Below are 131758 nucleotides of genomic sequence, written 5' to 3' on the forward strand. Positions count from 1 at the left end.
GGAATTAAACCCAATTTATCCAGGCTTCATGGATTGAGGTATGGAGCTCGACACCAGATTTATTTTCCCTGCAATATTTCTCCCACCCATATAAACCTGACTAATCTCATAATTCACAGCAGCTGTAATTCTCAATCAGTGCAAAACGCAAGGAGAAAAAAAAGTTCATGGAACGTGGATTACAATTCACAAATGCGTGCAATAAACACAGACATAAATAGAAAATTACAATTTTTATTTTATAAGATTTCATTTCATACATGTTCACAATGTACAACTACATAATTCTTTGCAGAAAGGAAGACAAATCTGAGAGATTTCTACAGACTGATTTTTATTGTATACAAACAGTGACATCGGCTCCCAAAACAAACAAATATGGATTCTAATGCTAGCAGAGCGCTCACAGACATTTGCCCTTTTCACATATTTCAGTTTGCTTTGAAATCATGACGTTTCTGAAGATCTGAACTACAGTTAGATTTCACACTTACAAATCAAGAAAATTCAGACAATGATGGCAGCAACGTCATCAGACTTGTTTTTTAAACTGTAGTGATAATAAGTGAGGTAACACTGAGCCCCTATATGATACACGGTTCTTCAGTGCAGCCAGTGAGTGTAAAAGTCGCACAATTTGAAACATGTTAGCTGAAGGGTTTTTAGTGTATACCTCTCTGTGACCAATTTAAGCCAGCGACTGCCAGTAACCTCCAGCAACCACGCAAGGAATACACATTTCAGTGACCAATCACCAAAATGATTGGGCCTTTATCAACAGATTTCACAGCAACTTCTTGCTACCTGGTTGGAGAATACGAACATTTTCGTACTGTAGCTAAAAAAAGTCACATCAAGGCCACTTAATGTAGTTAAATTGCTTTGCATTATGTCAAGTTCTAATATCACAATTTCATAATGATCTGTTTTGACTGAAACTAATCAAAATCCTTGGTGACAAGTTCTTTTGTACAGTTTGTACAGTAAGGCCTTGTGTGTGAATAACTTTGTTCATCCACAGCAAACCACTCACAGTCTTTTAGTGATCACCCTCTCAGCTTTATTTGAACAAGGAGTTGAAGGCTCGTCCAATGATGAGTCTGCGAACTTCACTTGTCCCGGCACCAATTTCATAAAGCTTTGCATCACGCAGAAATCGCCCCAGTGGGTAGTCATTGATGTAGCCATTGCCACCTGACGAAGGACATACAGATGTTAGTGCAAAGTTACCGAGTAGTAACAAAGCTTAAGGCTGGCCATCCGTTAATCAACAAAAACCATGTTGAAATATCAGATATCTATGTCTCCAAAACAAAACGAGTGAAAAAGTGACTTCATATAGGAACCTGAGCAAATACGTTCTACAGATCTACGTCAGCTACAGCAGCCAGTGGCTGTCAGAGCAGAACGGATTAAAACAAGTCAGACTGTTGTTGCTGTTTATTAGGAAAGAATCAGCGTAATGGATAAGGGGTTATCACATCAACTAATTAGTAAGAAGTTTTTACACATGAACTCCACAAATTGTCAGGAGAACTAAGCTGGGACATGATCACAGTGCTGCCCTCTCACAACAGGAAAAATATGTGTTTCAGGCACATTCTCAGTACTAGAAATCCTCCAGTTGGTTTAACAGGGTCTGCAAATAATTTGCAAGAAGCCACACATGTGACCTACACTCGACTCTTTTTCAAGTAAACTAACAAGGTTACACTCATTTAATGAATAATCTGACTGCTACAGACATCTGTGTTGTTTTGTGCAGTTTTGCTGGGTGAAGCTGAGAAAAGCTCAGCTATAGTCTACGTGTGGAAACTGGCTTTAGGGGAAATCCCTCATTTTACTATGAACTTTCTTTCTGTTAACTAGACCTTCCTAACAGCTGTGTGTTGGTTGTAACCTGAAATATGATGTTTGTACATTGATTAAATCATGACAATTTCCTCAGTTTAAGAATCTGCTTTCATTTCATTTCAGCTCTGGTTCTTGGCACTCACCCAAACATTGAATCCCATCCAAAGCAACCTGAGTGGCATTCTCAGCACAATACAGGATCACTCCAGCACAATCCTGCAAACACACAAAGCATCACAGTCGCTGAGTTAGAAAAGAAAGTCTCTACGAAAAGAAAAGAACGATCAACTGGATGCAGGTTTGAAAGTGAGAACCCTTTATATATTACAACATTTTTTATAAAATGCTTATTTAATGCTTAAAAGGGGCCATTATAAAGGATATGAATGAAGGAAACTTCTTGGCTAAAATGACTGACTGAGTGCTGCAGAAGCAGACGTGATTACAAATCTTCTCACCTTTGCGCTGAAGTGTCCTTTGTCACAAGCACGTGCAACACTGTACAAATACTGCCGACAGGCGCTCAGCCTGGTGTACATGTCAGCCATCTTCCCTTGCATCAGCTGTCAAATAGATGAACATCAGGTCAGTCTGACTCGAGTAAACGTAAATTAAACAAATCATTTAACACAATGGCCGTCAAAATATTTGAATTTTTATTCTCTGAGGAAAGTGAAAAATGCAGGCAAAACCTGAAAGTGTCCGATCTTCTGTCCGAAAGCCTCTCGGACATGCAGATAGGGAATAGCTGCATCCAGAACTGCCTGCATGATGCTGAAAAACAATATGAGGATGTTACATTAAATGAAATGTGTCACATCTGTAAGGTTATAGGACAACATTCAAAAAATATATGTTAAATATGTTTAATTAAATTTAAATTACAGGACAGTCTGGGCAATGAACTACCAGAACTTTTCTGTAATTGTACACATTTATCATGTAGTTTCACTGGTCTGGCCCACTTAAGATTAAGGTGAGCTGTATGTGACCCATGATATAAAAGGAGTTCCTGCATTAGCCACTCAAATGAAGTTAAATTAACCACTATACAGAGATGTGAAATTTCCGCTTTGAAAAAAGCACAAAATAACACATCAAAGTCAGCATGGGCAAACACCTAATGTGCATGGAGTCGTTATACCAACGCGGGCAAAAGTCCCATGACGTCATATGTATGCGACATGAACACCACAACAAAGGAGGGCGTTGAGCAGCGGTATATACCTGCTGCTCGGTGTATAGCTTTTTGTCCGACTCGCGGGCCACAGTGTTGTTTTTTTGTGCAGCCATTTCCCTTTTTACTGGGCTTTAAAAATGGCGGGTTTGATTTTCATGAAAAAGACGCTCTCATTCCTCATCGAGTGATGCCACTGACTAGCCAATCGGTGGCATCCAGTTTGTTGAAGTCACATTTTTGGATTGCCTCAGATTGCTTGAAATCTCAGCCAAGTGGGTACTAAAAAGGTACCTAGTACCAGGTACTACCGCTTAATGGAAAGCCCTAAAAACCAAGTGGAGCGGAGCTACCTGAGCAGGTAATAGTGGAAAACGGCTATATCAGTCCAGGCTCAGCATGCTAATGAACAACACATAAACCAACTTCTCGCACACCAAGCCCAGTAACTTTCAGAGCTGAAGCACACACTCACAGAATCACTGGATACAGTATTCATGCACTAAAATACTTGGTCATTTCTAATTAAATCAACATGTATATGTGATTAGATATAACTTGACATCAGTGTAAACCAACCCGCCAACCTCTTCCGGTGACCTTACCCTATAGGTCCAGATGCAAGTACCAGTCGCTCCAGATCTAAGCCGCTCATCATCACATACACGCCTTTGTTTAATGGACCCAGGATGTTCTCCGCTATAAAAGACAGGAGAAAAGAAAACAAAATAAATTCCACGCTGATAAAAGACAATCACTTTGCATTAGGATGACATAAAGAAACAATGCATAGTGAGACACACCTGGGATTTTGCAGTCTTCAAAGATGAGCTCACAGGTGTTTGATCCTCTCATGCCGAGTTTGTCGAGCTTCTGTGCAGTCGAGAATCCAGGCGTTCCCTACACAAAAACAAAGGTATATATGAACGCACAAATAAAGACACTTGTTTATTATTAGTACACCTTCTTTTACTGAATTTACCTTTTCGACAATGAAAGCTGTGATGCCTTTTTGATAGGCCTCGGGATCCGTTTTGGCATACACAATAAGCACATCGGCATCTGGGCCATTCGTGATCCAGAACTTGTTTCCATTCAGAACGTAATAGTCTCCTGTGAAAAGATTATGTTCATATAGTAGTTACTTTGTAATATAACAATTGCAGGGCACTGCATTTTCCAACAACTTAAACATTCTCTCTGGGCTTTGTCAAAACGCTGACAATCACCCACAGCTTCAAAGGCAGAACTTACAAAGCATGAATGCTGCCTCCAAACCTCATGGCAATGATATGTCTCACTCATTCACCCAGTGGTGCATGTGTGGAAGCACTAGAGAGCTGTGCAGCTGGTAATTTTGAGGATTTGACATTTGATATTGTCATTAAAAAAAACTAAACAAAAAGGCACTGATACTATTTTGGTTCTCTTAGGCCTGTCAGTAGATACTATCTGTCTCTTCACATCTTTTTGCTGTTAAGGCATCACATTTTCCTGTTGGAATTCATGTTTGTATATATTTGCATTTGTTTTCACTGGCCTTGGGCAGTATAGGTGCTTGGCATTTTTGTCTCGTTGATGCCTTTGGCTCATGCCAAGCTCTTCATGGACAGTCCTAAAACTTTTATGCGCACAATTTCTAGTATTTCTATTTATTTTGAAGTTTGAAGTGAAAATTGCTCATCATTCAGCCAAATATACACAATAGACTGTATATAAAAGATGGACATCGCATTTGAGTTTGAAAAGTGAAGTGCCTCAAACCTGCATTATTTCAAATGGGAAACGGACAGCGACTTTGACTGTACAGAGGCCCATCGGAGTACAGTGCTTCGGCTCCCTTGATCTATGACTTCATTATCAATATTTTATAATGAGTTTATGCCCTTAGTTTGTAGTTTCAAGTCCTAATGAAAAAAAAGTATGATATATTTTAGAAATAATCTTCCCCATTTGTGTCCAGAAGGAAGATAACACAGGGTATGCTTTAGGATGAGGGTTAGTGTGCACGTTTCCCTCAGGGTCTTGATCAGATCCACCACTCCCTCATCACTTCACCGATTGGTGACGTCATGGTGGCTATGTTCATCTTTTATATACAGTCTATGATCTACGCAACAATGTGTTGTAAAAAGAAAAAAAAAGAAAAGAAAAGAAAACTGCCTGCGTCCACTGCAAGGAGACAAACTTATCAAGGACATGTGAGAACTTTGCATCACAGCAGTGAAATTTTTTCCCCCCCATCCCTGAATGTCGTACCAGGCAGCAAAAGTAATTCATCCATGTTCTTCACCACAGCTTGAACCCACCCCAGCAGTCACTGAGCAAGCAGTGGGGTGCAACCTGTACAGGTTATCACTCCATCACGAGGCTGAATCAGTGAAACTGAACCACACATACGCCTAAAGCCAGTTTAGAATCAGCAGCTAAACTAACAAGCACTGTGGCAGGAAGTACCAGGTAGAAATCTGATGCAGGTACAAAACTGTCTTCCTGTGAGCTGATGGTGCTAACCAGGCTGCGAAAACAGCAGCTCAAATAGTTCTATTCATAGCTTGTTTATGACATATGTCAAAAAAAAGCTGTTAACTTCAATACTTACATAATACAGTCTATAACCTCACAAACTCCATTTTAAAAAAGCCTGACTTTTTTGCTGCTGTCACATCTTATTAACTATCAAAATAATGTTTTCAGATAAACAACACAGTCAAATTTTATGCCTCTATAAGCAGCTCATACTCACAATCTGGCCATGCAGCACACACACGACACCTTGCTGAGTCTGACTCATTTGTACATTTTCAGTGCTGTAAATGCCAATAGCATTTCTGTCAAACCCTGAGCTAATAAAGCCCTCAAAACTCTTTTTTCCCCTCATCAAGCCAGTGACCAACACATATCTGTTAACATATCATGACAATAGCTTTCAAAAGATGTTCTTACGTAAAATTGCATGCACATTTTAATGATTTTGAGGTGAAAAAAAAAATAGAATAATTAATCCTTCTTCTTGTAAAGTCCTTGATATTAATAACACTCAATAAACACACAAATAAAGCTACGTGACACTGGCAAAGCAGAACAAGAGTACAAACAACCGAACAGATCTGTAAGACCAAGAAAGCTAATAAAGCAGATCGTATTTATGTGCACCACATACTGGATGTATAATTAAGCTGAACATTTATCATTACCACAGAGAAGTGAGTCACAGTTTGGGCGTCTTACCTTCTTTCTTTGCTCTGAGTTTCATTGACACAACATCAGAGCCAGCATTGGGCTCACTCATTGCCAGGGCTCCAACATGTTCTCCTGTCAGTAACTGGCAAAGGAAGTAAAAAGATTAATGAAATAATTAAACAAGCTCATTACGTTCAGTGTTTTTTGATAATATTTAAACGTGAAATGTTCGATCCTGACCTTGGTCATATACTTCTCCTTCTGCTTTTCATTGGCGTGGCGTACCAGCTGGTTAACACAAAGGTTAGAGTGGGCGCCATAACTGAGAGCGACGGCTGCTGACACTCGTGACAGCTCCTCCATCACAATTATGTGATCTAGGTAGCCCAATCCTGTGCCTCCACATTCCACTGAAAGGAATATACAGTGTGAGCTGAGTGTAAACTCGCCTAATAACAGCTAAAAAAAAATAGAAACCTTCAGTTTATGCCTTGACATGTACCAGAAAATATGTATTAGAAATAACTGTAACTGTATGAACTGCCTGCTACATAGAAATCACAGCTGTCACACCTGGAGCAGTGATGCCAAGAAGTCCCATCGTCCCCATTTCTTTCCAAAAACCCTGATTAAGAGGGAAAGCAGAAAGTTAGTGGAAACTATGCAGAGCTCTTCTACGGAGGTACAGCTGAACATGCATATCTACTAGAGCTCAACCAATACTAACAGCTGATATTGGCTATATATACATATAATGGTGTCATGCAGCTGTGGTCAGACGTTTACATACAGTCATCATGGGCATGAACGTCAAGACAAATTTGGGCTTTTAATGATTTCTATGAACTGCTCTTTTTCCAGTATGGAATGCTTGTACAGCATCTTTAGTGACTTAAAAAAATACAAGTGGTTGTTTTCCTGCGGCAGCAGAAAGAGGATTTGTTTGACTCAGCACTCAGTGGCTTGACCAATGCTCAGAAATGACTTGTTCTGAGTAACTGCAGATTCATCAGATCACACTGTTGTGTGCTAGTACAAGTTAATTGGACGTGTCACAACTTTGCCAAGTTCTGGAAGAAGACCCAAACTGTCTCCCAAGATGGGAGGAAACTGGTTAGGAGGTTCAGGAACAACCCAGAAACCACCAAGGCTCAAGCCTGAACTGGAGTCGCCTGAAAAGAAGCCCCTGCTCCAAAGTCAACATCTTCAAGCTTGACCGAAATTTGCAGCTGCTCACATGGACGAGACATGGACAAACATTTTCTTCTAGAGAAATGTTTGATGGTCAGATGAGACAAAGATTGAGCCATTTGGCCACAATAAAAAGAAGTTTGGATAAGTAAAGGTGGGGCTTTCAAACCTAAGAATACTGTACCAAATTTCAAGCCTGGTGGTGGTAGCATCATGGCATGTGGCTTTTTTGCTGCCAGGGGGTACTGGTGTATTTCACAAACTGGACAGAATAATGGAGGAGGAGGACTACCTCCAAACTTCTACCTCTTCAACTTCAACCTCATATCAACAGATAGACGACTGAAACTTGGACACAATTGAGTGTTCCAAAAGGACAGTGATCCCAAACACACATTAAAACTGGTTAAATTAACCCGAACGCTAAAAAGAGTTGTCAAATACCCAGTCAGGATTTATACCAGAAGCTTATTGATGGCTACTAAAAGCATCTAGTAGAGCTGGGCGATATAAGATTTTTTCATATCACGATATGTTGTTTTCATTTCAGGCGATAACGATATATATCACGATATAAGCCAAATAACTATATTTGTAAGATTCAAATGTGCTGTTGCTCACAAGTAAAATGTGAAATAATCAGCAGCTTGTTTTGATTTAAATATTTATTTCCCATAATAAGTTCAACAGGGTAGATGTACTTAAGGAACATGAGACTAAAGTTTCAGATAAATAAAGGCAAATATTGCAAACTACACAAAAGGCAGCCGCTAAAGCATTTAAGTTTCAAAATAAAACAAACAAAACAGACCACTAAATTGTCAATTCCACTTAGAAACAAAATATTAATTCTAAAAATAAATCTTAGTTTGTTTTACAGAAGAACAGACAAAATTGACTAACTTTTGTCAATATCAAATAAACTGAGAACTAAAAGGAAATTCTTAATCTGTCCTGGTTGTATAGCTTAGCTTTTCAAACAGTTTTAAAATAAACATGCTAACAGAACATTCTTTAAATCCTAGGTGCACATCCAAGGTGCAACTAAATATATATATAAAACTTTAGTCTGACAAAAGCCTACAGGTTGCGGGACAGGAAGACAAGTCTATCCACTGCTTCAGGCTTTAAAGCGGCCCTGTGGAAAGTCACAATATTACTCCTTCATTAATTCATTATTAATCCTTCATTTTCGACCGTGTTTATTGGTAGCATGTCTTTAGCAAGACAGTAGGCTATGGCATTCGTTATGTCGCTATGTCTCTTAGCTTTTTTGTCATATGGTAAGACGCTGGGGAAAGCCGACTCAATTGACTGTTGCTGCTTCGCAGGGATTCCCCTGGTTGTTTTCGATGACGAATTAGCGCTTTCAGTCAGAGATTGAGCGTGCTCTAGTGGGTGGCACTGCTGATAAAAAAGGTGATAAAAAAGGTTTGTTGTATTTCCAGACTTTGTGGGAACATGCTTTCGGCACAGTTTACAGTGCGTGCTACTCTGTTTTTTGTCAGACTTCAAATAGCCGAAATACCTCCACACTACGGAACTTCTCTGGCCCTTCCTTTCGACAATCTCTCCGGCATCGGAACCGTCATCTGTGTTCTCTTCGGTAACCTGGTCACCCAAGCTCTCGGTTGATTTTTCTCTAGTCGGCACACTCATTTCCTCCATTACCCGGCCGGCACGGCGGCTGGCTGCTTCCCAAACAAATACACATGTGCGGCTTGGCACTTGTGCTGTACGTAACAAGTCACGTGGCTGTGATTGGTTCGGCTCTGCGCTACTTAATTTGGATTGGCTGGTCTCTTTTCTTTTCTTTTTTTTAAGAGAGGAAGAGAGAGAGATGAGGTCTATCGCAATAGTTTCATTTTTCTATCGAGAAAAAGTTATTTCGCAATATCGTTATCGTTCTATCGCCCAGCTCTAGCAACTAGGTAAAGTGTTACCTGCTAAGGGACATTCAACCAAGTTTTAGCGGTGGTTTATGTATATATTTGAGCCTATACATATACTTTTGAGCCTGTGCGCTTTAGAGAAAATCCAAAATAAATTCAAACTTGTGAGCCAAATTCTTGTTTTTTAAAGTTATTAAAGACGTATGCTGTACAATCGCTCCACCCTGGAAAAAGAACAGCTTAAAGAAATCATTAAAAGTACAGTAAGCTTTTGACCACCACATTTCTGATATGATTAGATAAAAAAGTGCTTTTTTTAAAGCTCAAAAGCAAAAAAAAAAAAAGCTGATTAATTTAGAAAAGTCAGCTGAGCTCACTGGATTGCTCACGATACTCAGAACTGGTGGTGCAGGATAAAGCAAGTAAAGAATGTCAACAGATGTATCAACAGTGTGTTGTTTTCTTTTACCACCTAGAAGTACTGTCCCCAAGTTCTATTACTACTTGGTACAACAGCTACAACTTTCTGAATTTTGTCACTTGTGCATTTCAACTCACCCGCATTCCTGGGAACTCGTTCTTCTTATCGATCTCGTCGGCATGAGGTGCAAGTTTTTCTACAAAGAATTTGCGAACTGTTTGCCTCAGCTGTGGAAAGGACGTAAAACAATTACTTAGCAAAAACCATACCTGTAATTACTCTGCTGGGAGGATGAAGATCATAGAGTGACGACTTAGGAAAGCTTTTCACCTGCCTGGCGATGGAGGTAAGTGTGTTGTTTGATTTACAGGTGGACGTGTTGTTTGCCCAATCATACTGAAATGTTTTAACTGGCATTGCATGTATATTTAACTTTATAAAAGGCCTGGGATCTGAGACAACTCCTTCCATCCAATCAAATCCTGTATATAAACCCCACCCACCCCCTGCTCTCCTTGCTGCGCTGGGTCCAGTCTCCTTCACTTTGCGTAAAAATATGCCCGACCTGCAGTCACCTTTGATCTGATTTAATATCGACTGTAAACCAATGTCGGCATCAGTCACTCCATTACAACCATTCATTACTACAAGCTACTCTGTAAAGTCATACGTGAAAAATTAATAAAATTGTTTAACAATGTTACTAGTAAAGTTACTTAAATCGACCCTTTTCTAATTAGTTAAATGAATCGAGTATTAGTTGGTAGCTTTTGATTTTGTCATGTAATTTGTAGCTGTTAGCTAATGTTATGTCATCACGTAATGGTGGACGGTGTCCGCGCAAAACTGTCTTCTTTTATTGCCCTATTTTATTAAACTATACAACACACTAAAAATGTTGGTCTCTGAGATAATGTGATTGTTTTAATGCCTGCGGTTGACACGCACAGACACAAGTGTGCACTTTGTTTTGCTAGCATTAGCTAGCTAGTGTGGCTAACCTGTATCTGCTCGTCTGTGAGTCCGTTCACTACGTCGTCCACGGGGATGGCAGCTCCGGCACAGCCTCTTCTTGTCACCGCAGGGATGGATAACCTGGAGCTGAGGCGAAGTGCGTTTCTGACAGCAAACATGGTGCTAGTTGCAGAATAACAGGGATGAAGTTTAGACCACGGATGAATGTCTGAGGTCACCTGGCTGGCTGTCTTGTAGCAGATAAAACGGAAGAGGTCTCACTCCGCCAATATTTCCTAGTCCTACAAATGTAGTCCACGCTGTCTTTCTTCTTCCCTGAAGGGTCGCGCAGGCACAGCAGTGCGGTTAAGTACCCCGCCGCCCCCTGTACCGGTGAAAAATAAAACCACATCATATATTCCACTTCGTCTTCTCCTAGTGCGATACTGAAAATTTTGGTATCGATCAGATATCCAGTAAATACAGGACCATCGATATCGACACCTGTAACTTACAAACTGTAGGACGCTCACAATTTCTGAAATGAATCATCATTAATTTGCAAATTTAATGGGCACTAAATGACTGTGATTTTTACTTTTCACAATAATTAGTTAACACAAAAAACGCACCTTTCAGCTTTTCATGTATTTTTTTTTTTTTTTTTTTTTGAGGACTGGAATTTAAATGTGCCTGTCTCTAATGCACTTTGGGCAGCTTTTTATATTTTTATTTCCAGAAAATAATTAATTTCACACAGTTCAGTGTGCTACATGCCGAACTTAGAGAACAGAAACAAAGTATCAGTACTGTCATGATAATATCTATCTGATACCAATATCACCACTGGTATCGATACTGTTATAATAATATTTGGATCATCTGCTCACCTTTGTCTTCTGCTTTCCAGCTGCTTCCTTTAGGATACGCCACAGCAGATCATCTACTTCCATCTCACCTTATCCCTTGCATCCTCCTTTTACACCATGTCCTCCATTACATCCATGAACTTGCCCTGAGGTCTTCCTCTTTTCCTGACTGCCTGACAGCTCCATCTTCAACATCCTTTGTCCAATATATCCACTATTCCTCCTCTGCACATTTCTAAACCATCTCAGCCTTGCCTCTCTAACTTTGTCTCCAAACTGCTCAGCTTGAGCTGTCCCTCTGATGATGTAGGCCAGCTAACCCCTTTGTTCTTATTGTTGGACCATTTAACCATACTACACTGAAGTCCTAAAAATTAATGTTAGTCCATGTTCGACATTGCAAGTGACCACTGTTATGATGTCAGTTTTGTTGTCTACTCGGGAGAATCCTCCTGATTTGGTCATTTCTAATCTTGAAAACTCAATACAGCATAGTATTGTGATATTCTGCATGGCAATATTGCATCGATGCAATATTGCAATGATGCAGCGACACCAAATAACAACATTTTATTCAATAAATTAAATTCCTCTGGAATTGCTATGAACATGACCCCCCCCCCATCCTGAGATACCGGTCACTCCCAGTGAAAACATTAACATTTCAGCTGCCTTCTCTTTTTGTCAGTGCCACTGTATCCAAACTACACATCAGAGCAGGTGTCACTACCACAGGTGTCACTTAATTCAAGAGTGTCCCTTTCACTCATGAATTAAGCTTCCACTCCTTCATCTTTATGAAGACGTCCTTGCGGCATTCCCAAAATCCATTGCAATGTCCATCCTCCTCTTGTGTCAGATTTACTACTTTATTTAAGATCCTCTGTTATTTATATTTATCAGTTAAATAAAGTCTTGATTTAACGCAGTATTCTCAGGTCTTCCTTTTCCTGTCTGCATTTTCCATTTGAAGTCATGACTCTGTTGGATTTCTGTGTGCTGTAGCAGTATCGCCTCTTGATTCAAGTGTCCGTATCTTTTGCCACAAATCATTCGCAGCCTTTCTTACCAACAACTTACCATAAACTTTTCAACAGTTTCCTCATTACCTTTATAAAGTGCAGCTTAGGGCTGCCTTCCACACCAACACGAGCAAGGAATCCCACAGAACAGCAGATTAACTAGTATACACACACTCCCTCATGACTACTCCCTCCATTTTTAGATCCATCAGTAAATACTGACATGATTAAAATAATTCTTCTTTGCATAACTGGAATTCTTTCTTGGTTTTTCTTCTTCTTTGTTCTTGCTTTACGCAAACCGACTTTTTGGTACATTAGCGCCGCCTGCTGGATAGAATTTAATATAAAAAATAAAAGATTTCTGGGTTAATCTGCTTGGGGTCCCCAAATGTTCCATTCCGCCTGTTTCGCCTTACTTTTCCAGAATTACGTGGACAGAATTTAAAACAAACAAGCAAACAAACTACACAGATTAAGGACTTTAATTTATTTTATTCAGCATTAGCATAGCCTCCATGGCCTTCTGTTGCTATAATGTAGTGTTTTGCTCATTTGCCTAATAAGTAAAAGAACTCCGGTTCCCTCCCAGGAGGAGACACAAATTCCTTGGGGGCTGTGTCAGGAAGGGCATCTGGCAAGAAAATCTGCCAAATCAAACATGTGGAACTACCTGCTGTGGTGACATCTGGTGAAGGGAGCAGCTGAAAATAGCTTTAAATGAGCATAAACTTTCTCTGCTCAGTAGTGTGCTTATGCTTCCATCTGATAACCCATGTCCTCTGCAGAGAAGGCATTAACAATGCACACCAACATCAGCTCAACACCACCTTGACAATGAGTGCAAGTAAACTACTATAATCATTGTTTATGTGAGTAAAACACTGAGATTTTATTACTTAGCATATGCAGGTTTTTTGTGATGAAGATTTTTGTGTGTGCATGAATGAGCTGATTTTCCAAACTGTATCTTTAATCCCTCCTTACCTTTAGAAAAAACACCAATTTAACCCCTGACCTCATGTCCTGAGGTATGTATCAACTTCCAATGCGATGATGAGCAAGGACTTTCCCCTTCACACTAGCACACGCTTATGGTTCATCCAACAAGATCATAGAGCCATACCCAGGGACCATCAAAGTATTAACTTTTTCTAGGGCTACAGTAAAGTGGAGGTGGCCTCTAATGTGGCATAGAGGTGTTGTAAAGAGGTCCACATCAGGGCTGCCTGTATATCGACTGAAGCAGAACCGCCAAGGCCCAGAGGCTGAAGATGTTGTACAACAGCAGAAGGCAGAGCAGACAAAATGCACAGTACAGTTTTCGCTAACATAATTCAGAATTTCTTACATCAACCTTTCAGTATGTAGGATTATTAAAGGTGAACCCTGAACATTTAAAACTGGGATATCAAACGTACGGCCCAGGGACCAGAGTTGAGCCGCCAAGTGGTCAAATCCTGACCAATGGATGGCTTTGGAAAATGAAAAAGGTGGAAATGACAGGAAGGCCTCATCGCAAGTATAATTTGTGTCTCATTTTAAAATAACCCCAACATGCTCATTATTTATAAAATAGAGTATAATTTGAGTGTTTTTCTTTTCTTTTTAAATAAAACCAAATGTAGTCAGACAGTAATACTCAGTAAAACAAAAACAGCAACTTTTGGCTGCTCCCTTACTCACAGGGGGACACCACAACCCCACATGTTTGAGTTTTACTCCAGATGTCCTTCTTGAAACAAGCCCAAAAGGACTACTGTATCCAGCACTGAACTAGGGAGCTTTCGCATGTTAGGCATATGTGTAAACCACTAAACTACGCAGCTACCGAAAGCAAACAACCAACCAACAAAACCAATAGACAAACATTCTCACACTTATCTCCATAAGTTTTAATGACACAATTTGTGTTATAGTTGTGCCTCTGAACACCAGCACAGTAGGAGTGACTGAAGTGCAGTTCAGCCTTAATCCTTAAAACTTAAGTCATTTTATAAAAGTACTAACATAACTGTTTAGGAATTGCAGCCACTTTCATGCACACTCACACATTTCCAGAGTAACTGGATGAACTCGCAGAATTTGAAACATAAAACAGTTTTTATTACTCCTCCTTTTTTGCCTTCATACTCAACGTTCGGCTCCTGCTTGTTTGTGGGTCAGTTTTGTCTTCAGTAACTGAAAAGCATGCTCTTTTAGATTTAAATCAGGTGACTAACATGGCCACTAAGGACATTTCTTTGCCTTGAGAAACTCTTGGATTGCTTTTTCAGTATACTGAGGGTCATTTTTCACTTGCACTGTGAAGTTGCGTCCAGTCAGTTTTGCAACATTTGTCTGAATCTTAGCAGAAAGTACAGCCCTGTACACTCCACACTGGCTACTTCTGCCATGCCATAACATTTCCTCCACTGTGTTTGACAAATAATCATGAGCGATTCCTTTCCTTTTCTCCCTTTAGAAATCTTTTTGATTATTCGCTTTAGTCTAATTTGAAGTCTTCATTTCTTTTTATTGCAAATGCTGCATCTGTGATGAAGGTGCTTTTCTCTTGTGAAGAAAGGTTGAGGTGCTGCTCTTCTAGAAGTCCATGCACTGCCCCATGCAGTCCTTCTGTCATCGTGATTATGAGATGATAGTGAGAAAGCCCCTCTTTGACCCAGTGCGGATACAGGGTTTCCTCTCATCGCAGTGTGACTTGTGAACAATGCTGGAGTTCATATTTATAACAGATGAACAGGAGCTGCAAGCAGACTCACTTACACGAGTATCATCTGAGCGCTGCTTGAGCGGAGGAGTTAACACACTATATATTTGCTTAAATTTGATTACTGAGCTAGAAATAGTTACGAATCAACATCTTATGCATTCTTCTACTTTGTGTGTGTGTGTGTGTGTCCGTGCGCGCGCGCGCGTGTACATCCTTTGATAAGAAAACTTAGAAAAAAATTATTTCGAAGTTTTCACGCAGTTATGACAGATGCCCCCTTCTGTGGATGTGAGCGTGTGCGTTTCTGTTTCTTTAGATTTAGCATTTTTTTCCGCTCAATGTGTCTGATTGATAAAGATGATCGATTTGAAGGTGTCCGTTGTTGTTTCGGCTCAGGTTTGTCTAGAGAAGCAAGTCAGAAGGAAGTCTGCAACCATTAAAAAAACTTAACGTGTCAGCTGGTTTAACGTTTCAGTCAGGAAGCGAGAAAGACAATGCGGAAGATAATAAACGCCGTGCAGTTGTGTGTGGGTGCGCGCACAGTGGCGCGCGCGTGAGTAAACCGCGTAGAAGCGCGAGCCACCAAAGAGGGGTTCCCTTTACCTTACAGTCGGCGAAGGGTGCAGAGCAGCGAGCCTGTCTCAGGCTTTTTCTTCTTCTTTTTTTTTTAAATGCGTTTAAGCTTGGACAGCAAACAGCGACGGAGAGCTGCAGAGCATCGAGTGGATACGCGCTCCTTTTGGTCTGCGTCGCGTTTGAACTTTTCTCAAAGTGAAATGACCAGATTTGAAGGTTAGAGTGACGCGTCTTTGCGCCTGTAGTCGTGCGCTCTCAAGACGAATTCAGCTCGCCAATGCCCAAGGAGTGCAGGAGAAAGAGCTCCAAGGACTTCGGGTTCTCGGTGACTGGGATAAATGAGGCGTCTCGTTTAGAGCGACGAGTGGCTGCCAAGTCTTCGCAGATTTGCGATGAGCTCATTGAGACAGCCGCTCAGATCGCCCCGTCGTCCGGACCGCCGATTGTGATGGATGCGCCCCGGGTACCGCAGGTCACCATCACCCCGGAGGGGGGCGGCTGCTCCCGGGAGATGCAGCAGGAGGACTGGGATCGGGCGGTGGACGGTACGCTGCGCAGGAAACTGTCCAACTCCTCGATCTCCTCCACGGGATCCTCCGCCGTGGAGTCCGAGGATGATCTACTGAGTGACAACGAGAGCAAAAGCAAAGGCATCGTCACTTTAGAGCATCTGGTGGACCCCGGAGAAGTGAGTAAACTGCAAAGAGATAGCGATCTAATGGTCGGTGCAAGGTCGCCACGATGTTCATTTTCTCTTAAACAGTGAAATATAACCGAATGCACAGCTAGCAACAGTAGAGGTGGAGAAATGCCACTCTGGGTCTTTTTATTTATTTATTTTCAAACCGCCATCCTGACCCCCATCTGTGTGCCTTTGCAAATGTGCTATTACACCGTGAAGAGCTGAGGGTTAAAAAAGAAGAAGAAGAGGGCAAAACAATAAAATAAACAGCACTTAAACAGCAAGCTACTTCCTAACAAAAGACCCACGGGGACTGTTACTGCAGAGAACAGGCAATTACAGAGTGATAACAGCATCCTTTCATTTTATATTGTTTAGTTTAGTTTTCAAGTGACATAAACATACAGTCTGAGTTCTCCAGAAACACATCCCCTGGGAAATCACATCACGTCTACATTTCAAGCTATCTTCCATCTCTTGTTTTAGTCATAGAAGTTCTGGGAAATGTCAGTTGTGAGTTATACTGGTCTGACAGGTGTCTCTTGCTCTCTATACAAATACATATGTATGAAGATGCTTTGAGATCTTTCAATAGCATTGGCAGAAAGCACAGGAGCATTATGAAACTCTGGGTGACTCTCACCCATTTAAGTGATGTTATTGCTCCTTATGTTCAATTGGTCATTAGAGCCTTTCCCATTCCATTAATGACCAGGCTGTAAGAAAAGAAACTGACATGAAAATGCTGCTAAAAGCTGGGTAGCCTTTGTTGCGTGGAAAGTATTGGATGACTGATGTCAGAGTTATGTATCATCCTGTTTATTGGTTTTTATCTTCAAGGCCACATGAAACTACTTGAGCGAAAAATACAACCTTTTTTTCAATGGGATGTTTTGCACAAAAGATTGTGCCAAAATGTCTTTCTTTTCTTTTTTTGCACAGCTCAAGCATTGCAAATTATTAATGTCAAAAACGGACCTGTTGAACGTCAAGCTTGATATATTTTGGAACTGTACGCCTCGGCCTTTTCCCTCCTTAAGCACACAGGCTTGTGTTGAAGGACTGGCCTTTCACCCTCACTGTGGGTGGAAATTTGTTTGTATTTCACATTCTTGTGGCTGGCAAGTGTCAGGGGACATGCTTGCGTTTGCATTAAAACTGAGCTGTCTATCAAATCACACGATCACTCTGATTATTGTACAATTACATCCGAACAGAACGTTTTTGCAGTTCTGGAGCTCGATAGCTGTCTCTTCACATGAGCTGCTGGGAAGTTGAGTGCGATCACAGTGAGTCACATCTGTGTTTCTTCACTCTGAAAGCATAATCTGCTTTTTGTCTTCATTGTCACCACTCTCAGACTCAGACTTTCTCTTGGCTAGCGTGCGTGCGCCTGAAAAGCTGACCATTTTTCTTTGCCTTTCCATACAAGGTCCGGATCTGTCACTTTCTTTTAAACAGACTGAACACACATGGCCCGTCTGACCCAGAGGACGATCTCGCTGAACGTCACGGTGTCCAGTCTGTTAGATTCCTTCCTAAATAAAAGGTCGTTTTCGTAACTTAAAATGGAAAGAAAATGTCACTTGTGTCAACTCTGATAAAAGCTACTGTTATGCTCCTCTCCCATCAGCCCACACTCCAGCCCACACAAGGACACCCACACACAGAGTAGCATAGGCTAACTTGTCATTGTGTAATAAAGTTTTTGTGGTCAGTACCCAATTTTAGTTTGGCCTTTGACATTTAACAAAGAAGCGCCTCAGGAAGTCAAATACACTCACATATCAGTAGCTTTTACTTGTTTACATTTTAGGGCAGACGCTGCACACAGATTAAGAGATGTTTTTAGCCGACTAAACAGCAGGTGGACACGTTCATTTGCCAATCTCGCAGTGCTTTGCATTCAATTACCACGTCAAGGTGGCTTCACGTGGAAGGCATGAGTTATTGTGGCTGGTTTAGCAGAACCTGGCTGAGTCACATAAAGTCTGATTTCAGCTATGTGTGTGTGAGTTTTTCTTTTTGGAGTGTTGTTTTTGACTCCTTTGTTCAGATCAGCCTGTTGAGTCAGTGTCTCACTCACACAGTAGGGTGTTACAAAGAAAGGTGCGCCTGACGGAGCAGAAAAACATTGTCGAAGGGTGACCTTTAAGCAAACATTACACTAGTCCTGGAGCTGGATTCCTTTTAATTTGAAAGAGCAAACACGCATTATTCCACAGCTGGTGAATAATAATGAGACATTATTTGATAACTACTTAACTTTAAAGCGCTTTGCTGCAAAAAGCAACTAAAATGCAAGACACTGTTAAGGATTCAGCCACTGTTTAAAAAAAAAAAAATCTTTTTGGTATCCCGCCCTTATTAGATCTCTATGCAATTACTCGGATGGTGGAGACAGAGAATAGCTTTCTTCTGCACAGTTTTTCAAGTTTTTCTCGTTTTCACTTTTGGGTTGCATGTTTGTTTTAATATCTAAACCATACTTTTTATCATTTAAAAAAAAATGTCCATGCTTTTTAAAATTTAACATATGTTCTTTTAAGCTCTGATATGGTTTTATGACCTGTGAATATCTCTGATATTGGGCTATAGAAGTACATTGAACTGTATTGAACCGAGTTCTAATTTAACATGTGTCTCTGTGTCTGTGGAGGCTGATCTCTGTTAGGCAAAATCAGAGTAACAGAATCAGTCATGGAAACATGCATCGTTGCCAACAACCTCATAATGTCATGCATAATAATAGGTATAGGTCACAGATGTCAGCTTACCACAGAATAACTCTTCACTAGACTTTGCTAATATTAGATAAGCAGAGCTCAGAATGCTGGCACTTTACTTGCAAAAGCATTTTTTCACTGTTTCTCCATTGGTGCTTTTTCTTTCTAAGTTAAAGTCTTAAGTGATTTTCTTTTTTCCACCACCTGTGCCGAGGCATGTTTTGAGCTGCTATTTTTTCTCTAGCAAAAATGTACTGTGAGCAAACCTGGCTTTTCAAGTTCCAACATGCGAGCGAAACCAGTATAATATCCAGCGTTATCAGTCCAAACTCTTCCGTCATCAAGGCCAGTGCAGCCCAGGGTGAACGATGTGAAGTTTCAATGTCAGACTGTGTTTAAAATCTAAATACTGGCCTAAGAGCTGCAGGGTCGTTATGTTTACGATAAAGAGCAGAGTTCAGATCTAAGCCTCCGGTTCCTCTTGCTTGTGGATGACAGCAAATTATTCCTAAATACTAAGATTCCACTGAATTTCAGCCAGTAGCTACTCGAGCTTTTCTCACGTTTCTCTCACTAATGTGCTGAAAATGTGTGCACTTAAAGTACCTAAATTAACTGATAAATCAAGAAAAGCATCTGAAATTAAACCTGCTTGCTTGTGGAAGTCTTCACAGTGCAGTCTTATCATCAAACAAGTAAGAGTAAAATCAAGTGAAGCATATCACCTGACATTTAAGAGAGCCCCGGCTGGCCCCTGAAGACTTCTGCTATTAGCGAGGATGGTAAACTGTGAGATACTCAAGCATGAGCTGAGGGTTTCACTGAGAGAAGAGCCCCTGTTTCATTTCCTCTTTCGATCAGAGCACACAGACTGTAATGACCTCTCAAGGCTAAAACCTAAGCTCCAAGGACACACACTGGTCTTTCTATCCCAAAAGTGGGAATGCATTTATTTTGCTTTAGTTGCACTTCTAATTAGTTTTGAGATGATCTGAAGAAGCACAAAAAATCTTAGTGTTTTATTTAAGATTTGGTAAGTTTTCTTGGAGGAAAGATAAACAGGCAGTTCCACGTAAGTGTGAAGCATTTCTGTGTTTCTGTAAAAGTGCAAGCTGTTGACGTGTTTGTTCTGCGCGTGGTGTGAGACAGAGAAAGAGAAAGAAGAAGAAATTGGGGATGATGGTAAAAGTAATCCACAAAAAACAAAACCGATTCACCAAGAAAACGTGGAATACTCCTGAGTCATGTCATTTTATTTTTACTTTCAGACCTGCTAAATTTTTATTGGTTAGCTAAGATGACAAATCCTACTTAAAGGTGCATTCCAGATTTTTCCACTGCAACCAGGAAAGGAATTAAGCTGCAAACAGGCTCCTGGTTTTTCAGCAGGAGGTTTTGGAGACTTAGATTCTCTCACTGTGAATCAAAGTTGTCAGCAAATCACCACGCCACGTTGGAGATGCTGAATAGAGATGTTGAATGAGATACGAGTTTCCACTGAAATGGCATTTAACTGACCTAGATAGGGGGTTTCATGCAGAGGAAAACCAAAAACCTGGCATCAGCCTCACTGGGCAGAGTTTCCGTGTGATCAGATAACTACTCAGTGAACAAAGTGGAGTGGACGAAGGCCCGTTAACACCACTCCTTCCTGCTATCAGACCAATAAAGAGCCCACAGTTAGACCCTAGTGCTTAAAATAATTCTTAACTTTAGCAGGTTTTGAAATGTTGCATTTCTTTTAACTCAACATGAATTAATTTCTTTTCTCTTTGTTCTCTTGCATGACTTCACCAGAGCAAACCACCGTGGTGGAAGCTAAAGACGTTCGTCCACTGGCCGTTCAGTGTGTCCCAGAGGAAAAGAATAAACTGGGTCCAGTTAGCCGGGCATAAAGGTGTGATCTATTCACATAAACCAAACTTGACTCAGACAAATTACATAATATTTGTCTACCGGTTTAGTGGAAGTAAATACTGCAAGTTGTTTCCCCATATTTATTGCTGCCCTGAACTTTGCTATACATTAGTCATGTCAGACCAGACGTTAGTCATTAAACTGCCACCTCTGTATTACAGAGGTTTGTGATGCCCGGTAGAGCTCATGTGAGAAGAACACATAGCAAGGGAGTCATGTCTTATGGTGCCTACTCATCCTCTCCAGGTGCTGCCCCCCGACTAAACCAAAGCATTTCCTGAAAATCTGCTGTTCTATGAAAGTACCAAATTCTCCCAACATCGCCTGGTAAAAGCTGACACTAACTAAAAAACAATTAGGCAAGAAAAATCCATTACAATTGCACCCCAGCTATAGACTGTATATAAAAGATGGACGTAGCTAGCATTAGTTTTTGAAAGCTCTTTCCGAAGCTTCAGGTTGTTTTTTTGGAACCTGATGTGAACATATTCAGACAAGAGGGTGGTGGGCTGCGTTACACGCTAACTCTAGCAGTCCTGGTTAGCGACTGTGTGGGTGACACAATGCCTGCTAATTAGTACTAAGTAACTATCATACTATTAAAAAAGTAGATTGTTATGCAACAAATATACATTTTGGACAGGCCATTCCTAATGTTGTTTGTCAGATAATCGTATTAAAGTGCTCCAGAAAACAAATACAGTCAAAGCACACAGTTCTATGGCTAAATTAGGTGGATGAAGGGAGTTGAAGCTAGTCAAAGAATCCACCTGCCATTCAAAGATGTCACACACTGAACTTTCTATAGGATTTCAGTCTGTGTGTAGTAAGGATTAAAGTTAGGGGCGTGGCATATTTGATTGATAGCTTCTATTATCCTATTATTAGTTTAAAATAACCTATATCAAGGCGTATGTTGGGTCTTAATAAAATTTCAGCTCTGTTTTGTTGTTAAGAAGAGGCAAAGAAACGGGAGAGACTAAAGCCATTTTTAAGCATTTTATTTTTATGACTGAATTTGGTATTTGTTACATGAGGGTCAGAGGGCGGTTCTTTTGGAACCTGCCTTAAGTGGCCAATCAAAGAACTGCAGCAACTTTAGGTACCTCCTTGTTTTTCATCCACAGAAGTCTTCGCTTGGTTACGAGTCATTTAATTTAATTTAAAATAAAATTTAATTCAAAAGAATTATATTAGAGTACCTACTTGTCACAGACAATGAATTTACATTGATGGACACTTTAATTTCCCAGTATCACCCAAGTCTCCACATGCAGGTATATTTACCTCACACTGGCAAAATCAGGCCGTTGTTCATTCCTGTTTTCATCTAATCTCAGGCAACTTCAAAGCAGCAGACGAGGGCACCATTCTGAAAAAGTTCTCAGAGAATGAGATGCAGTGTTTCGAGAAGCTGAGGAATGACGCATTGCTCCCGTTTGTGCCTGGATACCACGGAGTTGTGGAAAAAGACGGAGAGTCTTTCCTTCATATGACTGATTTACTGGCAAACTTTGACCTTCCTAATGTTATGGACTGCAAAATGGGAGTAAGGTACGAAAGTTGTCTTCATTACATGTAATTAATTTTTATGCACTGTTTTTATTTTTTCTGCATGTGTATTTTTTGATAACAGAGCCATACATACACGTAATACATGTAACTGCATTAATAATATTTCTTTTTTTTTTATCACTACCACACTATTCTGCTAGTTGTTAGTAGTTAGTGTTTTTTTTAATGAATTAATAAGGAAAGTGCAGGCGAGTGATGGTACATACAGCGTAAAGTGGTTTTGCTCTACAAGGGAACACCTGTTCTAACTGCAGGCTATATGCTTGGCTTCCTGCCACAGCGGGTGGGGTGTCTCAGTGTATCATGTGCACAAATAGGCAAACACACACATGCGCACGCACACGGGCATACAAACACACAATGGCATACATATATGCTTGAATGCACACATGAGCGTATACATGCATATGTTAGCGCATGCAGAGGCATGCAGGTACCGACACTCACCCCTCTGAGGGTTTTGTTTCCGGTTCAGCAAAAAAAAAAATACGCAGACACACATACGCACACGGACTTAGAGACACTGACTCACACAAACACACACGTATGAGAGTTACACACACTACGCTTACAGAAACACCCAGCATAGCGTTTCATTGCCTGTTTGGTGCTCGTGTGTCTTTATTTCTAAACTATTCGTATGCATACACAGAGTTTCACACACTCAGGGTGTCCCTGGAGACTCCCCTTTGTCAAAAACACTCTCAACCACACAGTTGCAAAACCGCTAAGTTGCACAAACACACACTCACGCTTTCACTCAGCTAAATGCTGCACACTGGAGTCTCCTCTTAGCTTCCCTCTTCAGCACAGAGGAAGTGTGGCTCGCAAACTGAAAATGAAATTAGCATCTGTTGGCACGTAACTTTATCGAATGAGTATGCCAACTGTGAGTGTGCTGCTGTAATGTTCATAAACAGAAATAAAGGCTTTTAGAGTTGCAGGTTTTCTTTTTCCCCCCTCTTCTGTGCACTGATAAGCTCTTCTAACATTTGCTAGAAGGATGTAGATCTCTTTGGCTTTTAGCACAACTAAAGAAAAATTGCTCTGTAAAGTTGAGTATGAAAAAGGAGTGGGCGAGTGTTGACTAATCTTACTTATCTTTCATCTTGATTACTCAAGATAAGTGATTAAGACCAGACAAACCCTGAAAGTTCACTGACATTTCTGTGCCTTTAAACTTCTCACTTCAAATGCCAATAGCCTAAATTCAGCACCTGAAAATCCTTTGCGCCATTCTTGTTGAAGGACATACCTGGAGGAGGAGCTTGTGAGAGCGAGGGAACGGCCCAAGCCGAGAGAAGACCTCTATAACAAAATGGTGGAGGTAGACAGCGAGGGGCCAACTCCTCACGAGCATTCCCAGCGCGGGGTCACCAAGCCTCGTTACATGCAGTGGAGGGAGTCCATGAGCTCCACCAACACCCTGGGCTTCAGGATAGAGGGGATCAAGGTAAAAGGAATGATGTGCTATGATGTGGGATATTTTTAGTGTGATGGAAGGAAAAAATAAACTTACACAAAGGATCAGAATCCGTATGTATATCAGTCATATCAGGCACTGTAAGGTAAAGCATATAATATTTAATATTTGAATTTCCTTACACCAGTATTCGGACAACAACTGGGGGAATAACTGCCTGTAATATGAAGGCTTTCTCACTGACAATGAACTCAGACTGAACTTCTCTGCTCTTTGGATCTTTTTTAGCTTATTCAAGGTCGTTATTTAGTTGCCTTCAATGTTACTCTTTTTTTCATTCCCACTACTCTGATCAGTCACTATTGGCTACACCAAGCATCCCCTTTTGTTAAAGATCTTTGATAAGCTTACTGCAGCTACGCAACACCAAACAACAGCAAAACAGAGACAGCAATAGACACCGAATGTAGTTAGGCACTTAGCAGTGGTGCTGATGGAGACAGAGAAAGCGAAAGTGATTAATAAGATAAGATAAGATGACTTTTATTAGTCCCACAGGTGAGAAATTTGTTTTGTTACAGCAAAGTGCAAAGTTATGTAGCAGAAATTAGAAAACACTGGAAAGCAATAAAATAAAATAAAATAAAATACCATATACAATAGAATAAAATAGAATAGAATAATATATACAATAGAATAAAATGGAAATACAAATACTATATACAACTGAGTAGGAAAATACAAAAATACAACTTCGTCAGAAGAAGAATTGCACATATAGCAGTCTTATTGCACATGTGTGGGTTTGTGTGTTTGATCAGCTGCAAAAGTCTTTATTGTGGAGTCTGACAGCAGTGGGGAGGAAAGACCGGGGCTTCATATATATTAAGTCTGCAGCCAAAAATTAATTAATTGCAGTTTTAAATCAGAGTTTAACATCTGAGTTATGTGGCCTCCTAGTTACTCTTCCTGTGCTACACAACCTTAAATTTCAGTTCACACACCAGATAATTATCTTGAATTGAACTTATTTTATTGTGTAATGTTCATATGAGGCATGGTGCCACATTGTGGTTTGCACTGTTGCCTCACAGCAAGAAGGTCCTGGGTTCGAATCCAGCATTCCCGTGTGGAGTTTGCATGTTCTCCCAGTCCAAAGACATGCAGTTAGTGGGATTAGGCGAATCGGTGCATCTAAATTGCCCGTAGGTTTGAATGGTTGTCTCTCTCTCTTTTTTCTTTAGAAAAGCGACGGCACATGTCGAACCGACTTCAAGAAAACAAGATCGAAGCGGGATGTCATCCAAGTGTTCAAGGACTTTGTCGGTGGAAACGTCAACATTGTGGTACGTGGCATTCAGTTATCCTCTTCACGCACATTTTTATTCATCCGTGTAAGGACTCGGAGTAGACACACAGTGCAGCGGTGCAGGCGTTAACCTGAAACGGCTCATCAGCTACGAATGCAGCAGCCGAGTAAGCTCCCACATCCGCGTTCAGTGTTTGAACAGATAGAAATTGTTTGTCGGCTCTGCCTTTACATTTGAAAAAAGCTCTAAAGGCAAACAAAAACTGCCTCGAAGCGATCTACGAGAGTAAACCACAGAGCAAATATTCACACTGTGATGCTGTTTGAATTTTCTATTAGGGAGGAGGTTCTCAAATATACACTCTGCCTACATCCTGTTGTGTTCCAGCTATCTAATCCATCTAATATATGAATTATTTTAATTTTTGTTTCAACCACAGAAGTCATATTTGAACAAACTGACAGAGATCCAGCAAGCCCTGAAGACATCAGAGTTCTTCAAGCGACACGAGGTGAGAGCTCCTCTGCGTACAGTAAAGATGTGTGGCAAATTAAAGGGAAGCAAACAAAGCAGCCAAATAATATTTTTGCACCTGGCACTTCCTCCAAAGCCCCACTCAGGGGAACAAACAGTTTTTCTTAGAAAATATTATCTTACTTATTTCTTTTTTTTTTAATGACAGGCTTGAGATCGCCATCAAACACACACCGGGTACTGAGTGTTACATAATAGTATTACTTGCATAAAAAATATTTCAACATGAAACTGGACTGTTAAAGTTAACATAGGTAACCGGCTGTGTATCCGTACTGCTTACACTGAACAGTGGCTGAATTATCACGTTATTTTTGGCCAGTTGTACGTCATGTAACAGCTGATGATGTGTTGGATTAAAAGAAAAAGTACTGCTGCAGATTTTTTTAATATGTCGCCCATCTGTATTGATGCAAGAGTGGATTATTAAAAGCAGAAGATGAAGAATCAAAAGCTAATACTAACAGCTTTTTGTTTTATCAGGTCATTGGCAGCTCTCTCCTCTTTATCCATGACCATACGGGCAACGCGCAAGTCTGGATTATTGACTTTGGCAAGACCACGGCATTACCAGAGGGCCAGACATTAAGCCATGACATTCCCTGGCAGGAGGGAAACCGGGAGGATGGTTACCTGTGGGGTTTGGAAAACCTCATCCACACACTGGAGTCTGTGAGCAGTGCCGCCGGCGCAGAAACCAGTAGCTCGGTTACCAAAGAAAACAGCCAAAATACAGAAACACACAGCCAGTGACCTTTGACTTAACGGGTTTAAGGAACAGCAACTATATTGATGGACACCGCAGGATGGTTTCAGATATGATTGATTGCTCTGGGTTATTTTTTTTAAGCACAGAATACTAAAAATGAAAACAAGAACATGACGGGCATCAAACGTAGATCCGAGGCTCAGGTTTTCACTGTAATGTGACCACATTTAGCATCGACACTGACAAAAAAAACCGATGCTGTGCGACGGATGCTGAACAGAGAGAAGCAGGGAGTTTTGTCACTATAAACAAAATGATTGAGAAAATGCACCGACACTAATTCAGCCTCCTACACGATGAACAGAAGTGGAAGTGCAGGCATTGTGCATTTCACTTTCAGGATGTTACAAGTGAAAAGTCTCATGAAAATGTGCCTGTTCATTGTCTCAAGAAGCGAGCGAACGAGCACAAGTTACAGACTCATTCTCACGTTACACCACTTACTGTAACCATCAGCCTTCAGTGTATTATTAAAGGTTGGGGTGTATGTTCAGTATGTAACTGTTTGGCTCACAGACCTCACAGTTATAACTACAAAATATAGCACATTCCCAGTATAGCACAGTCTACTGCGTAATGATTGGAGTGTATTATGTGTGTTAGTCTTTGGTGAACTGTCTTTCATTGTATAGCAGATTATTTCTCTTTAATCAAGTTCATTCCTGTCATCAAACTTGTAATGGTTTTTATTTCCGGTGATGGACGTCATCAAATGCAAATGTAAATGAAATTAAAATGGGAACAACGTTTTTCTTCTATCTTTAACAGTGGAACACTATTTCAGCATGTGTTACGCGTGTTAGTCGGGACAGAGTTGGCGGCCTTTTGCAGGGATATAAATGTGTGTAACTGATCATACTTACACAAGTGAGGTTGATATATGTTGATTTATTTGGGGCACAGTTAGGTGAGATGAAAGTAAAGACGGTATATTGCATAGAATGTCTTTGCACTTTTGTTTGAGGCATCCTCAGCTACAAAAATACAGGAATAAAAACTGAAATGAGTGTGAAATAAAATCTACCGGGACGTAAGAAATATAAACTATGAGTAAGATGAGGGTCTTTTTTTTTTTCTTCTTTAAGAAAATGAGAAAAAAAACAATCCACAGTAATCAGTATTGCTATATGGCACAAACGTTTTTTTTTTTCTTAAAGAGATAAACAGCAGATAAAGACACAAATATCAGCAGGTCTGATCTTATAACACACAGTAAGCCCACAGAACTCTTACATAAATGTAACAACATATCAAAAAATATAATATTGCCATGTTTAGGCTCAAAATAATGTCACACACCAAGTACAACTATAAACTCGATTAAATAAGAATAACCTGAAAGCATAAATACAGCAACTTGTTTGGTATTTCAGAGTTGAATACCTCCCCCTGTTGAGTAAACGTAAGTACTACCAGCACTACATCTATAGAGGCAGTGTAGCAGTACGAATGGCAGTGATCGATTACAGATTCGTCATTAACATGACTGAATGCAAATGCAAAAACAAAACATCAACAACAAACAGCTACAAATGTAATGTTAGTCCAGTGTAAGCAAGTAGGAGCAAGTACAAAAATAGCTTTCCTATTTTCTTAGCTGCAAGATCGTCATCAGACTCGGACTCTTCAAACATCTCTGAAGCCAAGTAAATAATGGGACAAGGGGAACGAGACCTCATCCAAAAAAAAAAAGAAAAAAAAAAACTCAAAGAAAACAAATGTGTCTAATTTGGTGGGCCGGTTTCTTCAGAAGCTAACATCCATTATTTCAATCTGGAGCGGTGGTTCTCAGACTGTTTCTGGTACACTCAAGCTCACGACCCCCATCCCACAATTTTTAGCGCACTGTGAAAAAGATGCAAGTCAACACTAAAGCATTAGCATACATAAAGTTATATTTACACCTCATTAGATACACCTTACTAATGCAGGGGTAGGCCCCATTTACCCTCAGAACTACCTCAGTTCTTCATAGTATAGATTCAACAAGGTGCTGGAAACATTCCTCAGAGATTTTGGTCCATACTGACATGACAGCATCACAAAGTTCCAACATCCAGGATGTGAATCCCTTTTTCCACCACATCCCAAAAGTTGCTCTATTGGATCAGAAGATGGGTACAGTGTGGTCATAAATCACCTTTGAACTCCAGCAGGTCGCCTTGAATATGCCTAAATGCCTAAATCAAGTTGCTGCCACCTGATTGGCTGATGAGATGTTTGCGTTAGCAAGCAGCTCAACGCTTTGTTGAGTGTACCCTGATTCCTAACACCACTCCTGCAGTGGCTCTTTGCTCCACTAGGTGGGGCCCCTCCCCAGTTTGAGAACCACTGATCCAGAGTCACAAAGAGTTTAAACCCCCCAAACTTTTAATTTATAGACCAGCATCCAGTTAGCTGAGAACAAGGCTGAAAACAGACTCCGTCGTGCTTCACCTACCACGTCAGAAAATACACGTTATTGCCAGAGGAAGTGTTTTCACATTGAACGGGATGAAACCAATTATATTAGAGTACCAACTAGTAGTATAAGGTCCTAAAGTGTATATATAGCTGTGATTCTGCCCATCAGCATCAAAAGAGTGGAATTACTTTTCAAAAAATGTATACCTATGAAATTAAAACGTCTTGGAGATTCTCCTCCCAATGACTCAATATTATTTTAGCCTTTTATGGTCATACACTAAATACTACAAATTCAAATATACTGCCAGCAAAGCTTTCATGAATAAAATACAGCAAAAAGAAAAAATAACAGTTATAAAAGGAGTCCATCAACAGCAGTTACGTTTTGGCAGCCCTCACCCACAGTGTGGACACTGAGGAAGTGCAGGGCCGCGAGTCTCCCAGTGTTTCAGCATCAGTGTTCAGCTACTATGGTATCAGAAGCCTTTGACAGGGCTCCAGTGTTGGCTCTCTGTATTACAGTGCAGAGTGTTTGTGTGGATGGGAATGTTCAGTTGTGTTTTCCAGCATTCCAGGAGCTGTAAGATTCAGACACTGTGGCACTCGACCATGAAGGAGCCTTCATGGTCATGCTTTTTATTCTAAAAATTCCAGAGCTAAAGTCTCAGTTTGTGAGAAACGGAGTCAGGTGACATTTGAAGTGTTATCCTTTTCTTAGATAGGAGTAACACTGAGGTCTTCAGACAGAGAAAAGCCAGAGTCTCTGTCACGTGTGGGTTTCTCAGCTTTGGTGTGTCTCCTCACATCCTCGTGCCCGTAGCTGGCATGGCGCTTCAGCAGCAGAAGCTTGGGCATGCAGGATGAGGGGGTATGGAGGCCTAATGCCAGTCCCAGGCTAGTCCCTGATGAGACACTGGTAGCAGAGCTGGTGTTTTTCACATCTTCTGGGGCTTTGGGCACAACCAACGGCAGGCTTTCTGCCTCATAGCTTTGCTCGTCGTAGGCATAGTTGACGTTGCCACAGGGGAAACTCTGGAGCTTAGCAAGGTCCATAGATTTTGTGCCACCGCCTGCTGGGGTCTTATGGGAGGACGTGCTAGAGGCAGCCTGAGCCTGGCAAGAAGAAGATGAAGTCGAGGAAGTGCAGAGGCTTTTAGGGCTGAGGTAGGTGCTGCTGGTGCCGTCACTGCCAGCCTCGTGGTTTTCTGAAGCTGGGCTGTGGGTCTGCGTTTTGGAGGTGGAGCTCGAGAGTGGCATGGACTGGGTGTGAGTGAGCGCCTTCTTCCCCCTTAAGTTATCCAAGACCCAGGATCCATATGTGGGGTTCCAGAGGTTCTTAGTCTTGTTCTTCAGCCTCTGGTTCTCTGAGGAAGAGCTGTTTCTGGAGCAGGGTCGGTGATGAGGAGGCTCAGGATGGAGCCAGTTGGAGACTGCTGACAAACCAGGGGCAGGAACGGGCTCAGCCCAGCATGGCTCCAAAACCTCGCGACATGATGTGACTTCATGGTGGACAGGTTGGGTCCTCTGCAGGAGCAGACGGGGCTTTGTAGGCTGCGGGGGAAGAGGGGTGGGACCCAGGCCCATGGCTGAGAAACCCAGCTGGGAGGGACAATCCTGGGAGGGAGGGTGTGAGACTAGAAGTGGAGTGAGGCAGGTAGATGTCGGGTCAGTAGGACGGATTACAGTGCCTCCGTCATCGTCCGTGTTGGGGCCATATTCCACAGGTAGAGGCGTGTTGATCACATCTGGATCCTGGGAGAGAAAAGAAGAGTGAGGATTAAATGATAATCAGAGCAGAACAAAACAGAAAAAAACATTTAAAAGACACAAAAAAAGCAACATTAGCAGTCTTAAATATCTAGAGAAGATGCATGCCTGAGTACAGTAGTTGATTCTCTCCAGGATAGTCGAGAAGTTGGGCCGATGCTCAGGACAGTGCTGCCAACACTGGGTCATGATCCGATAGCTAAAAAGTAATTAACAGAAGCAGAGAAACAACCAGCAAATGAATAACTGTTGAAATTCTGATCACATCAAATGTGGAAGATGAAGCAAACATTATTATGTCTTTAAAAAAATACAATAAGAAAAAAAACCCCACAGAAACTGCAACTTGAGTCAGTACTCACACAGGCCCTGGGCAGCTTTTGGGAGGATCCATCCTGCCTCCGCTGGTGACAAACTCCAGGACCTCCTGGTTGGTTTTACAAGGATATGGCATGTAACCCAGCGAGAGGATCTCCCAGAGCAGAACTCCAAATGACCTGAAGAGGGAGACATCGATCAATAACTGAGTGGATGAAGTTGTCTTTGAGTGCTAAACTTATTCTGCTGTAATGTTCCTCAGAAAAGGAACAACAAATGCAAACAACACGAACAAACACAAAACCAACAACTTTTCCTGAATAGAAGCTGAAACCATTCAGGGTGATTCTTCTGTTTCTTTTGACAAAATAAATGCTTGTAATTGCCCTTATCTTTCCCCTGCTGAATTAAGAGTGCAGCGAGTTTAAGTATTTGTGTAGAAATCTCCTTGTTTTTGTTTTTCCAGCCCTCTGTTTTCTCAGTTGTGCGCTTGTCATGACCCCCTGTGACCCAGATCTCAATCACTCTGCTTCCTGCTCCTGACTCTGACTGATAAGAGTCCCCAAGAGATCCTGAAAATGTTGTGTAACATCTTTTACACCTTGAAAACCATGTCCAGCACTGTTCAGCACCTGGCAATGACCATGGAGGTGTTACCCAACCAGAACAAATATATAAAAAACCCAGTGAATCTCCCAGTACAGCTACTCTAAAGTGTATCTACAGATAGTAGGTGGTTTTACTAAGGTTTATCTCTCCCACTTCCACAAACTTCACTTTCACTAGACAAAGGATCAAAGATTAGTCATCGTTAGCGACATTAGGAGCAAAACTCCTGCTGTGGTTTACTTTGTTTTGGGCAGGGTATTATTTTCTTCTTCTAAATTAGTGCTCTAGTGGAACAGTGTTAGTAACCACCTCTGGTTTTATTAATTTCTTTAACTTTCTAAAACCCTGCAGGCCTTGTTGCTCCCCGTTGTTTGCCTCTTCTTTTGTAAGCCCTTTGCTTTTATTTGCTTGTAAAACATCCTTTTTGGATTTGAGCGAAAAACACTCTAACCTTACCAACAACATCCAGTTACAGGTTGCTACACCGAACAGTGCAGTATAGAGATATCAAACTCATTTCACATTGTGGGCCACATACAGTTTAAGTGGGCTGGCCCAGTAAAACTACAGGATAAATGTGTAAAATTGTTCTTGTAGTTCATTTTTCCAGACTGCCCTGTAATTCTAATCATAAAGTGTTGGTTCATTCACAGAAAAACAGACATTTCCATTGCAGACAGTGTGAAAACAGGAATTTTTCCTGTCAATTCTTAATCTGTTAGTTAATCACTTTGTTCTAATATGAATGCCAATGGGGGAGGAGGAGGAGGTGGAGGGGGTGGTCTTGATAAATAGGAAAAGCTTTAAAATCTATGAAACACAACTAAAAGTTCAAAAATCAACGCACTGCTTCACATTTTCCAAAGCCGTCCAGTGGGCCGGATTGGGGTCTTTGCTGTGCCAATTCAGGCCCCCCGGCCTTATGTTTGACACCCCTGGGGCAGTAGATGACTGGCGTTGAGTTTTGCTAACTGAATGGAAAGCCGCAGCAGCCGCAACACTCATGTGTTTTTTTGTTTTTTCTTCATTTGTTCAGAGGAGATATCTTGCCGATGAATGATTCCCCGTCTAAACAGCTTTGAAGGGACGAACTGCAGCGCAACTGCAGCTGCCTCTGTGCACGTTTCCATCAACATGCTCGGGTTTTAACAGACTGCTGTTTAAATCGATTATGCTGCGGTCTCCACTCTATAAGGGTCTAACTTTCAGATCTGCAAACAACCCTCTCTTTCACTCTACCAAATAAGAGGTTTTGAAATGGTTTGCCCCAAACTAAATATTTGACTTGCACTGTCACAGGAGAAGCGGTTTGGATGCCGCTCCTCTACCATTACAGCCACTGCGCTTTCCTAACAACAATAGAGTGCTCTTTGTTTAGCTGGCTCAGTGTCTTGAATACAAATGCTGTCTTGGTTTTGAAAAGATGTTCACTTGATGTAACGCACCCTAGCTTTGTCTACTAGGAGTAGACATGTTTGGTTTGTGGAAACCTCCCTGCAGGGCATCCTACAGACCACATATAGGCTTTTAAAATTGAATTTAGTTTGAATACTTTTCATGCCTCGTGAGAAATTTTTTTTCTGTTGTTGTTTTGTTTTGTTTTTTTGCATTTTGACACCGCTGCAAAGTAAAAATATTTCTTTCATTGCCAGCGTCTGTTTTCGATTACAATAAGTTCGCCATCTGGTATTAGTTGTTTATTGTCCAGAAAAATGTTCAGACGTTTGAATAATCACTGTAGTGTTAGAACAGTTAGCATGACCACATGATATTTACAAAGACCTACAAATGTGTGGCACTTCTAAATGATATATTTCTGAACATGGTGTCCCAGTGTTGAGACAAAAGCAAAGTGTATACAGTTCAAAACTGAAAACAGCTGTTTTGTGATTTTCTTTGTCTACTGGTATTTAGTAGTAGACTTTATACCATGTGTCAGTTTTGCAGGTGAAGATCCCCTCCATGAAGGCCTCTGGTGGCATCCACTTAACTGGTAGCATGGCCCGGCCGCCCTTCCTGTAATAGCTGGCTCTGGAAAAGAAAGGCAGGGTACATTTAGGCTGAGTTAAGAACAAATGGTAAATGCTAAAAGGCCACGAACTGAAATGTAAGTAAATTATGTGGCCCTGTGGAGGGAAATGAAAAATCTATTTAGCCATGCTCCAATAACCACATCAATCCATCTTAAATTATCGTGTGTTTCTGCCTGGATATGGCGCCACTGCAGATTTAGAGTAGCATATATGAACCTGTAAATATCTCGTGCCATGCCAAAGTCTCCAATCTTAGCCACTCTGTCCGACCCAGGGCAGGTAAGGAGGCAATTTCTGGCGGCGATGTCTCTGAAAAACACAAAATCCTTTACATGATATATCTGTGCGATGACACGAAACAGAGAAGCTTGTTGTTACTCTGTCAAATTTGTTGCCGCAGAAAATGTTCAGAACTGCGGTTTGCAATGAAGAAACAAAGGCCTTTGAAAAACCTTCAAATGCATGATTGATCTTGCTACAGAGTTTGCAAATGATTGTACACATTTTTCAAATTAAGAAAAGCAAATTGCTCAAAGACAAACTCAAACTGCAGTCAAAATGAAATAATAGTTGTTGATGTGTTTTTTGTTGCATTGCAAGAAGTTTCGTTTAAAGCAACATATGCGGCGTTAGAGAATGTCTAATGAATCATTTTTATGCAGATTTCACCACAGCGTAGCTCTGCTAACACATTTCCTTTTGCTGTGGCTGAAAAACCACTTTGGGTTTGCACTTTTATGAGCGCTAAGCTGCGAAAACTGGGTGCAAATCCGAACCTGTGTATGAAGTGGTTCTCCTCCAGATAGCGACATCCACAGGCGATATCTCTGGCCATGCGCAGCAAATCCCGCATGGTGAGAGACGAGGTCTGGCCCTGGATATAGAACAGATCAGTTTAGTGTGCGACGTAAACAAACAGAGATTGCAGGCACAAACACACATGTAAAGGTGTAGTACAGACGCACCGCTCGTGGCCTGTTTCTTCTCAAAAAGCTCTTCATGTCTCCTCCGGTCATCAGCTCCAGCAGGATGAAGCGCGGCAGGATGTTCAGACTGACGCCAATGCAGCGCACGATGTTCTCATGGCTGAACTTGCTGCATGGACAGTTCACAACAGGGTGTTTTGTTTAGAAAGCTTGCACGTGTGTGTCTGTGTGTGCATTAGTTAGCAGACACCATGCAATAAAGATGACTTTGACGTCCTTAAATATACAGTCATGGTAACAAGAAAGTACAATTGTAAGGTTTTAAGATTTAAGAAATAATAAAAACAATCTGGTCCTCATGAGGTCTTAAAAATAATTTAAATACAACCTCAAAAACCATCAGAACAACACATGTTAATGCAGTCATTATGTATTTAACAAAAATTAAGCCAGAATGTAGAAGCAGAGTGTGAAAAATCAAGCGCACCCCATGATTCAACTCTCCAATCGTTGTGGAGGAATTCTTTCCTTCACACTCTGGATGTCAAACTCGTTTACATCATACAGCTAAGGTACGGATGCATGCATTTGTAAAAGTAGTTGTACGTGTGGTCAAATTGCTGCTTATTTGTGTGTGGATTGGTGCATGTGCTTGTGACTCTTCAAAAATTACACACAAATCCCTGTACACATCTGTAAATCGTAGTTTAGCTATACAAAGGAGTTCATGGTCAACTCCTTTGAATGACTGCAAGGTGCCGAGGTCCTGTGACCGCAAAACAAAACCTTTCCAAACCTTTCTTTAGTCTTAGTCTACAAAATGTAACTAAAATGTAGCTCTTGGATTTTTTGCCATTATTCTGAGCACTGGAGGGTCTGAGCTTGGGTTGAATTTACTGGGATGTCCACTCCTGGGACGATTGGCAGCAGTTTGTGACTTAATTTTTCACACGCTGCTTCTGCATTTTGGCTTAAATTTTGTTAAATAAATAATCACACTGTGTCATATTGTCATATCTTGCCTCTTTTTTAGTGTTTATTTTTTAAATCTCATTAATGATAAACTTATTATACAACCACAAAAAAGTCTCAATTTTCAGTCAGCCAGAATACAAGTATTTAAAACTGTCACTTGCTGACTGAGGGATGGACCTGTAAATAGAGTAGACTTTAACAAAACCAGATGGGAAATCAAAATACTTTATTAATACCTAAGGAAATTAGGTAAACTAAGCACGCCTGAACAAGGACTTGAACCCTGGACCCTCAGATTAAAAGTCTGATGCTCTACCGACTGAGCTATCCAGGCCCTAATGAGCAATCACCGCTAGAAACCAATTAGCGTCACACATTTTCCTGGGATCAAAATGTACCCCTGCAGTCACGATTGTCTTTGAGGGACAATTATGTCATTGTTTTGATTTCTAATGAGTAAAGTTTCACATCTCCGTGTGTGAGCAAAAATATTTAGAAGCCACTCTTTGTGTGTGTGTGTGTGTGTGTGTGTGTGTGTGTGTGTGTGTGTGTAATGCACAAAGGAAGTGTATGGTTGCTGTCTCGTGCACCTCATAATCAGTGCCTCCATCAGGAAATCCATTTCATCCTGCTCGGAGCAGATTTCTGGTAGAGTCTGCAGAATAGAAAGAGAATTTGAGTGTGTGCTACTTTTAAGGGGAAATATAAATTTTCAGACCTAATCAGCAGAGCATTGTAAGCAGGTAACCTCATGCGGTGCTCTCTCTGCTTTTTTGCTTTTCCCTTTTTAAACCGTGTGCCCTTTAAAGCATCTTATCCGGGGACGCTGAGCAAATCTGCATTCTTCTTTTTTAGTCATTTTGTGCTGCAGTCTTTGCACAACATAAGAAAAGCAAACAATCATTCTGTAAGTGAAAGCATCTTCATGACCTTTAGCTCTGAGAAGCAGAAGCACCACTTATGGGATTATAAGTACTGAACATACATGTGAGGTGTCATTATTAAACATTTAAGTGCAAATATTAAAAAAATATGAGCGGCTGACCTTTATGGCCACCTGCATAGCACTGCCATCACCACTCATCCCCAGAACTTGACCTTCATAGACTTCACCAAAGGCTCCATGACCAAGCGCCCTAAAGAGGAGAGAAAACACAACAAATGAAATGGCTCATGTTTGGTTTAGAGCAGAACCTTAAACTGGCACTCTAACATTGAGTCCACCTGTGTCATACCTCAGTAGGGTGATGTTCTTGCGTGGCACTTCCTTCAGCTCACTGAACGAAGCGGCTTTGCCGGTGAAAAAGTAGTTTGGGTTGTAGTCCGTCATGATGGTGGAGGAACGGATTTTGCTCAGCTTATACTCGGGACTCTGAAGACGCCCCCTCACTGCATGCAGGTCGTTCTTTTTGCGGTACCACACTGCAGAAAAAGACGAAGCAGAGGGACAAACAAGCTTGTTATACTAAAGAGTCGACAAACCCTTGCAAACTTTAATCAGGACCCTACAAGTGCATGTAAGTGGCAGAAGGATCTTCCTGACCATCTGTCTGAATGTAGGAGCGGCAACACAAGGAGGGATCAAGCCACGTCTCGATAACTTTTTCAATCCCAAAACAACATTCTTAGTGGGAATAAAGCTATAAAAATATGGGAAAAAAATGTTTCAAAGGGCTTCATTTTGTTCTTAAATAATACTCCACCAATTCTGCATAGCACTTCTCCAACACTGGAGTTCTACCTCTTCAAACACCACCCTCAGTTTGGATCTGTAATTCACACGTTATGTTATGTTAGTAGCAGTTATTGAAGCCTCAAGCAGAGACGATGAGCTGCCTTCAGAAGTCAAGTGAGCTTGCTTCTTTCTAAAGCCACTAACCGAATTGACATGCATGTGGGATGGCCTCTCCTTGGTTACTGCTCCTATACTGTCTGTGCCAGTGAGTTTGGACTCACCCGCCATGGAGGCAGCCCATGTCCCCGATGCAGGTTGGTAGTCTGCCAGGGAGGGGGGGCGTTGCGTGCAGGTAAGAGGTGCCGTCGAGCCATCGCCCCGTGCAGATGCTAGGGACTCAGGGGTTGGGATAAGGGGAGTTTTAAGGAGGAGAAGCAGGAGAAGGAGGAGGAGGAAGAGGTGGGGGTGGGGGTGAAGGACATGGGGCGCCCAGGGAACAGACTACCTCCCTGCATGGGGGAGAGCTCAGGTAAGGAGACACCATTAACCTGAAGTGTGTGTGTGCGTTCATTGCCTTTTTTTAAAAATTACACAAGCTCCAGTAAAAACACCCCATCCTCCCCAAATATGTATTTTTTTAAAGCAGATTTTATAAAAATAAATGTCATCAGCCTTTGTTTAGGAACTGATTTATTTAAGAGCAAGTGCACACATTTACACACAATGCAGTTAGTGTTCCATTTTGCATAAAGTGGCCCAGTATGCACCACTAGTAGCACCGCCTTATCTGCAATTATCGTCTGTCTGATTACACTCTGATAAGCTGATTGCGGGGTTGTATTTATGTTTAATTACACCGAGCTCAAACTTTCTTCAGGAAGAACTTCACAGCAGAAATGCAGACTGCAGTCTTTTATCCTAAAAGGACATTTATCTGATGAATAACTCGCCTTTTCCACTTCTCACACGTCGCTTTTCACCGAGTCCGCCGCACTTTATCGACATATTCTCTCACTTCTGCTGATCGAAAACCAACCACATCCAACATCAGCTGCCTATCTTTTAATGGTCAGCCATTAGCACTTAGTGATAACAAGAAAAATAAAAACACTCGACTCCATTAGAGCACTGTTTCACTGCACTGTGTGCGTTAAGGGTGTCATTTAAAATGGGAGGATAAACGTTTCGTGCTAAGCTATCATGAGATATAATGGATTCAAAGTTAAGAATAAAGCTTGTGGCGAAACAGAAATTTGAGGGGGGAGTGTGAAGGTGGAGGTCACCACATAAATTTTCAAATACCTTCCGCTTCAGGCTCGGCTGGAAAACTGACATTATTCTGCTCGGATTTCATTGCCAGGAGGTGAAATGTCCACATTACTCTTAAATCTGTAAGAGTTACTCTAGATCGCTTTCCTTACAGGAGGTTTTTACATGCATTACTTCATTAAAAAGTCCCAACTGCTTTGGTCATGCCTGGTTTTCTTGTCAGGCTGCGTTAAACCCCCAGGGAGCTGGGAGTGTAGCTGATAGTCTGCAGGAAGTCAGCGCAGCGCCGATTCCTCCAGAGGCTCTGACACAAAGTTTACTCTCATCAAGTCGTGCTGTGGGAAAATAGCTGAGCTTTGCTTAATATTTGGCGCTTTCAGTGAGGTCATGAAAAGGACAACAGAGAGAGAGAGAAAGAGAACCTGCTATACACGCACACCTTTACGAAGCTCTTGTTAGAGGATTCCCTTCTCAAAAAGTCTGCAGCACACAGTTGTCACAAAAGGTGACAAAGGTGCTCCGAGCGTTATTAGCTGTATAATCCCTCACTGTCCTACATTACTGGAAAATGACTCCACATGTCGTTAAAACTGTATTCGTATAAAGTGTCTGGAGTTAATCAAACGAGATTTGGTATACAAAAGAAGGTACTTAACACTATATTTTGCATAGCAGCCTTTGAGACCGTGTTCATTGTCAAAATGTGGTTGTCTCAGAATCCCTCTCTTCTTTCTTGAGCTTCCTGTTTTAAGTGTGGTTGCTACAGAGTAGTTAAATTAAAGCTATACAAAACAGTTAATGGTTAATTCCCTAATTACTCCTATTTTAAGCATTTTACTTCCTGCCTGACCATCTGATTGTCTCAAACCTGCAGCCAACAAGAGAAACTCTGGTAACCTTGTCGCTCAGCAAACAGGCATCCGCTTATTCTAATAGTCCATATCATAGCGCTTTGTGTACATAGCATTTAACACTTTTAAAGATGAACAATTTCTGCTCTATCCTCTTATCATGGAGTCGATGCCCGTGGGTTCAGCTCAACTCGCGCTTGTCGCTGCGCGCTTCTCAAAATGACTAAAAGGCTAATCTCTTATCACAGTTCTTCATTTTCTAATACTGTTGTAATCTTCATGTCTGTATAATCACTTCTGTGTGTTTGTTTTTTTGTTTTTTACACACAATGAATTATAGCAGCTGACATTTACCGCTACAGAAACCCACTCATACTGAAAGAAACTTTCTTGTTAAATGTCAACTCTTTCTGCTTGTGCTTCTTTTATAATCAGCTATTTTTTTTTAGAATGAATTCATGCAGCGAGACGCTTACAGCACGTCTCGAAAATGTTCATGCTTCCACGAGAGCAATCGTTCCACTGCAGGCACTGAATACAGCATATAAACAATACAGTATTTAACAGTCACCTCCGCTTTATCGCCTCTCATCAGCAAAATAGTCTTGTTTCACCTATTTATACTGTATATACATACAGCCAGAGAAAAGAGAGCGTTACCTGGAATGAGTGCTTGTAATGAGTGTTCATACTGTGCTCACTGTCAGCGTCTAATAATTCACAACCATATCTTTGCCGTCGCTCCTTTAGTCATCTGCTGCACAGCCAGCAAAGGGCATTTAAACCAACATTTATCAAAGTTGTTTCTGTTTCTGTTGTTAGTAACATCTGGAAGCATGTGCGTGTTCCAGCTGTGCTCACAGCCGGTGGAAGGTGGAGGGCACAGACTGCGCACAGAATTGGAGGAGTCTCTTACTGAGGATGACGCCGGCGCAGACCAGCGCAAAGCCGCTGGCGACAGTGGACACCACAACAGCCAGGATCAGGGATGTCGGCATCGGGCCCGGTGGAGTCGGGCCTTGAGGAGCTGCTGGAGGGGTGGAGCAGAGATTGTCTGTTAGCATTTGTTAGCTGCTTAGATGCACTGTAAAATAAAATCCTAATATAAAAGTATTGTACTGTGTATTTTACAGTTTTGTTCTGTTCTTCTAGAATATCATTAAATTTACATAAATAGACTGATTTCACATTTCAAATGTAAATTAACGTAAAATCACTGTAATGTAATAAAACATAATTTTCTTGTTTTTTAAATGTATTTGTCTGTACATATGCATATTTAGATTGTTAAAATACATTCACAAATGTATCATGATTTCACAAATATTTGTAATCAGAAGGTTGCCGGTTCAAGCCCCGGCTCGGACACTCTCGGTCGTTGTGCCCTTGTTCAAGACTCTTCACCTACCCTACTGGTGATGGTGCGATATGGCAGCCTCGCCTCTGTCCCAGGGCATGCAATCCATTATTATTTAAACCAACTGTTAACTGTATATTTCTGTAATTTACGTATTATTATTCATATTGCCACATTCATTGACCTTGTTTATAGGTAATTTCATTGTTTAATCACATTAACATGTTCCTAATTTAATGTTTAAAAGCACTGGAAAAAGGCAAAATCACATGTAACATTAGGGCAACAAACTGTATTGTCATTACTGAAAATAACCGTATTTTTATGAGAAAGTTATTTTCTGTTATTTTCTGGTATTATTTTGGCGCCCCAGCTGCCGGAATATTACTGTTTTTCTAGGATTTTTTTTTTTTAACAGTGTGGGAAAGAATTGTGAGGGATTAAAAGTGTCACGTGACATTAAAACAAAACATCTGACATATCATGGCTCACAAGTAAAAGCAGAAGCGTTTGCTGGGTTTTACAGACATACTTAGAGGCCTAGAACATGTAACGTTGTCAATGTCCAGGACTTCATCATCATCATCACAGAGGCAGAGGATGAGGTGAGTGTCTGCTTCTCGTTTGCAGCTCTGCGTCTGACAGTGGCTGCAGTTCAGCTGCACCTTGATCTCACACTCACCGTGACTTTCCATTGCTAGAAAGAAGACAGGAAATAAACACAAACATCAAAAGGAAAACTATTTGTTAGAGAGTGAGGAGATCAAATCAACACACATTTAGCTCTGCAGCCTATTTGTCTTTGCCATAGAGGGAAAAGACATCTGTGGCACAGAGAAACAAGCTTTAGTATAGCAGGTTTTGGCTATAAAATGAAAGCCACACAGCTCCTTTGTTGCCCTGTAAATTCCAACTAGACCACCAAACTAAAAGGTAATCCCTAAACAAAAACTCCCACAAAATAGAGTACATAAAACTGTGATTTTTAAATGGAAGCACAATTATGACAGATTAAAGAATAAATAGATGGAGATGATCCAGAAAGTACTTTGGTCTTTCCATGACACTATAAAATCAGGCTTGTTATTGTCCTAACACATTACATGTTGTGCACAAGTAAAGTTGGTTAATTACTGTCAAGAACATCTTGTGCTTGTGATCAAATAGCTTTTTAATACATTCATACCCCCGCCTCTCTCTCCCTTTCCAAAATAAGTGGGACACTCTGTAAAATTCTGCAACTACAGCAGTTGGTCTTCTTGGTTCCCAAACTTTTACAGAGTGTTTAAAGAGTGTTAAACGATGAGATGATGCAACAAAGTGATAAACGTGTTGCTGGCCTCAAATTCAAAATGAGCACATAAAATAAAAACAAAAGGAAGACAATTTCTCAACATTTGATGTGTTGCCTTGGTACCATTTTCGGTAAATTACAGAGTTATATCCCATGGTCCTGGCTCTCCAACCGGTTATCTTGAGTTTGTGTTGGACTTATTATCCGTTTCTTTGGAATTAGAAGATTTTCATGTTCTAGTTCGTGATTAATGACTCTTGACTTTAGTATTCCTTGGTGCCCGTGAATTTTATTATTTACATTTCTTCTTCTTGGTTCTTGTTCAGTTATGTTAGCTCCCTTTTTGTGTCTAGTCTGACCTAGTCGTGTCTCTCTTTGGCCTGTCTCTGTGGTTGTCTGGTCGAGTTCCCGTAATCATCACTAATCTTTGTGTTTCGTCTGTTTGGGTCCCCATTGTGACATGGCTCGACGTCTCTTCCTTGTGTCAAGTTAACATGTCTTGGTCTAGGTCTCAGTATGTGTGTTAGTTCCTATTTTATTTTGATAGTCCATCGTCCTGTGTGCGTCATGTTCAGTTTTTCTTCCCCCGTCTTGTTCGTTAGATTCTGTTCAGCTGTGCTTCCAGGTGTGTCCACTCTCCTCTTGTGTCTATAACATCTGCATCTCCCTCTGTTCTTTGTTGTGCTCTTCCTCTTAGTGTGTGAGTTTCTGTTGGTCTCATTTGCCTCTTGTTAGTTTATCCTTATCCTGCTCTATTGTTCTTTCTGTTTACCTTGCCTCTTATCAGCTAAATAAAACTGATTTTGAGTTGATTTCTGTCTGCTGAGCCCTGCGTTCAGTCCACTCTCTGCCACATGCCTGTTCCTTTTACAGAAAAGGATTTGCCGTTGCAGTACAACCGGTTTTCTGTTTTGTTTTAAAAACATATTTTTATATTATCAGTGCATGTGTACACTACACCATCTACATATATGGTGGATAAGAAAATGACATGATGTTACACAGTGTCTGAAAATCTCCGGTGCTAAAGCTGCCTACAAAAGTCAGACAAACGTTGGTAAAAGTGTGTCCCACTGCTGCTGAAGTGTGTTGCTGGTATTAATATGTTATATTAAGTTAAATATTATATATATATATATATATATATATATAATTTGAAACTAATAAAGGATTTTAATTATTGGAAAACAATTACTGCAAATTTATGCATACAGTACAGCAGAGCTGCTTTTTTAATGTTCTTTCTATAATTAGTTTAATTGATAAACTAAATTCTGACGTAGGAAGAGCCTCATTGTTTTAATGATGCAGTTTTCTAACAGGAAGAAGAATAGGGCTTCTCCATGTGTCCTCGATTTATTAAACTCATCCTTCAATTAAAGCAAGAGATCATTTAACTACATCACAGAGAAAAATGCATTTGCCTTGAAATTTAATTATTATAATAATCTCTCTCTTTCTTTTTTCCCCCCTGATCGTGCTTTGAATGTGTTTCATGTTGCAGACCCCGACATTGTGTTTTAAAGTGGCAGGGCACACTGCATAAACAACAAAGTCTTTCACATGAGAATGGAGGCCTGTCTGTTGGCGCCGAAGGCAACAGGCTGCATGACGCTGTGAATTAGCCACTTTCCTGTTCCTCCCACTGAATAATGAGAATCAGATGGGCTGTTAGTTTCAATAAAAATAGGAAAAAAAATAAGCCCATATATTCATGAGAATGCTTGTATTCCTAAATGTTCAGATAATCTGATACAAACAGACAGAAAAGCAATTAACACACAAACACATATCTTTGCACACCTTTCTGAGGACTTGTCCTTGATATAGTGCATTCCCTAGTCTAAACTAAACCATCTCATCACGACTGATTGCCCAACCCCAACCCAAACAGCCACTTCTGCTTGTGGGATCGAGCATTTTTAGTCCTCACAAAGCTGCTGAACCCTGCATGTACTGTGGTCTCCTGGATTTGTGACCCCACAAATATAGTTCAAAGCACACTCAGACAAAAGCACACCGAGAGACATTGACTGGTTTAGCTGTTAGGAGTATTACATGATCCTGAGGATTTGTCATTTGAGATAAACATCACTGTCACAAAAACATAATGCATGGTGCTATTTTAGACCTATACACACTGAGCCTGTAGTTTGTAGCCTTACACACTAATCACACAGTAATCAGGCAATGACCTCTGTTCTCTGATGACGTTTTTGGTAAATATCTGAGCGCACGCAGAGATTTTCATTACAGAGTCTGTTTTTAATACAGTGTCGCCCGGGGGCCAAGCGAGCACAGCGAGTCGGTGTTGGTTTGGCCTTTTTCACAATGTACATAGATATTATTAAACCGTTTAACGATGAACTCATGAGAGCGGGAATTTCCTGTTACTAGCTTTTTTAAAACAAACTTTTACTTTAGCTCTGTTGTTTTCCATTCTACTTTGCTGGAGTCTTCCTCTTAACTCTAGCGTGATCACACAATTTTAAACCTATGCCAAGGTGCTACATTTATCTAAGGCTTTCAGCTGCATCTCATTGTCTTTATTAGCTGATGGAGAATGAAGCACTTGCTCTTTCTTGCTTTAGTCTATTTAGTACTTGAATAAGCACTCTAATCTGATCTTCTAGTTGTACAAAACGTTTTAGCTCAACATCCAGTTATAACCTTCTAAAAAATATTCTGTAGCATCTCAAGGTTTTCATCTGAAAATGGTATTTGCTCTTTTGCGTCCTGTATCCTCCGCTAATCTCTTAAAACCTCTCGTTATAAAGATGCAGGAGTAGGGTGCCACGCTCAGTCTCACCTGCCAGAGGCTGCAGAAAAATCTCTCCCATCGGGTGAATAAATGAAATTCCATTCTGACCATCAGCTGTGATGTCATCTGTCAATGCAGCATCGCCTCCTGTCAAAAACAAACCAATAAAAATAATAGTAATAACTTTAACTCTCTTGTCTAAACGACACTTTTCTTTTGATGTAAAATCCCTATATTGACTCTCTGAAGTGTGATTATCAAGGCAAAAAATTCCTTAATCCTAACTCAAATGTAGTTCTTAACACTGCTTGCAGCAGTGGGAAATTGTGCATGAACGTTACACTAAAAATGAAGAACAGATTGCTGGCGCAGAAATTTTCAGCAGACCGCAGTCAAAATAACCCACAATCAGCTGATACTCCTCTATGCATTCAGTCATCGAACCTCACAAAGATGTTAAAAAATTTAGTCTGGGTTGAAATAACAATATGATGACAAAATACGGTTACCTCTGTATCCTCCTCCACCTCCTCCAGCTGTGCATGCACCGCCTCCTCCTCCAAACCCTCCGAAGGTTGACCAGCTGAGCTTAGACAGCGCCAGGGGGCATGAAGATCCCCCCTCGGCACCTTCCACCAGGGATCTGCCAGCCATCAGGTGAGAACTTGAACTACCTTTCCAGCCGCCACCTCCACCTTTAAGGGAAACAAAACAAAGTCATTCACCGTTACAAGAGCTACTTTGGGAGTTTTGCGCAAGGTTGTAAAACACGGTTCCTGTGTTTGATGTTTGCTGCAGCGAAAAAACTGACCGACTGAGAACAACGAAAAAATTAGTTGCCATTTAAAATTAGTTTAATGAGGATTCATAAAATGACCCGAAGGCTTACACTGTTGCTGTAATGCGAGTGAGGCAGCTTTGATTTTAAAAGGGTACTCGAGAGATTTAGAAATTATACACAGGTCAAAGTATCCTGACTTTTAAGCCCCGGTGTGGATCAAGATCCAAAAACAGGCTTTCTGTCATAACTTTGCATCTACCAAACCCAAATCAGGTTGTATGACTGATATCTTTCGAGTACCTTTTTTCTCAGATTTGACAGGGGTCCCTAAAGAGTAACTATTTTCACACTTCATGACTACTAAATTCATGTTTTTATGTTCTGCTCAGGTTACACTGAGATTCTTTGCAGTCTGGATGTAAGCACAGACACAATCATCTACAGCCACCAACATGTGTAGTGTTGTGAGCTTGTCTCCACCCTCACAAATCAGGCCCTACTTTCGACTGGTGATTCAGCATAATTAATCAGTGGTGGAGGCAATCAGTGAGAGAGCTGCCTGTCTGTTAAGCCAGAAAGCACACTTTAAAGACAAATAAGTTCAGTCTTGTTTAGACTATAATTGAGAAGGTCAGACCACATCCAGTCCGATGTGGAGTGTATAAAATATAGAAACGAGGGAGAAATTTTAGCACAGGGCTTTTGATTTTTCCGACAGTTTTTTGTTCTGTTGTTGTGTTTCTTTGTTTCCATTCACAGGCAGGGTGGGTGGACAAAGGGTCAAGAGTAAAGCGTCAGCTATTCGGTCACCATTAAAATGTTAAAACTGAAAGGAGATTTTCCGCCCATCCACTTGGAGACTGATGTCAGATACAGCAACAATGTAGCTATACTGCAGCTTTGTTTTTGGCATGAATTTAACCTTTGAATGCACCAAAGTGGACTGATGAATAGAGAGACACCTCGCAATGAATAATAAGAGTTAACGGGTTCAACCATCAGTCGATCAACAGCTCTAATCTACAATGACGGGCAGATATAAGCAGGTTTCATATAAACAACATATCAAAGGCAGACAAGCTTCACTGAAAGATGTTCCTCTGCCCTTCAGAGGTCTTTGATCAGTGATAATATACTGTATATGTACGGCTTGTCTCATGTGGTGGCAGGATGACCACTTTAAACATCAGCACACATGCAAACGCGCAGTTCACACACAAGCGCGCGTAAACAGAAAGACCTCATCTGTTCAGTACTTCGAGCTACAAACTTGCTCTGACACGCAGATCTTCATCTAAACAGTCTCTCAGAGGTTTCAATAAGATGAGTTGATAAACGGTTCTCGTTGAGACTCGGCTGGTCAGAAGGGATTTACTGAGAATGTTCCAGAGGAAGAAGTGAATTCCAGATACATCCCATTATCCACAGGCCAAACACATGCATGCCAACCTGCGCCACCCTGTGTGTGTGAGAATACAGAACAAACCAATCCTCTCATATCTCCAGCTACCTTTTGGACAAACGAAATGCGTGCTTCGGTATCAGACGACTCTGAATTCAGTCAGAACAACGTCTTCTCATCCAAAGTTTATAGCACATTCTTTATAAGAAAATTAAACTTTTCTTTGAACATAAAGTGTAGAGGGTAATTTGTAACCAAAACGAAAAAATACCCACAATTGCAGCTTTTACAGTTAGGTAAGAAAGTATCTGGACAATGAAACAATTTTTGTAATTTTGCTTTTGTACACCTCCACAGTGGATTCTGAATCAAACAATCAAGATGTAATTGAAGTGCAGACTTTCAGCTTTAAATGAAGGGGTTTAACAAAAGTGCTGCATTGACTAGGAAAACATAAAAGGACAAACTAAGACAAGTTTACGTATGAGGACTGTTTTCAACACTCAGGAAGTTCCTTTCCTTTTGCACACTTACAAAAGACATGTTATTGCCCCAAAAATGTATGGATCCAACTTTATATTAAATTGCATGCACCGTTTTCTGTAATAAATTTTTTGTGTGTGCTGCTGAGTATTAAAACATGCAATGCAACAACCAATAGCATTCCATCTAAATAATTTTATTGAATCTAGTTTTTAATAGGGAAAAATGCCAGGAACACTGATTCTGGAAAGCTGTTGTTTTCATTCTTTTAAATAATTGAATAGAAGATTTAATACTGTGGGCACAATAAAAATAACTTCATTTTCCTCAGTTATGCAAGGGTGGACCGAGTCATCTTAAAGTCAGACATCTCAAGATTTGAACACATCAAAGTGAAGTTATTTAGTGATGAGTGACCTTTGTGGCCTGTATTGGACAAAGAAGCAGCCCTTATTCATTTATTTTTTGCTAGGAAAATAACAAAATATCTGTAGTTATTCATTAGAAACACATTATAGAGCAAAGAGTTTGTACAATTCTAATGAGTTTGAAGGCAAATGTTTGGTACGACCACCTTTATTGGGCTGCTTTCTTGTCATTTCCCTGGGCTCCTTGAAGGACATTCAAAGCTCTTCTTTGGATGTTGGATGCCTTTTGTTGCATTCACTGTCAAGATGAGCCCACACTGCTTCAATAATGTTGAGGTCTCAGCTCTGGGCGGGCGAATCCATCACTGATAGTCATCGATTGTGTTTTTCTACCCCGGTATGCTTTTACTGAATTTGCAGGGTATTTGGGATCAATGTCATGTTAAAAAATGAAGCCACTGCCAATCAGATGCTTTCCAGATGGTATTGGATGATCAAGATCTGATGGTACTTTCCTATGTTTGTAATTCTGCCAAAACCTCCACTGTGTTTCACAGATGGCTGTAGAAAGTTAATGTTGTACCTCACTCAATGGTTCGAGCCAAAAATGTAAAATTTGGATTCATTTTTCCATTTGACGTTTTGCCATTGATTTTCAGTCCAGTTCTTGTGTAATGTCGCATACCTCAGCTGTTTCTTCTCCATCTTTCCCTTCCTTAAGAATGGCTTCTTGATAGCCAGCCTTCCACTGAGACCATTTCTGATGAGCCTTCAGTGAATGGTAGATGACTCAACAGAAGGGTGTTTTTGGCATTTTTTATAGATTCAGCTAAAATAGCAGAAAAAATTCAGAGTTTTTGCAACAGGACGCTAGCAACAATGAGCTTATACTACCTGCTGCACCAGTTCGGCCGTTGCTACTGGGAGCTTCGGTGCTGTTTTCATACTGCTCCAGTGGTATGTTGTCCAGACTGGACTCTGGGTCCTCCAGGTAGGCATTTCCTCCTCCACCAGCTGCGATCAGCAAGGGAACCAGCTCTCCACCCTCCTTCTGAAAAGACCACGCATGAGTAAATCTTTCAATTTCATTTATTTAAATGATGATGAACACTTTATATAAGCTACACAACAACTTTAGAAGTCCTGATGGTACAATAGATAAGAGCGATCATAAAAGAAGTGAACTAAAGTTCCATGCTGCATGCAGATATAATCTATATTTAAATCTATGGATTAAAGAATGAAACACTGCTGAATCATTTCAAATGCTTATGTGCCACAGTGCTGTATCTTAACAATGCTATGCACACAAACCCAGAGAAAATGCACACGCTTCAGAAACAACTCAAAGTGTCTTCTGCTACCTTAAAGACGTACGTTGCTCCCCCTCCTCCGCCTCCTCCTCCAGCCCACTCTACACCAGCCTGCAGCTTGAGGTTGTCTTCAATCACAGATGACTCTCCGAGGCAGATCTTTTGGGTGTGAGGATTTCTCTAAAACATGTGGAAGATGGAAAATCAAGCTCCACAAGATTTAAAAAAAAAAGAAAAAGAAAAAGTTGCAGAAACATGAACCTGGCATTGAAAAAGGAAAATCAGAATTTAGGTCGCCGTCTCGTCTCTCCTCTCTAAGACATCCCACTGGGAAATCGCGCACATCAACAAATCCTTCCAGCTTGCTCTCACCCTCACTATACTCACCCCTGGGCATGCGTCCTCTCCCTGGTGTCCCACCAAGATGTAAAGCATATCTCCTTTTTCCAGAGGAAAGATGGCAGAAATAAAGACCCCATGGTTGCGTTTGTTGTGGTTTTTGGCTCCTTTTCCTCCTGCAGCCCCATAAGCAGAGATCCTGAGGGGGGATCATTGCAACAGAAGGAGATTTAATCCTTGATCTTAAATGACGTGCTTTTAGGCTTAGCCACGCACTATATACCATAATGGATAACAAAAACCACATTACACTTGAGCAAATGGCTGCAGATGTCTGTCGTAAAATGTGGATTATGAAATAGTTAACAGTGGTCCTAATAAGATTCCTTATTACAAACTCACATCGTGTTAATGTGGCTAGGAATTACATGTGTGTATAATTTAACTTTCTACAAATCCGGCCATTAATCCAGCTACTTTTGCCTCATCTCATGCCGTAATCGTGATAATGAGGTTGTTTGGCTGGCCGTGCAAAGACAATAGAAGCGCTTGAGGTTTTTTATCTGGCAATGCAACAACCAGTAAAAGTGAACAAGGCCAAAATAATTTAACACAGAACACAAAATCACACCTCTAAACTGACACCCAGCTCTCTAAATCACACGAGGAGCCATTTGAATAAATGCTGCCTTTTCGGTGGCTGAGCCCCTAAAAACAACTCAAGTATGAATGATATCTGGAGTTAGACTTCCAAAATCCTCTCTTACAGCAATGGCTGTTTTACAAAACAAGAAAGGATTTTCTTTTTGTTTTTGTTAATGTTAACAAATCCCCTGAAAAGATTTAAACCGGTAGTGCATTTTTGATGCTTTATGATTTCCCTGCAGCACCTGTGCCTCCACATCCCAGGCGCTTTCATCTTCAAAACAAATAAATATAGAGCTTCATTTTTCTGTTGTTTCTAACACACATTCGTGACTGGAAATACCAAGACACATGCAAAACGTCTGCCTTGGTGCACCGGCCACAGAATTTAAAGATGCAGAAACCTAACTTCCCTTTTTTTTAAAGGGCAAGAGAAACATGACAGAAGGCTGCTGAGGTGGTGGTAGAGTAAGTCACAAGCTTGTCCGCTGAAGACTTTGTGTTTTTCTCTTTTCTTTAAGCGTTCAATATTTTTAGCGATGGATTTGCTGCACTTAGGAGTACTTACACTAGTGTGTGCAGAACTGAATCAAAAATAAGCTCCGGTGCTCGAGTTTGCAATAACACAAATGTCAATCCTGCAGCTCGCTGATGTAGTCATTTTGGATAACAATCTTTCTCCACTGAGCAGAGTTATGAAGTTCTACGGAGCTGTTAGTGAGATAAAATCAAAGCAGGCTTTTCAGAGGATTTGTGGACAACAGCGAAAATGGAAAAAATACAACCAAAGGCCGCTATTTACAAAAAGCTGTACATGTTCCCTGGCTCGGTATCACCGACCACTTACAGGTATCTGTTAGTAGCAGGCACCTTCCACATCTGAACTCCTTTCAAGTGTCCCTCCTTCCCCACAGTAACATTGATATTTTTGTTCCTGTAAGTGCTGTCACACTGGGCTTGGGTTGGGCCCTGTGGTCCACTGGCACCGCATGATGTAAACCACCAAGTCATCAGAGAAACCTCTATAAAAGGCAAAATAAAGGGGGGAAAATACTGCTTTTAGTTGTTTAATAAGCTGCGAAAACTACGACCATTTTCACATTTTGATGTGGAGGGGAAAAAAGCACCGAAAGCATGAAAATCAGTAAACAGCTGACATAAGATACACAGTGAAAAACAGACGCATACATATGGCACATATGTATGTGTCTGTGTATGTACAAGAGTCACAGGTAATTGCATTAAGGAGCTGGCATGTGATTGCCGAACACAGGCTGGATTAAAAGCTTCTGGTTAGCTGTGATGAGTGAACAATTGACCACCTGGTGTGCAAATTGTGCAAACAGAATGGATTAAAGATGACACAGTAGACTGGGACGCTTCAGAAATTCACACGCTACACAAGATAACTGCTGGAGCTGCGCACTACCTGAGGCCGAAGGCTCCGGAAGGGGGCTTAAGAAATCTTCAAAGTCGGTCGCGGGCAGCAGAAAGTTGAGATCTGATGGAGGGGAGGGGAAGCCAGAGTAAAGGTAAAGGCAGGGGGAGAAAAAAAGAGAGAGGAGTCACAGTCACTCATCTGGATTTCACCTGATTATGAACTATATTTAGAATGAAAGTGGCACAGATTTCCTGAGAGCAGGGCTACATCATGAAAACCTTTCTATCTTGGCAGTGTTTACCTACTGTGGAGACAGACACGGGGATTTTTGTCCGTTTATTGGTGGTAAAGGTTGTACGCTCCTCATTGCCAAGCCCTTAGGCAACAAGAGCCGTCAAGGTCTTAAAACCCTCTCGAACACAACAAGATTTCTTTCTAAAATTACTCTAGAAACCTGATTTAACCCCGATGTCAGAAAATGTTCCGTCCTCGCCCAACTGGAGAAGCGCAACAGACATGCACAACTGCGCCTCCCTGGAGGCTTCAAACCATATTTCCCCCAAATCATGCCGAAACAAAAACAGACCTTTTCATGTCTTTGTTACTAGCGTAGTACCATAGTGGCTTGTAAAAGTCTGCTCTCTACTTTGAGAATTAAAAGCTGAAGTGCAACAACACGGGAGCAGGAATGTTGGCACACACTGCTGTCGTACTGCGGCGCTACATTTGCAGCAAATCATTAAACGTCGGTTACCCACATGTCTCAACCAATCAACTAAACGGGGTATCAAACGAATAGCTGAGGACCGCTGTGGTGCTGAACAAAACACAGCAGTTGGGGAGGTCTCCCTGTGCTCCTCCCCAGCTCAGCCGCAGTTTGATTTCATAAAGTGCACAGATCATTATGAAAGCAAAGACTAAATACGCGGTAAAGCAAGACAAATGTGTGTTTTAGCCCTTGAGAACTTTTAAAAAAATCTGTATTGGCTTTACTTAATGGTTGTGTGATCTTAGCTTACCTGAATGGAAGCAGGCTGCTCCAAGTGCAATGTCATCTAGAGCAACGTCAGCATTGGAGCCTTGTCCCCACACAGCTGTCACTTTAACACGAAACCTGGAGCAATCAGAGAATTACCGTTGTCTTTTCTTATGAGAAAGCAGCAGGAGTTCAGTCCCAGTGAGTGTACTTAAACTCTTCAGAGTAAAGTAGGAGTGAATCTCCTTTATTGTGAGCACTAAATCTGATTACACATTCTTTAGATGAAAGGAGCAATTTCCCTTTTCTTATCACTGACCTAAAGCATGTACTCATCCCTGAGCTCCACTATCACTGACAGGGGAAAACAAAGGAAAAAATGAAACTTTATGGAGCTCCAGGGAGAAAGAGGTGAGTAAACCTCAAAGACACATCATCCCTTTAAACCACGAGAGATCAGGCTTTATTCTTTCATTCCTCCCCGTTTGTTTTTCCTCTTATGTACCCGTGATGAAGGTCAGTCAGTTCCAGGGCAACCGGTTCCCAGTTATCTTCGGCTTGACCATTCCTCTCCCAGACCGGTACCGCGGAGACGGTCCCGTTTTCCTCTATAGCCACTTGCAACGAGCCATTAAAATGACCACGCAGGTACAGAGAGAAACGCATCTACACAAACAGAGAGGCGGATCATTAAGATTCTTGGTGAGATATTTAATATGATTTGAGCCGAGGAGAACTCCCCCACACAGACAAGACAACCAAACATGCTTAAATTAAATAATTCAACTACTACGTCAGGCGAGTAACTGACCTGGCAAGCAACAGAAGAGACTGGACGAGGGAATGCAGAGCTCTGAATGGATGCTTCTTTAAGTGAATTACTCTCTCTGACTGGGAGAAACAAGAAGTGCCCTAGGGGAAGACAATAAATGTGACACATTTACCAGGTTATGTGATTTAGCTAGTTAGTTAGTTAGTTAGATTTTTGAGCCAAACCCACATCAATCTTTCTTATTGATCAACATAAACCAGCAGCTTATAAAAGTAATGACTTTTATGGAGACGATGACCATAGATGCGAGGTAGATAAAGTACTTAAAGCTGAAAGAATAAAGTGCTGTATGAATGAGTGGTTACAATGTGACTTGTAGTCTAAAGCGCATTGAGGTTAACAGAGCTGCAATGCTCTGCTAGACTCAATGAATGCTGGACACTTGTGTGTAAATCAAGTTGCTTGCTAAATGGCTTGTGTACAGCCACAAGATGGTCAGCTGACATTTCAGTCAACCTCTAAATGTTTGCTATAGAGCATATTAACTACCAGTTACAATTACATCTTTTATTTCAAGGCAGTATTGCCTGCTGGCAATCCTGCTTTCATCCTCTTTCGACATGCAAAAAAACCTCACGTGCAGTGTTTTACATTTGCCTGACAAACGAAAGCTCCACAGTTCAATCCTGGGAAGAAACTTACACCCCTTGGGGTTGCTTCAAGGGCATCCAGGGTAAAAATGTTGCCAAATCAAATATGTGGCACTACCTGCTGTGGCAAGCCCTCGTGAATAAGGACGTAGCACCTGTCAGGTCTTTCTGACAAGCGCTACATATGCTTTAGTTACATTGCTAACTAGAAATTACCTGACAATGCTTCTCAGTCAATGCAGAAATAGCGGTTTTATTGTTTTTACGTCCTGAACCTCAAAACAAGCATTCTCGTCATTGGCTGTGTATTAAAAAAGATTAAATGAAAAAATCCTGTTTGCAACAAAGGATAATTAAGAAGTTTTGACACAAGGAAATGTGAGCTTCAAAAACAAATGAGGGTATTTTCCCATCACTCCACACCGCAATAATTCATCGGAGCTGGAGGAGATTCACCAGAGGAACAGTAATTAAATTAGGGCATAATTCACATGTGTTGTGCACACACACGCACACACATTCACACACACACATGCAAACACAAACCTTGTGTGTGCTGCAGAGCGAAACCCTGCATGTCTTTTCTCTTCATAAGCTCATCTCCTGCAACTCTCCTCCAGCCCGAGTGCTGGTTGGACATAGACCAACCACATGAATCCCCGTCAAACGAACAGTATGAGCCAAAGGGGAGAGCATCTGGGAAGGAAGCAGATTATCATCATACTTCAAAAAGACAGAAACCACAGCTGCTAAAAAGTCCATCTCCTACCCCGGATTCCTCGTCTTTCAGACGAGAATTATATTTTGAAAGAAATCATCCGAGCACAAATTATACGGAGGATGTTTTTCTTCACGCGAGAGTCGTGTGTGTGTGTGTTTTCTTCTGTCACTCTCCACACTTTGCACTATACGAGTACTGCGACACATTTCAGATCAGAGCACTGTGATTACTCCCAGACCTTTCAGGATGAGTTTTTTTCAGTTTCACCTTCAAAGTGAAAATGTTGTCCAACAACTCCAAAACATAGTGACTCTTATCAGTTTTGGGGGCTTGCAAATACTTCGCTGGGTCAACATATAATGCTCAAAAAAATTACAGGAACATTTTGAGAAGATGCCACATTGTTTGAAATGAAAATTATCATCTTACAGAGGGTTGAAATCACAGAAACGCTGAAAATCTAAATTAAAAATGATGCAGCAGGCTTGTCCATTTTGCTTGTGTCCATGCCTGACATCGTAATGAGACGACTCATGGTGTCCTGGGGGATCTCCCATCAGATCTGGACCACGGCATCACTGAGTTGCTGGAACAGTCTGAGGTGCACCATGAACTAGTAGGAATCCACTGCAACAGCACAGGATCTGACAGAAGGTGCTGTTGCCCAACCTGTCTGATGTCTGTGTCTCCCTCCATGGATACGTTTCCCCAAACCATCACTGACCCACCACCAAACTGTCGTGCTGAATGATGTTAAAGGCAGCTTAATGTTCTCCACAGGTCAACCTGCTTCCATCTATGAAAAGCACAGGGCAGCAGTGGCCTTCAGGCCCCCCTCATGAAGTCGGTTTCTGATTGTTTGGTCAGAAGCATTCACACCAATAATCTTCTGGAAGTTATTTTGTAGCTCTGGCAGAGCTCATCCTGTTCTTTCTTACATAAAAGAGCAGATACTGGTTGTCCTGGTGGATTAAAGTCTTTGTATGACCCCCTCCAGCTCTCCTAGAGTAACTGTCTGTCTCCTGGGATTCCTTAATGCTCTTGAGCCTGTACTGGGAAATACCCTACCTGTGCAACCTCTATAGGGTCCAGCTATCGCCTGATAGTAACTGACTATTGTTCTTGATGCAGACGGGAGATCGGTGTAATTCTTCTCCTCTCACTCTACGCATGCATTTAATTGTGAAAGAAGCCAGAATATAGAGAGAGCTGTTTCCAGTTTTTGTGCTAAAATAGACAAATAATGTCAGCTACCTCTCTATAGAACCCACAGAGATTAGATTGATACCAATGTTTGCATATGAAAGTGGTTAAGATACCCGTGTGCTCGTTGAAGAAATTACATCTCCGCTGCGGCCTTTCCCCTCAGCGTTTCACAGCTCAAGTGCTCTAAATAACCCTGACTATATCGATTTTACTGACTGAAGCGTTTTGCCTTTTCAGTGTCGTGGAGAGTTTTTTCTTTGCACACAGTGATTGATGTTATAAAAAAGAGAAAGAGGTAACTCGTTAGATTGTGATGTGACAGGAACCGAAAGGTAATGACTGATGCTTTTATGTGCATGTTTTTTTCAATAGGATAATAAATCTGCAAGGGGTTTATCATATTATCTGAAATCTTTGATGTAGATAGAGAAGAGAGCTTTGAAAAGAGAGCAGCCAATTGAATTCCTGACACTACATTTTACTGCTAATTAGGAAAAAACACACTAGGCGGTGAAAACGTTTTAATGCAAATTATCCGAGGACGAGAATCTGCACTCAGGTTTCAGACTTTAAACACTCCACATAATACTTATTCTCTACACTTTAAATTTATTGTGTAAAGGCCCTTGGCATGGAATAATCTTGTGCCTTTGGTGAAAGGATTAACAATTTATCATGGACTTAAATTTTATACAGCTAATGCAAATGGATTACAGCTTGCCAATAGCTCGCTGACTGCTTCAGGACTGCGCTACAGTACGCTGGCCTCATATAACTCCCGATGTGCACAAACTGAAGCAGTCACACGTGTTTTCCTGCTCATAATGCTATCGCTCTAAGAATCGGTCAGATGGTGCAGACGAAATCGAATCAAATACATAATCATAAAACCTCTGCTGCACTCTGTGGGATTTTATTAAAACAAAAAACAAAAAAAACAAAAATCTCACCACAGATGAAGCCCTCGTCCTCTCCATAAGGACAGTCCGTGTGGAAGTTACACACTTGGCTTGTGTCGATGCAGTCTCCTGAGTGGTTGCAGTGGAAAGATTCCTCACAAATGGGATTCATTTCACCGAAATGGTGTTCTGCAATGGAGACAACCACACAACAACTGTAACAACGTACAAAGCAGATTTAGAGGCCCGGTGAGTTAGGATGAGCGACGAGGCAGCTTTTACAGGAAGGTCGGTCGATTCTGCGGAGGGAATTTTCTTGATTCGCTGCTCTCTATACCGTAGAGACTTGAAAAATGTGAAACCACTGAGAAAAAAGGTTCAAGAAATCTGCAAAACAGACCAGGCATCTTTTGCCTGTTTGCAAATTGACTGCAAATCATGAGCTTTTTAATTTTCCTGACACCAGAGCATTTTTGTGTGCTGACATTCACTTGCAAAACATGCATGAATCAGTTTTCATAAGCAACCTTAACTGTAATCTGTAGATTACAGCTCCTGTAGCAGCTGTGGAAACGTTAAAACTCCAGTATGCGCTATGTGAAAGTACCTCAGGTTTAAAAAAAAAAGGAAAAAAAAAAACTGGTTCCTTTTATCTGGTCTGAGTGGTTGTAGGTGCTTATCACAGGAAATGACCATTACAGCATCTGGTTTGAAAGCTCTTAACGACCCGATAAACTCACCTGATTCGCAGTTTATGAACTCCAGAGAGTCCAGAGCCACAGTGGCTTCTCTCTCACACGAAGTGTAGAGCAGGGTCACATGAAACGGTCCGGCCATCCAGCCAATCGGAACCCCAAAAATCTGCCACTCAGCCCTGCATTAAGCAATCACACAGAAACAAAATCAAACGAATTTCTCACATAAGCAGCAGCCCTGGGCCTTGTACTATGAAGCAAGCTCAACATACCCGGGGTATCTCTCCAATATCTGGATTCACTTGCCCTTGCATCAGCAATTTGGGTAGCGTCAGCAAACCCTGTGTTTCCCCTCTGGGTTCACATGAAAGTGGTAGCACTGGCAGCAGCCAATACGTATACTGGCAGCAGAGGGGCTGATTTTACAAAGGATCCAGAAAGTATAAGATTACAAGAATTTAAAGAGGTTGGACTCATAATACAGACCGACGCTCATCAGGAAAACGCAAAGACATCAGTCCCTCTAACTTTCAACGTGCAGAGGTTTAAGGAGTGGTGGCATGATTTAGGTGATTAATTTATACCTGCTAATCTCTAATTTGGAGCATAACCTGTAAGTCACCATGGTTCATTTCTTACCCCAGGAAGAAATGAACCACCTTCATAGTACAAAATGTCAGCTCACCAGTACAAACAAACAAACATAAAAAAATTTGGCAGTTTTGTGGAAAAATATGAATTACTGACAGATAGTCAGTATGGGTTCAGAAGCAACAGATCAACAGCTTTGGCACTGATAGATTTAATGGAAAAGATAACGGAATGTATGGATAATAAGAGGTATGCACTCGGCATTTTCTTAGATCTAAAGAAGGCGTTTGATACTGTTAATCATGAAATTCTATTAAAAAAACTGGAAAAGTACGGGTTTAGGGGAGTGGTTTTGGAATGGTTAAAAAGCTATGTAGGGAATAGGCAACAATATGTACAAATAAATGAATATAAATCTAATTTGATGGATATAGCTTGTGGAGTACCTCAAGGTTCAGTACGGGATCGAAAAATGTTTATTATGTACTTAAATGATATCTGCAGAGTATCGGAGATTTTAAAGTTTGTAATATTTGCAGATGACACAAATATACTGTGTTCAGGTGTGGAATTGCCACAGGTTTTGGAGATGATCACACAGGAATTAACGATATTAAAGAAGTGGTTTGATATAAATAAATTATCAGTGAATCTAGATAAAACCAAATTTATGTTGTTTGGAAACCAAAAGAAAAACAAAGTAGAAATATGTGTTGACAATGTATATTTAGAAAGAGTAAATGAAATAAAATTTCTTGGGGTGATCATTGACCACAAGCTCTGTTGGAAGCCACACATTACTTATGTTCGGGGGAAACTGGCACGGGGCATTGCCGTCCTGGGGAAAGCAAAGCATATGTTGGATCAGAAAGCACTGCACAGTTTATACTGTGCTTTACTACTGCCGTATATGAGCTACTGTGTAGAGGTCTGGGGAAACACATACAAAAGTAACACACAAACAATAACTATAATACAGAAAAGGGCCATTAGATTAATAAATAATGTGGGGTACAGGGACCATACAAATGCACTCTTTGTCAAAATGCAACTAATTAAATTCCAAGACTTGGTGAAGCTTAAAACAGCACAAATAATGTATAAAGTAAGAAGTAAATTGCTTCCAAAAGAAATCTGTAAATTGTTCATAGAAAGAGAAGGTGGGTATAACTTAAGAGGGAAATGGAATTTAAAAATACAAAGTGCTAGAACAACTTTAAGAACTATGTCTATCTCAATTGCAGGAGTTATGGAACAGTCTAACAGAAGAAATAAAAGAAAGTAAAAACATAAACCAGTTTAAAGTAAAATATAAAAACCAAATTTTAAATAAGTATAAGAATGAAGGAAACGGGGTTAACCCAGGACGGTAATGTTGCTGGTAATGGTGTTGTGGTTCTCTTTTGGTGTTTTTGGTTTGTTTGTTTTTCCAAAACTTGTGAATATGCAAATATAGACATTCTGTATTTTTTATATGAAAGAAACTATACTGTGGTGGGGCTTGCCAATTTCTTGTTTTTGATTTATGTATGTTTTGTTTTTGTTTTGCTTTACTTTTGTTTCATATGTTGTTTGTTTAATTTAAGACTAAAAGAAAATTAAATGAATGAGAGGTAAAACTTGAGGGGGTAGGGACAAATAAGTAAATACTTCTGCCTACTCCTTTTCAAACAAATAATGGAATGATATTTGGAAATGATTGTGAAGACACATGTTTGAAATAAAAATGAACTGAACTACATGTGTTATCCATCTGCAGTGATTTGTAATGATGGGAGAACAGCGCAGGTAACAGACTGCATTCATAGCTAGTGGTGGTCTTGCTGTGACCTGCCTCCAGCGTGCTCTACTCAGACATCATCTTCGCCTAAACCAAAAAGACTCTTTCCATTAGTGAGGTGAAAACTGTTTCCTGCTGTGTGCTACATTTGAAGACAACTACGGACCACGTCCTGACTTGACTGTGTGAAAACAGCTACATGTGTATCTTTTTTTTAACTCTAATTTTTGGCTTGTATAGTTACATTAAAAAGAAGTGCATTAAAATTAAAAAAAGTAAAGGTTAAAACAAGAGTATCTTCTCTTTCTTCCCTTCTTAATGCAACATTACCGCCAAGATGATTTATTTTGTATAAAAGCCTGCACTGCAGTCTCTACAGTCAAGTTAGCATTTGTTATATATGTTCTGCTAAAGCCCTCTGCATTCTCTGAAATGAAGAACCTTTGTAATGTATGCAAACTGAAGTTGAATATTAAAACCCTCCACCTGCACCCTCTTCTCATTTCTCACCATAGTGTTTTACCAAATAATGTTTGACTTCTTCCATCTCTCATTTATTGGCACATTTCCACCACTGCTGCCATTATCAGGCATGTAAACCACACTCCTCCATGAGCATGTGTTCCATGTAACAAAAGTACCAAACATGTCGCTATTATTCAGCATAATCCATCTGTCACCTTGTCATAAGTCCAACCTGATTGTGTTTTCACAAAGCTGGCCCACAGCTGTGTGATTATAGGTGGCGTAATAAAGCAAAGCAAATCCTGCTACCTGGGATATGTGACAGCACCCAAGAATTACCTCACACGTCACAAATCCTGCTCTCCATTTCTAAAAATATGTCCATGCTACATAGCTCCAACTGCGCAACCCTATCGTATATGCAAGCTGTGACTGTAAAGACCATTTTCACCATGAAAGCTGTTTAGAGATTAGTGCCCAGAAATTATGTTTGACCATTGAAACTTTTGCCTCTGCAGTGCTGCCTGATCTCCTCTGGTGTGTCAAAACAGTGATCCCTCATCTATGTTTTCATTCTGAGACAGTAGGAGGTGGTGAGCAAAGTTTGTACTGATGTGATCAGAAGAAGTCGCAATGTTTCCAACAGACACGGTGGCAAATGGTGCATTACAGTTCTCTTCCTCGGGGCATTAAGTAAGATGCTGCGTCGACAAGTCTAACTCCTTTTAACGCATTCACACATCCTGGTCACCAGTTTGCGCCTCACACAATGCACAACCTTCAATCTTGGAAACTTTGGACTACGTCAAGTTCTCATCACGAGGATTGTTTCTCCACACGAAATCCAGGTCTGCACACGTTCAAGGTGGATAGGAAAATCACAGACCGCACACTGCGAGTGATTAAAAATGGCAGCAGCGATCAAAGTGTTTTTGAAAGCGAGATTAGCCAAATTCTAAGTGGTATGGGTTTTTTTTTTTTTTGCTTATTTGTCTGTCCCATGTACACAAAACCTTTTGACAACACCTCATACAGCCAAATGTCAACTCCTGTGACCATTCAGTCTCTATTTTTGCACTTAACAAAATTGCGCCATATGTCAATACGCATGACATCCCACACAACACACACTGAACTACTTCACTGAAAGATGAAGCCTGCTGGATGGTAACTGCGCTTTAAATGAAGAGTGTGTCCAGACATTGTATCTGCAGATTTTGTTGGATGAATAGCCAGCTTAATAAATAAAGTCACTGTGTGTGTGTGAGTGTATGTGTGTGTGTGTGTGCTTGTGACTCATAATGGAATTGCACAGTCCATTACTGCACAGCCACTAACAAACCCAATGTACAAACTTATTGCATATGCCAATCCATCCCTCCTCTGTCCTAACCAATTATATGTAACTTCATTTCCAGCCTGCTTCTGGACTCAGGAATGCTTTTAGCTGTTCTAAAGATAGTTGTGCTTCAGCATTAGATCAATAGGAAATATCTGTCCGTGTTTCCCAAACAACACGCTGTCACAATTCTACAGTTTGCCTTACATGGTAGGCAGGAAACATTTTTCTTACATAACTTTAGTAAGACAGAAGTGCGCCTTCTGTTTTTTTTTCAGTGAAGAGGACTGGTTGTGCTGCACAATAACAAAAAAACCCATCTAAGTGAAAGAGCCGTGTAGGTGAATGTGTTCGCTGACCTGCGGTCGTCTCGTCCCCTGTGGTGCAGCATCTCCGAGTGAACGTCTGAATCTGGTTGAGCAGGCTTGATCAGCAGCGTGAGGTTCCCCACCACGGGGCCGGCCTCATACACAGCCACCTGAAGCAGGCAGTCCATGCTGCTTTTTGGCAATACTGGGCTCGTTACGTGGTATTCACATTTCCCAGAGGCCTCATCTTCAGGTGACGGGGTTAAAAGAAGGAAGTGTCCTAAGGTAATAAAACAAAGTGGAAAATTCATGGTTGACTATTTTATAGCAGCCTCATAACACTGTCGCTGTAAATCATCTGGCAAATGCTTTAGCATTATGACAAATTTTGGATTTGGATATATTTGGATATATGAAGCACAGAGTGAAAGAAAATGTCAAGTGAGAAGCAACGCTTTCACACAAAAGCTCAAAGACTCTTCTAAACATATTTGACAGAAGAAAGAGGAACACTGTGTATCAGAGCACAATGATTTAGCTGCTCCTCTGTGAGTCTCTGCACTCTTACCATCAGACCTTCCCTCTGAGTTGTCAGTTGCAGGCATCATCCCAGCCTTTGTACTCTGTGGTTGCTGTGGCGACACCAATAACCAGTCACTTCGGCTGCTGTTCGATAAAGTCCAGAGACACGGTGACTCAAAATCACAGGAGGGAACTGCAACACATGAAATAACAAAGATGAAAACTCCATTTTTTAAAAAAAAAGAGTACATCACAATAAATGGCAGTGGTTGATGTAGCTGAAGAGTGGTATTGTAAGTCTTGCGTTCACAGTGCACACGATTATGCAGATTATTTGTTTGACTTATAGGTTTTTTAAAATGGTTTTGTCTGAATATGTGTAATTACTGTATCGTTTTAAAAATGCACTGATTTGATTACAGCTCCAAGCTAACAAATATACTGAAATATACACATAAAATATGTCTTAATGGCATTTTCTTTCCACTAGTCTGAAATAGCCCAAAATCTAAGAACTGAAAAAGTGTATATTTCTCACGTTATCTTTATCCCACTATGTATAAAATCTTGAAACAAGCTGATTATGTATTAAAGAAAAAAACAACTTGTCCGCAAAACTTCACAGTGAATAAACAGCATCTGTGATTTCACAAATAAAGCCTCCAAACTCATTTATATGAATGCCGGAGTGGGAATGAGTAAAACCGTATGTTATTTTAGTTTTTTTTTGTTGTTGGAAGGATTGGGGTGGCGGTGGCTGCGGTGGAGAGTGGATAACGAGAAATGTGTTTCTTTATGATCTCGAGACCAGAAAAATCCCGACAGAACTAAAGAAAAAAATGAGGATGCGACTCCTCCAGTGATGCTTCTCTCTGAAAATATCTCTCTTTAATATAAAAAAGTAATAAAACGCAAATTCCAAACACATAAAGAATAGACAAAACCAGACAGGAAAAACTCTGACTAAGAAAATGAAAAGCTGTGAAGGATATATATTTTAAAAAAGCCACAACATTAAAAAAAAAATTGTATAAAATGTCAGCTCAAAGCCTTTAGTTCCACTAAATCAAATTTAAATCCAAAATCTGTTTAAAAGTCAAACAGACAGAGCCTTTGACTGATTTTGTGTCTTCTGTGTGGGGGTTGATGAACAGGACGGGGACGGAGGAGACGTTCAAGACATCATGTGACAACTGGAGAGGAAACTGCCTTAACCACTAATATGGCAGCAAGCTACGCGAATTAGGAATCCCTCCTGGGATAAAGCACAGAATTATTAAATAATTATTTCATATTAACCCACATTCATTTCTTTAAACCAGATATAAGAGTGGCCTTCCTCTGATCACAAATGATGTAAAAATGTTGCTTTTTCACAGGCATCAGCACGCTACTTGTGCTCCTGGCAATTAAAAATCTAACAGGGGAGTGTTGTTACATCTCGAGTGATGCTTGCACTTGAAATTCAAAATTTGTAGTTTTCAGTGTCTCAAAGATCCAGTTTTTCAGGGATAATTCCCAATGTAGTCATCTTTGACAGATGTCAGTCTTTTTTATCCTCTGCCTGCGCGACAAACTACTAAGGTTCTTAATTTAACCACGCTTTCCAGTCAAGGAAATATTCATATAGATGCATGCAATGAGTGTGAGAAACGCAATAAAAACAACACAGGTGATAACTGGAATACAGATTTTCAATTTGTGTCAACTCATCAACACATCTGTATTCTAGATACAAACTCACAGTGGCTGTCATTGTCCAGGGGATGAGGAAGCAACTCATCTGGGAAGTCTTCGTCCAGAAATCGGTCAAAAAGGGCGTGGCAGGTACTGCTCACTAATGACAGAGACAAACAGGTTTTATTAGTTCGAGACGTAGGCAGGTCATACAAGCATTTCACTGTCCTCAGTCACTCTGGTAAACTGCAGCCATCAGAACCACTTTAACTCTTCATGGCAAAAATTCAACAAGGTGTTGGTCCATATTGACACGATAGCATCTCACAGCTACTGGAGATTTTGTCAGCTGCACATCCTTGATGCTGAACTTTCCATCACATCCCAGAGGCTACTGGACTGATGGTTACTGTAGTTCTTAGTAATGCTTATTTAGTAATAAAGGACCAAACCTGTGCCAAACTGTACAGAGAGAAATTCCCCAACACCATTACATCATGACCACTGATACAAAGCAGGGTTGATCCATGCTTTCATATTTACGCACATCCTCAGACCAGGCAACATTTTCCAATCTTCTGTTGCCAAATTTTGGTGAGCCCATGGGAATTGTAGCCTCTGTTCCCTGTCTTTAGCAAGCAGGAGTGGCACCTGGTCTTTTGGTATGGTCATCTTGATTGTAACGAGTGGTTATTTGAGTTACTGTTGCCTTCCTGTCAGCTTGAAGCAGTCTGGCTATTCTCCTCTGACCTTAGGTAACAAAAAGGCATTTTCACCCAAAGAACTGCCGCTTACTTGATATTTTCCTCCTCTTGGAGCATCCTTTTTACTGTAAACCTGACAGGCCTAAATCTATTAAGTTGCTGTGATTGGCAGGTGTACCTAACAAAGTGGCCAGGCAGTGTATCTTTTTGTTTCGTTTGACAGAATCAATAACTTTCATGGATGAGTCAAAGAGAAACACTCAGATTTAGTATGAATAGCTGAAATAAAGGAGGTTTACAGCAGCGTCTACCAATGAACCATGCTGCTGCAAACAAGACGAAACAAAGTGTAACATTGTTAAGAAAAATGAAACAGGAAAACATCAAAGTGGTCCCTGAATCCAGGCTGTGGAAACCTAAAAACTGAGTATGACGCATAATTACCCCGAGTTTCAACTGCTGCCTCATTAGCGCCGCAACAAAAATGCTACAAAACTAACACCAGAATTTTCAGGTGTGAAAATATATCGTCAACATGCAGTTTCACATGAATTAGAGGACTTTACATGTCAAGACGAAAAACGAAAGCAATTACCAACTGGCCCTTTCCCAGCCTAACTTTTATTTTATTTGATTCCTTATTTTTTTGGCATCTGTCTGAGACCTTTAATAAAACAAAGTGGGGTTCTGGCAGCACTTCACATACAAGCAAGAGTCATGGAAAGGAATAAAACTGCTGCAATACAATAACTTTAACAGTAAACCAACGCTTTTAGTTACACAAGCCCCGAATCCATGAGACCTGGGAAAAAAACAGCAGTTATTTCTGCTATGCAAGAAACTCCACACACTGGAAATTCTTCCAGCATGTGGCACTTTCTGCAGCACATTGTGAAACCAACCTCTCAGTCTATTAGATGTAGTTGAGTCAAAATGTTTTACTGTCACCCATTTAATTCAATCCCTTTCAAAGACAGCTTGCCTTGAGGCTTAAATGCTCACACAACCACCCAAATATAATATTTTTTATCTTTTTCTCCTCGTAGATAAACTCTAAAATGAATGGAAATATACATACAGAAATAGCATTTACTGCTTCGCAGCAACAATCAACAGACATGCTCTTATTTTGGAGATGCACGCTGAAAGAAAAAGTCACATTCAACGTATTAACTAGCATGACGAGTGGACAATGAGGGAGATGATAATATCTTAGAGGGCCACAACTCAAATGCTGTAATGGCCCCTGAACAGTGACGTTACTGTTATCCGATGCCTGTAGGGCAAAGTCAAAAAAGCCAAGCAGGACAAATTCAATAGCTGAAATTGCTGTTTACTGAAAGCGGTTGGTGATGCTAATGATGAGGAGGTGAGGGGTCGTGCCTATGAATGGCAGCCTTGCTATTTATTGATAATTATGGAATAACAGCTGCTATGGATAGTCCCGAGCACGGAAACAGGAAAAAATTAAACTGCGGGAAAAAAAAGAAAAGGATTCAGACAAAAGAAGAAAAAAAAAAACCATTAACCGGCTATTATTAACATAAGCTTGGGAATCCCCCTAGAATCCAAACTTTTTATTTTACTCCCTCCAACTCCTTTCTTGTCTTGTCCAGTATGGATTTAAAAGATAAAGAAGAATAGAAAATACAAATTAAAAAAAACACCCAAACACTCTCTGTTAAGCTAGAAAGGAAATGAAAGAATTACTGAACTATCTGCATCATCATCAGCCGGCAGTGAGTTTCTTTGATGACAGTCCAGGACCCCGACTACACTGTTACTGCACCAAAGGCCTTTGAGGAGAGTGTAACTTTTAAAAGCCGTCAGCTCAGTTGAAAGCAGAGTCTGCCCTTGTTAGTTTCTCTATCAAGGTACTGTGGAGTCGGAAAACTGCTGTGCGTTGTAGTTTAGCTAAGTTCAGGGACGGGGCTTTGTAGTGGAAGCTGCAGATCTGAACAGCTCAATAGAAAAGGCAGCAAACTAGCAGGGGCCTCTTTGCCACCAGTTTGCTGTCTCTCCGTCACTCAGCAGAAGTGAAACCATTAAGAGTGAGCTTTTGTTCAAAAGCCAGAGCAGCCAGAATCAAAGGAACTTATCATCAGGCTGCTGCTCTGTGGCCTGATGATAAGGGGGATAACCTGGCCTCCATCTCCTACCTATCTGCTGCTCTGTCATCCATCGCATACGCTGGCCCCTCAGAGGATTTGCTTTGCACCACCAGGAAATGTGTGAAAACAACAACAACAACAACATCTGGGCCTGTCAAGAAAGCTTTTTGTAAAACGTACGTGTGAATATTGGCTGCTTGTCAAGTCAAATAACTCCAAAATTGCAGCTTCAGAAGGACTCGGAGCAATTTTCTAATGAGCAGACCATGAATTATACAGTTTTTATCTTCAAGGCTAGTTTCTGAGTGCCGAAAGCTATTTGTTACATCAGCCTCGGCACTGGATAAACACATTCGCTCTCCATGTGCTCATGAAAGTGGCATGCTGTAAATGTCTGAGCTAAATTAAGCTAAGCAAAGGTACAACCAGAGCACTGCCTAATGCTATTTACACGCTCGCTCCTGGATTCTCTTTCTCTACCTGTGCCTAAATCATCACATCACCTGACTTAGGGCATTTCTCTCTCTCTCTAATTAGTTTTGTAGTTTTGCAGCAAATTTTGTTTCCAGACCAACAAATTAAAAAATATATTTTTGACTTTTGGTGTTATTTAGATGCCATCTTCCGTTTTCACCATGATTAGGGTCTACTGGTCATTTTCACTTAACTCACAAATACTGCTGAAAATAAAGTTTTCATTATTACGGGTGTGGATATTTTGAGTTACAGGTTGGTGCCATAACGATATAAAACATGGACGTAGTTTCCAGGTCAGAAAAATCATGCCAGTGTAGAAGTACCTTGAACCTGCATTCTACCTGAAGCCCACCAGATGGCGGTGGTCTAAAGCAGCGGTCGCCAACCCCCGGGCTATGGACCGGTACCGCTCTGTGAGTCGTTTGGTACTGGGCCATGAGAGTTGAGGCTCGGATGTGAAATTCATAGTTTTCAGGGTTTTTATCGGTTTTTATAGTTAATTTTTAAATAGTTTTTATCGTTAACTCGATTTCCCTGAGTCTTTTCCCGTGTGTTATAAATAAATCTTCCTTTTTTTGGTACCGGCACTGGTTTTATTTTGTTGTATTTATCCGTGACACCTCAAAGTAATTGTAAGCTATTGTAAGCCATCCAGTAGTTCCTACAGATATTCTTAAAGAGATATGTATAATATTTAAGTAACACCTGATTAGGTGGATTTATACCTCCTTTAAAGCAGCACTAGAGCTCAGTGGGACATGACACAGTTCTGCACAGCTCTCGCACCTGGTAAAAATAACAATGAGTGTGGAAACATTAAGTACCTACAATTCATCTCCTTGCGCTTTATGCAGAATCATCCTCTGTAGGAAGAAGCTTCATCTTTCAACACTTGCCTAATAAAGTCCTTATCCTCTCAAATATCTTATTCGCTACCAGGCCTTTATCCTTCATTCCCAAGATACATGACAGCTGAACTGGCTATAGACAGAGCCACGATCTATAATTGAAATGAAAATTCAGTATTTCAGAAGTGAAGACAGATGGTGGTTTAGAAGGAGATTAATCAAAAAGGAATAAAATATGGAACTAATATTGTTCTGATATGGAAAAAAACACGAGCCCCACCCCCAGAAAAAACAATACTAGATCTTAATCTTTTGTCTTATTAGGATTTTATGTCCCACACTACAATTTATTCACCAAAGTGCATCCATGCTTTTGCATTTTTCTCACACAAAATGTTACTTGATGCATTTTCTTTCTTTTTTTTTGAGAAAATTTGTGGCCAGTTTCAAAACAGGCCACTTACATGAGGAATTCATTTCATAAGGAGATGAGAAAAAATTAAAATTGACTATAGGGCATCTATATGGACCATAAAGAGAGAACTTCAAAGGTAATGCCTCACATATTCACATAACAAAAGTCCTCAAGTTTACCCGTGTTCTTGTTAGCAACACTATCATGTGCGTTTGAACCATCGTAATTGCTTTCAAGTGTGCAGTTTAGAGCAAATTGGTCTCAGAACTATGCATTTTATTTATGAGGACGTCAAAGAAAGGCGGAAAAATGAGCCAAATACACTGTAATAAAACAAAACCAGCAACTACTCGCATTGCCTATTTTTGTAGTGCTTCTTTTCAAGCTAAGAAGTACGATTGAATCACAAAACCAAATCCAGAAGCAGAAGAAAAAATAAAATCAATGAAGTGGCTGGAGATCCTTCTTACTTAACTGGGGATGGGGGCAACATTTCTGGGAGACTAATGATGAAACAGTGACAGTAAAGTGACGTAAAACCGACTGTAAAATTACATCATTAGTTAGAGACTGGATTCATGGAAGTCATTTAACGGAGTACATACACGTGTGAGCGTGGGGATGTTATGCTTTCACGTGCAGTGACTCATTTCCAATTGATTTTACTGGAGCAATTTATAGTCTGTTCTCTGGGTTATTATTGTTGGTGGAATGTAAAATGGAAAAGTGCAAAGGGCATGGTCAGCCAAGGCTAATTGGTGCATGTGAATGGCAAAGGCTGGCACATGTGACCGGAGCCCATGTAAGAGCTACGGTGGCATGGAGTGGTGAAAACCAAAATGCTTTATATGATAAAAGCAACAAAACACACAGTTTATTACATATTTATAAAGTAGAGCTTCAGCACTACACCACGGAGAGATAGAAGAAAGTGCCCTATCGCCATTTGGATGTCTGGGTGAATACAAGTCATTTCCCTTTACTGGCTCGATCAAAAAGAAAAAGCTCAGGAAGTATTCAAGATATTGACTGGGCCTCCAATTTCCCCAGATTTCAATGAAATTGAGCATTTGTGGGATGTGCTGTGGAAACAAATCTTATCATCGAGGCCTCGTTTCGAAACTTAGAGGATCTGCTGCAAACGTTTTGGTGCGTGACCTCACAGGGGACACTCAGAGGGCTCAGACAGTCTATATCTTGAAGGATCCAGGGCAATTTAAAGCAGGTGGTTTTAATGTTGCCGCTGATTGGTGTACGTCCGTACAGTACATTACTTTCAATTAGTTATGACTCATGGTGCAGTTGAGATGATAGTGTTTTGGAGCTGGGGTTTTTTTGGCTGGCGCTTTGTCAGAAAAGTATCAGAAAAGGAGAGAAAAGTCAAAGGAAAATGTCATAAATGAGTTTGAGCAAACTCAGAACAGCTATCAAAACAATACAAAGTACAAAACAACAGGAATAGGCTTTGGCAGAAGAAAAAATAGTCTGACATTTTGGGAAAAAGAGGAGGTTGATAATTCCTGGACAGCCAGCATGACTCTGATACAAGGTTAGAAAAAGAGGTAAAGGTTAAAAAACTTAATGTGCCGGTTTCGCTTTTAATCACTTTTACTGCCATTAATAAAAATCTAAAAGCTGAACGGCTCGAAGATATTTAAAACCTAACATGGGCTTTAGTTTATATTAAATTTCAGGTAAAGAAATCTGCACCGACTTTAGGGGAGAGGAAAGAGAAAATGGAACCAAACTACACAGGAAATAAATGAATACGGAGAAGGATGTGTCAGCTGAAGACTGCAAAGGGAGCTAACTAATTAGAGTATGTGAGAAGAAAGAGAAAAGACAGTGCTGTGTTATTTCTGCATTTCACTTTTTGGCACTTTGCCCTTTATTGAATAGTTGCAGCAGAGATGGTCGGGAAAAGAGCAGGACAGTGACAAACAACTCTTTTCTTCAGTGCTGCATTAAGTTTGACGCAGCTACAGTTTTGCAGAATATTAAAGAAGGGCACAACGATCCTGTTTGATGCTAAAGAATTTTCCCAAAGGTCTACTGGCAGAGAGTAGAAATAAAAAAAAACCCATTTACTATCATGTTTATGAAGAAATGTCTTAAAGTGACAACTTACGAAAAGACGCTTATTGTATGTTTTACCAAAAAAAGGAAAAAAATGGTTTGTCGGTTCAGAGAAATGGTTCATAGTGCTTGATAGAAATACTGCAAGCTGGTGTTAAAATAGAAGTCATCTCTTTAGATGAACAACCTTCATAGTTTCAATGTTTCAGACAAAAAACATAAAATAAATCCAACCATCCATCCGTTCTCTTGGCCACTTGTTCAGACGGGTTTGTGGGGGCACTGGAGCCGATCCCGGCTGCCACTGGATGAGATTCGGTGTGCACCCCGGACTGCTCACCAGTCCATCACAGGGCTAACACAGAGACTCGCCCTTACATCCATGCCAATTAACCTGACCTGCATGTCAAGTTAATTGGACTGTGTGAGGAGGCCGGAGCACACAGACAAAATGGACACAGGCAAAGGGAGAACATGCACACTCCACAGACAAAGGCTCCAGCCATCAAATAAATCTGCTGTGTTAAAGCGTATTGAAGACAGAAAAGGGGCAAAGGAGTTTAGCTTTCCATGAGTTTTGTATTCCTCCCTCAGATCTACCAAATGGAGCCATTACCCTCTCCTCTGATCTACAATATGGGACTTAGACACAGATTATACAGGAAAAAGCACTTATTTAGAATTGGAGAGCACTGGGAGAAATCCGCCTTCAGGGCTTTCAGCTCTAAAGGCTGTTCGGCAGAAAGCTTTCTTTTCTTTTGTTGTATTCAGTTTTCAGTCTCCACTTGGCTAGATTTAGGCAAACAGTAATTGGTTAGGTTAAGGGCAAGATTGTGGTTTGAGTTAAAATACAGCCTTTAACAAAGTTTACTGTCTTTAGAGAGCATGTCTGGTCAATACCCCTTAAGGAAAGCTCTTCCCACACATGGCTCCTGAAAGCGTCCTTGTTATTCCGATATCACGGCGATTTGTCACATTTTCTTTAATGTCAGTTACTTCTATTGTCATCAAGCTAAAACTAATGTTCATCTGCATCATGCTTTCTCCTGAGATAACTCTTCTGCCGAGGCCACGCTCTGTGTCGGTAGTCAGGAGGAAGCTGAACGTCATGGAGCTTAGAGAAAAGGTCGTCTTCTTCATCTTCAGCAAGAGAAGTAAGTAAGTTTTGGTGCAATGTGGATCAAAACTGCAAAATGTGTTTTTTTGGGGCATCTGTGCCTCAGTAGGGAGAGCAGGTCACACACTAATTGGAAAGTCAGTAGTTTGATCCCCAGCTGCTTCAGTGGAGCATGTGTCCTCAGGCCAGATACCGACCCCCTCCCAAACATGCATCCATTGATGTGTGTGTATGTCAGTGTGTTTGTCTGTGTGTCGATGATAGGAAAAGCCTTGTATAGCCTAGTTAAAAGTGCTGCATGCCTGTGTTTGAGTGGGTGCATGTGGCTTGCAGCGTAAAGCACTCTGGGTGGTCAATAAGTCTAGAAGAGAGCTGTTTGAATGCAGTCCATTTACCTTGGCACAGCATGCTCTCCCTTCTGATTATATTGTGTATGAATCGTTGAAAAATGCTTTAAAGTGCTGCTCTAATCATACCTACAGTCTAAATCTCTATTTAGTTTTCTTTCACGTGTGACAAAGAACAACAGAAATGTTCTTAACCCCACTCGGTGGAAGCCATCACCACTTTCGCAACTTAAACTTTGGCGTACTTTTGCTAACATAGCTTCAAAACATCCCCCAAGTTTTCCCTGGCTTAACCAGATGCTACAAACAAACCACATGACATATTTCATCATAAACCAGATTTGATGGTTCAAGTTTAAATTCTTTAAAAAAGCACACACAAAAAATACAAAAAAACAAACACTGCTGGAAAGCGACAGACACGAATGGTTAATGTTGTTTTCCCCATCCATTTCTTTAATCTACCACCTCCGGCTATCAGTGCTTTAATTTCTTCCTTACAGACAAGCAGCTCAATTTAATGAAAATATCACAGAGCGTGTTAGTCATGCAATATCTGGCTTATGATGCGAGTGTGGCCCTAATTAGAAGTTACAGGAAAGCAACAGAAATTAAAGTTGAGTCTATAAAAATGTACTTTTTCTTCCCGTCTGATGCCAGGTCGCCACTTACCACTTAATGCTTTGAATGTCGTTAACCATCAAGTTTACCAAGAAAAAGATTTCTAGGATCTTTTCTTTGCCCCTTACAGACTGTTCTTGGAGGCTCGTCCAAAAGAAGCAAAATGCTGCTATCTCCCCCCAAAACCTCATCTATTTAGCTCCATGCACACACACAAACACATATTTGGAAACCATTTGTACATACCAGCACGATCCTGAACCATAAATCTCCTTTGCACTACTTTAATTTTATGTCAGTCATCCACAAAGCCATTAGAAAGAAGAGGTATTAGACATGCAGAGGCAAATTAAAATTCACTCAGGGCCCTGAAATTGTCCTTAATGTCTTCAGGTTTCGTGTATCCAAATAAACATGTAGACATATTGGGAACAGCTGCGGACAGCCTTCATCACTACTGGAAATTGAAGCAAATTGCTGGCTTTCATTCAGGGTTGTGCTCCCATTTATTTAATCGTCAGGTGAATATTGAAGCATCAGAAAAAAATAAAGTGCTACTGTGTACAATACAGTGTAATGTGTTTTCTTTTTTTTTTTTTTACAATGCATACAGTACAACATGAATATTCCAGCTTTTAAACATGAAAAGGATTCACATTTTACATTTTCCTAGCAAAATATGGAGAAATAGGCTGCGGCTCAAGACTTTTGCACAGTGCTGTACCCAAACCTGCACATTTTCTTACTCCAGTCAGTTGTTTTAAAGCTTTTCATTGTGGGTTTCAGCTCAACCGTTTGCCAGTAAATTCCCCGTCGAAACTCTAAGGGTGGAAATGTGTCAACGCAGCGTTTGCTGATTTAAGAATATTAACCGAAAGCATGTCAGAATCCACCAGAAAATATTCCCACAGTGTTTCCTTTCTCTAAAAGGTGTTTGCTTACTATGCATGACAGGCCTGTCAAGCTTTGGTTCTGCTTGTGTCTAAATGATATGCATTGCTGTGGTAATATGTCAAAAAATGTGAGACGGTGACTATCCAAAATATGAAGCAGGGAAATATCTGGTCTTATTGCACTTTCAGTATGGAAGAAATCCACAGGTCTCATTTTTTTTGCTTTTTTTTTGTGTGCAAATTTTTATTTGACAAGTGTATCTGATAGGATAAGAGACTTCAGCTGTCGAGTTAGCCAAATAAAAAGGGCAATCCAAAGAATCACATTAGTTTCGTATGAACTGAGGAATCCAGTTTTGTCCACAACAGCGACTGTGGACTTTGTCTCCCCTTTGCTCATATGGAAAGCAGATTTGGAAGATATCTTTTAATGTTTGCACAGGTGGCAGCAATAGAAGCAACAATAATGTTTTAAATAGGAAACGTACTTTTGTTTGCAGAGTAACTGAGAGTCACCGGCTTAAAAAAAAAAATCAGCTTCCTTAATTTTTCTGTTGCAGTTTTTTTTCTGGAATTTTATTTTTAAAATTTTTACCAACACTAGGATGGAAACCTCGTGAGTGAGTCTGCATACAAATGACCCCACGATCCTGAAACCCAAAGCAGCTTATCATTACCTCCACAAATGCAGTTATATTTTCGGTAGGGTTTGCCTGTGTGTCATTCTGTCTGTAAATGCAAGAGCTCGAAAAGTTTTGAATGTATCCGAAAAAAACTTCGTAGGGGTGCAGAGTGGGGTCGTGTTGACAATCCATCAAAAATGGGCTTGCACCCACCAAGGTCTTCAAGGTCAACTTAATGGTTTATTGGTCAAAAATTGTCAAAAAGCCTTATAACTTACTTGTGTGGTGGGTATTGTCAACATACAAGTATCATATAAAGATAAAGATCTGAAATAACATGTGACATTTGATCTCCGAACTCCTCTTCTTTAAGGTCAACAGACTGAACTGAAGGTCAAAGTGATAATAATGCTATATAGAGATATTTACTGCCATCGTTTGTATTGAGAACATTTAGGCATGTAGGGAGTGATATACAGCATGGGGATTTTAAGTATCCCCATTGGACCTCTGACCTCTTCTTTAAGGTCAAACATTCATAAAATGTCTTTTATCTTTAAAACTATGCTCAAAATTCTCCTCCCTTTATTTATATAGTGGTATATGGGGATACTACATTTGACATTATAGTTTGCATTCAAATATCATGTCACATTTGACCTCTGACCTTTTACATTACATCTGCCTTTCTTTAAAATTGACCCCAATAATGTCATCAATCTTTTAAAAAAGTATTGTTAAGAGAAAGAGAATGAGCTGCTTGGTTAGTTAGAAATATGCTCTAGTTCAATATTACATAATAAGCTCAAGTTATTCGTATCCAGTTGTTTACAAATCTGTTACTCATTACCTGCGTCTACATAATGTTTGCATAATCAAAGTAAACATCTGTCAGGCTAACCCTTATCTGAGTATTACAGCACTACAAACGTCTTACGGTATGTTTAAAAAGATCAAAGAAAATAAAATGAGTATATACAAAATAGAATACTATTCCCTTAAAAGTAAATACCATAAAAAACAGAGTGAGCTGCTTTGGTGGAGGTTTGCGCTCTCTGAGTGCTTCCAGTTGATTTTACTATTTATACCTGTGATTTGCTTTAAGTGCCTGTAGAAGTGCTTGTTCATGGGAAGTCTTGTGATTATTGGGCTTTTCTTTGTATTTTTGTAGGGTCTTTACCAAGCACATTGAGGAGACCGCTGTTTTGATTTTTTCCACTATATAAATAAAACTGAACTGAACTGAAGGTGAACTGATAGTTTTCGTGTGATTATGTCAAAATGGTACATGCAGACCTGATTTTACCCTCATATTAGTGACCCATATTATCAGATGAAAACAAGAGATGTACAAAAACAAACTGAATCTTATCTGTTGAAATAATGAAGTCATTAAGTATCCAATGACAAAATTCGGATTCAGCACTTCTGACCTCACTTCTGCGTATTTCCTATATTTAAATCTCCACTCGCTCAAGGTGTAAAACTTTAGAAAAGCGCAGTCTGTGACAATTCGTCTGGGTCTTGCACAAGCAGCAACTTTAAAAACCCGAAAGACTTCAGAGGTGGAGATACCAAAAAAACATGGAAAAAAGTATTCACTGGCAAGGTTATGAGAAAAAAAATGGTGACAAATGAGGCAGCTCCCTGAAAGAACACACTAGAAAATCAAGTTATGCTGTCCTGGCTTAAAAAGAAAATTCATCTTCATACTGAACATTACAAAACACTGTTTGTTCTCCAAACACCTTCTTGCTTTTAGACAATGAAGACTTAAAGTAAGGGGCTTTCTCAGGGTCAGAACAAAGAGAAAGATAGCAACAGAAAAAAAACCCACATTTACCCAAAATTTCACCTTAATGCAATTAAACAATAATGAATTTATGGGTCTGCGGCAAATCATTAGTCACTTGAAGTGAATAAAACAATGGAAATATCTTCTTCCTCTTTTTTAAAATATATATATACACACCAGTACCTTAACCCATGTTCACCCAGTAGGCTTTAATGACCAGGACTGCATTTGTGCTGATGGAAATCGCAACCAAAGACCTTCTGGATTCAACTCTACCTCTGTGTCTCAGCAAATGGAGACCAAGAGGTTGTCTCCATTCCATAAAGAGCCTCTATTATATTATATTTTTTATATAAAAACTAGACAAATGGATGATTGTACATGTCCAAGTCAAAATATGCACACCTTTGCTGAGCTTGAACGTCTTGCCAGCATCCACAGACTTCTGAGGACCCATTCATGTGCAGTGAATCAGCCTTTGGCATTTAGGAATTAAGACCCATAACTCAATTTATGATTTAATTGGCTGCAGCATGACTTCATTTAACTGGCCTATCGTGTGAGATACGCAGCTTCTTCCCAGAAAGTCCCTTTTCAACAAAACACAGAGATTTTAACGCAACATGCAATTTTCTGTTTTTTCCTCCCCGATTATGAATACAAAGCTTAAAAGCAGCATAGACTCAAGCTAATAAGAATTTCAATTCAAGGTGGCTTGGCACAGTTTAGCTGAGATGGAACAAGGACATGGGAGTTTGATGGAAAATCAACTGAATAAAAGCTTGGAGTGATGAGGACAGTAAAAAGCTCTCACTATGTTAACAGGAGTTGTGTTTTCGCAAATACATTTTCATTCTTGTCAGAGTATGCCAAAAGCCCTTCTTCTTTACATACATCTCAAACAGTGTTCATATAGAAGAAAAAATATGCCATCTATACATTTTTGTAGCCCGCATTGCACAATCCATCACGCAAATTAAATAAAAACTGCACAATCCAAACCAAAATCTGGTTACTGTGTTAGTTTCAAATGGACTGATGGGTTATTTATTCACACTGCAGACTTATCCAAATACATTAAGCCACAAGGTGGTCTCAAGAAAACAGACAGTTATCTGGCTTTAGCTTGGTGGGGTGGCATTAAGCTATGATAGCAAAAACAAGAGGTGAACAGGGAGTTCTCTAGCCTTGACTTAGTAGTTTCAGTTGAGTAAACCAATGATGTCACTAGTACCTAACTCTTGGAAATAATTACTGACACAGGTTTTTTTCAAAAGATTGTCATTTTTGAACTCTACACACTACGTTCCCTTTAGCCTATATGTAGCCTATATACTTTTTACTTCACAATTAGCTGATATGAGCTAAAATCTCTCACAGACCTAGTCTGTCCCAGCTGGCCAGCAACAAACACTACATATTGTTACTCATTTTATCTCATTTAATCTTTATTCTCCTGTCATCCACACCTAGACGATGGTCAGTGACCCTCTGATAACCACCAGTCACTAGGGAAAACTCCCTATCAATTGCAAGTGGCCGTGGGAGGTTGCTTGCTGTCGCTCTTAGAACTTGTCTGGAAAGAAGTATATCGCATTTCACTGAAAACCTCCTTATGGTTGCAGACGTCTGAGGTAGTTTGTATTGAAGACGCTGACTTGTTTTGCAAGCTCCTCGCCAACTCCTCGCTAATTAGTGAGTTAATGAAGGTGAAGAGTGTGACACAAACTACAAACAGAGACCGTCTGCCTTCAAAGCAGAGTTGCACCTTTTGAAATGCTTTCGTTTCGGCAACTCACAACTAACGCAGAAACACATCCGATAAAAAACACGCATATATTTATTCGGAAAGTTTAATACACAGATTAGCACCAAGAACACGTGAGCAGAATTTCAGCTGACAGTGTCCGAACTGGTCGCCTCGACATCTGTTGTGATAAAACCCCGGGGGGTCCGAGGAGACTGAAGCAGGACCTTCTCATCTCAAACCACAAAGTTCAACTCCCACTCAGTCTGAATGGGCCAGTAAGCTGACATTTCTTCCCTGAGATCAAACAGCAGTGTCTCAGTTCAGCATTAAAGGCATAAATTAGACCTAAAAAAATCGCTGTATGACTCACTGAATCACTTTGCTTTAGCGAACCAGAATATCTGCTGCCCGGTGATTTAAGACTGATTTAAGACTGATTCCGTCTGACAGTTTGTTGAAGCGACATTTCCTACTATTGCACAAGGCTAAATGCATTTAGGGTTTCCTGTAAGACTGTGTTGTTTGTTGTTTGCTCCTAAATGAGCACCAGAACAACCAGGAAAACCACGATAACTCCGTTAGTATATACAGAAAAAGAGAATAAAGGCAGTCTGGATCTCTGCTGCTGCCCAATCATTCTCTAGAACAGACTTCAAAACCCTTTCTGACATATTAATATCCTTGTTAAATGCCGACCTTCTCCTGTGTGTCTTTGAGGAAATGTGAAACATTTAATGCCTAAAGCCAAACTGGGGTGAACTCTGAGTCATATTAGTGAAGAAACACAAAGCTGTGCTTAGATGTTGGAAAATGAATACAACAAAGGCATTAATGAAGCACGGCACCAACACAAATATATATATCTGATGGATGTGCGGTTTTGTCCTGGTTCTGGAACACTTGAACAGCTCTCCATTCTCTTGCGGACATCTGGGAGTGCGTGGGAATTTGTCCAACTACTCCACATGTGTTTTGTGGACCTGTAGAAGGAGTGCTTACCACACCTCAAGGAGTGTCCTGTGAGGGGTGCTTTGGGAGTTTGGTTATCAGACCTGCTTTTGCAGGCTATTCTGTCCCTGTAGAAAGAACCTGCTTCACACTGTTAGTAGTATATCAGACTGGTTTGCAGTGCATGTTGGACTCCACCAGGGTTGTCAGTTGTTATTGGTTCTGTTCATAATTTTTATAGATAGAATTTCTAGGTACAGATGAAGGATTGCAGATGATGTAATTCTACAGGCTTCATCAAATGAAGGCAGTGTGAGGGTAAGTGTAAAGCAGCTGGGATGAGAATTAGAATCCCCAAGTCTGAAAACCTCAGTCAAAAAAGGATGATGTGTCCATCTCATTGCCAGGTTGGAAATGAGTTGCTGCTCCAAGGTGTTCAGGAATCTTATGGATTTTGTTTATGAATGAGGGAAGGAAGAGGGCAGGAGATTGACACACGGATTAGTGTAGAGTCTGCAGTAATGTAGACGCAGTGCCGAGCAGAGCTGAGCTTATAAGCAAGGCTGTTGAGTTACTGGTCAGTCAATATTCCTTCCATCTTTCCGTCATCTATGGCAACAGGGTGTGAGGAGTGACCCAAAGAATGAGACTGTGGACAAAACAGCATCAAGTGTCTGTCCTCGGCCTTAGAGATAGGGTGAATGGCGCAATCATTGGGGAAGGACTCAGAATAAAGTCGCTACTCCTCCACATTGAATGGAGACAGCAGACTTGGTTCAGGCATCTGACTAGGATGCCTCCTGAATGCCTCTTAGGTGAGGCATGTCCTACTGGGAGCGGACCCTGGGGCCGACCTAACGCACACTGAAGAGATTGGTTTTCGGCTGGCTTGGGCATGACTCTGTTAAAGGCTGCTGAGGAGATTGTTTCGAAGGTTTGAGTTTCTTGCTGTGATCCCCCTTAAAGTGGTCCACAATATTGATTCATTTATTCTGGGAATTATTCTGCCCTATGGCAGCTGGGATGGGGTCTTGACGACCCTGAATTGGAGGAGCAGAAGAGAATGAATGCATGGATGGATAGATGGCTGGATTATTGTGTGAAACGGTCATTGTTGTCGTTGTCATTAATTCTTTTAATATTGTTTTTTTTTTTTGCCTTAACATACCCCAATTTACAGTTAAAAGATCTATAGAAATATTTAACAAATGTCTATATAAAATGCTATATGCATTTAATAAATGTCTGAGTCCTCATAAATATTTCTGGAAAACATTTTAAGGGCCTAATACTAAGGGCTACTTATGGATGCAAGTACGTTCTCTGGCATAACGCCTTGCTTTTTGAGTACAAAACTCCTCAATCATGTTTTGCAGACTTCATCCTCGGAAACACAGATCATCTTAGAGTTTGTCACTGACTAAAGTGCAAAAAACTGACATGCCATCAGCTACATTCTTAAAAACCACAATTCACCATTCAATTTCAGATTGACACAACATAGTCTTGCAATGAGAGTATTCGCCTTCCCATCTTTTTGCAGTTTTATCCTTTATGGCTTCTTTTTTTTTTTTTTTTAGAGTTCCAAAGTTTTTAGAGTTAATTCTGATCCACCAGGGTCTGTTGCACGCTATTTGGGCTTTAAAAGCAAAGAGTTTAATTTGAAAAACTCTGCATCAACACAGAAGTAAACACCCACAGGATTTATTAGGTGCCTTGCTTTATGAGGAGTGAGAAGTAAATATATTTAAACTTCACTCATTTTTGTCAGATTGTTTACGACCATCTGTATATTTACATTTTTTTAAACACATACTCATAAATCATAACAAGAGAAACTTCTCATCGTTTGGGTGTGATTTATTTATGTGTGTTCTTTTTTTAATAACCTTCAAAAACATTGGCAGATATTATCTTTAGCCCATCTGTGTAAGTTCTGGTAAAGACTAAAAAAGTTGTGGTCTGTGAAAAATTGTTAAACTTTTCAATAAAATTCACTGTGCTGCGAGCTTCAGCTGAGAGGAAAAGGTGAAAAGCCTTGACTTTGAGACACCTCCCACTCTTTTGGCAGACAGCAAATGTTTGAGTAGGCGCCCCCTAGAGGTCAAATGCGACAATATTTGTAGAACTCAAGAGAATCCGTGTACAAAGTTTATTTTTTATTTTAAAAAATATTAAAATTGCTTCCTGTTTCTTGTGGCAATTTTTGAGGTGGATTTTTGAAAAACTGCCATGTGTTTCAAAATTTGAAATTTGAATAAATGCATCTTTGGCTCTGACCTAATGTTGACACTACAGTGCTACATGAAGTCTGGTGAAAAGAATCAGATGCCTGCAATCAGTGTGCCAGACTCCAAAACTTATTACCCTTCACCTCTGGGATACTAAAGATTCCATTGTAATAAAATATTTCTGAACCCTCTTTGAGTATCGGGCGACTGTTGACATACAGGACATCTCTGGAGATCTCAGAAACTGACAAGGGTACTTCTTTTCGATAATTTACAATTGCAGGAGCAACTTATCAACCCTTAGGGATTTTCTCCAACTCTGCATAAATATGACCTAAACATTATCAGATTTTCACTCAACTGAAGCAATAAAAAAGTAATGAAAGAAATTATACTCAGTCGTTATTTATTAAGGAAAATAATACGATATGGTAGGAAAAGTATGAGAAGGTGTTTTCAATCACTTGGATGAAAATAAGGGCCTGAGAGAGTGGTCTGTTTTTATTTAAAGAACAAGGATTTATCAAAGACTGCTAATTAGGACACATGTTCATGGAAGTGTGTAATGGCACGAACAAGGAGAGTTCTCTGGAAGTATATAAAGTATCAAATATCAGTATCGCTGTCGGTCCTATAAATACTCATTCATGAAGCAGTTTGGAATTATAACATCAAATAGTGAATTCTAAAAAATAACATAAATGTCCCAGAGGACAGTGGCTCATGCAGTGACAGTAGCCCTGAACACTGACACTAACCCTAGCAAAGAATAAAGATAATGTTTTTGCAGTGGCCTTAACTATGAATGCACTGATACAATATTTCCTAGTGTATCTGTTATATCCTGATTTGAAAAGCAGGACTGGTAATATGACTGATCCGTTTAATTTAGTTGTATATCGCTTACAACATGCAGCACTTGCTAGCAGAAGAGCTAACGTAGCACAAGGGATGCTAATAGGAGCAGCTTGGGGGCATTTCACCTACAATTACAAACGTTGGATTCCTGAATCGCTAAACTTAATCCAACAAAAACCCTGCTCAATTACCTGAAGTGAACAGTTCACGTAAGGAAACCCATCAACACCCACAATTGGTGCTATTCACTGAAAAAAATTAGCTTAAATCAAAGGTTACCACCAGTTTGTGCATTACAAATGCAAAACATGTTATTTTGGCCGATAAAAAAAATATTTATGCTGTCTCACTTGTTTTTTTCTCTTTTCCTACTTTAGAACTTGTCACAGTGGGTCATTGTGGGTCACAGTCATAAATCATGAAAAAAGCAGTTAGTTCCAGCCTATTAATCATTTTCATTTATCTGAAGCTTTGAATTACAGTATTAAGCAAGAAAACAAAAAACCTAACTTGGACACTTGAAATGTTTGCCAAGTCTAAAATCTCACTCATTTTGAATATCTTGCCAAAGGTCAGCTTCATATCATGTTTCTGCCTAATTGTATCTCTGGACTATTTTAACACCCTTCTTTTTAACCAACTTTTTTATGAAAAAAAGGGTTTGGCTTTGTCCCAACCCAAAGTCGCCCTTGAACATGGGTGACACACAGCTAGCTACTCATCTATCTGTTAGCCAGCCAGAAGAGGGAAGCCCCCGAGGTCAGCTTTGATCCTCTATCCCTCCCTCTTTCTGCCAGCAGTGGAAAAAGATCATTACCCTCGAACTACACCTGAGCAATAGACATTAGACCAGCAACTTCACTAAAAGGACACAGGAGGAAATACTCTCACTTGTCTCTTTGTGTTACAGGCTGTTGATGGTTCAGGAGGCGGATAGCAATAAACAGAAAGAGCCTCCAAGATAAAAAGACAGATGGAGTTCTAAAACATGAGGTCGATGCCAAAGCCTGCCAGACAACTTCAGAAAGGAGAAAGACTGAGGAAATGAGATGTTTTGAAGAGGAAAGCGAGAACAACTTGCACATGCAAATGATACAGTTTGCACCTCTTAAAACAGAGTGAACAGAGTGATCATATAAATACAACAAATCCTCACACCAAGTTCCTGAAATATAAACACATAACTACTCAACAAGTTTAAAACTTGGACTTACCAGTTTATGCCTTAAATTCGCTCATCTTGGGTCAACCTTTCTTTTTTTTTATTTGATCTTGCCAAAAAAGTTGCCTTCTTTACAATTAATGCCACATTAAACAGCAGGTAAATTCTGGAGGTGGTTTTTCTATATATAATAATAGTCACTCCAATGTTGAACTGACACGCTGTGTATGTGAACGAGCGAAGGGCACATTGCGTGCAGTAATTGCATTCAAACTCTGTTGATTAAGTGCAGATCAGATCGGTCGTCTTTTAACATTCACAGAGACACATGGGGACCGAGACGCGTAAAATAAACACAGGTGATTAAAACTATCATTAAAGCCTCACACACACACACACACACTGAGTGTTAGCGCTGTTTGAAATTCACAATCAAAATCAGATCCAGCAGTTAACCACATATTGAGTCAGGAAGCTCACGCATTCACTGCAGTCACACTTCCATTGTATTTACCTTAGAGTCCCAATAGAATAGTATGCATAAGAAATCCCATTTAGTTTCAATTAGATATCGCGAATAACTATAAAAGCTAAAGTGTGATCAAAGCTCAAGCTGAAATCTGAGGACGCAGTCAATTTGGCCTCTGTTACTGGAAGCAGAAACAGGGTAAACTACTGAAAAGGGTCATACGGCAGAAAGAAAGCACGATCACAGGATCGGAATTTGACTCTTTGTACTTTATGCTTTTGCATATTTTAAATTCTTTCATGATAAAACGCATTCTTGCCAATTCACATTTTTTAGGAAATCCCCAGTGGCATTCGGATAATTGATAAAAAGAAGTGATTGATTGAATCAGTGTGAAAAGAATCACTTTCTCCTAAAACTAATGGGATAGTTGGCTTTTGTCTCTGCTTCTTTCTGTGCCATTTCGAAAAACGCAATTTGGAATTTGGCACAACTCTTAGACATGAGGAGAAGGTAAGATTATGAAACTTGGATATCAGTAACTGTTTCTGTTGTACAATCCTATTTTAAAGCCATCTCCTTTATGTATTTTCACGTTGCACTGTGTTAAAGCAAAGTCTAGAGAGTTCCACCTATGAGAAAGCTCTCAAAAAGTGTGTTTAAATCTTTCTGTGAGGCGAAGGAGAAATTTCATCTGTCCATCTTTCTTCTTTACCGCTTATCCACTTCATTGTCATGCAGGGACAAGAGCCTATCCAAGCTGTCGCAGGGCGAGAGGCTGGGTTCATCAGAGGACCGAGGACAAACATATATACGGTACTACGCTAAAGTCTCGAGACACCCTGTATCTGATTTGCAAGGAACAAGATAAACAGGTGATTTACTGAACCCTGTGCAAACATAGATGGAAACAGTATATAAGGCAAAAAGAGATAGGACTCTCAACAAGTTTGAAACTCAATATTTGGTATGATCATCTTTATTCTTTAACACAGCCTGAACTCTATTGGACAAACTTTCTTATAATTTCTTTAAGCAGTCTATAGGAAAAGTCTTCCAGGCTTCTTGAAGGACATCCCAAAGCTCTTCTTTGGATGTTGGCTACCTTTTGTTCTGTTCTCTGTCAAAATCATTGGGTTTAACCATTTTGAGATCCAGACTCTGGGGAGGCCAATCCATGACTGGGTGTGTTTCTATCCAGGTATGCTTTTACTGCATTGGCGGTGTTGGCACTGGCCAATCAGGTGCTTTCCAGATCTATCTTTGGCATTTTTGAGAGACTCAACTAAAGAAACGGGAACATGATGTGTAATTTTGTGACAAGCTTGTAAAAACGGACAAACATGAACTCATTATTTAAGTTAGTTGCTTTCTTTTTTTTTTCTTCAGACTCAACTGAAAATGAGTGAAAAAGTACTAAGAAGGACCTTCAGAAAACCTGGAGAACTTTTGCTCAAGACCACTTTTTAAAAAATGACAAGAAAGACTGATGGCAGCAAAATATAAAGATTTGAGGCAAGACTTTTGTACAAATTATTGTATATGTCTCTTAAATAATAGGAATTTAATTAACAGTATCAAATAAAAGATAAGCCTCTTTTAAAAAGACTGCACTGAAAATGTGTTTTTATAAGTGTTGGAAAAAAAAATCGAATCTTTTCCTTCGGCTCGATAGTTTTGTACCATCGTTTTTGTATAAATGCAAAGTAGTTTACTGTACACAAAAACTGTTTGGAGATGTTCAATCTTGAGTAAATGGTGACATGAAAATTACTGTCCAATATATTTGTAGTGCAGAACTTTGGCATGCCAATATTAACATGTACAAATTATATAGACAAGGAAATAGTTTCAAACATTTCATCCTGATGATAATGGCAAGTAATATTTCTGCTGTAATTTAGAGTGAGTTTTCAGGATACGAATCTGGTATTTTCCAAAAGAATACTTACCATTTGTCACTGGTTTTGTACAGGCAACAAAAAAAACAGTAGCGTATTTCACAGGAAATGAAAAATAAATCACTTGAAGTGAGCAGGGGTAAAACTAAAGTAAGCAGCACCGATATTCTGCAGAAAGACCCCTCACGCAATGTCTCGATTCTCCCTGGCGTCTCAGTGAGGGTTGAAAGCAATTTAACGTTTTCCATATGAATTATTTTTTGGAACATATATTTCCATTCAAGGAAGCAGTATCTACTTGTACCATCAAGAAATCCTGTACCTATTCTGATGCTGGAATTATACTTGTCCTATCATTACAGTTCAACGAGTGCCTAAACCACAAAAAAAGGAGTAAATGCTATCAGCATACAACTGGTAGCAGTTGTATTGAGATATACTTGTATTGACGATAACTGTGATGTTTAAAAAAATGACATAATGAGAGCATCTTAATAATACACATATGATGAAAAGACACCAATGCAGGAGTATGAGAAACAGTTCACTGAGCGGCCACTTGAGCTGGCCTCAAATGGCCTCCTAGACCCTGCTGATAAAATGCCCCAATTTAGAGAAGAGATAAACATGTTTACAGAATAGTGAGACGTCTACAAACCGATGGGTGACCTCACGGCGCACACATCCATCATTTATACAGTTTATTGTCTTAATCAACACTAAGCACAAAATGGGACAGTGCTAGCAACCTGGTTAATCACATCCGCCCTTTGATCACGCAGTATTTGCCACAGCAGAGAAAGCAATTTTCAGTCAGATATGTATCAGCTGATCTGTTTTGCATTTCCACTCAGTGTAATTGTAATTTTTAGTGGCTTTCTATAATTATGGTTAAAGATTCTCTCTCCAACTCCCCACATGTAGTTTGAGAATACTGGGAATAGATAATGTTGCGAAAATCAAATATTGGCCGCGCTGGTATGAGAAGACTATCCCTCACGAGTCGGATGCATGCTACATGTGCCTCAGGCTCGGAGGGTGGAGGAGGGGGATCTGACATAATACTGTGAGTTTTGGCGGAGCTCATCCTGGACTCATTCCTGTCACTGGAGTGACTGCAGTAAGAGCCACTTACACTGATCCAGCCACAGTGGCTGCTAAAGCCAAGGGGAGGGACTCCTGCATGTGGCTTTTGCTTGCAAATAAAAAAAAGGTGTTATTGCTTCAAGTGGAGTAAGCTATCTACTGCCCTCTTTGGGTACATGTTGATTGGCTAAACATATATGATACATACAGCTATTCAGCAGACAGAGAAAGCATGTGGTGCTGCATCAACCTGTGTGAAACATAACAAAATATATGAGCACTTACCAGGAGTAGTACTAATAATAACTACCCCCTCTAAAGAACTAATAACAAATCTGGCTTTCAATAAGCATGATCAGATCATTAAAAATAGCCTTAGCGTGTAAAAAGTGAACTAACTGTGCTGCATGAGATGATTTAAAGCCAGAGGAAGTCACAGCGATGCTAATAAGCCAGCTCTAGTGGATCCCTGTGAGTGAGTTCACCACAATTTCCCTGACCACATGACATGCCTCTGCTGGTCACAAACACTCACTCTATTCATATGAAATTAAGACTGATTGGATCTGGCAGGCAAGAAGCACAAACAAACGTGATTTTCTTCCAGTAAACAGTGATTCATGGATTTTATTTTTATATTTTCTTAATACTAAAAAGGAGGGGAAAAGGAAGAAAATTCAGGCCTTTTTTGTTTAATGATATTTGCCTTTTTCAGTTAGGTTTAACAAAACAAAATCTGGGTTAATCTGCTTAAAGCCTAAAGAAAAATGTCATATTTTCCTCTGTTTATTTAAAATAAGCAGCATAATCAACAGCATAGAATTATTATGTAACCCCACTAACTGTTCCGAGAGCCCATTCCTTGCCAAGTCTTGTCGTCCTGCTGCAGTGTAAATGAATGTAAATCAAATTCCGTCAAGTGTTGCCTCAAGAGAAAATGACACCTCGCCTGATGTCGCTTCTCAGAGTGGATGTGGAAGCACCGCTGGGACGTGTGCGAGGCGGCGCGTTTTTGTGCCAAAGATTCATGATCGGATCAAACTGCAACAGACTCTGTCTAAACCCTGGACCAACTCTCCCCCCGTGATCCCTGTGAGTGGCACGACGCTGCAGAAAGGCAGGAAGGCTAATTAACGTGGCACACTGTTGCCAAATGTGCCCATTCAACCATTTAAAGAAAACACAAAGTAAGCGCAAAAAGGAGAGAGAAGACGGGAAAAGTTTTACCAAAACACTCACTGGAGTCAAAGTGCGTTACTTACTTATCAAAATGAAGATGGGGAGATAAGTGTTGTGGTTTTTTATATAGTCCATGGCTCCTCTTTCTTCGGCGGCAGCTCCACAGAGAGTCCGTGTTGGGGGTTTCCTTGCTGGCACCTTTTAAGCCCTCATGAATACGCTGAAGAGAAACCCGGCTCGTGAAGTTAACGATTAACGGTCACACGCGCGCTCCTCCGGACACTGTAGTTATTTCTCAAGTTGCGCACTGTTACTCATTCCGGTGATGCTGATGCTGCTGCAGCTCCCAGTGACGACAACCGCCCCAAACCCTCCTCCCTCCAAACCCTCCTCCCCTGCCTCTGCTCCCTTTCACTGCGTGTTAGTCACCAGTCAAAAGGGCTCCGAGTCCTATGCTTTCAAGCTCACTCTGCCCACATATGTCAAGACAGACTTTTATGGAAAGGTTTGAACTCTGCAAACCAGCTTCTCACGCCAGGATTAAACACCTTACCCTGAGAAAATCAAATTAAAAAAATTAAAATAAAGCGGACATTATTGCATAATTAAAGTAACATCACAGAAAATCATTAAACATTTTTCCACATTTCAGTTTTATCTGAACAGTGTCAAAAACAGCAAAAAGGGAACATCTGTAGATAAAATGAATGCAGTCAAATGCAATAGTCATATACCAGAGCCCACTTATATTCATGAAGACTAGCTATAAAAATAAGTTTTCCAACTTTATGGTTATTTTGGAAGTTTGGAGTTTATGGTGTTGTAAATAGACACATTAACGTGTTATTTACTAGACCTTGCTAGTATCGGTTTGGACCCCGTTTTGCCTTCAGAACTGGCTTAATTCATCATGGCAGTTGCAGCAGATTTTTTTTTTTTTGGCTGCACATCCATGGTGAGAATCTCCCATTTCATCACATCCCAAAAATGCTCTATTGGACTGAGATCTGGTGACTGTCGAGGCCATTTGAGTACAGTGAATTCAATGACATGTTTGAGCAAGCAGTTTGAGGTTATATGAGCTTTGGTGCATTATCCTGTCTAGCAGAAACCATCAGAAGATGGGTACACTGTGGCCATAAAGGGATAGACATGTTCAATAGCAATACTTAAACTCTGTTGATACTGAGGGGCTTAAAAGGTGTCAAGAAAATAGAACCCACACCCCCAGAAGCAACTTGAACTCATACAATTTCCTGATACAAGGCAGGATAGAAATGAGCAGTTTCTGAGACCAGCCTGTCTGGTACCAACAACCGTGCCACATTCAGAGTCACTTGAACTACCTTCCTTCCTCATTCCGATGTCTGGTTTTAATTTCAGGATGTCGTCCTGAACATGTGTACATGCCTAAATGCAGTGAGCTGCTGCCATGTGATTCACCACTCAGCCAAACATCACACTATCACTGATTCCTTCTTATATAACTCACAGCTACTCCATGAGATCATTAATACCTCCTGCCAGCAGCTGCTTTTGAGTAAATATTTATTCAGGTTTCAAGATTGTTCAAACTTTTGGGGATTAAAATAAACAATGCATATACCCAGAATACCTTCAAGTGTTTTGTAGCTGTCAGATTAAAGTGATGGAAAACAAGTCAGTGGGTAACCAAAAAAGCAGCAGTGGATGAGCAGGCTTTACTTCAGAAGGACATGGTCAACAAAAATACTCAGGTAGGCTGTGGCATTTAAATGATGCTCTGCTGACACTAGGGGGCCCGGAGTGAGCCAAGAAAACATCTCCCACACCATTACCCCACCACCGCTAACCCGAACCATTGGCACATGGCAAGATGATGTATGCCTTCACATTGGTTACCTTAAATTTCGACCCCAGCATCAAATGTCACAGCAGAAATTGAGACTCATCTTATTAAACGTTTTTCTGATGTGCTACTCTTTTATTTTGGTCTTTATTATAGCCTGTTTTGTGTTTCAATTTTCCTATTTTTAGCTAATAGGAGTGGCATACAGTGTGCTCTTCTGCTGCCGTAGAGTATTTTATTTGTGCAGCCAAAGAAGCTCTTCTGCATACCTCGGTTGTGACAAGTTATTGGGTTACTGTGCCTTCATAACTGTTCGAAGCAGTCTGGTCAGTCGCCTCTGACCTCAACAAAGCATTTTTTGCCCAGAACACGGCCGCTAGTTGAACATTTTCTCTTTTTCAGACGATTCTCTGTAAAGCCTAGAGATCATTATGTTGGAAAATTTGAATAGATCAGCAGTTTCTGAAATACTCAGAGCAGCAGCAGTAATCATGCCACGTTCAAAGTCATTTAAATCACCTTTCTTCCCCATTCTGACGCTCAGTTTGAACTTTGTCAGGCCACGTCTACGTGCCTAATTGAGTTGCTGCCATGTGATCAGCCGATTAGACGTTAATGTTAATGAACAGTTTAATGGGTGTAACTAACAACATGGTGAGTGAGTGCATCTGAATATTTTGAGAGTCTGTAGTCAAAGAACAAGACTTTCCCTTTTAAGAGGTTTTGTTCTATTGACAAATCACATTTGAGCAGTCTTAGATGTTTGGAAGCAAAAAGTTCGCGTGGAGAGCAAAAGTCAGCCCACATTGTCTCAGGACTTCCCAGACTGATGGCCCTGTTGAACTGAATTGCATCCCATAGAAAGGTGTTCCTGTCATTTTCCCCACTCCAATTCATATTATGAAGTGCCGGCCACTGCAAATATCAAATTGCTGTCAAACAGTAGACTGCATTAGTTTTGGTAAGCATACTTAATAAAGTTGCAGCTGAGATTATTATTGGCTGCAGCCTAGAAATAGTAAAGTGTCATTCAACTTTAATTTTCAGTAGATGATGATATGTTGTCTTATATATGAAATTTTGTTTTGTGTATAAGATGGTAGCTAACACAACAAATACAGCTGTTCTTACTCCACATCAGTCAGAACTGGCAGATAGCACGTACTTCTAAAACGACAGAAAGTCACAGGCAGATTGAGTATTAAAGCCCGAATAATGAAAGGCTGTCAAGAAAATGATTAGCTTTGTTTTTGTGCTTTTTTCTCTTATAAAGAGAATTGTTTTCAACTTTCATTTGAAGTAGTCCGATATCTATGACCTACCTTTACACACTGACGGGTTTGCAAAAGCCAAGTTATAAATCTCCTTTATACACTGTTTGTTTAAGTTTTCTGTCTTTCTTTCTTTCTGTCAGTCGAGCATGTGGCACTAACTGTAGCTTTCTCTCCAGAGGATGACAGTTTAATGTGGCCAAACCTCTGTGTTGTTCAAGTTGCATCTTCAAACCTGTGAAAAGTACCTTTCTGTTCATTTATGAAGCTGTCAGTCAATGTCAGTTTGCAGAAAATGTTTTTCAAGGCACTGGCACTATAGATCTGCAGGTAGAGAGTGCATTAGAGTGGGAGGAAAATAGCTCCAGGATAGGGGACAATACATGAATTGAGAATAATAACCATTATTAAAATAATTATAAATCATGACATACTATAAAAATGTGCTGCTCACAATAACAGATAAGAATAAACACAGGAAATGCAGAGTACTGACAATGATGCCATGTGTTCTCTCCTTTAAAATCCCTTAAAAAGGCATTTTAATGCTCATTGGCCGACAGTCCAAGCTAAAATCCGATGGCTTCCAGGTAAGCACCAGGAAGTTGCTGATTTTAAACTTACCTTTCTTTCACTTTTAAACTTTCCCAACAACAAAGCGGGATTTAAGCTATAATTCTGCATATCTACCTTCAAATCTGAGGTAGTATATCATTAAAATCAGATGTGTCTTCTTTTCTGTGGACGTCAAACTGTTCATTCATAGAATACTTTCATGTTTTCCCATCTGGATGACTGCAATTTCCTCCGTGTGTACCTCAATCAAGGTGCACAAAATCGATTACAGTTGCTTCAAAATGCAGCTGGTAGCCTCTCAACTACAACTACTGTCTCATGGACCCACCTGCTCTTCCACCCCCTACCCCCCAAAAACACACACACTTGTTTCCATTAAAAGTTATAACAAAATACACTATTTGGTTGATTAAGTGAACAGTATGACCTTACTGCTTTTTATATTTGTGATCTTCTTGTTCCTCTTTCTGCTTCTCAGTCACTCCAGTCCTCAAATGTCTGCCTTTCATCCATCATCCACTCCAAGTGCAAAGCAAAAGGCAACAACCCTCTGCAATCACCCTCCCAAATCCATCAGTGTTTCTGAATCTTTAGGTTGTTTCAAGCAGCTTCTAAAACACTTTTCTTGTTTGTTTGTAACTTAGCATTAGAATGTGCTAGATAAATGACGCTTCACTAAATTACATACGAGACTAGAGATCTGTCAGACTACCAGACAAACAAAGTGCAGGTTGGTCTGCAGGTTAATGGGGCTAGTGCCCTAAATCAAATCTGATTTAAGATCTTATAATCCTGAAGATCAGGATCAGGGTTATGTTCAGTTACAAGATGAATGTAATTGTATTAGATCTGTTGACATAAGGTGATTTGCAAATGTCTTGAGCTACATCTCATTTCTTTATAATCCATGTCATGGCTGTGGGGTTATGAATGAAGGACCCAAGATGCAGGCACTTGCTGTGTGGTGAGGATGGTAAGGACCGACCTAAGAAAACCTAAACTGGGAAAAACCTAACAAACAAAACCCGAAACCATACACGCCGGGAGAAACACAGGGCATGACGAGCAAACGATCACACGACGAACACTAGCGAACACACACTAATATACAGAAAGGGAAACGAGGAAACAGCACACAGGAGGGAGACACAGCTGAACCCAAGAAGCATGACAAGACAGGGAGAACGCAAACTGAATACACTGACGTCAGACACGGACCTTCAAAGTAAAACAGGAAATATACGCAGACAGAACTCAGAGACACTACCTGACAGAGAGCAGAGCGAACACACGGGCAGGGATGACTGCGCATTAAACAGAGCGAGCACAGAACTAAAACCTAAGAACTAGGAAAATCTTAACAGAATACATAACCTGAATAATAAGAACCTAAGATAATGTTAATTAATACCCAACCCTGAGTCAACAGACTCAGGCCCATGACAATCTGCCTGGAAAATGAAAAAAAAAATATAGAGATTTATTAAAACATGTTAAAAAATACATGGAAAGTTGCCTTTAAATTCACTAATAACCTTGAAAGCCAAATTATTTGCTGAGTTTAAGGAAAGCTTTCATATAATTTCTTTAAATAGTCTTGACAAATATTCTCCAGGCTTCTTAAAGGAGATTCAAAGCTCTTCTTTGGATGCTGGCTGCCTTTTGTTTCATTTGCTGACGATCCCACATTGGTTCAATAATGTTGAAGTCCGGGCTCTGGGGAGGCCAATCCACTGACTGATAGTCTGTGCTGGATTTCCCCATCCCGGTATGCTTTTACTGCGTTAGCAGCGTGTTTGACTTCAAAATGAAGCTGCTGCCAATCACACACTTTTCAGATCTGTCTTTGGCATTTTTGATAGTCAACTATTGTCATGCTGAAAAATGGAGCCGTTGCCAATCAGATGCTTTCCAGATGGTAATGTATCCTGGAAAATCTGTCAGTACTCTTCCGTGTTCATAATTCCATCAAACTGACAAGATTCCCAACACCACCGGCTAAAATGAGGACTTGAACCGTGACATAGTGTCCATCGTGTTTTGCAGATGGCTGTAGACAGTCTCTCTTCACCTCCTCTGTATATATTAACAATTATTTGAGCCAGAAACGTTCAAGGCTTTTCCACGGCACAGTATTTCCAAACAATATGATTAAAGCTCTTTGGAAAAATTAAAGTGCAACATCATCAAGGATAAGGCGGATCACAATGAGCTGTCTCTACAAGTAGACAAGCTTCTTTAATTTGTCTGTATGCACTTGAACTTTGAAAATTTGCAGTTTGTGTCATCTGTCAATCAATTCATGGCAATCTTGGCCTACCATGCCTGCAACCAGCCAACCACTCCAAGGTGAGTGGCCACTTTGTCACATAGGAAGAAATTTTTAAAATATTTTTCTTATAATGTAGAAAAGGACTCTATCAATACTGTGCAATGTGTTGCTTCCTTCCCAGTAATGAAAATGCTGTCAACATTGAAATGGTTGATGTAAAGCTTAGAAGGATTTACAGCCTATAGAGAGCATTTAAGTTTTAACTGTTTGTTGGAAAAGTATTTTAAAAAAAGTCAAATCAAAGGTAACCTTCACAACATTTCTCTCATGTACATATAAAACCTTTACTTATTATGGAAGGTTAAAGAAAAAAAAAAAAAAACGTTATTGATGAAACATCCCAGTTTCATCAATAACAAGAGGAGGTTATGATGACTAAGAAAACAGCACTGTATTTCACCAGTATAACAGCAATTTGGGGCCATATTCATCCTGTTGTAAAGCCGAAAGAATATTTTTGAATGAGGTGATGACTTTAAAGCAGGAAAGAAACAAGGGCCAACTTCTAAAAAAACAAAACAAAAAACTGAGGCCAATGCATGAATGGCAAAAACTGCAGCTACTGTAGGTACAATTTGAGCTGGGGGCCAAAAAGAGAGTCCTCTGTTAACCTATGTATGTTTTTACAGCCTAAAAACATACATTCACTGCCTAGTAGAAAAAACTATTCTTTACTCTACTGATAGTTTCTCCTCAATAACTGTGAATGTGGTTCACTTTTTCTAAAGCTCATCTTCTTAGATAATTTAGTTACGAGTGTGTCTGTACTGATTGACAGATGTTTTGATCTGAGTCTGCCAGATTCAACAATCATGGAGAATTTAAGAAGGCTGCACTTCTTGGATGTTCTGTAATCATTCACTGCTTTGAGTGAAATTCTAGTATTTTATTAGTCCTTTACTTATTACAAATTAGCAACACATGTGTGTCTCTGTGTTGGGCCCATATCATTTATGAATGCAACCTGTTATGGCCTCAACCATAGAGGTCTAGAGAGCATCCGGTAACCCCAGGTTACAAGGTAAAAGTGTGCATTCCACAACAGGTTGGTTAGTGGTTGCTGGGGGTTACTCACTATCACTTGGGTGAAAATGGTTGCAAAGAGGTTTGCAGTTCGACACCAAAAAAATTGTGACTGGTATGGCTGCTAGTTGCTAAGATCAATCACAAGTTTTTGGGGTGTAGCGCTGTGTAAATGACAAATGACAGCCAGCAACCTCCAACAAAGCTGTCGTGGAATACACCAGTGGTATTCTGTCAGGACAAGCAAGGCAGCAGTGCTTGCCTATTCAAATATAAAAATAGACATAAATTAAAAATACCAAAGAAAAGTGATGACTGTAAACTGATGAGAGTTCAGTTTACAGAGCGAAGCTCTCAATTTACCGGTCGATCTACGTCCCTACCCTCACCTATGGCCACGAGCTGTGGGTAGTGACCGAAAGAACGAGATCGCGGATACAAGCGGCAGAAATGAGCTTCCTCCGAAGGGTGGCTGGCCTCTCCCTTAGAGATAGGGTGAGAAGTTCAGCCATCCGGGAGGGGCTCGGATGGCTGAAGGCCCTCCCCCCGGGAGGGGCTCCTCCACATCGAAAGGAGCCAGTTGAGGTGGTTCGGGCATCTGACAAGGATGCCTCCTGGGCGCCTCCTGGGTGAGGTGTTCCGGGCATGTCCCACCGGGAGGAGGCCCCGGGGCAGACCCAGGACACGCTGGAGAGATTACATCTCTCGGCTGGCCTGGGAGCGCCTTGGTGTTCCCCCGGATAAGCTGGAGGAGGTGGCTGGGGAGAGGGAGGTCTGGGCTTCCCTGCTTAGGCTACTGCCCCCGCGACCCGGCCTCGGATAAAGCGGATGAAGATGGATGGATGGATGGATGGATGATGAGAGTTCAGCATGCCAGGCAAGCTGCTGCTGGCTCTGCTTTCACTGCTCTGAGATCTGTTACAACCTGCACTTTGTATGAAAACAGCTAGCATTAGCAAGTGAACAGGCTTCAGTGATTTATCATCGTAACAGATGAGTTTCGTCTTGCTAACCAACTTCACCAACATGTGTGATGTCGAGAGTGTGAAAAAGTTGTTAATAACTAATCTGATATCTCCAAAAGTTGAATCTGTTCATCTGGACGTAGCGTTTTGTGGGAGAAATGTTTCGTCACTCATCCAAGTGACTTCTTCAGAATCTGATACATTACCAAGGAAAGTTATGACGCTGTTGGAGAGGGGACAGCAGGTCTGACCATGTCTGGTCGAACAAAAAAAGGAAATTTGACTCGGTACAAGCTCAGCAGCACCTTCAGATTAGCATCTAATCTTAATCTAATACACTTAACCTGGTTTTTGCCAACACTCTACATTAATTTTTCATTCATATTTTTAATCCCCCATAGATATCGACAGTAACCATGTCATACACTGCTCACACCTTTTAATTCAGATTTTCTGTTATTAATATTTTAATACAATTAACAAGTTTAGAACAATAATGTGTTACATTACTGCATTGCTGAAAAATATAATATAATTACAGCAGCATTACACCCAACACTGTTTACCAAGCTTACTGGCATTAGCCGATAAGTTAGCATTCCGCTCTTTTATCTTTTTGTCCCTCAAAATGCTTCCATGTTTTATACTGTCTATGAAAAGAAGAATCTCTGGTCAACACTGCCACAAACACAACAATATTTTAACATAATTGAATTCTAAAATTTTCTGTTTTAATCAAAAACATTTGTTTCCCTCGATTATAAAAATTTTTTCCAGCATGACAAATCCACATGTTGTATTTCTCCCTATAAAAATGACAGTAATAAAAAAAAACAATTGTGCTCCAACGCTGGCTCTGATAGAGAACTTATGAGTGGAAATAAACCAGACCACAAGATCTTCTGCCAACACTTCTCTTTTTACTGTTCATCCCATTTAATGGTGTCATCCTCGGCTGACAAACATAAGCGTTTAATAAAAACACGGCTTCTGTCCTCTCACTCGTCCTGCTTTCTGTATATGGATTGTGTCGGAAGAAATTCTTAAAACCAATACTGTCATGTTTACTTGCATCCTCATCCCACCGAAAATCTTGAGCAAAAAGTGACTCTTTGCAGATTTTCCATAGAGAACAGAATCAGAAATGACCCGAATGCAAAATGCCCTCTAAACACTTCTGGAAAGTTCTACTGTCATTATTTATTTAAAAAGTGGGTTCCCACAGGATGATTTGGCGACTGTGGTTTTTTGCACAGCTCAATCAGTGCCAACCGCTGATTGTGACTGTCTTTTTCATGTTGACCAAAGAGGTCTGCACCACATTGGCTATAAAAGCCTTAGGCAAATCATGACTTGTGAATCACCTTTAACTGTGCTTCTGTTAAACGCGTGGTTGCAAAGGAGAATCCAACATTATCATGCCATGCCTGTCTTTTACCATCCAACGTGTCCAAATCTTTTTACCTTGAAATCTACAGCAGCACATTACCTTTTTTAGAGGAATGTTAACTATCTTAACAAGTGTGTTGCACAAAGTCCCACCACTGCTATCCAGCATAATGTTATGTTCAGATTTGCAAATTCTAACTACAGGTGCTGACTACAGGACACGCAGGTCATTCATTGGTCTAGATGTTGTGGTTTGATCCCAGTCTCCTCTGGTTTGAATCATGTAGTGTCCTGGGGAAATATGGCTGTGTGCGTCATATAAATGCATAAATGGTCTCTGTTAATGGATGAATGTGACTTGTATCTAAATGACTTCATTGTTTAAGCGGAACAGAGTGGAAGGATGGATAGATTTGGTGGTGAGAAAGATTTGTATATTATTATATTGTAAGACTTTTAAGAGTTGTATTCATTTCCATACAAAAGACAGCGCAGTCCTCATGCCAACCACTGCTTTACACAGCCTAACATTAGCATTTACCCTGGCCGTGTTGTTTTCCTTTTCTTACTTGTTCCAGATGAAAAACAGCTTGAAATGATATGTCAAATTTATTTTTAACAACTGCAAAGGCATGCTGCAATCATTACAGCTGCATCCCCGCTGTGTAAAACATGCACACATTACACTTACACAAGTTGCTGACGAAGGCCAAATTAAAAAAGAACGTCAACATTTTCAGGTAGAGAAAAGAAAAGAGATTCCAATTATCCAGTCTTTGGATTTGATTGAATGACACAAATGTCTTTCTCCCCCCCCCCTACCTTATCTGATGCACAGCATTTTAAATACCGAGGCAGGATACAACTTAAACATGTGAAAGAATTAGGTTTCACTTAAAAAAAAAGAGTGCATGAACTTTAAGATCATAATTCCTTTATTCAATTGTCCAATTTGTCTGGCTTTATTCCAGGTACTGTTTTTTCACTTACTCGTAACTCGTGCAAATTAGTACATTTTCACGGAGGAGCTTTCATGTGAAGTTTCTTCTACTTCCTGGATCTGAGCTTTTGTGAAGGCAATTCAGTTTGGTTGCTCTGAAGTGACCTGAAGTTATAGTAGAAACATACAACGTAACAGCAGCCTCTGGAGCTATAGATTAAGTGTCTTTGTTCAGAGAGTGAAACTGAAATTTATGACAAGAATATAACCAGTTATGAATGTGAATGTCTGTAATGCCACTGTCAGCAGAGGTCTCTTAAGGCCAACACATCTGCTAAGTATGTAGATCCTTAGAATAAATGCAGAGTGTTTTGCTCGACCTAGTGTAAGCCTTTAGAATAGATGAGGATAAAATTACTAGTCTGGAGTATGAAATTTAGGGCTTTATCCAAAAAGTATCTAATGTAGTTTTTTGAAGCAAAGGATTTTCGACATAGTGTCTCTAAACACACCAGTTATCTTTAGAAAACAAATTGTTTCTATTTGCACACAATAACAGGATTATTTGAAGAAAAAAAAAACACCATTAGTCCCCTGACAGACTGACCTTTTTATTGAGCCATAGAACAAACCGCTACTGTGGAGTGATGTGCTTTAACTTTGTAACGCTCAAAGCTTCTAAAATAAAGTTAAAACAGAGCGTTATCTTCCAATTTACACACTGTATAAAAACTCCAGCGAGGGTTTGAGCTGTCACCTGAGAAAGCATCATGCCAAAAACAAAAAGAATGAGTTTAGACTAAAAAAGGACGTACTAATTGCTGAGGAAGCAGGAGATTCAGTTAAAGTAATCAAAACATTTCCTGGTGTCGAGAACTGGAGTGAGAAGTATCATCAAGAAATTCAAAGAAAGTCACACAGTACAGAACAAGCCTGGCAGAGGTAGAAAGTGAATGATTTCAAAGACTCTGGAAAGAAAACTAGTGAGATATGCATCTAAAGACCTGAGAACAAGTGCTAAGACACAAGTGAATCTTAGCCAATTTGGGAACTGTAGTGTCATTGAAGACAGTCATTAGAACCCTGCACAGGAATCGACTCCAAGGTTGAAGACCAAGAAAAACTCCACTCGTGCAGAAGAGGCACCTTCAAACCCGAGTGAAGCACGCTGCACAAAGCCATAACTCAAATCCCACTGAAAATCTGTGGGGTGAACTGAAGACCAAGGTCCATGCCAGGAGACCATCAAGTCTGGAGGAGCTTGAGACTTGTTGAAAACTAAAACAAATGACCGGAGGCTGTTTTCCAGCGAAAAGGATCCACAATTGACTATTAGCATAAGGGTGACCAATAATTTTGAATAATTTTGGTGGTTTTTGGATTTTTTTGTAAAGTAATGTGTCCTCCAGGTAAACTGATGATGGTTGGAAAAATGTGCTTTAAAAATGTGCAGCAGTTTGGGAAATACATTTAGGAATAATTAAATAGCAATGATTAACTGATGAGGCTAATAACCCTATCCTCATCGGTATATCATTGTACAACCAATTGGGGGTTAGGGTGCGAATGTGAATAAACACAATGCAGACGTTTTGCATACACTGGACCCTGTTTACCTGTTTCTGTTAAGATAAGATAAGATAAGATATACCTTTATTAGTCCCACGAGGGGAAATTTCATGTTAAGGCTGCCGACCTATTGCACGCAATGGCGGCGCCATCTTACCCTCCGACCATACATACATTACACAAAAACATCACATGGGGAGGACAGGTCAGAGAGGTATAACAATGGAAAATGCACCACATGAGGAAAGATAAGGAGAAAAAAAATAACTCCCCCCAGACTGAGCTCCAACAGGGAGATCAGTTTGAGAAGAAAAAAAAACACCTCTGCACATAGCACATGAAAAAAACTCTTAATACACCAAAGAAACACATGACAAGCAACAGGGGTGGGTAAAGGGTGAGAGACAGCCAGTGTAGACAGTGCATCCGGGCCTGCAGCATAAGCGCTGGTCTCCTTGATCCACCGTCAGCATCGGAAGGGAATAAGCATCGAAGGCGTTTGGAGGGGGAATGAGTGTATATCTGCATGTGTATATATGTCTGTGTGCGTGTGTGTGTGTATGTGTCCAGAGTTCAGCTGAGAAGGTGTCCTTTGCCTTGCCAGGCTAAGTAAACAGTCTTACAGCCAACCCAGGTGGCCTTGCATAGAATGGGAAGAACAGTCTAAACATAAATTAATATTTCAAATAAAAAGAACATTTTGGTAACTTTGGAATAAAAATGCTTGTGTAGGTAAATCACTGTGATAGCCACACAGTCAGTGGGTATTAGTATTACTGAGGGTGATTGCAGCCAAAGTGGCCAAGCTGTTGGAGAAAAGGAGTTCTTCTAGTTTTGATTTGAAAGGATGGGTAATTTTTTTTCTGAGTTCTTTTTGTTGATTCGAGAATCCATTTCACTTTTTAAAATTGTGCAGATATTTTAAAAAAAACTCTTCTACTTCTCTCTGATCTATCACTTGATCCGTGACAAGTGCTCGCGAAAGTAAAGAATCCCAACATTGCAGGATCAAAAAGACAGAGTACAGAGACTGTCACGGTCGTGGTAATAGAGAGAAAATAATTATTGATATTATGTGTACCATATGTGCACCATTACATCAACAACAGAGCTGCTGTTGGTGCTTATTTTCATTAAAGCCCCGAAACATTATAGAATCAGGTTACTACACTTTACTGTCAATGTGCAATATGGGTAGTTAAGATTTACCTTATTTCCATGGCAACGCTGAAAACACATAAAAACTAATTGCTATAAGTCCAGCATGACCTCAGTGGTACTCTATATGATTGTGTAAGTTCTTTCACTAAAAGTTTCTGGATCACGCAAACAAAAAGCTGAAGAATCTTTATATACTTCGAAATTTATGATAAAAAAAGGAAGCAAGTTCGTGTTTTCAATTTATTTTATTAAACAATCTGTATGTACAAGATGCTTCATATGAGGTACGGCCACCTCTTGACCTGATGCAAGCAGTCAAGTTTCTGGATCTGTCGTGGATGAATCCATTTCTGCAAATGGTTGTTGGTTGTGGCTGCCTCTGATTAGCATTTCAGCCGAGGCATGTTCAGTAGAAGACATATTGCAAATGCTGTTAATACAGAAAGGTCTGGGCTATGCTGGCAGTGTGTGTGTGTGTGTTGTCCTGATGAAACAGATGTAGGTCATGGTGCTCCTGCAAGACTTGCACAAGTACACTTTGAAACACCTCACCTCTGCACCTGTGTCCAATCAGATTTCCACCAAGAACAATCAGGTCAGAGAAGGTGCTCTCATAAGTGTACCGTATCTGTGAACGTCAGTCAGTCGCAGCATGGTGCACAGTGTTGTGAGTACAGTTTTTTGTGTTCTGACACCACTGGCCTGGGAATGCAGTAAGCTGAAATTCTGAGTTGCTCAGTTAACAGTCTCACCATTGACTCAAACCAATCAACCAACACCGAACACAACTCACAGATTATGTTTGGGTTTTACAACAGATTAAAATGATCTGCTGAGAACTAAATTCACAACAAAAATTCTTTTCTTTTTTTTATTTGTATATACACATTTAGCTCAAACAACAAAACTCACGTGTGTGTGTGTGTGTGTGTGTCTGAAAAGGCGTATGGTAAATTCACCAAAAGCCTCCCTCATCAATTTTGCGTTATCTCAACACGATGAATTTCCAGGTGCTCTTCACATCCACATGCTCTCAATACGCTTCTGAAAAGTTGAAAAATTGCCAGCTGAATCAGAAGTACAGAAGGAAGGCCAGCGTGACGTGTAGTAGATCATGATGCGTCATCGGGAAATAACAGCTGAAGCACAGCGAGTATCTTAACAGGACGATATCTTCTTGTTCAAGAGTTTGAATATGCATTGAGTAAACTTTGGATAATACTCATACTAAACACATGATCTCAGGACTAAAGAAAAGGTGTCAATAGTAACGAGGTTGATTCAAAAATGTCTGTTCTCAACAGCTGTAATGCGTGCTGTTGTATAACAGGTGATAATTGATTATGTGTAATATGAAAGCAGTTTCGAGCAGCTCTCTTTTTTGTACAGTCATTCAGCTCACTGTGTTGTAAAGCTCAGAAGGTTAGAGAGGTTTGTTGGATAATCATAAGGTCAGGATCAGTGTCCTCTATAAATACAGTCCCTTTAATGATTTACCTATTAGCCTTCCATCTTGCTGCTATTCCTGACATTATTTGCAGCCCCAAGACAGCTTTTCTTGCACACTTGACCTTTTTATGCATGACAGTGTTTTCTATGGCCCGTCTCCAACATTCATTAGTGGTCTTTTCATGCTCAGTAAAGCCTGTATGCTGCTCAGGTTACTGGTATTAGATCTCTCATGCTTTTACTCTGGCCGTTTATTGGTGTACATCTCTAAAATCATGAAGCTAGTCTTCAAAAGTTGATCAGACTGGATTTATCCGGCATTAAGGCAGCTGTTGTTACTCTTTCACCACATTTCCCCTGACCTTCATAAACTACTGCTCAGTATCATTTTGAGAAGCCCATAAATCTTTTTTTTTTTGTTAGAGGAATGTGACCGAGCTAAAGTTTTCCATATCTAAAAAAACAAAAATTGTTTATTTATTTAAAAATACTTTTATGGAGTTTCTTTGATTCAGTTGCGCCTGTGACTGTCTGAGAAATGTGTTGATTCAGCCATTGTTTGCTGGATTAGACTGCAGTGTGAATTGTTTCATTTATTGTTGTCTCTGTGTTTGCTTTAGACAGAATTTGCCAATGAAACATGTGGTTTGATACTTTTCTGTGCGTCACTTCTGATTAGGACCATCGATGTGTGTTTCTCTTATTATTCCATTTAGCATTGTTTGGATAAAGGGTTTGGAGACACAGCTTGTTTTATGGAAACTCTCTGAGCATTTAAAAGAATCTAACACTTGCCAGGAAAGAAACACACTGATAGAATCAGGACCACGATCGATTGTTCTGGCATTGATACTGGTATAATCCATGTGAATAATCTCTTTTAAGTGGAAGCCTGCAGAAAAAAATGACTTCAACCTTTTGATCTTTAGATTGGAGGGCAATTACTCGAATAAAATCGTCCTGCAGCACATCTGGTTAATTTTATGTGGCTTCAAGTGGATTTCACTGCCATACTTCTACATTAAATCTGATTTGAACCATTCAGAGATGTTTTTGTCTTACTCTGCCAATCATACAGATTGCTCAGACATCCGATACTTCTGAAATTTTTCCACAACAATTATGTAATTCATAGCTAGAGTTGAATGTTGAGAAATTCTTTAAATGTGAGGAATTCATAGTCTGCATGATATATTATATAGCGTCAGGTAGGTAACATGTTTTTGGCTTCACTACACAAAGAAAACCATATTAATCTTTTGTCATATTGTAATTCTTGTTGTCTGACATAGCTTTAGATCCCAGCGTCTCCTATAAGCTCTGCTTTTAGCTCATCCTTTTGAAAGACCAATAAGTTTCTGTGAAGGCAAGGTGTAAATCATCTGGCGTCCCTTCACAGCTCACAAGAATGTCTAGTCCTTGAGAGTTGTAGTCAAATTTGAGTGAAACCTCACTTTTCCCCCTGCCTTACCAGCAGGGGGAAATAATAACATGTATGAAGTACATTCCAGGTCCTTAATTGCCAGAAACGATTAAGCTAGCTAATATGTGTTTACATGGAAATGTGTTAATAATGTTTGTTTAAACACTTTCCTGTTTAAACAGACATTTTTTTCACGTTGACTTGAAATGAAACGTCTCCCTCTGCAGGCAACTGTTGTTCTGATTTGGTGCTATATAAATAAAATTAAACTGAACTTCATTGAAAAGATGCTGACCTGTCTGCGAACACTTAGTCAAACCGTAGTAAAACCTGAAAAAGTGTGACGCAGACTGGAAACAGAGAGCCTTCAGAATCAGAATAATAATAATGTGTATAATAATGTATAATGTGCTCACATTTGCTCCAAGACAGTAAAAACAGCAACCAAAAATATAACATATCAGACACTGAGTTGCCCGCTTATCCATCCAACCTCCAACAACCACTCGGAAACTGGTTGGGTAACTGGTTTTTCCCCTCACAATTGGTGTTGGTCACACAGATGGTCACTGACAGCTCTCTCAGCCTACATGACTGCGACCTATATTATCACCGTGAGTGTTGCATGTCCAAATTTGTGTGGTTACCAGTCACATGACTGCAGAACCTCAATAAGAAGTACTAATACCCATCAGTGACTATTAGTGCTGTGAAGTCAAAGGTCAGTCCAAATGTAATTTTAGGGTGTATGAATGACTGCGCTTGTCTGATGGGAGGGGCTTAGCATAAGAGGGGAGGGCTGCAAGAAGCCTTTTCTAGACTTTTCCTACTGCCACTTTAACCATCAATATGTCATTTTAATTAGTGTATTTAAAAAGTTTTCAATATGTCTTTCTGTTAGTTGTGGTTGGTATAGTGCATCTAAAAATGGAATAAAGAACAAAAGACAAAATTCAGAAGGCAAAACTAATGAAGATGACCTTTAAGTCATTAAATTAATTGAGGATTTATTGATGCATGTGTTTCCCATTCACTTCCCTCATTTAATCTCATTAAAAGTTTACCGCAAGTTAGGCCCCTTCAAGTTCATTAGTTCATAACTCGTTTAGTTAACAGACAGATGTATTGACAGATGTTGTCATGCAGCAGTGAACACATTGTTTACCCCCACTGTCGGCAGGAAACAACTTGGTCTTGATGGCTAATCTAATAAAAGTGAAATGCGAAGCTGTCTGCATCTGTCAGGATGTGTTTTCCCCATCTTTACTCTGTGTGTGTGTGTGTGGGTGTGGGTGTTCAACAGTCTTATCGGGGTCCATCAGGAAGTCTCTCTCCATTTTACGTGCCCCAGTCGCTGTAAACAACTCCCCTGATCCCACAGATATGAAGCAAACTTATCTGCAGAAATCTGACACAACTGTGCAAAAAACAAAAAGTACCTTATATATCACTGATACACGATACAAAAAGAAGACAAATCGCTTCTTTCTTCTCTTTCTCTTTCTTTCAGCGCCTCATTGGTCGAGACATGTTGACAGAACAGTTAATGCTGAGCAGATCCCACAGCTTGTCGGTGTAGGTTTGCAGAGGAACCACATGTAAGGCAATAAAGCTCATGTGATTAGTTTTTTGAACCTGAGCTCAAGGCCAGCTGATTGAAACTTATTTAGGCTCATGAAAGTTGGTGTATGTGAGGGAGGAAAACAACTTTTGCAAGGGACCTAGAACTTTTTGGTACAAGTCAGACATGTTGTGAAATTGCGGTTGGTTTTCTGTCTGGAAATTTGTTCAATGCTTCATTTTGACATTAGAGGTAAAGAAGACTGGTTATAACTTCCTTTCTTCTGGCAAACCATTAAAATCTGAAAATGTCTGAAGCTATGCAGTGAGGAGATTCGCTCGCAAATGGAAAATTCCTGAGCAGACAGGAAGAACTAATACTGTAATGAAATATAATGAACGATCAAGGAAAAGCATTGAGTATGCAGAAGGATAATAAAACTCACCTGAAATTACCTCTAAATGAACAAAAAATAAGGTACTGTAACAAAGGTAGATAGAAGAGCAGAGGAATGGGGAAACTGGCAGCACACTGATGAGTCACAGAAAATGGGTTGCATCTAAAAGATGATGGGAGAGCACAGAAAAACAAAGGAAGATTGCTGAGTGCAGCCTGTGTGCACCAGATCAGAGAAGAAAAATGAAGGGAGTTCATCAATGTGGCAGAAAATATGTTGGGCCTTTTAAGTGCTTGTTAAAGAGCAAACAGCAAGGTGGTGACCCCAGAGTGATGTGCATGAAAATCATGCAGAAACCAGACTTTTGAAAAACAAAAATGTCTGAATGTGCACTAAAATAACATTGAGGAGTTTTGTACTGCCAGAAAAGGGACAACTTGGCCTAGACATCAGGGTGGTTTGACAGAGAGAGGACAGATTAATGATACATAATATTAATCCAATAACTGAAGTTAACAAAATCTGCATTGCTTTCCTGCCAGGTGTCAAAGGAAAAGGTGACATACCCTCGACCAAATTTTACCCATGATGCGCTGCAGTCACACAGGTACAGGTTCTCCAGGCAACCGTCAAGATGGAGAAGAGTGATCCGTCGAGTCCAGTCGCAGCGTGTTTTACACCACTGCAGCAAACACTTTGCATTGCACTTGGTGATGTAAGGCTTGGATGCAGCTGTTCAGCCATTCCATGAAGCTCTCTGTGCACTGTTCTTGAGCTAATCTGAAGGCCACGTGAACTTTAGAAGTCTTTAGCAACTGACTCTGCAGAAAGTAGGCTCCCTATACGCCTCTGTATCCACTGACGACGCTCCGTGATTTTACGTGGCCTACCTCTGTGTGCCTGAGTAGCTGACATACCCAGTCGCTTCCACTTTGTTACAATACCACTAACAGCTGACTGTGGAATATTTAGCAGTGACTGGACTTGGACTTCATGACTGGACTTGTTGCACAGGTGGCATCCTATCATGATACTACACTGGAATTTACTGAGCTTCTTTTATAAAGGTTTGCAGAAGGAGTTTGCCTCCTAGATTTTATACACCTTTATACATTTTTTAAAAACACCTGAATAGGTGATTTGGATGCGTGAGGGAATACTTTTGGCAATATTATGTACATTTGAATTGCTTGGATCAAACATTAAATGCTCTTCACCCTGCCAGCTCTACCCAGGCACCATAATTGAAACCAGGGAGTATTTTCGGTAATTAGAACACGTCTGAAGAGGACATTCTCCTGTTGTGACAACAATGTGATTCTCCTGACATACTTCATGGTTGAAAACATCTTAAGCGGAGAGCACGCTTCAAGGTGCCAAACAGGATGTGGAGAAAGAGCAGATTAAATGAAAGTGGGCAATCATAAGAAAGTACACAGCACACAGTTCGCTTTTCAAGTTAGCTGAATTTCCCATGGAAATGAGACCACTGCTCTCACCGCTGCTCCTGATGGATCATCCTCATCTGGCTCTAATATCCTATCCAAAACTTCATCCTGCATCACCCTCCTCTCTAAAATGAACACCACACACAGCCTTGTGTTTGATTACAGGTCTTGTCTGCTCACCTGCATTAAGTACATCCAGACACAAAGGCTAACCTCATTTTTTGTCCCCCCGCCCAGCCCGCTGGAGATTGTGCAACGTGTTCAAACACAGCAATTTATCATGAAAATTTATTTTGGGTGCAGCTGGATAGAAATAGCAAAGCTCCAGATGTTTTGGAGCAAATAATCACTTTTTGTAATTTTAATAAACTGGCCTTTTAAATAGCCCTTAGGGAGAAATTCCATGTTGTAATCGAGGGAGAAAATCTCTGTGAAGTCTAACGGCGGCGCAACACAACAATATGTCATTATTATCACATTAGCCCAAAATCTGCCGTTTGTTTTGTTGATAAATTTCTTTTATTAGTTTATTATTGACTTCTTGATTTCTTTAAATTGGGCACATGTGTAATGATAATTTATTTAACAGCTAATGAGTCCAAAATATGCGTTTTTATTGTTACCAGACTAACCATTCCAATGTTTTTGTTGTTTTAATGATTAGAGAGGGGATGATACATTATGAATACTCATGTGTAGAATAGAAATATTGTAATCGCTACTGCAAATAATGACTCTAGTCCACACATTAGACTTTTATGTAAAGTTAAATGTAAAGGTTCTGAAAGCTGTGTTGAAGCTCAGGGCCCAATCTTAGCATGGCCTCATTAAATACTTGCAGTGACTCCCTGAATACTCCAGCCAGCAGGTGTTTAGCTCAGCACAAATACTGGGGTCAGACGTGAACATCAGCTTTCCCTCCTGGAGCGCTTAGGCTCTGTGTGTGGACATGAGTACTTTCAACAAAAATGCTCTTTTACAGGGTTCATGCACAATCCCGTCCCTTATTTTCAATTCAGCCGCTCGAGAAGTTTAAAAAAGCGCACGTTCCCAATGCTGAACTATTCCTTTAAATAAGCATTTCTTTGAGGGAAGCTGGGGATGAACCAGGCAGGCGGAAAGTGAGGGTGTGTTTCATTTATTTATGGTCAAATCCAGGACTGCGATCGGGTCTCTGCTGATGTTGTATCTGGCTACGAGTCCTGCCACGCTGCTAATCACACTAACCACAGCTCCTTGAGGGTGGAGGTCGACATTTTTGACCTCAGCGGGGAATATTTTTTCAAGCCTTTCCAGAAGTCTGATTCGCAAAAGAAAAAAGGAGATACATAATAATTTTCTTCTGTGGATCGCATAACTCCACTGCTTGTGTTTTTGCAGAGGGAGCAGTTAGAGAATCTGAGGCTAGATTCCTATCTGCTGTGTTGCCAAATCTTAGTCTCAGCTCATGTCTCCTTCGCTATTAGATCTCACAGGAGGAGGTCTGGCCATAAACCTGGGCTGCATAAAGTAATCCATCACTAAGCATGAAGGAGTGCATTATAAATCTGTTAGTATTACTATTTTCTGTACTTTGCAATGTAACAAGCATACACACAATTTTACGTGACCTAGTTTGTATTTCAATTAGCCTCTGCACACATAAATCGTGCAATATTATAATCAGCTGTTGTTGCTGACAGTTCACAGTAATCACTACTCCTTCCTTTTCTACCTCTCACTTTGTAATATATCTTCCGCGGGCCCTGAGCAGAGCCGTCTACATCTGTTTGTTTTTTCAAAAATATAACCCTTTCCTCATCACAATATGAGCCACAATTAAAGCTGAAAAACGAAACAGTCACTCACTCAATTGGGAACGAGAACACCACAACCGCCTGTTTAATATCAGTCGGTTTTAAGTTTTATGTCATCGTTAAATTTGTTGGTCAATGAATTCTTCTTTGTTTGACAGCTTTGCAAGCAAATGTGATAAACATTACCAGAAAACTCCAGTTCCAGATCGGTTTTGGCCTTTTTTCCCTCTCCTGTCAGACACTTTTACTTATCAAAGCACAGCTGTTAATCAGTGAATGACTTGGCTCTGTTTGGATTGGTGTCTGCTCTGACACTCATAGATCGGATGTAACTGTGAATACCCAGAAAGAAAATAAACACAGATTTTATTGCTTGTACCTGCTACATAATAATGTGCCGGATATTCTAAATTATCTCTGTAGCATTAACTTTTTATAAGGCAATTCAAATTTCAGTCCTGAGGGTGTTATTGGAGGATATTGAAATGCTACTTTCAGCTGCTCCCTTATTCACAAGGGGTCACCACAGTGAGTAGTTCTGTTCTGTTTTATTTGGCTGATGTTTTTTATGCTGGATGCCCTTTCCGATGCAGTTCCAAATGGATTTGAGTCTCCTACTTCTGCTTGTTCGGCAAATGTGTAAATCACTACACTGGGAGGATATTACAATATTTACAATATATAATCATGCTTTGTCTGTTGACAACGTGAATCAGGGTTAACCTTTTAAATTTAAAGCAGCCAAATTCATTAAAAATAACAGAATTTAAACCAACAGAATTTGTAGCGAGTCAGCAAGTCGCCATTACTTCTCTACACAATGTGTGAATTTGAGTGTAAGCTGTCCCTTTATAATGTCCTTTCCGACAACAATGTCTCAACAATCAGGAAGGACCAGGAGTGTTTACAAAGACTGCCCCAGTCTGAGATCAAGCTCACACTTTATCTAGCCTCCCTGCGTATGCCGAGGACCAAGATGTTTACTAGAACCGGATTAAAAATATTAAGTGTAAAGATTTTGATAGCCCAGTGATGGACTGGCAGCCTCTCAAAGGTACCCTACCTCTCCCTTTGCAGATGGGATAGGCTCCAGAAACCTCAGCGTCCCTGAACTGGATAAGCAGAAGAAAATGGATTTTGTTGCCAATAACACCAGCATGCAATTAATCTCCCAGTGACAAGCATGCCCACCTTTATAATTTAATAGTAATGTTAACAAAGTAACATTACCTAAGTAGCTAATGTAAGTGGAAGATGCTGTTCAGTGCATTTGGAGGTCAAACTGAATAAATTAAGTCAATCAATTAACTAACTGGTCTTATTGTAAAATGTAAGATTAGTTACTCCAAGCAGAGCAACCCAACAATCACAAACTCAGCATCACAAACAGTGGGAATGACGGCCAAATCCACTCGTCTCAACTGCCCAGGCTGCTGGCACCAGCAGCTGGCAGCAGTACACAAGGTCGCTTTGAATTGCCATCGCACTATGTTGGAAAACAAAAATCAGCCACCAGAGTTATCCGTCTAAACGGGAGAAACTAACTGATGTCAAACAAAAAGTGAGCCTTTAATACGGCCGATACAAAAACAGACAAACAAGGCAAGGCGAAAAAGTGGACCTAAAACTGGGGAAACTATTACTGACTATGAAAGCGATGAAAAAAGACGAGAACATGAAACTGAATGGGAACGTGCAAAAGTGTAACTGTGAAATAATCCAAACAGGAGCCTGAGCCTGACAGCAGGAAGCAGAAACTCCTTTACATAATCTGACTTGACATAAAGCGAGGCAACCCGACACTGAACAAAGGAAGACAGAGGACTTAAATACACAGGAGGGTAATGAGGGAAGTGGAAATACCCGGGGAGGCACAGCTGACACAAATGAACATGATGCTACAGGGGGAGGTAAAACAAAACACACTGAAAAATGGAAACACTGGACTCTTCAAAATAAAACAGGAAAGACTCATAAACAGGAGACATTGACGAAACAAAAACTAGAATAAAACTCAACTAAACCCTAACTACATAATAACACAAGAATTTAATATTATCACAAACTTAGCATAAGAAAATCACGTCACTGCTAGTAAAATGAGATGGCACCTGCAGCTCACTCGGGGTGCCGGGGAAGTCCAGATCCTGCAGGAAAGTTTGCTGTTTCTCTTAGTTCAGTCTCAGGAATAGGAAATGCCATTAGATGGATTGTTATACAAGGAGCACAGAGTCATAGGAGGCTCCTGCTGTTTTGTGCACAAAAGGAGGACTGCAAATAACCTCGTCAAGCTACTTACGTGTATGTTTATGACAAAACTGTCAAAAACACACTTCATAATGGTGGCATGAGGTCCTTTATCCTTTAGTGGATCATTTACTCACAGCCCAGCACTAATGATCAGATGTTAACTTCATTGTTTGGAGCAGTTTATTTACCGATAGCTACCAAGGAACGAAGAGCAGAAAAGGAAGAAGCAGAAGAAGATAAGGAAGAAATAATTTATAGTTTAGACTGAAGTGCTAAAGTCTGAAATGTGATTCTAGCAGGATTAATATTATTTTCTGAAAACCTCTGGCTCAGGCAAAAGAGAACATGAGCCACTGAACGACACATCTACAGAGTATCACTTTCAGCAAGTAATCTAGTCACATTATCTGGCAGCATTAGCGCCTAACTTGTTGTGTTAAATGAGATGATTACATAAAAGCAGACATTCATGAAGTTAGCTGAAGTGGGGTACAATTTCCTGTACTAGAGTTCGCTGTGCTTCATAATTATTTTGTATTAAAGTGTATATTGAATCAAATGTACCAACAAATGACTGATTTGCTTAGTGATGAGTGGAGCTTTCAAACCTTTGTGCTATTCAAACATGCCACACAAGCATGACAATGTGAATGTGAGCCAGCATGAACAATACTTGGCAGCGATACCTAATGTCATCATTTTCACATGTGCTTTTGCAGTTGATATGTCAAAAGCTTCCATGACAAAAGGTTTATTTTAATAGACAGTTTTCAACATGTCCTGTTACCCAACGATCTTCTGATTAATCAAGAAAATAAACAACAAATGAATAAACAATAAAAATAATTGTTACCGGCAGTTTTGACTCGTGAAAGTGACGTAAATTCAGGCCCAAACTCTGATGCATCTGAGCTCAAAGATACGCTGTAATCTGTAATCTTGTTAGATCGAATAACAAGAAAAAAAATCCTGACACATCTGGTGTGCGGGGGGAAAAAGTTAGACTATGGCTTCATATTTTATTGCATGATGACAGGGCTGTCTTTAATCACTTTTATTTTCAAGTGTTAGGTGACAGTCCAAGACATTCCTTGCATTAAGGACACTTTCTGAACCACGTGTGATCTAGAAGCCCAAAAACTGAGTAGCTTAACTGAAAAGCTTCATAAATGATTTATTACAGATCCTGCAAAACAGGGAAATTTTCTTTTTCTCTGTGATAATATCAAGACTCTCTTGAGTTATCTGAAACACATGATTACAACAACAACTTCATCCCCATTACATCCCTAACAGTTTGAAGTAAAGGCTTCAACTTTCAGGTACCATAAAAGACATAAAATGATGTTCTTTCCATTTCCAGTGCTCGCTAATGGCAGGGGATACAGCTGGGAGAGAAACTCGAGCTTCACAGTTGTCATCCAGTTGCTTAGGCAGAGTTTCTGTGTCTGACTGATCTGAGGGGCCCGGGCAGGGGCATGCTGACTTCAGCTAGAGTCCAAACCAGCAGCTTTACTGATCTCAGGCCAAGCTTTACTTCAAGCTGTGGCCCAATTTAACACAGCATGCTTCGCATATAGCAGACAGACGACAGTGAGATAATGAAGGAGCTAAGAAATAATGAGAGACAGAGGTGACGCAGACACACTGATGAGTGCAGTGTAACTTGAGTGTGTTGTTAATACTAAGTGAAGCACCCATATGACAGTCTCTTCTGTAATGGACGAGCAGTTTCTGTCATTTGCCTTAGAAATTTCTCAGCATAAACCAATGGATATTCAACCCCAGTTGTAATGATAGTCATGTCTAAAGCAGCAGAAAAACAGCAAGTTTAATCTCTTTATAGCACACTTTTAATAATTTTAAATTTGTTTCAGTATCATCTGTAAAAGGTGGGATTGTGGGGCTCACTTATACAATTAAAGCAGGTAAGAAAGGTTAAGACTTTTAGACTTTTCTACTGTGATTAACGTTTGGTTTTCATCACATTTTTATCAAATCTTTCCAAACCATAACCATAAAAGATTTTGGTTTAGGTTGGGTTTTTGTTGTTGTTGTTGTTTTCAGTAAAATAGATCAAAAGTCATTTTTAAAACGTGGGATGTGGGACAGAGTGCATCACTGCTTTGCTTTACTTGCAAACTTTTTTTTTGTCATTAAAATAAAATATAGAAATTTACCCACTGGGTACTTTTTCTTTTTCTTTAATCCCTCCCGAGACACCTCCTGTTTACCAGACTCATAAACTGATGGTGCATTTCATGGTCAGGAGGAAGCCCATTGCTATTCAGAGCCAGCATCTGGTGTAATTGCCATAATTAAAAACAGGTCAAATAGGCTTGCTGACTTGTTAGTGCCACTGCAATTTGCAACAAACAACTCCATTATAGGATCGATTGGAAGCCATGCAAGGGCTTCACAGCTTCTCTGGGGTTCCTTTTAACCACACCAGTAGGGCTCTGGCTGTGCAACACGAGGCAAAAATCTTTTCTACTTCGGAGAGGGGAAACTTTAATGCGTACAAACTTATCAAAAGAATAAAGGATCTGTGTTATGAAAGATTAGTGTAAAACAAGCTATGTGGCATGTAGGATGGCTGTAAATAAAGATAAGTCATAGTGTAACTGCAACCTGACATTTGTCAGGTGCAGTTTGTACTAAAACCCAAATTCCAAAAAAAGCTGGGATGCTGTGTAAAAGTTACGTAAAATGTTTAAAATATAAAAAAATTGTTTTCATTTCATGATCTATCAAACATTTTCATTTGGTGAAAGGTTTCGACTGCAGACATGGCCAGGTCAGTACACAGTCTCTTCTGCTGTTGTAATGGGTGCAGTATGTGGTTTCGTATTGTCTTGCTGAAATATGGAAGGCCTTCCCTGCGTAGTCTGGCTGGAAGCATATGTTGGTCTAAAATCTGTATATACCTCTTCAGCACTGATGGTATGGGGGTGCATTAGTGCCAGTTTCATAGGCACTAATGCACCCCCATACCATGAGACATGCAGGCTTTCTAACTGAACTTTAATGCAGGGTCCATATTTTTGAAAAGGAGCACAGAACAGTTTCACACTTTTCTCACTCTTGCTCAGACAAGACAGCAGTGAAACACATTGACATGTGGTTTCTTCTTTGCTTGATAGAGCTTTAACATGCTTTGGCTGTTATGGCTGTTTTCATAGACAGTGAAAGTCTGAAGGTGTTCCTGAGCCCACGCTCAGATTTGCATGACTGTTTAATGCAGTGCATCTTCAGAAATTTTCTCTGTTGATATTATTCACTGCAGATGATGTGATATTAAAAATGTCTTCAAGTTTTTGTTGAGAAACATCATTCTGAAACTCTGGCTCTCTATGATGCTCTTTTCATACCCACTCACATTTCTGTTGCCATTTAATGTTAATTTGTTGCAAAGGTTTCCTCCAACTGTTTCTTTTTAGTAACACTTACTTTTCCAGCCTTTTGTTGCCCCCGTCGCAACATTTTTGCATTCGTAAAATTCAAAATGAGCTAATATTTTTTTTAATTAAACTGTAAATATTAAGCATTTGTTTTCCATGTAATGACTTGTTATGATTTGGTGCAAATCAAAAGACTCAAGAAGCAAAAGAACATAAGAATTCATAACTCAGCCATCAGTGTTACATCATAATCTTGATTATCCACAGCTTTAACAAAAACATACAGAAAAGGTGATTGTGACCATATTTCACATTTCACTGAGTACTGAACTACAGACACTGATCTTGGTTAGTGAATTTTAAAACAACGCTGGCAGTTACATAATGTACGTAAGGAAACCACATGCTTCTTGTCTCCAATTTCTTCTTTTATCAATGTCATCTTCTGGCAGACATGAGAGAACATACGATGAATTTGAAACACATTATTATATTACAGATTATTCAGATTTTTTTTGTATTGAGGGTAATTCATTCATTTAGATAATTCGTTAATGAAGAAGCAGCAGGGGAGCGGGTATACTGTATAAGCATGCTGCCTATTGAACACTGAATAATTCTCTCTCTGGCTGTGAAAAGCATGTATACTTTGCCAATGACTTAAGCCAGAGCTAGTGTAAAAACATAAAAAATCTGGTTACTGATAATGTCTACTTGTCATGAGAAAGGCTTGTTGGACTGAGCCATGCCTCAATTACAATAACTTTCATAAAACCTTAGAAGAAGAATTATAATGATGCGTAGGCTTCAAAAACATTTCTAAAGACCCAGGTGTTTATCACTCCATGATAAGATAAATTTGTCTCCCTTCAAGTGGGCATCACACCAAGAGGACCGTGTGAAACCCAAACAAAGGTGAAAGAAATCCTAAGATAAAAACACAGTTTGCAAAGCACCAGCTGGACCTTCCACAGTACTAGTGGGACAATTGTCATTGTTGTTCCGGTTCTTGGCTGACAACTCACCTTTTCTATTTATTCCCTGCTCTTCTTGCTCCATCTTTCTCTACTTCTCTTCCTCGGTGAGCGTGTGCGCTTTGTGCTTCCGTATTTCCAGAGGCGAGGCTATTCCTGGTTTCCGCACACACGCACTGATTACTCACCCACTGCAATAAGAAGCCGATCCTTCCGCTCATTCATTGCCAAATCGTTCCACCATTTACGTGATATTACTATTCAGGCTCCCTAGTGTTTTGACTCACAATTAAGTCCCTGTGTTCTGTTCCTCATACCTACCTGTGGACCTATGCTCTCCTCCTCTGTGCAGACTCTGCTCATGTTCCAGTATCAAATCTGTGACACTCTGGTAGGTAATTCGGGAAATTACCTCGCTGCCCTCTGGCTCTCCACTCCGAACCTCTTGCTTCCCCCACTTCCCCTTCTTTGCAGACTTTTTTAGGCCTGTGACAAAATATATTGTGTTTGTAGGAAAACCAGAAACTATTAACAAACACCGAATTGTCTTTGAAACAATAAAGATTGATGGAGGGGGGATCAAACTGCTTTGCTACCTCAGGGCCTGAACGCCTTGCAGTGTGAGGGATAAATGAAGTTTCCCCTCCCTGCAGTGTGTGTCATTACTCAGAGTGTTAGATAGATATGAGTACAACTATTTGTGTCCTGACTTAGATGAAGATGACACCACAATTCATGAGTAATCAGTTATTGCAAAAAACTCTAAAACCTATTCCTGTAATTGAATGTATCCCCATACCACAAATAATAATAACAATAAAAAATCTCTACATGCGGCTTTACTATCCTCCGATCCTTGACTCGGATGAGCAATGACTTCTATAAACGGGGATAATGGATAAACATAAAACTTGACTGGCCGGGGGAGGATAGCCACCGGAAGGGAATATTTCCACGATGACAAAATGTGGAGGTGATAAAAAGCAATAATATCCATATGTTTAGAGAAGAGCTGTGTGCTTATCATCAGTGTCGTAATGCCTCACAAAACGGCCACTAACATTTTCAACATAAAATGTGTGCCGCATTAATATCCCAACCAAAAGATAATAAAAATCACTAGAAAAGAAACAAAAAAAATAATCATAGTAATAATAATCCGGGGGCTATGTGATCCTAATGTCTCGAGGAAGGGAACAAACAGGATTTATTAGCAGTCCTAAAACTGGAGACACAAAATGTGCCTTAATGACTGAAAACAAAGTGAAAGGGAAAAAAATCTGCTTACAATTAGGCCACTGTTGTTAAAATTAACAGGGAATTTATATGCGTGCAACATCAACAACAGAGCCGGCTGTGATAGACTGCTGATTACTGGAAATCTGAAATGAAACTATAATTAACTCATTTTTTATTCTTGCCTCTTTTTAGTCTTCCTACACAGCTGTTTGTCTTTCTTGGAATAGTTTTTTGTTTTTATAAATTCTCTTGAGGACCGTGAGTGAGTGTTTGAGGAAAGACTGTAACCAGCGAGAAACAGCTATCCAAAGTCATCCACATCTTCTTATCGCTGTCTTATATCCTACTTTTAACCACTTGTGTTGAATCTGATTTTTTCTAGCCAATGAACAGAGACATGAGGTGGGATGTGGATGATAATGGTGGAAATGAAACCATGAATGAGTGAGCTTTTCTCTTCTGTTCACTTCACAAACTTCTCACTCGCCACGATTTGGCTTTTGGACGGAGAAGCAGCAAAAATCTCATTTAAGTGATCAAAGGTGTTGCTGATGCTGCTACTGCTAATTCTCCTGAGTCGACACTATCCCTACAGTGTGTGTGTGTGTGTGTGTGTGTGTGTGTGTGTGTGTGCATACTGCAGCATTCAATGCAAACCTGAGTTTGGCCCAAAATGTGATCATATGATCATTATGTAGATTTTGACATCAACAGAGTAGCCATTTGTATTTGGTATTGTATTTTTTTCTCATGCTATAGTGGCTTATCTTGTTTGGGGATTAAGGAAGATACTTTTATATAAAAGGCATCCTTATGAAGTCATCCTTTGTTTTATTGTCTTTGAAGTCTGGAAAGTTTGGCATGTTTCCTTTTTATGAGGGTAAAGTGTAGTCAGAGGGTAGACTGAAAATGGAAATAAGTACAGAAAGTATGGCGTACAAGCTTCCTGAGCAATCTATGTGCAATTTATCAAAGAGCAACTCACATTTTTGTCAAATAAAAATGCTCAGAGCACAAGCACAGATTAAAAAAGAGGTTCAATTCTTAGACTTTAATTATCTGGAGTGATGCCTCGGAAGTGACACACACATGCCCTGTACATAGTCATGCATAACTTAAAGCAAACATTTGTGCAGATATCATAAGTTACCCCTCCTTTCTTTATATTTTACTTGCAAGGAGTCAGAGTTTCAAAGATGTTGTTAAAAAAAAAAGTCTTTCTTTGAACATTTGCTGCTTTTTCGCTCATTTTCAGTCCACTGCTTGTACCTGACCATTTTCAGAGGAATGCTTTTTGCTTTTCTTTGTTTTTTGTTTTGTTATTTAATCCACTTCTTAAGCCACACACTGGTCTATGAATAATTCAAGCATAAAAAGGCAAGGGATGGGCTAGTGTCTACATATGACAGAGAACTTAGCAAAGAACCCATTTTAAATGGCATCTTTTGGCACTTTGTTTTTGGCAGCCTGTCACAAAAATGCATTATTTGTTCCCACGTCTTTAGTTGAATCTTTGATAAAATGCCAAAGATAAAGCAGTTTGTCCAGCATAAAATAGTGTTTTTGCACCAACAAGGTGATTCCTAAACAACTATTCACCAAAAGCGGTGGCACACCATGATATATTGTGCCATTGTGTGGAGTATCTGTTTAAGGAAAGGTCAGGAAACTGGACAAGTAGAGGAGAAAAAATGGCAAAAAATACCAACAGCAGATGATCAGAAAATAAAAGTTGTGTACTTAAGAAAAAAGTACAGAAAAGACCTGATAGAGGACTGAGAGATGCATCTGGGGCTACGGTTAATCCATCTACTGTTTGCCAAACCCTCATCACAGAGGGTCTCAGAGGAAGGGTGGCTGTCAAGGAATAATTCTTAATGAAGGGAAATGTGGAGAAAGGCTGAGGTATGCAAAATTACACAAGAACTGGACTGAAAGTCAGTGGCAAAAAGGTCTTGTGGAGAGATGAATCCAAAAGTGTTAGTTCAAATCGTCATCAGCGTGTACAGGGGAGGTCAGGAGAGAGATCGGATCTGGAAACCATCTGATTGGCAATGGCTTCATTTTTCAGCATGCCAACAATCCCAAACACACTTGCAATACAGTAAAAGCATACCTGGACAGAAAAGCACACGATGGCCTCCCTGGAGCCCCGATCTCAAGATTGAAGCTGTTTGGGAACATCCTTACGGAGAACAAAAGGCAGCCAACATCCAAAGAACACTTTCTTCTCCTTCAAGAACATACAGAACTATTCCTGAAGGCCTAAAGAAATTAACTTGCCAAAGAAAGATCAGGCTGGGTTTCAAAAACAATGATAATACCAAATACTGACTTTCAAGCTCGTTAGAAGTGTACAAAATCTGTTTTGTCTTATGTTGCTTTATTGTATTTCCTCGTAAACTTCCTTTGCACACTTCATTTACTTACAGAACCATTTTTTTCCTTTTTCTAGCAAAATATAAATATATTAGGAGTGACCCAAGTCTTTTGCACAACACTGCCATCTTACAATTATATCAAAGTGGAAAATAGCAATGAGAAACAAACAATTTTTGTGCTAGACTACAAACATAACCATTTCTCCTTTAACATCATTAACAATTAGCATCTGAGTATTAAAAGGCCTCAAGTGGCCATTCAAGGAACTGCAATTTTTGGCACCCTGGCGATTTGTTTCCACAGCAGATGCTGGAGGTCGGTTGGGCTGGTTTAAAAGGGTTAGTATGTAAATAATAACACATCACAAAAAGGGTATTTATTTGGTCATATGGAATTTGTTTCCCTCCATTGATACTGGAATAATTAATCCCTCACAAACAAAACTACGTGACCGATGAACCATGTCACGCAGGACAGATGTGTGTTAGCTTTTTAATTTCTTTTGTTTTGAGCGATCAGCTAAACATTTGCAGTTGATGTGGTCTTTGATGCTTTCACCAAAGACGTTGGGAATATAAAGCATAATGGTATAAATACTGTTTTTCAGATTTTGTTCCCATTCGTGATGTTTTGTGTAAAATACGCATATGTTAAAACTGCAGCTGATTTGAGGAACCATCTGCTTTTTTAAGAAAAAATGTATTTATTTATTTTATGTCAAGTAATACTTTTTTTTTTTAAACTGAACAGATATGAGGGCATTTTTTCTGAAGCCTGCTCATCCATTGCTGCCTTTTTGGTTACCCGTTTACTTGTTTTCCATCACTTTAATCTGACAGCTACAAAACACTTGAAGGTATTCTGGGTACGCACATCGTTCATTTTAATCCCCAGAAGTTTGAGTTTGAATCCCAAATAAATATTTACTCAAAAGCAGCTGCTGGCAGGAGGTATTAATAATCTTATAACCACGAGTTATATAAGAAGGAATCAGTGATAATGTGATGTTTGGCTGAGTGGAGAAGGCAGAAATGAAGACCCTTTAAACTGTTCAATAGTCTAGATTTATTTTATTTCACCTCTCTTCTTTACAGCAGTTGATGCTGTTCACATATTTTAACTTTGGCCGTGTTTAGTATGAGCGTCCACCTTTCAAGGGAAATTCTTAACTGTTAAAGTAAACATACAATCAGCCAATCACATGGCAGCAACTCAGAGCATTTAGGCATGTAGACGTGGTCGAGACAACCTGCTGTAGTTCAAACCGAGCATCAGAATGTGGAAGGAAGTTGGTTTAAGTGACTCTGAATGACGCAGGGTTGTTGGTGCCAGGATGATCTCCTTGCTGCCTCGTATCAGTTCACATTGCTGCTGGTGGTGGGGGGGATATTTTCGTGACACCCTTTGGGCCCCTCAAGACCAACTGAGCATTATTTAAATACCACAGACCACAGTGTACCCATCTTCTGATGGTTGCTTCCGGCAGGATAGCTCCCCATGTCACAAAACTCAAATCTTTTCAAATTGGTTTCCTGAACACGGCAATTAGTTCGCTTACTCAAGTGGCTGCTATAGTAACCAGATCTCCAATAGAGCACCTTTGGGATGTGGTGGAACGAGAGACTCACGTCATGGATGTGCAGCTGACAAATCTGATGCAAGTGTGTGATGCTGTTATGTCAATATGAACCAAATTCTCTGAGGAAGGTTTCCAGCATCGTGATGAGTCTGTGCCACGAAGAATTACAGCAATTCTGAAAGCAAAAGTGAGGTGGTGATGCACGTATGCTATGATCCTAAATCATCCGATCAATAAATACTGTAATGGTTTAAAGTACACAAGCTGTTCAATCAAAATGATATTCTTAATTAAAATATAATAATTGCTGTTATCCATTGATTTTTTTTAAATTTACTGATTTACAAAAAAACATAAATCATTATTGTGATTATTTTGATTAAGATGCTAAATTAAAGTTATTTACTTGCATTCCTGAGCAGAAAAAATAGCTTTAGTGGTTGAATGCATGCTTGATTCATTTCTGACTTTACAGAGAAGTCCAGGTTGACAGCTAAGATTTGGGTTGCTTAAAAATGTACTAAAGGAAAAGAAATGCACTTAATTGGTAATACATATGCACAACGTACTCAGATTTTAGGTCAGAACCACAATGGCAGCTTTCACGGCTACATCTACAACACACAAGGACACGTTCCTGATTCAAGAGGAAATGGTGGAAATTCCACAACAAATTGACGCTTTGAGCTGAGGCGACTAGAAGCTGTGCTATTCCCAGCGGTTTCTCCATATGTGCTGAACACATGCAGCAGATTTCAGGAAGAACAACAGGCGTACACTGGCCTGTAGTCAATTTCCTACAGATTTTTCCAGCCACCACAGACTCCACATTTACAGTATCTGCTTGCACAGATAGGAATTAAATCCAAAGAAATGTATATATTGTCTCTACAGTAGCATGAAGAATGGGCGAAGCTAAAAAGAACATTTTGGGCCAAGAAGAAACAAATCCATATGGGAGAAAAAGTGTTAACTATTTAAATTCTGTCCTCTCACGGTAAGAAGGCTGTCACCGTTCTCACTAACAAGAAAGACGTCTGTTGGGTGAAATTGGTGTTTTGAAAGTGGCTGTAGATGTGAAGGTCTACTCTCTCTCTGTCAGCCCTGTATGCACTGCTGACTTGTCCAAAATAAGTCACCAGTAATAGCTGAGACAGCCTGAAGGTCAAGAAAAGATGTTGGATGAGAAAAATGTGAATGGTATTATTTTTGCTATATCATATATCCAAGTCATATATCAAATAAACATTTACTACCTGTTTTTACTATTTCTTTCCCACATGGGAGAATCTCACCCCTCCTCTGGAAAAGGTGCTCAGTGGGATTTATTAAGAGAATACCTTTGGCTGTATTTTATGTAAGAGCTTGACAGATATTGTTATTAATTACATGATGATAAGGATAATGATAAACAAGCGCAGGGCAGTTCTCCTTCAAGTTCATCCCTGCAGTCAAAGCACAAATTTGGGGGTCACGTCTTCAGAGAGAATTGATAATATCTTTGTTTCTGGAAAAATAATCAGTGTGAAATGTGAACGTGAGTCTTATGCATTCTTGTTGAAGAGAACTCCAGCCAGCAAATCTTTGGATCACAGCTATTAATTTGTCACCCTGTCAAGATCTCGTACTGTGCTGAGATGGCTTTATCTTTAGTCAGCTGTAAGTCAAATCAATACATTTCTATAGAAAAAAATAGGGTAAATCTGAGGTCAGAAGGGAATAAAGAAAAATACAAACACCTGCAAAATATGAAAAAATTATCTAAACTATTCTGAGGAATATGAAGCAAGGCATGAAAAAGATTTGTAATCATAAACCAGAGTACTAGAAAAATAATATTTCTGGCCTGATTGTCTTAGTTGAGAGGCGTTCTCAGGTTAGACATTTTTAGGGGCCAAGCAATGATTGAGCACCACACAGGAAAAAACGCTAGTTAGTGTGGTTTGTGTTGGCAATAGTTTTTCTATCAAAGTTTATATGCATATTTTTGTAACCATTGCTGAGTTGGTTGGTACATTTTGTAACACCAGCTGCATTTGTGTTAGAAAGGTTTAGTGTTCTTTGATGGCTGAAATGGAAGAGATGAAACTGAGGAGAAATGCCACTTTAGTCTTTTCCCTGATGAACAATATGTACAGCAGTGCATTCTTGTTGCACTTTGCACCCATAGGACACCAGTGAGGCCCACACACCTCAGTTTGAGCACCCTGACAGTAAGAGGAAAGCTCGGTCTCACATTTTAAGACCCTGAAAGTTCTGATCTACACTATCCTATGCTTTTATCACCTTATTTAATCAAAGCATTATTTTCATTTCACAACAGAAGCATCTTGTTTGTATCCACAAAAACTTGATTGATTCATGATTGATTATGATGTCATGTTGCCTGGTAACCATCTACAAATGGGCAAAAACACAGACCAAATAGTGGTGTTACTACAGTGGTAGAGAGAAAAGGAAATTCTCTCTTTACTCACAATTGGAAGTGCATGAACAAGCGTAGGAATACAGTCCATACAAAGCAGTATTTATGCTGTGGTAGTTGATAAATAATTCAATATACAACAATAGGATTACAATCCAACAACAAGATTAGACTCAGCTCAGTGCTTCTGAGAAGAAGCAGACCTATGGGAGACATCCCTGGTGATCTTTCCCTGCCTCGTGTCTGTTTACATTTTCATTTTATAGAAGTGTTTTTGTTCACCCGCTGTGTTCCCTGTTTCCATCTGCAACATGTAAACAGCCTCGAAAGAACAATAATAAAAAAAAGATCCTTATTATGGTTTAAAATGATGTGACTGAGCAATGTCATGGATATCTGCACATAAGGAATTTAAGCACAGCACTACACACACACACACACACACACACACAGGTCAGCAGAAATAATATGGCTCTGGATCTGCCAGCTGGATGTGAGTAAAGGGGAGGAAGAAGCAGGGGAAGAGACCACCTACTTCTGTGTCTCCTGTCCAAAAATATTTATGAGTTTGGAGTACAGCATATCAATCTCAGCTTGTGTTTTTTGAGATCTTCCCAAACAAAAAGCAAATTCATCTAACAAACTGCATCAAACCACATGAGTGTTAAATAGCTGGATCGCAGAGAAGGGAATTTTAAAACCAGATTTTTCCCTTTGCTGCAGCAGCATTGCACAGCTGCGTGTGGCTACAGAAAGGTTGTGTTTGTATATGTGTGACATATCATTTCTGTCATTATGTCAATCGAGGTGACCAGAACTTTCTTTATGGTGTCTGAAGCACTGAAACATCGATAAGCTGAGTCTCTTCACTGCCTTAGAGCTAAATGCCAACATAAACCAGTTAACCAGTGTTTATACGAGATAGATGGCATTGCTGTGGCTCTCGGTTACACTGTGTCCGGTCCCAGAGTGATGCTGAAAAAGTACTTTGTGTGTTTACTGTAATAGTTGTAGGCGGGACTATTGTGATTCATTATTATCACGATGACCTAAAAACTCATTGAAAAGCCTTCAGTTGATCCAAAATACTGCAGCAAGTATAGGAACAGGGACAAGAAAGAGAGACTTCTCTTCATTGACTCCCTTTTAAATCCAGAATTTAATTTATTTGCTTCTCTTCACATACAAGGTCTTGAATAATCAGGCCTCATCTTATCTTAAGGACCTCACAGATCTGTATTGTCCCAATAGGGCATGTTGCTGTCAGACTGCTGGCTCACGTGTGATTTCCATAAGCAGATAGAGAGGCAGAGTCTTCAGCTTTCCAGCTCCTAGTTTGGAGTTGGGAGACAGACACCCTCTCTACTTTTAAGATTGGGCTTAAAATATTTATTTTTCATAAAGCTTATAGTTCACTTTCCACGCCATCATTGCGTTTAATGATTAGTAATTCATTTTAAACTATTGCTCTTGTGTTTCTTTTGCTCTGCCTCCTTCTCCTGTCTTTTCTTTCCCGTCCCTGAGCCTGAATCTGCCTGAGGTTTTTTTCCTGTTAAAAGGAAGTTTTTCCCTGCAACAGTTGCCAAGTGCTTGCGCACAGGGGGTCGTATGATTGTTGGGGTTTTCTCGTTATTGTAGGTTATATACAGGTTATATAAAGGTTGCCAATCCATCACAGGGCTAACACAGAGGTAAAGATGTCAACAGTTAATAAAGAAGTGTGCCAGCTTTAAAAGGGACAAAACAAAATCCTGAAGCGCCAATTCATGAAGCCGGTTTGTAGAGGATAGATTAACACAACATTTAAACTGATCATAAGTGGTTTTCTCTCAGTGGATTGTGCCTTTCGACATTTTCTGACTCAGTAACAACACACACACACACACACACACACACACACACAACAGGGCCTGTTATTGATCTAAAGCAGGATCATTGTGCACATCCTCAACTACTCACATGATCACTGTCACTGCTGAAGTTGCATGTGTGTGTGTGTGTGTGTGTGTGTGTGTGTGTGTGTGTGTGTGTGTGTGTGTGTGTGTGTGTGTGTGTGTGTCACATCACACTAATGGTGTTTAATAGATAATGATTAATGCAAAGCTGTTTTTCCAAGTGATCACTTCTGTATTGATGGTTTTAATGGGTTTATAAGCACATCCATACACCGCCTCTTTCTATGTCACTCTCACAGACACACACACACACACACACACTTATAGATCTAATTAATTAGTCTGTACTGACTCATTCACTTTGACCTCCTGTTGTGCCACAGAAATGCTATCCTTATTGGGGGTTAATGGAAAAGCTTAATTTAACGCTCAGCCTTTTCCATTTAGGAGGAAGTTAATGTGTTTTTAACACGCTAATTAAGCTGTAAACACAGGTTAGTTGTCTGTGGTGGCATCAAAAACATATTGTGACACATGGTGTTCAAAAGAAAAACTGGAAGCAGTCTTGTTAATTGAAAGGAATCTTAAAAAGAGATAATATCTGTAACACCACACAAGCAATTAATATTTTCTGTATATCACATGTTTAAACAGGCAACTTGTGAAGAATTTGTACCATTTAGATGTTTAAACTACAGCTTCTGGGTGCCTTCATGTTAAATTGAAGGGTAATCACAAGCTCTTGTCAGATAAAATAGAACTTTTACAACCAGCAACAATGTGAATCTGCATAAGGGCTGAAAGTCAGATTTGCTGCAGGATACTCTGTGCACTCACAGGAAAAAAAGTTTCAGATTTTAGAGCTTAAGAAAGCAAACAGAGGTGCTCAGGGCATGGGTTAGGTTAGGGTTAGGTACATCCAAAAGCATCCAAACTGGTCAAACCCCATCAAAATTATTTGTCGTTTTAAAGTAGAGGTAAAATAGGAACTGGAGTCATTGGCACTGTCATGCTTAGCTAAGCAGGAAATAATATCATCACAAAATGTGTTGATGAGAGTCCCCACAAAAACATGAGTTACCAGGAGTCATCTAATAAAAGTTCCAGAAAACACTGGGAACAGGTAACCAGGGAGCACAGGGAATACAACAGCATGAATACAGCTCTACAACATGACAATTAACAAATGAATGATAGGACTATTTATAAGCTAAAGACTGATTATTTACAGTAGAATGAAAGGACATCAGAACAGGAACCAAAACTCAGCCTACAACACATAACAGTCAAAAAATACTAGGTGTTATGATCACAGTAACATCACAACTTCTATGTAAAAAACATTACTGAACCACATGAGTTGGATCAGAGAGAGTATTTTTGGATACAGATGTAGGCAAAGTTTTGGGCCAATCAGAAGCATTAAAAAAAAAAAAACAGCCTTTCTTCAAATTTTAAGATACTGTTTATTTTTTGTCATGAACCAATTTAAAGAAAAATTAAACCATAACTGCTGCATAAGCAAAAGTTTTAACTTATGTGTAATCATTACTGCTCCTAGTGGCTAACTGTAGGAAAGGTTAGCATTTATATTTTTAGCTTTTCCTAGGACTCTGAGGTTCTGCCTGGAATCTGCCGGAGAGACTCTTCCAGTTTTGGGGTTACAGCTCCTGTTACCACTGGGACCACTTTGGACTTTACGCTTCACATCTGCTACAATTGTTCCTTCAGCCTGTGGTAATTCTCTATTTTCTCATGATAAAATATATGCACAGATGAGGCCTAACATTATGACCACCTGCCTAATACTGTGTTTGTTCCCCTTTAGCTTCTAAAACAGCCCTGACCCATTGAGGCATAGTCTCCACTAGACCCCTGAAGGTGGCATCAAGATGATAGCAACATATACTTTAAGTCCTGTAAGCTGCAAAAGCGGGGCTTCTATGGATCGGACTTGTTTGTCCAGCACATCCTACAGATGCTTGCTTGGACTGAGATCTGGGAAATTTGGAGACCAAGTCAACACCTCAAAGTCGTTGTTGTATTAGTGCCATCAGGGAATACAGTGTCAGTGAAAGTCTGTATATGGCCTGCAGCAATGCTTAGGTAGTTTGTGTTCCCCAGGTAAGCACCGCACAGGGCCGTCCACGTGATGCATCAGACCAGGCCACCTTCTTCTGCTCCATGGTCCAGTTCTGATCCCCCTTGTTGGTGCTTTCAGCAATGGACAGGAGTCAGCAGCTGGTCACCATATGCAACAAACTAAAATGAACTTTGTATTTTGACACCTATCTGAACCACCATTAACTTTTGAGCTACTGTAGCGCTTCTGCTGGATCAGACCACATGGATCAGCCTTTGCTCCCCATGTGAGTGATCAGTGAGTCATGGCCGCCCAGCAATGTTCCCTCTAATTTTTCATGTGTTTGAGCGAACACACAAACTCCCTGAGCGGTCCCTTGGACCACTGTGAGCAACATCAGACGTGTGCACTGTGGTCACGCCGGCATCTAATCCATCCAAGTTACATGGTTTATTAAAATAATCAAATTACAGCATTTACATTTATGTTAGACTACTTTTAATTAACTGCTTTAGCCCACTTACAATGAAAATGTAAAAAAAATCTAGTCATTGGCCTGTGTACTATGTTAACACTATCCATCCATCCATCCATTCGCTTCCGCTTATCCTTTCCAGGGTCGCGGGGGCGCTGGAGCCTATCCCAGCTGTCATAGGGCGAGAGGCGGGGTACACCCTGGACAGGTCGCCAGTCTGTCGCAGGGCCATGTGCATGTTAACACTATTGGAAGTAAAAATAACTTGAACTCCAATTTTGAAAACACAACTTTCTTTCTTTTTTAAAAAAGCTCTGACTTGTATTATGAGTCTGTGGTCTGGGAGAGAGTCCTGTAACTCTGTCTGCAAAATACAGCATATAATGACCAATGCTGGGCAATTAATTATATAGTTACTTCTTCAAAAAAGTAACTCAGTTTGGCAAACAACAAAGATTTTTGCAGCTATTTTTTTTTTAAATGCAGCCAAGGCATTTTTAAATAAACATTTCAAACTATTTACAGAACAATCAGCTGTTCTGCATCAAATCTGATGCCACACAAATCATTTGTGCCACTCCAAAAAATAATTTCTGTCCACTATGAGATAAAGGAGAACAACAGCCTGATACCTGCAGGCCTGACAACAGGAGATGTATCACTCCTGTAACACCTGTAACATTCAGTACTCGCCTCATTGTTCTGACACACACAACAAAATTACACTACACACTAGCTACACAAGATTTGCGCTAAACGTCGCAAATCTCTCACATATCAAAGCACCGCCGTCACTCCTAAAACTTCCCCCCGTTTCTTAACAACTAGATGCCACGTTGCCATATCATTTTTTGATTGGTCGACATGGTACTTTTTTGGACGAATAGGAAAGGGAGAGGGGGGTGGAGTTTGTTTTTGCTCACAGGTGCAGAGTGCTTTCGAGCCTTTTTTCTTATAAAACGCTGTTTTTACTGTTTCTTCCCGCAGTAAATATAAACAACGACAGTATTCAGGAAGAAAACCAAACATTGCATTTTTTTTTTTTATCACAACTCTGGTTTTACGTGGCCTATCAACACAATTTAAAAACTGGTATAAAGTCCACACTTTTTCCGTCAATTGTTCCGTCTGTCCTACTCACATCTCCAATGGTTGTACACGTCATTAACGTGGCTTCACTCCACATCAGCCACGCCGCTTTGCCAGCTAAAAGACCGGTGTCGGCACATAAGGACGCTGTTATAGCCTGTCAACGACGTTGATTAGCTGCGTATATACGAATGTAAATCGCATTATTGGCTGGATTATGGGATAAGGTGGCATCGTTCTAACACAATATGGGAGCAGCCAGTCACTTACTGACTAACACTGCAAAACAGAATTGTTAAAGTATTAATTTTAATTTCAATTCAGGTTAATTTTTTTTGTGCGCAACACAGATTTTCTGTGCGCAGAGACCGTGCCAGCAGTGCGCAATTGCGCACGAGCGCAGCTTAGAGGGAACATTGCCGCCCAGCACCCTTTAACTGGTTTACCATTACCACTGACCCAGTCATCTAGCCATCACACTTTGGCCTTTTCAAACTTGCTCAAAGCCCAAAACACTTCTCCTGCTTCTAACTTTGAGGATAAAATGTTCACTTTCTCCCAAATACATCCCACTCAGTAACAGGTGCCACAATGAAGAGATAATCAGTGTTATTAACACAACCTGTCAGTGGTTATAATGTTATGCCTGACTGGTGTATTATCATACTATTATATATACAGTATATATATACTTTTTATTACTTTTATTTCTTTTTCTGCCTATTTCTTTGCAATCAATCATGTAGCCTACCTCTTTCTTGCAACATCAAGCTGGGATTTTAGTGCACTGATAACTTTCTGGAAATCAACTTGAAGTAACTCTAATTTGATGAAATGATAACCATATGTGTATATTAGGATTAAGCTAGCTAATGTCTCTCAGCTTTATAAGACTTCATGTACAATCACACCTCAAATTACGCAGACATTCTAAAACTATTAAGAGTGGATCCCAAAAATTTTGTGTTATGTGAAAGGTGACAACTGGGGAAAAAACAACTGTCCCGAGGTTTAGGCCAGCTAAGTGTTTTAACAGTTGTGGTTTTACCGACATCAAACCAATAACAGACAGATGTTTTCAGCATAAAACCTCTAAAGGAACACATACCACCTCCTCAGTGCTAAGCAGCAGGCAGACACAGTTAAAGACTAGCTGATGAACACAGGGAAACATTTTACCTTTGATTCGAGCCCCACAAACTCCTGAGGGAAATATCAGGCTTTTTAGTTGCTAAATGAGAGCAAATGTTGGCCCTACGTTTGGCAGGTGGCCGGAGGCACAGTTCCAAATGAATGCTAATGTTGCTCCATGTCTGGTGGATGACTAATAAGGCAATTGTCTGTTAATGATAATAATCAAGCAATACCGCTTTACCAGGAACATAAGTCGTGAGGAAACTACACAGATTTAGACACGCACAGGAACAGGTTAGCAAACAAATGGAGGAAAGTTGCTTTTAGCAGTAGTAGTAGTTTTGTTTGTTGGCCTCTGAGCTGCAGCACATCAGACTTTACAGTAACAACTGGCATAACTTATACTAACTTTTAAAAATGGTTGTAAATTATGAAGTGATAATACTGCATAGCACCTTTGATTCATATTTGTGACTATTCCTAGCTGTCTCCTTTTAGCACTTAGGAGAAACAGCCACCTAAACCAAAAGATGCTAAAACTGTTAACAGACACGATGTAATCTGCGAATTTCAGTGACAGTTCCCTGTGAATTTCTCATGAGAAGCAACATGTTTCACATGAATATGAAAGTCTTTATGATGCATGCTTTAAAATCATTTTAGAGGTAAAATCTACAGGCTAAAACAACTGTAGTCATAGCAAACAAGAATAATCACTATTCATGTTTTCATACTAAATCAGTTTTGATGTTATGGTTTCATTGCGCAAATATGTGTGAGTTAATACCAGCTGCGTATGTATACCATGTAATGTTCATTCTGTGATTTTTTTTCCTGCCTTCGTGACTTTAGGTGGTGTCTGGCTATTGTCATTCAGGCTCACATACTATATCTGGCAAGGCAAAGAGGAATATCAAAGTCTCATTAAGTCCAAGCTGCTCATGCTCTACATTTCCATATGTTAACATTTCTTTGGCTTCTTTTGCCCCCCCTATCTTTACATACATGCACATGTGCACATCACATACAGCAGAAACAGAGAAATTCCCAGGATGTGTTTTTTTCCTTTTCTTTTCTTTTAACTGGGCTTTCGGTCACTTGAGTAAGAGTAAACTGGCGAAGCCTAATTTGTCTTTCATCCTGGGATCCACAGCTCAGCCTGGCTTAAGAGGCTCAGCCTTTGTTAGATCAGTGCTAAATATTTAATACTCTCTAAACTACAGAGGAAAGAAGACAGTATGGACACAAAAAAAGAAAAAAAGACGTGAGATATGAGCAGCAAACCTGACAGAAACACGCAGTAGCAGCGAGTCTGTGTTGCGCTTTGAACAAAAAAAACCAGCAGATGATGTAACTGAAGGGTGTTGGAGCATATTAGGGCAAATTTGTTGTAAAAAATAAATAATTATAGAACTAAATGTAGACTTTGATGACGATCAACTGACCCATTTCTGTTCTGGTTGGTTTAAACTTTTATTTTATTTTTTTTTATGAATGATCTAGGGAGTGTAGGCTACTGGGGCTTTGGAGGTTTGTAGCACACAGCAATGAGCAAATCAGCTCCTCCATGAATTTACATTCATGTATTCACTGTGTTCTTTTTCAAACACTGAACCCAGTGAAGCTCTGTGCAAGGAATAAATCAATATTCACTAGTAAAACTTCTGTGGGATGCAGTTTTAAAAAAAAAAGTAATTTACACACTACACAGATAAAAATTCAATAACACAGTGAATAAATGCATGCTGAGC

General features: G+C 40.1%; 3 protein-coding genes, 1 long non-coding RNA gene and 1 other non-coding gene across 6 annotated transcripts; 1 reads left to right on the top strand and 4 right to left on the bottom strand.

The window, feature by feature from the left end:
* Positions 1-220: 220 nt before the first annotated feature.
* ivd (isovaleryl-CoA dehydrogenase) lies at positions 221-11011 on the bottom strand. Its single transcript, XM_003453029.5, has 12 exons — positions 10720-11011; positions 9856-9945; positions 6788-6839; positions 6455-6624; positions 6263-6356; positions 4014-4144; positions 3835-3931; positions 3637-3730; positions 2547-2628; positions 2313-2417; positions 1998-2070; positions 221-1194 (listed from the first exon to the last, which is right to left on the bottom strand). The coding sequence occupies exons 1-12, from the start codon at positions 10849-10851 to the stop codon at positions 1061-1063; spliced, it is 1254 nt and encodes a 417-aa protein (XP_003453077.1). The 5' UTR covers positions 10852-11011; the 3' UTR covers positions 221-1060.
* A 4569-nt stretch (positions 11012-15580) lies between these two features.
* On the top strand, positions 15581-27537 carry itpka (inositol-trisphosphate 3-kinase A). The gene is made up of 7 exons (XM_003453075.5): positions 15581-16540; positions 21058-21157; positions 22518-22731; positions 24001-24205; positions 25420-25521; positions 25925-25996; positions 26503-27537. The coding sequence occupies exons 1-7, from the start codon at positions 16130-16132 to the stop codon at positions 26770-26772; spliced, it is 1374 nt and encodes a 457-aa protein (XP_003453123.1). The 5' UTR covers positions 15581-16129; the 3' UTR covers positions 26773-27537.
* ltk (leukocyte receptor tyrosine kinase) lies at positions 27359-88323 on the bottom strand. Of its 2 annotated transcripts, none has more exons than XM_005477065.4 (29): positions 88037-88323; positions 64410-64502; positions 62712-62858; positions 62195-62423; positions 57706-57839; positions 57017-57154; positions 54686-54835; positions 53529-53629; positions 53223-53383; positions 52761-52855; positions 51790-51861; positions 51208-51382; positions 49764-49914; positions 49428-49556; positions 48958-49114; positions 45539-45724; positions 45078-45176; positions 41507-41671; positions 40534-40644; positions 37058-37244; positions 36868-36958; positions 36413-36477; positions 34887-35016; positions 34698-34795; positions 34138-34230; positions 33818-33919; positions 31324-31458; positions 31070-31160; positions 27359-30946 (listed from the first exon to the last, which is right to left on the bottom strand). In XM_005477065.4, the coding sequence occupies exons 1-29, from the start codon at positions 88086-88088 to the stop codon at positions 29909-29911; spliced, it is 4575 nt and encodes a 1524-aa protein (XP_005477122.1). In that variant the 5' UTR covers positions 88089-88323; the 3' UTR covers positions 27359-29908. The 2 variants fall into 2 exon arrangements, with proteins under 2 accessions (XP_005477122.1, XP_005477121.1); XM_005477064.4 differs by having other exon boundaries at positions 40534-40647; positions 88037-88322.
* On the bottom strand, positions 36084-36156 carry trnak-uuu (transfer RNA lysine (anticodon UUU)). Its single transcript has one exon. It is a non-coding gene; the product is annotated as a tRNA-Lys (tRNA).
* A 26723-nt stretch (positions 88324-115046) lies between the features above and the next one.
* Positions 115047-116174, bottom strand: LOC112843102 (uncharacterized). The gene is made up of 3 exons (XR_003215228.1): positions 116028-116174; positions 115758-115897; positions 115047-115177 (listed from the first exon to the last, which is right to left on the bottom strand). It is a non-coding gene; the product is annotated as an uncharacterized LOC112843102 (long non-coding RNA).
* Positions 116175-131758: the final 15584 nt, after the last annotated feature.

The sequence above is a fragment of the Oreochromis niloticus genome, linkage group LG19, assembly GCF_001858045.2.
Source record: "Oreochromis niloticus isolate F11D_XX linkage group LG19, O_niloticus_UMD_NMBU, whole genome shotgun sequence".
In the NCBI taxonomy this organism is placed as follows: Eukaryota; Metazoa; Chordata; class Actinopteri; order Cichliformes; family Cichlidae; genus Oreochromis; species Oreochromis niloticus.

Coding starts and splice junctions, on each gene's coding strand:
- ivd (XM_003453029.5), bottom strand. CDS start 10,851: ATGTTTGCTGTCAGAAACGCACTTCGCCTCAGCTCCAGGTTATCCATC. Junction 2,418..2,546: donor AGAAGATCGGACACTTTCAG/GTTTTGCCTGCA, acceptor TCTATTTGACAG/CTGATGCAAGGGAAGATGGC. Junction 1,195..1,997: donor GGATGGGATTCAATGTTTGG/GTGAGTGCCAAG, acceptor GTCCTTCGTCAG/GTGGCAATGGCTACATCAAT.
- ltk (XM_005477064.4), bottom strand. CDS start 88,088: ATGGACTATATAAAAAACCACAACACTTATCTCCCCATCTTCATTTTG. Junction 53,384..53,528: donor TCTCTTCTGTTGCTTGCCAG/GTCAGTTACTCG, acceptor CTGTTTGTGTAG/ATGCGTTTCTCTCTGTACCT. Junction 45,725..48,957: donor CGGCCGAACTGGTGCAGCAG/GTAGTATAAGCT, acceptor TTTCCCTTAAAG/GTGGAGGTGGCGGCTGGAAA.
- itpka (XM_003453075.5), top strand. CDS start 16,130: ATGCCCAAGGAGTGCAGGAGAAAGAGCTCCAAGGACTTCGGGTTCTCG. Junction 16,541..21,057: donor ATCTGGTGGACCCCGGAGAA/GTGAGTAAACTG, acceptor TGACTTCACCAG/AGCAAACCACCGTGGTGGAA. Junction 25,997..26,502: donor AGTTCTTCAAGCGACACGAG/GTGAGAGCTCCT, acceptor TTGTTTTATCAG/GTCATTGGCAGCTCTCTCCT.